The 144,179-nt window shown below is 44.4% G+C and overlaps 1 protein-coding gene across 1 annotated transcript; it reads left to right on the top strand.

The window, feature by feature from the left end:
- The first annotated feature begins 32,831 nt into the window (after window positions 1-32,831).
- On the top strand, window positions 32,832-104,872 carry LOC147460127 (methionine-S-oxide reductase). Its single transcript, XM_086511246.1, has 4 exons — window positions 32,832-32,869; window positions 33,522-33,570; window positions 103,191-103,480; window positions 104,665-104,872. The coding sequence occupies exon 3, from the start codon at window positions 103,262-103,264 to the stop codon at window positions 103,475-103,477; it is 216 nt and encodes a 71-aa protein (XP_086367372.1). The 5' UTR covers window positions 32,832-32,869; window positions 33,522-33,570; window positions 103,191-103,261; the 3' UTR covers window positions 103,478-103,480; window positions 104,665-104,872.
- Window positions 104,873-144,179: the final 39,307 nt, after the last annotated feature.

The following is a 144,179-nucleotide window of genomic DNA, read 5'->3' as shown; positions in this document are numbered from 1 at the left end:
TTATGTACCTAGGATCAACAAGAATCTTTTGTATGTATCTGCACTTGCTAGACTTGGACTTGTAGTCAAATTTGTGGATGACAGATGTACAGTTTATGATCTCAATTTTGGTGATGAAATTGTTGCATCTGGGCTTTTGTGTCGTGGGCTGTATAAGCTCACTTTGTATGACAAGTGTGGACAAAATTTTGCAAATGTAGTTGTAGATTCAAGGGCTGTTTCAGATGCAAAACTTTGGCAGGCACGTTTTGGTCATCTGAATTTTGCCAGTTTGCTGCGTTTGCAGAAATCTGATATGGTTGCTTCTTTGCCGCCTCTTGAAGCACCTGTCAAACATGTTTGTGAAGGCTGTATTTTGGGTAAGATGCAGCGTTCTAAGTTTCCAAAGGATGGTTCAGTTAGGGCCACATGCAGGTTGCAGCTTGTACATAGTGATGCTTGTGGGCCCATGCAAACTCCGTCCTTGGGCAATTACGTGTACTTCGTGACTTTCATTGATGATCACTCCATGCATGCATGGGTATTTCCGCTTAAAGCGAAGTATGAAGTTTTTATGTGCTTCAAACAATTTCTGGCTATGGCTAAAAATGTCTCAAAATGTACTATGGGCACCCTCCATTTTCCAATCGAGGGGGGGAGTATATGTCTCATGAATTCAATGCATTTCTGGCTAGTCGTGGGATAAAACACCAATGTACAGTGCTTTATACACCTCAGCAAAATGGTGTTTCCGAGAGGGAAAATAGGTCACTTACGGAAATGGCACATTGTATGGCGAAAAGTCAAGCTTTGCCGCATTCTTTTTGGCTTGAGGCTGAATCCCTCTATGCCCCGCATAAGATGGAGCATGAGATTCATACATTACTTTCTCACGTAGTGAGTTAGTAACGCATAGTCTATTGCCATAGAGAAGATAACCATCTTGTAAAGTAAATGGTTCTTCTTTCTTCCCTAATGCAAGGGCTGAAATCACATCTCTAAAATCGGGATCAATAGCATACTCATCTATCATTGAAGATAGATCATTGTGAGTTGCTATGGAAATCGCATTCACTCTCGGCCGTCTTGAGAGTGCATCAGCTACTTGATTATGCTTGCCAGCAATGTGGGCAATATGAAAATGAAATTGCGAAAGGAAATTTGCCCACCTCATTTGTTTGTCGGAGAGCTTGGTCTGCGTCATGAAGTACTTAAGACTTTGGTGATCTGTTCGCAAAATGAAAGGAGTCCCCAATAAATAGTGCTTCCATGAGTCTAAGGCATGTAGAACTGCAAGGAGTTCCTTTTTGTATATGCCTAGAGCTTGCTCAATAGGGTCGAGCCTTCGACTCTCATAGCCTATGGCGTGCCCTTCTTGGAGCAAAACAGCTCCAAGGCAATCACCACAAGCATCGCATTGGACCTCAAATGGTTTTGAGAGATCCGGTAGTGTAATCACAGGTTGAGAGATAAGCTTTTCTTTAAGCTTTTCGAAAGCATTGTTCTCCTTAGCAGACCATGTATACCTAACGCTTTTCTTTGTTAGGTCATGTAATGGTCCCGCAATTTGTGAGAACTTTTCTATGAAGCGTCTATAGTATGCACACATACCTATGAAGCTTCTTAGTTCATGAAGATTCCTTGGTTTAGGCCATCCTTTTATTACCTCTAACTTGGATGGATCCATTTGGATGCCATCTTGAGAGATAATGTGACCTAAATACTGAATCTCTTGCAAGAAAAATTCACTTTTCTTTCGATTAACATAAAGTTTATTCTCTCTTAAAACTTGAAATATTACCTGGAGGTGTTGCTTGTGTTCCTCCAATGAATTAGAGTAGATGATAATATCATCAAAGAACACTCCAGTGAAGGTTCGATGAGGCCTGAACAGCTTCTCCATCAAGCGGTTGAATGTGGCTGATGCATTGGTCAAGCCAAAAGTCATGACAATGTATTTGTAAAGACCAAATGTAGTACGAAATGCGGTCTTTACAATGTCTTGATCAACTATCCTTATTTGATGATAGCCACTTTTTAGGTCAACCCTACTGAAGTAGGTCGATCCTTGTAGTTTATCAAATAGGTCTTCTACCCGTGGAACGGGAAACCTATTCTTGATAGTGATCCTATTTAGTGCTCTATAGTCGACACACATACGATATGTGCCGTCTTTCTTTTGCACTAATAGCACAGGTGAGCAAAATGGAGATGAGCTTGGCCTAACCATACCCTTCTCAACTAACTCATGCACTTGCCGCATAATCTCCTCTTGTTGAGCTTGAGAAACTCTATAAGGAGGTTTATTGGGCGGTGAACTTCCTGGAAGAAGTTCAATTGCATGGTCATCATTACCTCGTTTAGGAGGTAGCTCACAAGGGATGTCGTCAATAAAAACATCTTGAAACCCCTTGAGAAAATTGGATAACTCTAATTCCTTTTGGTTGCTTTTATTTTCTTTTGCTAAAGCATTAGGTTCATTTTGAGAGTCTTTAACAAAAATCATGTACACGGAAATAGAGCTCTTTATTGACTTGTTGAAAGCTTGTGTATGTACAATGGGGATGGTGTTACCCATTTCCTTAGCATCTATATACATGTCTTTTTCCCTGAACTTAAAGGAGATTCTCCTTTCAAGAAATTTAACATCGGCAGCCATGCAGTCAAACCATGGTGCCCCTAGGATTACATCCTCATGCTTGAGAGGAGAGATAAAGAAGTCCTCTTTGTCCACATAGCCTTGGACATGAAGCCTCAATTTCCCGATTAAGGGAGTGACGGAAGCTTCTTGCCCCTTGAAGGCACTGTCTGCGGGTAGGACATCTCCCATCTCGTAGGATTGTATTCCTAGCTTGGTGGCCAACTCTATAGATATAAAATTGTGAGTAGAACTAGGGTCAAAGAGAATAAAAGCATCATGTTCTCTTACCTTTCCCCAAGCATGGCATAGAGGAGATCCTTTGTGGTGAGTTTGGTGAGTCTCCTCCTCTTGGATTTCAACCAAGGAAGCTCTAGGAGGATCTTGGCGGTTGTTCTTTTGGAGACAAGCAAGCTCGGTACGCATGCCCTTGTTCGCCGCACTTGAAACACCGGTTATCCTTATGATAATGCTCAAGCTCTTCAGGAGAGAGTTTATTCTTACCTTTGTAAACTCCCTTCTCTTTAGCTTTGTTGGAGTTGCCCTTAGGAGACTTTTGGACATTGTCCTTCCCCTTAGGCTCATTGGAACCCTTGTTTTCCGGGGGCTTATTATTTCTTTTTGCCCCCGTTTGGAAATTGATTCGAGAGGCGACCATAGTGTGGTGTATTACCGCCGATATGGTACGTGGTCTTTGGGAGTTGACATACTCCGCCATTTCTTCGTTAAGCCCGCACAAAATTGTTGCTTTTGCTCTCCAAAATCCAACTTTTTGAAGACAGTGGCTTTGAGTTGTATGTCCCAAAACATGTCTACATATTTGTGGATAGATTCATTGGGAGAGAGCTTTAAGCTTCTCCATTCGGTGAGTACTTTGTCTTTGGCATCGGTGGCCAAAAACTGCTTCATAATGGAAGCTCTTAAAGCTTTCCATGTTCGTGGAGCTTCACCGTTGGCTCGTAGGCTAGACCACCATTGTCTAGCGGACTTTTGAAAGTGCATAGCTATATGGCGTAGCTTAGAGGACTCCGTGAAGCCCTCATCTCCAAACGCCGCATCGAATTGTTGGATAAAGGCCAAGACTTTGTCCGTAGCACCAAAGGTACCATCATAGGTAAGGAAAGAGATGCTCTTCCCTCCCTCTTTGAATTTCTTCAACTTGGACGACCTCTTCCATGCGGCATAGGATTTCCTATGGCCTCTTCTTTTTTATGGTTCAAAGGTTGCACCATCACTTTCTTCAGAAGGTGAAGAATTTGAAGAAGGTGGAGAAGAGGGTGACGTCTTTCTCACCTTTTTCTTGTCTTGATCTTTGTTGTCTTCACCATAGCTTTCGTAAGAGGAAGAGGATGAAGAAGATGGAGAAGAGGGTGTCCTCTTTCTCGCCTTTTTCTTCTCTTGCTTTTTATCATCCCTCTTTGAATTATGGCGTGGAGAAGAGTGTGATTGTCTTCTCCGCTTAGGTGGTGATGGAGAGCGTTTAGCCCGCCATCTTCGTGGAGCCATCTCCGCCGAGGTGGCGGGAGACTCGCTTCTTTCTCGTTCCTTCGGTGGAGGCTCTTGAGTTCTCCTTTGGAAAGGAGATGCATCATCAAGAAGTAAATTCTTGAGCCCTTCATATGGATTCTCTTCTTCTTCCCGAATCGGAGAGAGACCTTTTGGTAGTCTCACAAGGAGGCTTCCTAGGTGTTCTCTCGTCATGGTGATGAGCTTGGAGAATCCCGTGAGCACGGAGCTGCCGTTGCACTTCACTTTGGAGAGATGGATTGCCCATGGCTTGTTGAAGCCTAGAAACAAGATAGTTAACAAGCATTGAAGCATCATTAGTAGCTTGCTCATGAGCAAAATCAAAGTTATCAACATTAATTTCACTCTCTTTACTATTGTCAACCATTCTAACAACTTTTAGGTGTAAACTTTTTAGGTGTACTTTGGCACTTCAAGCCCTAGTTGCTACTCCTCTTTACCCCTTTAGAAAAAGCACTCAAGCTACTGTACCCGCGGCTCGAATACCATTAATTGCAAGGAATAGAAGAGAGGGTCTTTCGACACCAAAACAGCACCGGCTTCTGTCAAGCTTCTAATAGCTCAATAGTGGTTAAGCTGTAGGCAAGCCCCGTAGGACTCCACTATTAAGACCATAGCTCTCGACGGTGATGCCCCGTTAACTGCACGAAGGTAGGCACACTGCAAGGCTGAAAAATCCCTATTCTACTTACTCACAGGCAATTAATAATACCAACCATATGTAGCTAGCTTGAGGACCTCCCTTCTTGAGCAAGAAAAGAGAAACCTTGAGCTCTGATACCAATGTAACATTTAATGGCCTAATAACTTATGTGTAGCGGAAATTAGCATGAACATAGTGGGCATTTCATTAGAATAGATTCCTAATGAGAATTGCAAGAGTGCTTGGGTGGAGAGAGCAACAAAAAGCATAACACTTAGTTAGATAGCATCGACAATACTTTCAAAAGAGAGAGAAATTAAGCTATTGACAACAGTTGAGGACCGGATTTTCATGGAGCCGGTCCCCCCTCCAAAAGGCTTTGTATTATGGTTTCTCCCATCAAGAGAGACATTGTACCATACAATTCTTTGTGTTCCTTCAAGACTAGCTAGTGCAATGAAGATGGAAACTTCATGCACTAAGCAAAACACTTAACAAACACAACTTGAATTATCCCCGTTCTCAGACCCAAGACCTCACACACCTTCGAAGATGGTGAGAGCTAGCAGGGTATGAGAGTAGATTGAGAGGAAGAAGGAGTATCTTACGAGAAAGATGTACATCTCCTCACATAATCACTCATATGTAGCATAGCTTAGCTTAGTAATTAGCTTGGTAGAGGAGATGAGCATGCATTGAAGCTTGGCTCTTGGTTGGATTTGCATCCACATGCCACGAGAGTGTTGATGTAGGCTTCTATCTCACAAGCTTGGAGTAGGTGATGAGTTCTCCATTAAAGCTTGGGAAGAGATAGTCTTCTCTTTCTTCACACCTGAGCTTGTGTGAGTGTGTGTGTGTGATAATGCCTTGCAAAAATCAGCCCCCTCTCTCTCTTGGGCGAGCCCTCTTCCTAATTGCTCTTGCTGAAGCCTCATTGGCCCTCCCCAAGTCAAGCCAATTACAATTAAGCAGCATAAGTGATAGCCTTCTGACATGTGTCCCCCTTTCCCCTTTTGTGAGAGCTTTAGGTAATTAAATAATTAAACTAAACTCTCATTGGACCCCTTTGCCTCCTGGCCAATAGGAATCAGGCAAGCCATGGGGCTCCTGAATGCTCATTGGACCCCTTGGGAGACTGCCCAATAGTCTTTTAGGAGACTTAATTCTCATTGGTTTCTTTTATTAAATGTTTTTAAATTAATTAAACTAGATTTACTCTAGCTTAATTCTCATTGGTCCACTTCAAGGGTCATCCAATAGAAATTGGGCACACCTTGTGGGCATCTGGCCTAGGGAGCTGACATGTGTCCCTCATTCCCTTTGTGTAAAGGGAGCCTGTGTGTGTGTGTGTGGCTTTCTCTCTCATCCCCTACCTTTAGGGCTTGCCCCCTCCCATGTAGGGACGTGCAAAGACTTTTAGGGCACACACAAAGCATCCAATTTTCCCTAGGGTTGACCTTTGGACACAACCTTTGAATTTTGAAACCTTAGCATTTTGGAAGTCTTAATGGGCTGAACCTTAGGGTCTTTTTAGCCCATTGTTGCACATGGCTCTTTTGCAAATGGCCCCCCCTTTGGATCCCTATTTTCCCTCCTTTGGATCCCTACTGTGGCCGGTCTGCTAGCTTAACCAATATTCTAGCTTTTTCTCCCCTGGCCTTCCCCACATTAAATGATCAATTTAATATGAGAAAATCATATAGGAGAATTAGATATTGATTATTATGACAGTATGGGTTGAAGCAATCTCCTCGTGCTTGGTATGAGAAAGCTAACACTCATTTGGTTAAACGAGGCTTTCGTAACAGTCCAACAGAAAGCACATTGTATGTAAAGCGTGAGGGTGATGTACTTCTCCTTGTGGTTCTTTATGTTGATGATTTGCTGATCACTGGACCAAATGAGAGACATATTGCTGAATTTAAGGCTGATTTGAATGCTACTTTCAAGATGAAAGATTTGGGGCTGTTGCATCATTACTTGGGTATATAGTTTAAGTAGTGTGATGGTGGTATTGCCTTGTGTCAGAAAAGTTACATAGAGACATTACTATGTAAATTTGGACTTGAGGATTGCAAACCTATTGCCACTCCCATGGAAACAGGTTTGAAGTTAAGTCTACATGATGCTGGTGATCCTGCTAATGTCACTCTTTACCAAACTGCTATTAGCTGCCTCATTTATGTATGCAACACGAGGCTGGACATTCAGTTTGTAGTCTCACAGGTCAGCAAATTTATGCATGGCCCAAGGTCTAAGCATTGGCAGGCTGTCAAGAGGATTTTTCGCTACCTTAGTGGCACTTTACATCTTGGCTTGTTTTATCCCAAGGGGGGATCATTGCAGAAATATTTACATGCTTTTTCGGACTCAGATTGGGCTGGTTGTTTTGGCACGCGAGTGTCCACAAGTGGTTTTTGTTTCATGCTTGGCAGTTCATGTACATCATGGTTGAACTAGAAGCAACCTACTGTGGCCACTTCAAGTTGTGAGGCTGAGTAGAGGGCAGTCTTCACAGCTACGATTGAGTGTGTATGGCTCAAACGCCTTATGGCTGATTTGGGTGTTGGACAGGACATTGCCAACACTATCTACACTGACAGTCAGAGCGCATTGGCAGTTGCGAGGAACCCAAATTTTCATGCTCGCACAAAGCACATTGAGATGCATTACCACTATGTCAGGGAGAGACTCTCAGCAGGAGAGACCAGCTTGGCTTATGTGCCAACGTAGGACAACCTTGCAGATCTTTTCACAAAGGCATTTTCTCGTGAGAAGCTTGAAGCTTTCCGCAAAGCTTTGGGCTTACTCCCCTTTGTGGACTGATCATGTCATCAAGGCATGGCACTTCCCTTTACTCATGTGCCAGCTCTCATTCACCGCATCACTCTAGGGGGGATTTGTTACCATATACATGTGGCAGTGATGTGCGTGAACACACTAGGACCACCGGGGCATTTTTCCCTCTTTAGGAGGTTTTTTCCCCCGAGCATTGTATATACGCCCATCACTCTAGGGCTATCTATGTTTGCATTGCACACTAAGTAACACACTCTCTATGTGTGTGCCTTGAGCTTCCTTTGTCTTCTCCAAGTTGTGTGTGTCTCTTTGCAACCCTAATTCCAACAATGGAGGCCTCTAGATAACCCATGGAAACTTCTTCCAATGGGAGTGCTGCTAAGTATGGACCACCAAGTCCCCCTAGCTGGACCACTACCTTGGCGAGTAGCAAAGAGTGTGGTAGCGGCAAATGAAGAAGATGTAAGAGCTACTCACCAAATTTTGGACAAAATCAGAACCAGATCTCTCAATGTGGTTGAGGAAAACAACATACTCAAGATGAGAGAGGAAAATCTAATAGGAGAGAATGACAACCTCACCAAGAAACTGCAAAGATCTATTCAGAGAGTAGAAAGCACAGAGAGAGCAAGAAGCACAAAGCAAGATCTTTAAGGAAGCCAAAGCAAAAAGGGATACCCTCACTCTCCAAATGGCTAAGGTATCTAAAGAGATTGCCAATCTGTGAGAGGAAAAAGGGAAGACAAAAGATGAGCTAGAGTCAGCTTGTGATGAGATAATAGAGCTCAAAGACAAACTAGAGCTCCAAGAATTGACCATAAAGAGACTAAGAGGAACCCCAAGGGCTGCAAGAGCGGATAGCTAGAGGCTGGACAAGCCTTGGAAGCTATTAGGACACTACAAAAGGAATTGAAGTTGGAGCAAAGGCAAAGAATTCATATTGCAGAAGGTTCTTAAGCAACAGCTGAAGAAAAACTCAAGGCACAATAGCAAGAGCTCCAAAAAGAGAACGACCAGCTGAAGTACTAGTTCAAAATGCTGCAAGACCTACTCGTCAACAATGCAGAAGAAGCCACAAGAAGAGACGAACTTGTAAAATAGCAACTGACAAAATTGAGACAAGAAGTGGAGAGAGCACAGGGACAAGCCATAGACCTGGGTCCAAGTGACTTATGAGTTAATTCCCAACAAGACCCTATGGAGATTCCATACAGCTCGGAGGAACCTATATTGGTGGAGATACCTCCACAAATTCAAGGGGAAGGAAAAGAGATGAAATCCTTGGTTGTGAGAGAACCTAAAACTCACGGTTGCCGAGTATACCAAAAACTCGAGGTATCATGAGTTGCTTATGTAGTTTCGGCTTGAGTGGGGGATTGTTAGGTATGTCAAGCCCATGCGCACAGCCTATAGCAGGCAGTTTTAGTCTGCATGGCCATTGCAAGCATGGAAAGATATATATGTAAAGGCTTTAATCAATAAATAAAGGGCGTGTTATTTTTTTGGCTTTAGTATCGAGTCTCTCTCTCTCTCTCTCTCTTTCTTGCTTGTCATCTCTACACGCTGCTTCACAGCCACCATGGCCCCTCTCAGGTGACATCCTCCATAGCCCAAGCCCCCCTTTCCATGCTTGCCATGCAATGGCCATGCAGATTGAAACTGCCTACTCTAGGCTTTAATCAATAAAAAAAGGGTGTGTTATTTTTCTGGCTTCAGTATCGAGTCTCTCTTCTTCTCTCTTGATCTCGTTCTCTGCGAGCTCTGCTGCACGCCATCCTCCATGCCATGGCTCCCCACCGCCTACATCCTCCATAGCCGTTGCGCGCACCCAACACTAGAGACGCTAACGTAAGATCATAGGACATTTATGATAGTTTGTTGCCTCTTTTTAGTGGTGGAAACTTACCTTTAAATTCCAATGAGGCAAATGTACAACTATGGGGGTTTCAAAAAATGCTATGGATCAGCCTATTTTTTATGCAAATGTACATGATGTGGAAAAGGTTGAGAATGAGCAGGCTAGAGGTATGCCAAAATGGCTGGTGCATACTTTGCATGACAGTAAATTGGATGCACCTTTGTCTACTTGTACTCGTTCAAGCTTCTGCCATTCATCTTATGCATCACAATATTACGCTTTGGCTGTTTCTACCTTGTTTGATGTAGAGGAACCTTTGCCTTTTGATGAAGCACAAAATTTTGAAAATCGGATGGCTACCATGCAATCTGAATGTGATGCGCTTATAGAAAATTACACATGGACATTATGTGATTTTCCTATTGACAAAAAGGCCATTGGTACAAAGTGCGTTTACAAGTTGAAACGTAATCCAAATGGTGAGATTGATCACTATAAGGCTCAACTTGTTCCAAAAGGTTATTCACATAAAAAAGGCGTAGAATATGAAGAAACTTTTGTTCCCACTTGTCGTATGACTACTATGTGTTTTCTATGTGCATTTGTAGCTCATTTTGGATGGAATGTACATCAATCAAACATTATTACTTATTTCTTGAATGGTGACATATTTGAGTAAGTTTATGTAGCACAACCTCGTGGTTTTATCAAGAAAGGATAAAAGGATAAAGTGTGAAAATGTAAGAAAGATTTGTATGGGTTGAAGCTGTATCCTTGTACTTGGTATGAGAAAGCTGAAACTCATTTGTTCAAACGAGGATTTTGTAACAGTCCACTAAAAAGCACTTTGTATGTAAAGTGTGAGGGTGATGTACTTCTCATTGTTGTTGTTTCTAAGGATGATTTGTTGATCACTGATCTGAATGAGAAATATATTCTTGAATTTAACGCTGATCACTGGTCCGAATGAGACACATATTGCTAAATGTAAGGCTGATTTGAATGCTACTTTCAAGATGAAAGATTTGGGGCTATTGAATCATTACTTGGGTTGATGCTACAAAGAGTGCAAAGCAAGGTTGTATGGTCTCTCAAGGGCATGCCAAAGTGATTGGGCAAATGTGAAGAGGCACTTCCAACAAGCCTATATACGGTCGGTCTCCGATACAATTGTTAGGTATGTCAAGCCCGTAGGCACAGCCTATAGCCAGTTTGCATGGCCATTGCATGGCAAGCGTGGAAAAATATATACGTAAAGGCTTTAATCAATAAATAAAGGGCGTGTTATTTTTCTGGCTTTAGTATTGAGTCTCTCTTCTTCTCTCTCAATCTCGTCCTCTGCAAGCCGAGCTCTGCTGCACGCCATCCTCCATGCCATGGCTCCCCACCGTCTACATCCTCCATAGCCACTGCACCCAACATATGGTAACAGAGCGTAGGGAAGGTGCAGTTCTTGGAGAGAAGCGCTGCAGGTCAGCGTCTCAAAAGGCCACTGTGTGACGGAGCCCAAGCGGGAATCTCAAGACACTCAGTGGTTAATCTTTGGTGGGCAAAAGCTCCCAGACTAGGCGGGCTAGAAGATCTTGGCCCTATCAAGCACAGGCGGCATCTCAAAGTAGGCGGTGGCCAGGTGCTTATCAAAATGCTGTCTAGAAAGCGCTACTATTTTGTGGCATCTGGATGTAGTAGGCCCATCTTCCTTGCATCTCAAAAGGTTGTGCAGGTGGCAAAAACGACGCTCCTAAGGGAAGCCCAAGAGGACCTGTGCTATCAGCTCGAAACAACTTCAAGAACCAAAGAGCAAATTAAAACTGATACACACTTGAGGATTTTGTGACTTTTGAGTTGCATAATTAAAACTCCACAAGTTTAGAGAGTTTCGCATGCAAACGTCGGACATGCAGGAGACCGAGCGTCTATAGGCTTGTTGGAAGCGCCTTAGGTTGGAGGTCAACATTTCTTTTTTTTTCATGAGAATGAGGATTGGTGTCTACATCCTGGTATATGCATTTGAAATCTGGCGCATGATTGGTATCATGCACACATACAGGCTTATAGGTTGTGAGCTATGTGCAGTCAAGCTATGCTTCAACATATTGCTACCAAGACAGAAATCAAGCTTTACTATCACAAATGAAATGCATTCCAAATTTGGCTTTCTAAGTCTATGTCAATATTGGACAAGATTCAAATGCATGCATAGCAAGCTCTATCACTTATGACAATTGTCGACTTTTTTCAAAAAAGATTTGCTTCAAGAACCAAGAGGTACATCAACAACTGTTGAACATCCAGATCTGCTTCAAGATTGCAGTACAAGTTTTCACAAATTATTTTACCAGTTCAGTGTTATAGTCTTGTTTTGTCATAAACTATCCAGTCAAAGCTTTTTTTTTAACTTTATTTGTTGTCAGTCATACCATGTCAAAAGTTATACGGGTTATAGACACTGCTACATATGAGTGGGTAAGACCTCCCAATTTATTAGTTGTTGCTCTTAAGTCCCATTTTTTGTCCCGCTTCTTATGAGGTTATTGGGTACACCTGAAACCCAAGGTTTGAAAGTGAACCAAAAACTCCATTTTTGGTAGCTAATTTTTGACCTACACCCTATCTGTTCAAGGGGGGGGGTTCTACTATCATAGCACCAGGTTATGGATACACCAAAAATCCTTGGTTGTGACAGAACCTAAAACTCACGATTGCCAAGTATACCAAAAACTCGAGGTATCATGAATTGCTTCTGTAGTTCAGGCTTGAGGGGGTATGTCAAGCCCGTGGGCACAGCCTATAGCAGGCAGTTTCAGTCTGCATGGCCATTGCATGGCAAGCATGGAAAGATATATATGTAAAGGCTTTAATCAATAAATAAAGGGCGTGTTATTTTTCTAGCTTTAGTATCGAGTCTCTCTTCTTCTCTCTCAATCTCGTCCTCTACAAGCCGAGCTCTGCTGCACGCCATCCTCCACGCCATGGCTCCCCACTACCTACATCCTCCATAGCCGCTCCACCCAACAAGAAGCCTGTTGGGTATGCAAGCCTAGGTTTTAGTGGTGTCTTAGCCTGTGGACACAGTCCCTTTTAGCATGCAGTGTAGGTCTAGTGGTAAGTCAAGTCATGCATGGCAATTTTTTCCTTTATATGTAAGGTATTTTTACAAGCAAATATCTAAGCGTGTAATTTTGTCTCTCTCTCTCTCTCTCTTTCTTGCTCATCATCTCTGCACGTTGCTCCACATCCACCATGGCCCCTCTCAGGCGGCATCCTCCATAGCCCAAGGCCTCAACAACTGGTATCGGAGCCCAGGTGGGCTGCCTAAACAAGATTCTTGGCTTCAAGTCAACACACGGGTACAACCGCTTATGCAGAGAGACAAGAGGACATTGACTGCACGTTTTTTGCCCGTAATCAGTAGCAACAGGGTCGTGTTGGCTTTCTAGTGAGATCTCGTTTCTTGAGCGCCTTCAAATTCATCATTGATTGCCTATTGCGAGCCAGAAGATCCTTTGACCTGTCATTCTGCGCCATTGCTGCATATAGAGCTCGTTTTTTTTTTCCTTTTTTGTGTTCATTCAAGATTGTGGTACAAGTTACACAAACTACTTCTGCCAATTTAGTGTCATAGATTTTTCAGCTTTACTCTATTGTCAAAACAATCCTACTACAATCCTTATTCTCATGAAAAAAAAAAGAATGTTGACCTCCAGCCTAAGGCGCTTCCAACAAGCCTATATACGCTCGGTCTCCTTCAAGTCCGACGTTTGCATGCGAAACTCTCGAAACTTGTGGAGATTTAATTATGCAACTCAGAAGTCACAAAATCCTCAAGTGGGTATCAATTTTAATTTGCTCTCTGGTTTTTGAAGTTGTTTCAAGCTGATAGCGCTAATTCTCTTGGGCTTGCCTTAGGAGCGTCGTTTTCGCCACCCGTGCAGCCTTTTGAGATGCAAGGAAGATGGGCCCTGCTACATCCAGATGCCACAAAACAATAGCGCTTTATAGACAGCGTTTTGATAAGCACCTGGCCACCACCTGCTTTGAGATGCTGCATGTGCTTAACAGGGCCAAGATCCTTCGACCTGTCGTTCTGCGCCATTGCTGCATATAGAGCTCATTTTTTTTTCCCTTTTTTGTGTTCAGACTATTTAGAGATATTGGCCACCCAATTTACTCTCAAGGCCTTACCCAAGCGGGTATTCACACCAACAGTTAGTCACATCTTTATTCGGTGATCGGATAGCAAATTGGTACTTTCTTGACGGTTTACACAGAAAATTTTCCGACATAGTAGGGTTTTTTTTTTCTTTTTGGTGGTGAAGTTGGTCGTTCAAGGCATAGCCTAGCAAAGTGTTGCTTGGAAACTGTGCAGCAAATAACCAAGGAAATGTGCGGTGCTTTTGATGACGCTCATACACAACAAAGAGTTGTTTGCAAAGCTTCTCGCTTCATGGTGATACCAAAGAAAAGCATGAGGACGAGTCCAAAAAAAGCAAAGCTTATCAAAAAAGAAAGACAATGGTGATTTTTCAATGATTTTGCTTCCAGCACTCAATACATCAACAGATGCCATACATGAAGAACTACTTCAAGATTGTGGTACCAGTTTCACAAACTACCTTTGCCAACTTAGTGTCATAGATTTTTCAGCTTTAGTCTATTCTCAAAACAATCCTACTCTTTTTAGTCAAAGCCTTGTTGCCAATTATTATCATGCTTATCAGTTGTTGTCATCACGTCAAAAATTGTACGGGTTATAGACACTACCATAAAAATATAATGGTAAGACCACCCTTTTTTGTTGTTTGGTCAAGTTCTGGTATGTCTCCGCTGATGGTTGTTTGAGGGAAGTACACACACACCCCTATGCTATAGTCAAGGGGGGGGCTTCTACTCATGGTTTCAGGTGAATGAACTCTGCCATGGTCTGTCTATCTCGAGTCCATTGTTAGTAGTTTGGGCTTGAGGGGGGGGTTGTTGGGTATGCAAGCCCAGGTTTTAGTGGTGTCTTAGCTTGTGGGCACAGTCCCTTGTAGCATGCAATGTAGGTCCAGTGGTAAGTCAAGTCATGCATGGCAATTTTTACCTTTATATGTAAGGTATTTTTACAAGCCAATATCTAAGCGTGTAATTTCTCTCTCTCTCTCTCTCTCTCTCTCTCTCTCTCTCTCTCTCTCTCTCTCTCTCTCTCTTGCTCGTCATCTCTGCACGCTGCTTCACAACCACCATGGCCCCTCTCAGGCGACATCCTCCACAGCCCAAGGCCTCAACATCTAGTACATGAGAGAGAAGGCTAAACATAATCTTCCACAAACACAACATCACATAAAACCAAGATACACAGTATTTGTGGATTTTGACCTGTTGATGCTCATCAAAGCTCATCAAAATTTGAGAAACTATGCTGGCAACGCCCGCGACCAAAGCACAAGAGGATGCAACCTACTCTAATACTAGTTGTTGGAAATAAGGTTGCAGGGAAACACACACAGCTTGGAGAAGATGAAGAATCTCAAGGCACACAATAGAGAGAGTAGTAATACTTAGTGTGCAATGGAAATATAAGTTAGCCCTAGAGTAATGGGTGTATATACAATACACGGGGGAAAAACCTCCTAGTAAGGGAAAAAAATGCCCCGACAGTCCTAAATGTGTTCACACACATCACTACCACATATGTATTGTAACACAAGTGAAATATAGCACAACCCAAAGAGGATTGTAAGGCACCTATTCTGAAAAAAATTGCGTTAGCTAAAATTCTGCACAAAAGGATGGAATTTCTTGCGTAGTACTGCTTGTAGTGAAATGGAGGCCAAAATGAGTCTGAATCAAAATTCTAAGCAAACCAAGCTTCAGAAGATGACCCGAAGGATTTTTCAACCTACTACCACTCACCAAATCTCACCCAAATTGGCGAAAGTGAGCAGGCAGGTGCTGGTGACACTGACGATTATGCCTGGGAGGATGCAACATACTTTGATACCAGTTGTTGGTGTTGGATCTATATATATGGCTTAATTAATGATATGCATGTTTGGTCCAAATCAAGTACTTCCTTGTTTGAAAGAATGGTAACAAGGTTGTCATAGGAAGAATCCTTCACTGTATCAAGGAGAAGTGTAATCAGCTACTTTTGTGGAACAAGATCGTCGTCAATAGTAAGAATCCTTCACTGTATCAAGGAGAAGTGTAATCAGCTACTTTTGTGGAACAAGATCGTCGTCAATAGTAAGTTGACTAATAATAGATTTAAAAAATTCAACGTGTCCTATAATAGCAATACCAACTTCATATTGTAACTCGGTAAGAAAACCTCTTAAATAAAGTATTTCTAAACAGATTCCTTCTGAAAGTTTGCAAGAAGATACTTCCATACATGGTGGGAAGTAGAACGTGCATACACATCAAGAAACACAGAGTCCTTAAGAGTAGAAATAATATACCAATGAGTTGATTTATCACGTCGGTACCAATACTTACATGCAAGATGTCACTCTTCAAATATAGGTCCTCGGGGGGTCCACCTCTATGTATGTAAGTATACCATGAGAGTTCAACAGGAGGGGTTTTTTAATTCAAAAATTTTGGGTAAATTCACATAAATATATTTAAATAAGGGGTTTTTTTATTGCACTTTGAAAAAAACTCGTAAGTTCATAAAGAAAGAGGGGTTGTTTTATTAGTTCAAGATTCACACATAAGGGGTTTTTTAAATACCCTTTGAACACACATTGTATAGATGGTTTACATATAGTGAACCCCCCAAGTATAGGTCCTTCAAAGATAAGAACATTATCATGATCTCGATCAACAAACAGAGACAAACATACATGATTTTCAAGAACAATATTGGACACTTTGCCTTCAAGAATTAGCTGCATCTTTGCTTTCCAACCGCGAAATCTTTGGCCTTGAAAGGTGGAAGAGAACGTTGGGAGAAGGAAAGCAATTGATGACAATAGTCATAGCCATATCCAATTGTACGAAGATGTACAAGATAAGATTGCAAAATCTACACACCATAAATGTTGCAATTGAGGACGAGAGAGAAGTATCGTGCTCATACTCTCTCAATTATAAATAGAAAAAGATGTTCGATGAACGTTCAAAGAAGACGAGAGATGACATCCAGAAAAGCAACTAAAAGGAAACGTCAATAATAAAAGAGTCCTCAAAATAGAGATAACTGACACTCAAGATTGGCGGCGACAATATGAATGGTAAAAGGCTAAATTTATTCAAAAAGTTGACGCTAAAAGTAGAAAAATGATAGTGGACGCTTTACAGACATGAGACTTGTGCCATGCTCGATTGTAGTAAAAACAACATAACTTTTTTCTACGAACTCCTTTTTTTGTAACCCAAGGCTCAAATCAAAGAGCACAAGGAGAAAAACAAGTTTCAACCAAAAGCACCACTGAACCATGCTCCATCGTGCTTTTCCATTCATCCAAATTTTGAGCAAAAGACCAAAATTGAGATGAAGTTGACGGTGTCAAACACAAGTTATTATCAATGATTCACCACATCAATTAGCAATAAACATCACACAAACACTAATTATATTTCTCTTAACATAAAATAATCGTTGTGAACAAGGATCAATCCTCAAAATAAAATTTGCAGCAATTACAAATCTTACAAGCAAACCACATACACATACTCTATTTCTTCGCCATGAGTTGTATCGTCACATGATAGTTAGCACTAGGTTTGTGTTTGAGCCACTTAAGTGGCTTGAGCCACAATAGTGGCTCGGCATCCAATTTGATTAAATTGGCTCTAAAACTGTTTATTTTTCAAGAAACCCTGATCATAGGATATTATTGAGGTCCTATGACATAGAGGAAAACTCTAGTATACCATTTATCCCAAAAAAGTGTGTTTTAAAAAAAAGTAAGAAGCCACAAAAATGGCTTTTAAATTTAACAGCATACATGTTTTTGAGGCCTAAAACAAGTCAACAAATTTTCTTCTAAAAATAGTATATGCATAGATTCTCGTTGTATGCATATCCATGTATTTTTCAACAAAGTTTCAATGTGCTTTGAAGGTTTTTAAGTGTTTTACATTGGATATCAAAAATTTGAGCGATTTTTGTTCAATTGTACCTAGAAGATGGCTCTTAAAAAATAACAAATTTACATGAAATTATTTATTTCTAATCTTTTAACTTCCTCCATGCCTTGAGAACAAATCCTTGAAAGGTTTTTGATGACTTTTTTTGTAGTCTATAAGAATAAGAATTTACAAAAAAGTTGTTGGCTCATGTTCACACAGCCCTAGTGTTAATCCTCTGATACCATCTTGAGAGAGAGAGAGAGAGAGAGAGAGAGAGAGAGAGATGAGACAAGAGACATATCATGTATGCTCCCAAATATTGATTCATATTGAGGACACGATACATCAATTCCAAATGTTACCAATGATGCTGCTGACATATTTGTTGAACTGCCTATTGATTTTGAGCATGGTTTGCTCGATCTACAATAAGCTCTTTGTGTGGGTATATAAATTTAAATTGAGAAAATTTTAAAGAAATCCAACAAAAATCTGGAAAAAAAGCTACACGAAGTGGGAATTTACAAAGAAAACTATAAAAAAATATTATCTATGAAATTCATTTTTTGACATTTGGCGTACTTTTGAATGGGCATATGACCTCCAAAATGTACATATATACCAAGAATACCTTGCCTTCAATATACTACACTAAATTTAGAGGTGATAAAAGGATTGTTCTCCCGTAATTCTTAGTTTTTGGTCATATAATGGAGTTTAGATAGAATGTGCATTGCTTACTTAACAACACTAATACTTTGTTCATAGATTAATGATTTTTTTCTTGATATGTGGATCTAGAAATGAAATAATGTCATATATATCTATAAATTTGAGATAGAGAAAAAAAAGAGATAGACAATAAGGAACAAAAAGAGAGAAGGGAAAGAGGGATGAATGAAAAGACCTTTCATGCGAGTGCATTTTTTAGCAAGAGGTGGGGTCTACTATCACAAAAGGAGGGTGAAAGGCTTTGTTGTGAAGAAATCTTAGACAAACCAAAATGTCCTCATCTTGAGAATAAATGGGAAAGTTATACGTCTGGATAAGATGTTTTTGGACTATCTTATTCCTAAGGGCTTTCTTCTTGGTATCCAAAATTTTCTTTAGTCGAGTTTTGTTGTTCCCTGGGAAGGTAGGACCACATCAAGTCCATTTGGTACATAATCAAAGTTAGACACATAGGCCTTTAGCAAGATTACATGAAATGCATTGTGTATTTTCATATGAGGGGGAAGGTTGAGCATATATTATTGATCACTAATTTTCTAAATGATAGGGTACGGCCCACAATATGTTGGACAAGCTTGTTGTACTTTCTTACAAATAGAAAAATCTTCTTTGGTCGAACTCAAAGAAAAATGAGGTCTCCTTCCTTGAAATTTTAAGCAAAGAGTTTATGACAATCCTGTGCAGCATTGATCTCCTTTTGAGCCACTTTCATCTATTTCTCTATTTCCTTTAGCATTTGATTAGACGTTTCTACCCTGTGCATGGGATTTGACCAAGTCAGCATAGTGTGCATATGCAATCTTGACCATATAAATCTTTGAATGGAGACACGTTAATGCTTTTTTAGAAAGCCAAATTGTAAGAAAACTTTACTAAGGGTAAGTAATTGATCCATCAGTGCTCTCTGCTATAGTAGGCTCTAAGGATGTCTTCTATAACCTGATTTACTCACTTTGACAGTCGGTCTCTGGATGATAAGTTGTACTAAAATTCAAGTGAGTCCCGATGCCCTCAAAGAGATTTGTCCAAAAGTTTGAAGTGAATTTGGTGTCTCTATCACTGACTATCCTCTTAGGAATTCCATGAAGTCCAAAACTTTCTTTGATGTAGATCCTAGCAATATCGCTTGTTGAAAACATTTTGTTCATAGGGATCAAATGTGCCGCTTTGGTAAGCCAATCCACCACCACAATGATGAAGTCATAATCACCTTGAATTGTAGGTAGACTTGTTACAAAATCGATGCTAAGACATTTTCATTTCATTTGTGGGATGTCTAGCAGTTGTAACTTACCAAGTACCTTGACCCTTTCAACTTTAGTCTTCTGACAAATTTGGTGGTGGGTCATGGATTTGAGTACATCCCTTTATAATGCAGGCAAAATAATTCTTTTGAACCAAATTTAGCATTTTACCATAACCAAGGTGACATGTTGTTGGAGCATCATGGGCTTCAAAGAGGATTTTTGCTTGATCTCCTTGCAATTCGGGATAAACATCCAAGACCTGTAGGATAGGCAACCCTTCAATCCGGCTTGTGTTTCAACTTGTAAACCCACTTTGTACCAGTGGCATTTTTGCAAGGAGGCAAATCACATAAAGTCCATGTGCCATTTTCTATAAGTGCATCATATTCTGATTGCATGGCAACCATCCAATTTTTTGAATTTTGTGCTTCATCAAAAGACAAAGGTTCCTCAACATCATGTAAGCTAGACACATCCAAAGCATAACAATCTGATGCATAAGATGCATGGCGAGAGCCTGAAGGAGTGCGACTAGACAAAGGTGCATCCAATTTATTGTCACACAAAGTATGCACCAGCCATTTAGGCATACCTCCAACCTGCTCATTTTCAGCCCTTTCCTCGTGAAGTACATCATGTACATCTGCATCAGTAATAGGCTGATGTGTAACATTTTTGGAAACCCCCATAGGTTGTACATTTGCCTCATTGGTATTTACATTCGTACTTCCACCACTGAAAAGAGGCAACAAAGTGTCATAAATGTCCTGTGAGCTTACATTATTGTCTCTAGTACATGACAGCAAGGGCTGAACAGAATCTTCCACAAACACAACATCCCGTGAAACCAGAATACGCTTTGTTTGCGGATGATACAACTTGTAACCTTTGCTTTCAACACTATAATTAACAAAAATACATTTGATAGCCTTATCATCCAATTCTCTGTGTTGTATTTGTGGCACCAAAGCATATGCCAAACAGCCAAAAACACACATGTGATCAATAGAAGGCTTTCTATCATGCCATGCTTCATATGGAGTAATAGAATGCAAGGCTTTCATACGACACCTGTTTAGTACATAAGTGGAACATATGATTGCCTCAAGCCAAAAAGAATGCGGCAAAGCTTGACTTTTCACCATACAACGTGCCATTTCCGTAAGTGACCTATTTTCCCTCTCGGCAACACCATTTTGCTGAGGTGTATAAAGCACTGTACATTGGTGTTTTATCCCACGACTGCATTAAATTCATGAGACGTATACTACCCCCCTCGATCCGAACGGAGGGTGCCCATAGTACATTTTGAGACATTATCAACCATAGCCAGAAATTTTTTGAAGCACATAAAAACTTTGGACTTCACTTTAAGCAGAAATACCCATGCATGCCTGGAGTAATAATCAATGAAAGTCATGAAGTAAAGGTAATTTCCCAAGGACGGAGTTTGCATGGGTCCACAAACATCACTATGCACAAGCTGCAACCTGCATGTGTCCCTAATTGAACCATCCTTTGGAAACTTAGAACTTTGCATTTTACCCAAAATACAGCCTTCACAAACATTTTTGACAAGTGCTTCAAGAGGCGGCAAAGAAGCAACCATATCATATTTTTGCAAATGCAGCAAAGTGGAAAAATTCAGATTCCCAAAACGTGCATGCCAATGTTTTGCATCTAACATAGCCTTAGAATCCACAACTGCATTTGCAAAACTTTGCCCACACTTGTCATACAAAGTGAGCTTATACAGCCCACGACATAATATGCTAGATGCAACAATTTCATCACCAAAAGTAAGAAATTTCATCACTAAAACTGAGATCATGGACTGTACATCTGTCATCCACAAACTTGACTACAAGTCCAAGTCTAGCAAGTGCAAATACAGACAAAAGATTCTTCTTGATCCCAAGTACATAAAGTGCATCAACAAGTGTGAAAGAACTACCATTTGAAACAGTAAGCACAATCTTTTGAACTCCCTGAACCGGATAAGAGGCATTGTTGGCACATGACTGAATTCCCATGAGGGACAGACTCAAGAGAGGTGAACAATTCACGATGTGAGGTAATGTGATTTGTAGTACCACTATTGAAATACCACACATGTGAATCCGCAGCAATTAACATGCATGCATCATGATAATAGGATTGTAAGAGCACTCTGCACTAAAAGCCCATTCTACATCAACATCAGCATCACAGTCTCCTTTCACAGAAGACTCAACAATGGCTGCATTTGTAGTGGAACCATCATTTGTAGTGGAACCACCCTCTTTCTTCTTAGCCTCTTTGGCCTTCAACTTAGGACACTACTTGATCAAGTGATCATTAGCTTTACAATAATGGCAAAGCATCTTCTTTTTGCCCTTATCAGCAAAATTTCTAGACGAATTGTTGCCAGCAGAAGCATCAGGAAGAGGTAACTTTCCACTCACAGAAGAACCATAAGAAGTGGTTGCATTGTTGTTATCACCCTTTCTTTGAGCAGCAATAAAAGCTTGTTCAACTACACACTGTCTAGTCCTGTTTTTTCTGGAAAGTGACTCTTGCAACAACAATGTGCACAATGCATCAAACTTGACAACTTCAGGATTTCCTTAGGCCATGAGTCTCCAAGTACTAGCAAAATTCTGGTAAGAGTCTGGCAAGGCATCAAGAACAGTCTGCACAAGGGAACTGTCTGAAATGACTTCACCTACATAAATAAGTTGCTCATTGATATCCTTGATACCAGCAAGAAAAGTGTCCATATCATCTTCCTCATGCATAAGATTCGACTCCAGCTCTTTACGCAACAATGCAATTTTTGCCTCATTGTGGCTTGCATAAAGACCAACCAGAATATCCCAAGCCTGTTTTGCAGATTTCACTCAACGAATGTGAGGAGTACTTGTGCGCTTCACTGACAATGTAATCAACACATGAGCTTGCACATCCTTTACATCCCAACGAGCTTGTTCTGTCATAGGTGAAACAACTCTAACAGCAAATCCTTGCAGCAATACCTGCAACATCGCCTACATCCTGAGTAAACACTTGATCATGAAGGGGATCGGGGAGCACCACAGACGGAGAGTGAGAGAGAGAGAAGGAGACACACACGATGTGGGTGGGGAGACTCCAATGAGTGAGCAGCCCCCTATAAACTTATGCTATGTATAAGGTATACAAGTCAGTGGGCGGCGGTCGGGCAAGGCACAGACGCCTATACCCCAACAACCTCCCACTTAAAGGCGATTGTGCCTTTAAGCAAGAGAACCTAGTATAAAGACTACAAAAGGCGAGAGAAAACCGCTCTCAACCGATGCCCACTGGCTGGCTGTGATCGTGTGCATCCGGCTGTCATGCTCCCGTGTAAGTCCATACACCACCAGACGTACCGCACACGTACTGCAAGTATGTACGCAATACCTGCATATCTCCCTCGTGCACTATGCCATCATCAGTCAACAAACGACTGACAACCCCAACTGCAAATGCTCCCACTACAGCTGCGATATCCGTTCTCCGGTCTCAAGATCAGCATCTCATACATGAGACCACCGAATGCCGATGCAATGCTAGCGGTCCCTGCTAGCTCTACGGAGCATGCATCAACATATATATACCTGGCAATAGGCATCTCTGAATGACAAGGTGTGTCAGTCACATGCATCTCCTGACTGTCCACAAAAGACGCATCAACCTGTCGTGCAACCTCAGAGCAAACTAGCTGCTCTAGGTGTCTGTTGGAAGACATATCCTGCACAACTATATCCCCATGCTCACTGTCGAGCATAGAAAGGAATGATTGCATAATCGTTGACGTCTCAGCCTCCTCTGCAATCATCCACTGCAAACATGACCACTCAATCTGTTGTGACTCACTAGAGCTCTCATGCTGTAACTCCGTATGCATAGACTCTTGCACAATGTCCTCCTGTCGTGACTCACTAGAGCAAGACCGCTCTACCTATCTATCCTGCATAGAAGTATCTCGCACAACTGACTCTCTGCTTTGCTCAGCCACTAGCAAAGCATGCATGTCTGACTCTGTCACCTCTCTGTGTGACTGCTCAAGTCGTGCCCCAACTGTGTGCACAACGAGCTCACTACTCTGTACTCCATGCAAAGCACCCTGCAACCCATGAGCAAAAGAGACTCGCATGCTCTCTCGCTGTCTACCTGGCTGCATGATCACAGAGACAACACCGTCTCTCGCGTGATCCACATGCAATGGGTAACCTGTACCACTCCTGGCACCTCTCGCAATCACTAGCGAACCCAAATGCATCACAAAATCTCGCTCTCGTAGCGAAATCTGACATCCACAATCTCTAAGCTGACCAATCGAGATCAAATCCCGTCTCAGATCTGGCACATAACGCACATAACACAGGGTAAATCTCATACCACTGGGCAAGGACAAACATACGTCTCCTGCACCTTCAATGTCATACACAACACCATCAGCATGTGCACACAACCAAGTCTCCCACTAGAAAATGTGCTAAACCACTCACGATGCGACGTGACATGGAAAGTAGCATCTGAATCTAGTAACCAATGTGAAGACAATGTGCAATCCGATATGCAATCCGTAGACATAAGATCGTCTGAAGACAAGCTAGATGTAAATGTGACATCGCCGTCACAAGCATACTCAGTAACCACCGTACTGATCTCACTAGCATCTGTCATGCCCAAATCTGCATCACGCATCTGTCGCCTCCATTGTCTCAAACGCCTGAAACATCGACGCCTAATGTGCCCTCTATGTCCACAATGCCAACATGTCAAGTCTCTATGCCGTCGAGACTTGCGTGTGGGATCAATCTCTCCCATGGACATAGAAGTGGGACTAGACTTCCCTGTAGACATGGATGTCGCGTACATAGCATGTAAACTCTTCCATAAAGCATGAGTTGTAGTCTCCCTCGAGACCTGCCAGTCAACAGACTCAACCAGATGCAAACGAATCATAGACATTGCCAACTCATCAAGATCCTGCCAATCATCATCATGTCTCAGATCTGGCACATAACGCACATGACGCAGGGTAAATCTCATACCACTGGGCAAGGACAAACATACGTCTCCTGCACCTTCAATGTCATACACAACACCATCAGCCATGTGCACACAACCAAGTCTCCCACTAGAAAATGTGCTAAACCTCTCACGATGCGACGTGACATGGAAAGTAGCATCTGAATCTAGTAACCAATGTGAAGACAATGTGCAATCCGATATGCAATCCGTAGACATAACCTTCACAACAAGGTCACACATATGAGCATACCCGCTCTTGCCGGAGTACCACTCAAATAATCTCAGCCATAAACAAATACACAAATCCATATATGGCATACATAAACCCCCAAGACCATGGCAACATAGCTCACTCTCGCATGAGTGGCTCTCTGGACAAATACATATCCAAAAACCTGTGTACACCTATGAATTTGCTAGTTGCTGTAGAAAATACTCCGTGTGTGTGAGATATACCAAAAACAGTGTTTTTGGGACCCGAAAGTGCACAAATAAACCTGCTGCTGTACCTGCTGTAATTCAAAGCATGATTTCAGCAAATAGACATCACCATCGCGTCCGGAGCGTGCCAAAACCCTGACCTAGACTCCTGGATCATGTAGATCTGACTCTGTATGACGAAGCTACGCAAAAAACTGCGTTTTAGAGCCCGAAAATGGCAAAAACGAGTTGCACACAGCCTTGAACCTGCTCCTGCTCCACTCTGCGTGATGCAATGTCCTCTCAATGCAAGCTCCAACACAAGAGCTCTGCCACAACAGCATCCAAGCACTCGAATGTCAAGCTCTCCTCCGCCGAGCACTTCTCTAACGAGCTCCACTGAGCTCAAAAGCTCCTCTCACCAAGGAAGCCGCAACCGCCTCCTCGACCAAGCTTGACCACACCAAGCTCCTAAGCTCCAAAGAAAATGCTCCTCAAGCTAAAATCGCTCTCCGTGAAACTCCGCAATCGAACTCCACCGTCGAGAGCGAGCGAACTATCGCCTCGAAGCTCTCAAAGCCGTCGTGCTCTCCGCGGTCACCATAGCTCTGATACCAATTGAAGGGGATCGGGGAGCACCACAGAAGGAGAGTGAGAGAGAGAGAAGGAGACACACACGATGTGGGTGGGGAGACTCCAATGAGTGAGCAGCCCCCTATACACTTATGCTATGTATAAGGTATACAAGTCAGTGGGCGCCCAGACTCTGGGCGGCCGGGCAAGGCACAGATGCAGGGTAAATCTCATACCACTGAGCAAGGACAAACATACGTCTCCTGCACCTTCAATGTCATACACAACACCATCAGCCATGTGCACACAACCAAGTAATAGACTTGGGCTTCGCCGATAAACCACGCAAGGGATCGGGGAGCACCACAGACGGAGAGTGAGAGAGAGAGAAGGAGACACACACGATGTGGGTGGGGAGACTCCAATGAGTGAGCAGCCCCCTATACACTTATGCTATGTATAAGGTATACAAGTCAGTGGGCGCCCAGACTCTGGGCGGCCGGGCAAGGCACAGATGCAGGGTAAATCTCATACCACTGAGCAAGGACAAACATACGTCTCCTGCACCTTCAATGTCATACACAACACCATCAGCCATGTGCACACAACCAAGTAATAGACTTGGGCTTCGCCGATAAACCACGCAAGGGATCGGGGAGCACCACAGACGGAGAGTGAGAGAGAGAGAAGGAGACACACACGATGTGGGTGGGGAGACTCCAATGAGTGAGCAGCCCCCTATACACTTATGCTATGTATAAGGTATACAAGTCAGTGGGCGCCCAGACTCTGGGCGGCCGGGCAAGGCACAGACGCCTATACCCCAACAGATCACTGTCAAAGTGGGAGTCTATCTCGACCACTAAACCATCAGAGAGAAAAATTTAAATACGCATAAACCATGGCATGAATCTGGGAAAAATCCGGCAGAGTTTCCTCTAGAAATTGAGCAAAAACTCAAAAAAGTCTCCACAAATTGAGCAAATCCACAAATGGTCTACATGCAATGCCAAAAGTCTAGCAAATTGGCTCACTCCTGACCGAGTGGCTCTATGGACATGTACCTGTCCAAAAACACTGCAAAATGTAAATTTTCTACCTGCGAGCTATAACAAGCTCAAGTTGTATCCACATAATGCATACATAGCATGAAGATTCACCAAACTGTGCAAAAAACTGCTTTCTAGTGCTCCACACAAGCTGCACTGCACCTGTGAGCAAAACCATTGAAAACTGGCAACTACTACCTCATCGATCGGTAAACACATCGATCAAAAACGCCGTCCAAAAGCTGTGTGTGCTCAAGGAAAAACCTACTTTGGAATGGTCATCAGAGTCGTATATGTCTGTATGTGCCGTCGAAGTCGAAACTGAAGAAAACCGTCGAAGTCCGAAAGCCGCGAATGGTCGTCAAAGCCGTCTTTCACTGCCGGATGAAAGTGCCAATGCTATGGTCGCCTGTGCTCGATGTCGGCTTCCGCCGCCGAGCGAAAGCACACTAGTCGAATAGTCGTCTGATTGGTTCGAAACCGACGTGCCGAGCCGTAAACGCTCAAAGCTGGTGTTGAGCCGTCAATGCTGAGTCATAGAGGAAAATCATTGAGACGCCGGGAAAATGCCAAAATCGGTGTCCCAATTTCAATTTTTATCCCCTTGAGCCCTCAATGCCTTTGCACACAAAAACTTTGATTGTCCTTGCTCGGCTTGCACTTTGTTGGCTCTACAAGCTCAACACACAAACCCTTTCTCAAGCTACAATGATCTAATGTGTTCCTGCAGATCTACAATTTCTTTTAAGATTCCGCCTTTGCCTTGGTTGGGTTGCATGCATTGAGAAACCGAGTGCTCCGATCTCCTCCGAGTGCATCGATGCGTGTCGGATATGCCGCCACCACCTAGCTCAAGCATGAGCTCCAAGCCTCCGCCATAGCCGACGAGCTCTATCGCTTCCGAGTTGGTTGTCGAAGAGCGATCACGTGTGCGTCGTTCGCCACCATAGTCGGGCGCGGCGTGCGGGGAAGGGGGAAGAGCACAAGCCGGTGTGAGTACAACAGCCTAAGGAAATAATGATGAGGAGCTCTTTATTCTCATACGTAATAAAGAATAAGGATATGTACACACGTGGGTGGGCGGTCAGACACTAGACGTTCGGGCGGGCAAAAGGGGGAGCGCCTTTACCCCAACAGTCAAAACTCACAAAATGTGAGTGAGATAAATTAATCCAAAAAAATTTACAAAGATATTCATGCTCAAGCCGAGCCAGGACATCCAGCCATCTCACCATACCCACAACCATGAGTACATCAGCTGATCACCCACAAACCACAATACTATACTATATAAGCAAAAGATAACGGCCAACATGAAGCCATAAAGTCGAAGAAGAAATAGGAGAAATCCAACTCAACTACCATTGGAGGGCAATCACCTGCCACACAAAAGCCCACCGTCGAGGTTTTCGAACCAAAGAGCATAAGTTCGAAAGATGGGCGGAGTCTGAAAGCCTCCATCACTGAGCCACGAAGGGCGACAAACAAACAAGAGACAAACCATCCATAGCCGCATCAAAAATACCCAATACCACAACACCAACACATCGACATGAGATCATGAGAACCCAACCGCCTCACGTCATTAAGGGGGGGCCAAGGCCCTACTGCATAAGACCTCCATGTCACAAACATCCCATCGACTTTCGAAAGCAGACATACCCCACCACGACAGCAGATCAAATAGCCAGACCCAAAGATGATAAAGAGACAAAGCAATAAATATTTGAGTTGATTATGTAAAATGAGTACAAAAATTTGGCTTGAAGGATTACAACAATAGAAGGTATAGCTTTTACAACTCAGCATGTTAAGTGAGATCTGCCAAAATCTCATTCAAGAAAAATTCATCGGAGCCAAGAGATGCAGAGTTGGTCAGTGCAGCCAAAAATGAGTTGAGGTTGGTTGTGGAAACTGCAACATCTTCTTTTGCAAGGGGACCAAACTTCCCGTTGTAGTTTGCAAGCTTGCTTTGAGTTAGTGCAAGCTCTTTTCTAGTGGCATCTAGATGTATCTCAAGCTCTAACACCTTCAACATCAAGCCTGTAGGAGTTTTACCTTGGCTTGCTATGTCAACTCCCTAGTTTGCCATCTCCACAATGATTTCATGCTCCTTTGGTAAAAGGACGACATGACGCTTTCGTGATGGTTGATGTCTTAACATGGCAAGCTTTCTGTCCTTCAAAGGAAGTGCAGGGTCGCCACCAAAACCCAAGGCAAAAAATATTTAAGGGCAAAGAAGCCAACAAAGAAAGAGGGGGAAAGGTCAGCCAGGGTCCTACCTCCGAGGACAACCTCTAAACCTTTGTAGAGCAACCTCCTCCTCCCTGGGTGGTGAAGCCTCCACGCCAAGTTTCCCTACAGAAGCAGCAACAAATCACACCAAGGCCCCTGCGCAAGCTGCCCGAAGCACCCCCACACTCATGCATACCTCGTAGAGCAGATGGGGAGTCCCTTGCTACTAGGGTTCCTCTCAGCAGTCGGGTCCTATCTTCCTATCTTCTACTCTCTCCAAGCCATTGCAAGCAAGGAAAATTAAGGCATTCTGGTTTTCTCTTTCTAATATAATTTCTCATATTTTTTTAAAAAATATAAAGAAAAGGGGAATCTTGAGGCATCTTGTGAGATACTCGCTCTCTTGATTCCTTAATTAAGCGCGGGAGGCAACACATCCATCTCTCTCTCTCTCTCTCTCTCTCTCTCTCTCTCTCTCTCTCTCTCTCTCTCTCTCTCTCTCTCTCTCTCTCTCACACATATGTCTCTAGAACACTCACTGTGGCAGTTGTAGCCACCATCCAAATTAGAATATCATGAATTGCACGTTGTACATAGTCCTTGAGGCAATTCCGCTCTCTCTCTCTCTCCCTCCCTCCCTCTCTCTCTCTCTCTATCTATCTATCTCTCTCTCTCTCCATTCTGTTTGTGAGGTAGGGACTATTGGATGAAGGTGCAAGGACATGGGGCTTCTCTCCTGAGCACGTCTCTCTCTCTCTCTCTCTCTCTCTCTCTCTCTCTCTCTCTCTCTCTCTCTCACCCCTAGCCTTGTCATTGCCAAAGCCTTCCCTTGAGTGAGAGGCTCCCCTATGGGGAGGCGTTAGCCTCAGTGCAACTTTGTTCTATAGGAATCTCAACAACCCTTTCAGTTGTAGCTTGTGAGTCAGTTCTTCAACCAAAACCTGCGTGGTAACTCGACCTGGCAGCTCTTCCTTGTTTTGCGCTAGCAACACTCACTCATGTCGGCTCATGGTGGCGTGAACAAAGGGCCAACCCCTATCATTACAAGGGATCTTAGAAGCCTCAACAACACCCTTCGTAAAGCTGTTCCATAAGCCTCATAATCCGGGGCATAATCCTAAGCCCAAAACTAAAGGAATGTTCTCACCCTCACAATAATGTTAAGTATGGAGCCTGATTTACCCCTTGTAATTTTCTGTGGTAAAAACGCACATTTGTAAAGCCCCCATTATGAGGAGAAGCCATCGTGCGTGAAGGAAAATCACTCGCCAGAAAACAAAATTTTCACGGCCAAAATTCAGGGGCAACTTTAGGGGCCTCGGGGGCGGAAGCCCCTAGACTTTTTTTCTTCCTTCGCTGCAATATTCCTTTTCGTTGGAATATTATGGCCGGAGAGTGGCCTGGACCAGTCGGTTGGCCGGTTGGCCAGTGGCCGGTAGTCAATGGCCGGTGGCCGGTGGCCGGTGGCCGAATTCAAAAGCGGACTTGTCTTCTCAAGGGCGGCCACACATGGGCGGATTGAAGGGTCCGATTTGGATTTATCTACACAAGGGCGGCTACACATGGCTGCCTCTCATAAGAGAGGGCAGCCCTTTTGGCCTATAAAAGGAGGCCATTTCTACACACATTTCATAGTGTGAAGTTGATGCAACAAGGTGAGTGTGAGGTGGTGAAAGTGAAGCAAGGCGGGAGCTCCATTAATGGTATAATCCCTTTGTATACTACTTCTTGTTTACAAGTACTAAAGCCATTGAGTGACTGCTTTCCCGTGGACGTAGCCCACATTGGGTGAACCATGTATATCGTGTGTACTCTCTCTTTCTCTCTCTCTCTCTCTCTCTACTCTATAATCTCTTGTGTGTGAAATCTATCTCTCTCCATTAAGTAATCTACTCAAATATCTATTTAGCTATGTCATATTTCCTAACAAATAAGATGTCCTCTACGCCGATTTCTCATACGTGCAAGACCTTTCTTGCGGTGGCAATGACACCAAGGAAGGACCCTATCGCTCATGAAGATGCGAGGATCATAGCCCTAGAAACACATATTCAAGATCTCATCGAGGAGAATACTCAACTCAAGTAATGCTTGTGCAAGCTTGAGGAAACGAAGGAAGTAGAGAGCCAAACTCTACTTGTGAAAGCACACGAGGTCAAAACCTCTCTTATTGAGAGTGTCAAGTCAATCTAGAAAGAAGTCCATGAGGCAACACATAAAAAGATTGTCAATGAAATTCAAGTAGCCTTACAAAAAAATTTGACTATAAGAATCTGTTTAGTTTTAATTGGGGGCCTTTATTCACCATGGTGCACTGACAAGGACACTCTTGAAGATGTAATCGCCAAGCTCAACGACATTCTCCAACCAATATCAAGCCAAATATTGTCCCTCGGATCAATGACACACATAGAAATGTGCCACACGAGCATTGTATCCTTACGCTCAAGGACAAAGAAGAGCAGTGGAAGCTATTATGCTAGTCTCGTCTCCTAACGGAAAAAAAAGCTTTGGATCGCCAAAGAATTGACCCGAAATCAACTCAAGACCAAAGAAAATGAGCTCAAGAAGATGAAGGAAAAAAAAGCAAGGTAAATGGGCAATCTATCGAGGTGGTAAAGTCATTGTTTAGGAGTTTCGAACTCCAAAATCGACTCTCCTCTCACCTGATCCCCTCATGTTTTATCCTCAGTTTTTCCCATTATCCTCTCGATGGACCCTCAACCCTTAATTGATATCTATATATGCTTCACTCCTCTATAGAATGGGGGCCATGGTAGAGAGAGGGCGCATGTGGTGTGCAAGATAAGGGCCATAACAACCAAATCTTAAGTGGAACTGTCGTTGGGGGATGCTCAATTACAAGCGACACGTGGACAACTCTCTCTCTATCTCTCTCTCTCTCTCTCTCTCTGGGCATGAAGTGGGGAATCTTCCCTCGTCACTATATGACACGAAAATATGGCTCAAAGGGGATCCAGGGCACAAATTTGGTGGGACAAAGCAGCTTTAATTTCAGTCGTCGGATCATCCAATGAACCATGGTGAACTAGGGGCGGGTAAGCTAAGGTGTGATTGTGTGCCATGCCAACTTAGGTGGTGACGCGCGCTAGTCTGGTGGTAGGGTTTTCCTGCGACTACCGAGAGGTCTTGGGTTTGATCCACACCCCACAAGACGTGTGAACTAGAGGTGAACTTGGGGCTTTAGTTCACCCCTAGTTCATCGGGCGATCGGACGGCCGAGATCAAAGCCGCTCTCCATGCTTCCAAATTTGGGTCCAAGATTTGAGATAGTGACAAGGGAATCGTGGGCGGGCAGACAGGCGGAAGGGGATGTTTGAAAGTATGAAGGAAAGTAGGGGTCTCGACTGGGGTCGAGGATTTCCTAAGGCGAGCAACTTCACATATCCTCAGCACTAAGTAACACCTATATTTAAGAGGGGGGGGGGGGGGGGGGGGGGGGGGGGGGGGGGGGGGGGGGGGGGGGGGTAATGGGATCAAGGGCGGAGAAGTTCAAGCACGAAGGTTGGGGAGATCGCAGCCGCAGATGTTTGCTCAAAAACTAAACCTGGCCATGCACAAAATGTGGATAACCTGGTTACTGCTTGTCAACTTACAATATTACATCGTAAAAACATATGTGAATACACAATGTGCACGATGGTGAGGTGGTTAGCCTATGTGACCCTAAACTTAGACTACGAGGTCACGGGTCCAACTCTCGCGGATGCGCCTCGTTTTTCTCATTGATTAGATTTAGTGTGCCTCGTTTTTCTCGTTGATCAGGTTTAATGCGCCTCGAGATTCCACCCCCCAACCCCGACTCTCGATCGTTTTTCTCGTTGATCAGGTTTAATGCGCCTCGAGATTCCACCCCCCAACCCCGACTCTCGATCGTATTACCCCAACCCCCCGCCCCCCCCCCCCCCCCCCCCAATTAAATGTAGGTGTTACTTAGTGCCAAGGTTCACATATATCACACTTATTTCGCAATCGACGGGAAGTGTCACATAAAAACAACAAACGAGAACGTATATCGAGCACGCTGATGGGCGACGTAAGCTACAGGTCTCTCTGTCTCTCTCTCTCTCTCTCTCTTCTCCTTCCTGGCTGCTTTGGAGATATTGATTCACATACACGTATGCTCTCAGGCATTTTATGTTGAACTTGCAATTTTGCAAGAGATCCTATAATAGACAAGACTGTTGTAATGCATTGCTCAAGCGTGTGGTACATGGATGTGCGGCGGCCTGGTTCAAATTTTAATGGAATTCTGTAGCGTTTTGCATACAACGGAATTGAAAAGTGTATCGAAGTGAGAGCTTTGATTCTGTAGCCCTTTGCAAACGACGGAATTGGAAAGTGAATAAGTCAAGGCGTAAAATAATGGAAACGAGTTATCTCAGAATGCAAGTCTGATGGAAAATTTAGCTTCATTTGGACATGGAATCAGATACCTCTGCCTAAAGGGTCACCATTCTGTGCGGGGAGGCTTTAGCCCTGAAATAATGGAAATTGGTTAACTCAGAATGCTTCATTTAGACATGAAATCAAATACCTCTGCCTAAAGGGTCGCCATTCTGTGCGGAGGAGGCCTTAGCCCTGCATATGCATTTTGGTCTGTTTGTAGTCTCTATTAAGATATCATGTGGGCACCAATCAATTAGTTGAGCGCCTTACTAAAATGTGTTCTAAGACCCTCTCTTTGTCTGAACACCAGTTGTTTGACCTACTTTCAAGCGGTGCACCTAGGGGATCCCTTGGCCTCGGTTGGTATCAGAAATTTCATTCTTGAGTTATTGTATTAGTGGCTGCTAGAGTTATCGCTCTAGTGCTCTCTCTCTCTCTCTCTCTCTCTCTCTCTCTCTCTCTCTCTCTCTCACTCACACACACACACACACACACACACACACACACTCTCTCTCTCACACACACACACACACTCTCACACACTTTTGTAAAAGCATCTTGATTAATTACAAGTGGGAAACCTCAAAGGAGGAAAACCCACAAAATAAAGCTGCGACATAAAGAGGAACACCAATGTGTTCAAGAGTGAAACTGGATCAGAAACAAAGATAAGAAAGCTGATAAAGTTCAGGAGATAAGTCCCTAGCATCTAGAGCAAATCGCAAGGATTGCCGAAGCATGAACTTGAAGAAGGGAAAATGATCTATATCAACTCAATTAAACATGCGGGTATTGCGTTGATGCCAAATGCTACAATAGACTCAATATCTGACCCATGTGAAAAAAGGAGCAAAGGGTTGTGTCGCAGGTGTCAGAATCCCAAAAAGCCAAAACATCTTGCCAAACTTCGCGGAGGGAAAGCGGAGACGCATGAGTGTGGACACTCGAGTAACGTGACAATTCCAAAGTAAACGATTCACAGATTCTTCAAAGGCTAAGCAACGAACACACCTCGAAGAGCTGATGTGGCGAGCTTGCAAAAAGGAGCCCACTGGTAAACACCAAACAAGCAATGCCAAAGAAACAAACGCTCCTTAAGAGGCAAGCGGCTCTTCCAGATAGCATTCAGAGCCCTCCGCCACCATGAAACAGAAGGCCATAATGACCATAGGGCGTTGCAGTGATCCGCAAGCCAAGGATCAAGCGAAAGAACCTTGTAGACCTGACGAGCTGAAATGTCCGCTAAGAATAAGTTCTGTAGACGCCAATCCAAGAAACGATCTTCAACAGCTAAAGTTAGAATAGGTAAGAAGTCTGAAAGCATGACTTGCACCTATCTCTAGAATTGCCGATAGTGCATGCCCAATCCAAAACGACGTGCCCCAAGATCAAAACTAAGTACATTTGTTAGAGTTACACCACCTTTGCTTCGCCATTTTGTACGGCTAGTGATTGTCCATGGTTGGCCACCCAGCGCACATCATGTAGATTGCATGGGCGGACACTTTTAGCACGTGTCTGCCCGGTCATTTTTTGAGCCTGGCTGGGTGCATACATTTTTAGCCATTTTTGGGCTTTTATGTTTTTGCACCAGTTACACATTTTGCCCTACCTCAACCTAAGATTTTATAAATATAATGCTTAGGGTCTTGTAGTCATTGAGATTGTGTATTGAGAGCATCATTTGCAGAGCACTTGTGTTCTCTCTCTCTCTCTCTCTCTCTCTCTCTCTCTCTCTCTCTCTCTCTCTCTCTCCAATGTTTTCGGCGTGCATGGCTCACACCCTCTCCGCTGCTCACTCTCACATGATATCAGCCGCCAGAACACAGAGAATCTGCATCGATCTGCCCCCCAAGGCTAGCGCTAGCAGTTCTGCTCCGTTCTGTCGCGGCAAAATTGCAAAACGCCACCTAGCATTTTCAGCCCTAGCGTTTTCTGCAACCTCAACCTTGCGTTTTTGCAACAACCTTGCGTTTTTGCAACAACCGGCCTCGATCTGCACACCTCCTGCAGGCGCCACACTACTTGCCAGAGATCGCACCCAAAACAGCCCAGATCAGCCTTACATTTTTGCTGGCTGATTTGCGCTTTTGCATTTGCTGGCATTTTTGGTCATCCTACGTTTCTTGAAGACTTGCAACGTTTTCATTACTTCTCAACGATTGTGCACCAGAGTTAGCGACCTACACTTGCCTGGAGAGTTCTCTACTGCCAGGAACTTGCAGATCTATACCTTGGAAAGGTATCTACACCCAATCGGCACCATTTTGGTACTTATTACTTGCTGTTTTTTCTCTGTTTTCAGCCCCTCGACGACTGAGAAGTGCGAGAACCCCCTCCTTTGACACTCTGCGACGCTCCCGTACCGATCGGTGGCGTACAGGCACTGTGGCCTACAGGCACGCTGAAATCTGTATTACAGCAGCGTTTTGAGCACCCTTTGTAGCGTTTTTAGGCCGGACAGGATGCTGAATTTTTACCCTTTGTGCAGTTGATCACTCCCTTACTCGTCAGGACACTATCCGATGGTTGTCTGAGCGGTTATTTGGGACTGCTACAGCATTAGAGACGTACCTTCGTCAGCGATCTTATCGATCTACCTTTGGGACTACTTTTTGAGCACGCGACATGTCAACTCCGGAAGTAGTATGGACAACAACAACAGTCCCAGAAGGGGGCCACCATGTCTTCGGGCGGCGACTACGGCCACTTCCACTTCTGCGACTACGTCGGCATCTGCCAACACAACATCCAACAATTATGCCCTCACCCAGTTTGCTGAGGAGAAGAACTTGGATTTACACAACTATTCTGTGCGGAGGACACGAGTCCGCACAATCATTGCCTACCATCGACTCTGTGAATGGTTGAATAATTTCACCCAGTCTGCTACATAGCCTTCCCTTCCCACCTCCACTGAAGCCTAGATCGATGAGTGGGTGGATCGGGACATACTAGTCTTCACAATTCTTCTGATGATGTACCTCTCGGACCACATCACGAAGGAAATTTCCAAAGAGGAGCATGCACATCCATTGTGGAGACGGATTCTTGACTAGTTTGAGGAGACCTCGTTTGCCAAACAGATCACACTTGAACTGGAGTTGTACAACCTCCAGTTCAAGGATTTCAACTCACTCAATGCATTGACCCGCTGCATGCGGGAACTCTGGGACGACCTTGTCTCTGCCAGAGGCAACATCACCTCGGCACGCATGGCTGGCCTCTTACTATTTAAGCTTCCCCCACGCTTTGATCCCTACTTTCAGAGTTTGCTCCAGAGTTACCCGGAACGCGGAACGGGAACGGGAACGGCGACGGGGACCCCTGCGGAACGGGGGAACGGCTAGGGGTGCGGAACGGGAACGGAAAAAAACTCGATTTGAAGACCCCTAGGCCATGGATGATGCAAGAGGGAGAGGGAGAGACTCGAGAGGGAGGGAGAGGAAGAGAGCTTGTGAGAGGGAGAGAGGGCAAGAGCTAAAGAGAGAGAGGGAGAGACTCAAGAGGAGAGAGCTTGAGAGAGAGAGGGGGAGAGCTTGAGACTCGAGAGTCGAGAGAGCTTAAGGCTTAAGCCTTAGACCTTTGAGGGCATGTGGATTTGCTTGAGAAGGGAATGGGTGTGAGGGGGTGCATTTTGAGTCCTTGCACACTTAAAAAAACACCTAATGGTCACTACAAATCTGCAAAATACTGCCTATTTCTCCTCATTTTGAGAGTTGGCGGTTCTGGGCCGTTCCGTTATAAGTGGTCACCGGGAACGGCAAAATGTTCCGGCCTTGCAGGGGGGGAGGGAACGGCGTTCCGCGTTCCAGGGCCTAGGGAACGCGTTCCCTGGTAACTATGGTTTGCTCACATTTGGACGTACCTCTTTTCCCACCTGGGTCGAGATTCTCCTTTCCCTCAAACAGATTGGGCACTCCGCATTCCGAGCCGGAGGTGCTGTTGATGCAGAAGGAGCTTTGATAGCTCAAGGAGGCAAGAAGAAAGGTAAAGGTAAGAAGAAGAAGAAGAAGGACATTGAATTTTACCACTGCCACAAGAAAGGGCACAGAGAATCAGAATGCAGAAAGAAGCGAGATGAGGCCAACAATGAGAAACAGACAGCCTCGAGAAGAGGACGCTCGCTGCTGCTCGCTGCCTTCCCTGCGCACGCTATCGCCGTGGTTGCCCTCCCCATCTCCCCCCCCCCGGCCCCCCCTCCCACCCCTCTTGCATTGTGTGTTGTTTTCGCTTCCTTGCACCCCGCTAGCCCTGTCACGCGCTGCCCCTCCCGAAAGCCCTTGTAGCCTGCCAGCACATGCCTCGAACCCCCCTATCCCCCCTCCCCCCCCCTCGCCCCCGCGCCCCATTTTTCCCCATTCCACCTCCTCATCCCTTGCCCCTTGTTTGCTCAAGGCAGGGGGCCGCCTCTCGACCTCGACACATCATCCTCTCAATCGCTCATCCTTGGTTGTCATCGTAGCAGCAGACACAGATGGAGGATTCTACTCAGCCAAAGAGAGACTCGGAGGAAGCCCCCTCGCCCGACCCACGAAACCCACGATCTGACTTGCTCTTTTGTCGACAGAGTAAGCGAGCCTAGAGGCAGAGGTTGCCGCACCTTCAGGCCACCTCTGTTCTATGCAAGATCATCGGCACCCGACCTAGCCGAGGGAAGGTGCGTGATCTCCTCCAGGCCCGCCTTTTAGCAGAGGTGGGCAAATTTCTCGATGTTCAGTTTCTCGGGCGTGGCTACTACCAGATAGAGTTTGAGACTCCCGAGATGGCCTCCAAGGTCATTGCGATGAGCCCCCTGGCCATCCGAGCAGTTCGGGCACACTTTTGACAGTGGCACCATGGTTTCGACCTAGCTACCGACGTTCTTGTAGAGGAGGCAGACCTGCCCATCTCAGTCTGCTTCCCCCGCCTAAGAAGGGAGTACCTTCCGCTCCTTTCTAGGATAGGCTCGGAGATTGGGACTGCCCTGGAGACTCCTTGCACGGCAGCTGTTGTAGCTACCAAGGCGGCCGACATTCCCACTGTATGTGTTCTGGTTTGGGACACCCACTCTCCCGAAGGTTATCCTACTACCTAGGGTGAGTGGCGGTTGGTTCTGTCAGAGCGTGGAGTATTCGGGTGTAAGGTGCAGCGGAATGAATGTTTGAACTTTGCTCAAGATGAGTGCTCCGAACTGTGCTCAAGGTTCCTTTTGTTCTTATGGAAGGTAGAGCCTTCCGTTCTTATGAGAGAGTGCAATGATTACAAACAAAGTGAATGGACACTATGCGTGCAAATGTATGAGACTGAGAGATTGAGAGAGAAGAGAGATATGACACCAGAGACGTTGTAAAACCCTCCTCCGAAGGCCCCACTCTCGTCGGCGAGAGTGGTCTACTTATGATTGCACAATCTGGTACAAACTGAATGCATGGGCTGATGCAAGTCTAGGCTATGTCGACGACGACGACGGGGATGATGACACCGACCTAAGGGCTGAAATCTGCAATCTTTTATCTGTTGTCCAAAAACGCTATGGGCTGAAATCTGGCCTGCTTGAAAACGCTAGGAAAAACGCTGATTCTTCTGGTCTTTAAGGCTGAAAATCTGCACTTTCTCAGGGCTGAAATTGCAGGTTCTTAAGGGCTGAAACTGATGATCCTTTTGGGCTGAATCTGCGGTTGCTTTATGGCTGAAAAACGCCAGCTACAATGGATGGCGATCTTGGTTGAAAACGCTAGGGCTGAATGTGTGTGGCAATGATCTCTCGATGCAAAAACGCCAAGGGCTGGGACTTGCTGGCGATGATGCAAATGGTGGATGCTGATGAAGAAAACGCTAGATGTTGAGTCTTGCTTGGAGGGGAGAACCGCCAAGGTCTTGCTTGAGAAGTTGCCTGCTGAGCTTGGCTCCTGTTGCCTCTTCTGCCATTTAGTGCTAGCCTTGGTTTGCTTATATACAAACTTACTCAATTTGCCCTACCTACTTTCCAACAAAAGTCACTTAAAAATAATAAGTGAAAAATGTCAAAAATAGGGAAAATAGGCTAAATGCACTGGAAAATTCCCCTGAAGGATTCTGATGGGAATGCTTATGATCTTCCCTGCTGAGCTTGGCTCCTGTTGCCTCTTCTGCCATTTAGTGCTAGCCTAGGTTTGCTTATATACAAACTTACTCAATTTGCCCTACCTACTTTCCAACAAAAGTCACTTAAAAATAATAAGTGAAAAATGTCAAAAATAGGGAAAATAGGCTAAATGCACTGGAAAATTCCCCTGAAGGATTCTGATGGGAATGCTTATGATCATACTGTGTGTAACCAGAGGATATGCATCTACACTAAGTGTATGGACATGCACGGTCTGCGAACAGACTCACAAAAGTGCCAGATCACTTCCTATTCTAGACTGACTTGATTGACTGAACCCTGATCATACTGTAGCTTGTCCACGGACACATAGGGTTCGATGTGTCACGTGACATCGGGCCTCCCGAATCAGTGTTTTATTTGTCGTTAGATGGGCCTTCTTGCGAAGGCGTGTCCACAGAGGAGACCCTTACCTTCACCTCAGGCTCAGCCCCGGCCTCCAAGTGCTTGCCAGCAGCAGCAGAGAGAGCCACAGGGTACGCAGGTAGAGCCACCCTCTGAGCCTGGGGCTTGGGCAGAGGAGGGCTGGCAGCAGGTTCGTGGTCGGCGTGGACAGAGGGCACTATGTTAGCCTTGGACTTAGCGTGGTCCCTAGGCTTCAGGCCAGCAGCAGTGGGTTCCCACCGGAAACCGTTTCGACCCTCTTCAGCAGGAAGAGGTCCCAGCTCCACCCTCCACCTCAGCCTCACCTCCGACAGCCCCTCCCCCCCCGCTTCCTTCCTCCTCCTCCCCACCTCGCCCTTCTCCCTCTGCCGCTCCACGTCCCCCCGCTCCTCCTCCCGCTAGCCCCCTTGCTTCCACATCTCCTCTTGCTCTTACCCCGCAGCCGACCCAATGGGCAGGACCATCTTCGACTGCTAGGAGATCTCTTGGTAGCGCTTTTGCCACAAGTCGCTTGGCGAGAGAGGGACATCCTTTCTTGCGATACCCTCTTTTGGTGCAGACGTCTCCCTTTGGAGCTGTTCCTCGTGGACCGACAAGCTTCGACATTCGTCGTCGGTGGGACTTTTTTGCCTACGACTTCACACGTTTTCTCGGTGACCCTCCACCAGACTTTGAGGCAGCTTGCTTCAGAGTTCATGTACTGTTCCTTGCAGCTAGAGGGTGAAACCGACCCGTGGGGCGGTAGGCTTTGGCTTTCACCCGAACTTCTTTACTTTAGACACACACAGAGAGAATGTGCAAAGGTAACCTGTGACGGGACTTAACACTAAAGCATACACACGGCTCGGAAGCTAGAATGCTCCGAGCAGACGCCGACAACTTGCAGGCCCCAAAATTGGCGCCCCTTTTGGTATTTCTTTATTCTTTAAGAGGGTAGATTACAAAGAAGGGTCCTGGGAATTCTTTACCTGTATCCAGCTAGATACCACCAGTTGTGGCAAAATTTTGACAGCATAACAGCCCCAAAACTTGCCTGAAACCAATTCCGCTGCTGGAATTCACTTCCACTGGTATAAACCCTCTAATTTCTGCCCAAAAACAATAAATTCAGCGTATACTCGTTTTTGCCCTGTTTTCAGTCCTAAACAGTCCCCGAACTGTCCTCTATCAGTGAGGCACTGTTCCCAATGGTTCTGGTGTCCGTATGGCTGAAAAACAGTCAAAATCCAGTGCATAACTAGCGCTGAAAATGCACCTGTACGATGACGTTATCACCCTCACAAGTGCCTGCTTTTGGAGTAGCAGTTAGCTACTCCCGTTCCTGCTTAGAGAGGATCTTGCCTCAGCAAAAACGCATATAACCACACAGCTGTACATGAGTCAAATGAAGAGCCCTCTTGTGGGGCATCACATTACTGCAGGTAGGGAGGGAAGAGAGAGAGAGAGAGAGCAGAGTGTGAGGTGTGCAGGACGTGACTTCTTGCACCACACTGTACATGAGAGGGAAAGCTTGTAGTCAATAGCTCTTATCCTGTGGCAAGCTGCAAATGAAGCTCCTCTCAGCTTAAAATTCAGTGCCCATTTTTCTGCAAGAGGAAAGTGCATCAAATTGTCCACTTGGCATATTTACAAGCAATTTCCCGTTTCGGGGTTAGTCGCATAAAAATCTCCCGACTGGTTGCCCAGTTGACTTTGTAGCGCAGTCCTAAAATGTTTCCCTTGTCATTCTGGAGGTAATGATACGAACAGATTTCATGGCCTAAAATAGCAGTTCCCTAATTTTTAGGAGATGCTTCCGTTGGGCTCCCACTAGTCTTCTGACCATCTATCCCCACTGGGACTGCATCCAAAAATGCAATGTGGCCCAACTGTTGGGTACTTTCTTTTGGTAACCTCACCTTGACTTTGTGCCTTTATTGAGTTCACTTCCTAGTATCCACCAACTTGCTAAGTGCGACGGGGGGGGACCTACATGATCTTGAATTGAGCCTAGACATCCTCTTACTATACGAATTCCAGTGCCGATCAACTTCCCGTCTGCGGCGAATGAAACTACCGTTCACATCGGCCGCCGACCATTTGCAACTTCAAAAAGAGGGTCTCAAAAAGAAAACAAAAATCATTGGAAAGAAACCAACAACTAAGGTTAGCAGTTGCCACGTCCTCGTGACATATTTAACAGTTGCCACGTCCTCGTGACAGAGGGATAGAGGCCCTGGACGCAACGGTTGGTTTCTCTTTTCCCCTATGTGGCAGGAACCAACCTGAGTGGACTCACATGAAATGCATCAATGAATCTTCCACGCATCAGGCAATTTCAGCCTGTAAGCCACATTGCTGATCTTGTCAAGCACTTGAAAAGGCCCATAGTAAGCTCTTGCTGAGCTTAGGAAACAACCGTTCCTTGCCCTTCATCTTCTTTAACCTTGCCTTTTCGAACCTTAACAGAACCCAATCACCAGGTGATAACAACAATTCACGACGGTGACGATTAGCAGCCTTTTTCTGCTTGCATTAGTCTTCTCCAAGGCAACTTTAATTTTCTTGTACATTTCATCCATGTTCTCAACATTTCGATCTGCCTCAAAGATCTTGTGTTAGGTGCAGCGGAATGAATGTTTGCGCTTTTCTCAAGATGAGTGCTCTGAACTGTGCTCAAGGTTCCTTTTGTTCTTATGGAAGGTAGAGCCTTCCGTTCTTAATGAGAAAGTGCTATGATCACAAACAAAGTGAATGGACACTGTGCGTGCAAGTGTATGAGACTGAGAGATAGATAGAAGAGAGATACGACACCAGAGACGTCGTAAAACCCTCCTCCAAAGGCCCCACTCTCGTCGGCGAGAGTGGTCTACTTATGATTGCACAAAGTGGTACAATGATGATGCATGAAAACTGATGCAACTCGTGACTATGTCGGTGATGACGACGATGACCTAAGGGCTGAAATCTGCGACCTTCTATCTGCTGTCCATAAAAACGCTATGGCTGAAAATTTGGGACTGTTTTGGGTGGCTGAAACTGCTGTTTTGGCTGCGTTTTTGAGGGCTGAAAATGACGATCTCTTGCATGCATCTAGGGCTGAATCTGCTGCTGTCTTGAATGCTGAAAATGCTGGTACAATGGCTTCGCTTATGGCTGAAAATGAAAAACGCTGGCTGGGCTGGTAGCGTTAGTGAAAAACGCTGGGTCTGTGGATATTCTGGCGATGAGCAAAGCTGAAAACGCTAGGGTTAGGGGGACTGTGGGCGATGACACAAATGCTAGGCTGAATGTGATGGAAAACGCCAAGGACTTGATGGTGCTGAGGGGTTCTTGCTGAGAAGGTGCCTTTTGAGCGGGGAGCTCCTGCTGCCTCTTCTGCCATTTAGTGCTAACTTTGGTTTGCTTATATATTTTCTTAGCAAAATTGCTCTACCTACTTTTGTTGGAAAGTCACTTAACAATAGTATGTGAAAAATGTCAAAATAGGGAAAATAGGCTAAATGCACTGGAAAATTTCCCTGACTGATTCTAATGGATTCTGATGGGAATACTGATGATCATGCTGTGTGCAACCAGAGGATATGCATCTATACCAAGCAACTGGGCATGCACGGTCTACGAATAGACTCACAAAAGTGCCAGATCACTTCTAATCTAGACTTGACTGGACTGACTGAACCCTGATGATGCTGTAGCTTGTCCATGGACACATAGGGTTGGATGTGTCACGTGACATCCCCTCCTTTTCAAAGTGAGGTACTGGTACTGAAGCGTATGGCGTCGAGGGAGATCGCCAATAGCATCCGGAATCCTGGAAGAGACTCTTCGCCGGCCCACTCTGATGTGTGGGTCGTGCGGTACTTGAATCTCATAAAGGTTTGCAACGCTTGCTTCTTGGGCCGCGCTGAAAGCGACACAAAGTCTTTTGTGGCTCCTTGGATGCTTCAACTTCGTCTTTAGTCATGCTTCTTTCTTCTTCAAGAATCTCCATGGCTGAAAATTCCTGAAATTATTTCCAACACAAAACCATGAACATACCCATTCCATGTAAAGTGAGTGGAAAAAATCTTGTCTTCGCTAAAGACTGTGTATGCAATGTAGATGAACATAGAGACGGAGTGACAACCCGTTCATCAAACACATGCAAAGAATGAGATCGAATCTTTCGCTTATGATCTAGAGCAATCAACTGTGGCAATTCACAACGGAAATGCCCATGCTTGGTGCTCACACTTTCATGTGCTCGTTCGGAAACTGTGTCATGCTAAGGAAGAGACATGGAATGTGACTTTCTTACATACATACATTTCAGCTTTTCATGAAAAATCCGCATACATTCGTGCTCATCCATGAGAGAAACGTGCTCAACGTACAATATGTCATGCCTAGGAAAAGGGATCACATAAAGATGCTGACTAAAATACAGGAAACGATCACGAATGAAACACTCGAACAATGCGTGCGTATCAATCATGTGAACACATAATACTTCCTGGGAGGGTTCTTTGCATCTAGGCTCGAGAGCCAAGATCGATCCTTCGTGATTGATCGAATCTGCAACGAGGTTAGCTTCGCTAGAAAAAGCATCAACTAACACATCATCCTTGTGAACAATCACACCTTCTTCATGCAACTCATCATGCTTGTGAGAAATCACATCGTGATCAGGCAAATCATCATGCTTGTCTTTATCATCCAAATCATCATGCTGATCATTGTCAATCAAATCATCATGTTGCTCACAATCATGCAAATCGTGTGTGTCATGCTTTGGAGAAAAAGAGACTGAGAGAGTCTCCTTCTCCTGAATCCTTTCAATCTTGTCCTGCATATTAGCAATGAGAGATGGAGAATGAACAATGTCCTCTCCATGAACGACAATGGGAGAATCACTTTTGGCATTGAGAGTGAAAGTGTTAGCCTCCCAATCAATGAGAGGGTTAGCATCACGAAACCATCGAATGCTCAAAATCATATCACATCCTGAGAGAGAAACAACAAATCTTCTAGTGAAGGCAACTTGTTGAATTGCAAACAACACATCAAGGCACTCCTCCGTGATGAGATTTGTTGTGCCAACGCAACTCGATTCGCTTCTTGTTGTTGTATTGCATTTCTTTCATTGCGTTCCAAAGTAATGCGAGTTGCTTCTTGTTGTGCCATCATCATGTCCATCATTGACTTGACCATCATCTCCATAGGAGTTAGTACAACTTGTTGCGTAGATGGCGAAGGGGGAGGGTCGAAAAAATCTCCTGGTGGGGAAAATTCTTCGTCGCCTCTCTCATGCTCATCAGCTGTATGCGAAGTATCCATTCCGCTTCGGGTGACGACCATACACTATGATCTTTGGTTCTTAAGTTCACGAGGAACTTGGGTTGTAAGGTGCAGCGGAATGAATGTTTGAACTTTGCTCAAGATGAGTGCTCCGAACTGTGCTCAAGGTTCCTTTTGTTCTTATGGAAGGGAGAGCCTTCCGTTAATGAGAGAATGCAATGGATGCAAACAAAGTGAATGGACACTGTGCATGTAAGTGTATGAGACTGAGAGAGAGAGAGAGAAGAGAGATACAACACCAGAGACGTTGTAAAACCCTCCTTTGAAGGCCCCACTCTCGTCGGCGAGAGTGGTCTACTTTTTGATTGCACAAAGTGGTACAATGCATATGCAATGGACTGATGCAACTTGGGACTATGCCGATGACAGCGATGACGACGACGACTTTAGGGCTGAAATCTGTGGTCTTTTAACTGCTGAAAATCTGCAAATCTTTGGGCTGTTTTGGGTGGCTGAAAATGACTGTTTTGGCTGCGTTTTATGGCTGAAAATGGGGTTCTTCTGCAATGGATCTAGGTTGAATCTGCTACTGATCAAGCATGCTGAAAACGCTTCCTATTCTGTTGCATTTTGGCTGAAAATAAAAAACGCTACCTGCTTGCTGAGCGTTAGTAAAAATGCTGGCCTTTTGTGCAAGCTTGGCTGAAAATAAGAAACGCTAGGGCTGCCTATTGATGGCGATGATGCAAGGGATGCAAAACGCTGGGGATCTGGAGTTGCTGATGATGCCGGAACTGCTAGAAACAGAAAACGCTAGGGGTGCTTGAAGGTGTCGTGAGGATGGTGGAATTTGCAAACGCCAAGGGTTCTTGTGGGGTTGTGTTGAGAAGATGCCTGTTGAGCATGTGCTCCTACTGCCTCTTCTGCCAGAAAGTGCTAACTTGGGTTTGCTTATATATTAACTTAGCAAAATTGCCCTACCTACTTTTGTTGGAAAGTCACTTAAAAATAATAAGTGAAAATAACCAAAAATAGGAAAAATAGGCTAAATGCACTGGAAAATTCCCTTGATTGAATCTGATGGATTCTGAAGGGAATACTGATGATCATGCTGTGTGCAACCGGAGGATATGCATCTACACTAAGTGACTGGGCATGCACGGTCTACGAATAGACTCTCAAAAGTGCTAGGTCACTTCTAATCTAGACTTGACTGGACTGACTAAACCCTGATCATGCTGTAGCTTGTCCACGGACACACAGGGTTGGATGTGTCACGTGACATCCCCTCCTTTTCAAAGTGAGGTATTGGTATCGAACCGTATGGCGTCGAGGGAGATCGCCAATAGCATCCGGAATCCTGGAAGGGACTCTTCGCCGGCCCACTCTGCTGTGTGGTTCAAGCGGTACTTGAACTTCATAATGGTTTGCAACGCTTGCTTCTTTGGGCCGCGCCAAAAGCGACAGAAAGTCTTCTGTGGCTCCTTCGATGCTTCAACTTCGTGGAGAGTCGTGCTTCTTCCATCTTCAAGAATCTCCATGGCTAAAAATTCCTGAAACCATTTCCAACACAAAACCATGAACATATCCATTCCATGTAAAGTGAGTGGAAAAAATCTTGTCTTCGCTAAAGACTGTGTATGCAATGTAGATGAACATAGAGACGGAGTGACAACCCGTTCATCAAACACATGCAAACAATGAGATCGAATCTTTCGCTTATGATCTAGAGCAATCAACTGTGGCAATTCACAACGGAAATGCCCATGCTTGGTGCTCACACTTTCATGTGCTCGTTTGGAAACTGTGTCATGCCAAGGAAGAGACATGGAATGTGACTTTCTTACATACATACTTTTCAGCTTTTCATGAACAATCCGCATACATTCGTGCTCATCCATGAGAGAAACGTGCTCAACATACAATATGTCATGCCTAGGAAAGGGATCACATAACGATGCTGACTAAAATACAGGAAACGATCACGAATGAAACGTTCGAACAATGCGTGCGTATCAATCATGCGAACACATAATACTTCATGTGATGGTTCTCTGGACCTAGGCTCGAGAGCCAAGATCGGTTTTTCCTGAATGATCGAATCGTCTTGTGGGGGTTCTTTGGACCTCGACTCGAAAGCAAAGATCTGTTCTTCGTGATTGATCGAATCTGCAACGAGGTTAGCTTCGCTAGAAAAAGCATCCACTAACACATCATCCTTGTGAACAATCACATCATCTTTACGCAACTCATCATGCTTGTGAGAAATCACATCTTGATCATGCAAATCATCATGCTTATCTTTGTCATCCAAACTATCATGTAAATCTTTATCATTCAAATCTTCATGCTTCTCATAATCATGCAAATTCTGTGTCATGTTGTGGAGAAAAAGAGATTGAGAGAGTCTCCTTCTCCTGAATCCTTTCACTCTTGTCCTGCATATTAGCAATGAGAGATGGAGAATGAGCAATGTCCTCTCCATGAATGACAATAGGAGAATCACTTTTGGCATTGAGAGTTAAAGTGTTAGCCTCAAAATCAATGAGAGCGTTATTATCACGAAACCATTTAATGCCCAAAATCATATCACATTCTGAGAGAGGAGAAACAACAAATCTTCTAGTGAAGGCAGTCTGTTGAATTGTAAACAACACATCAAGGCGCTCCTCCGTGATGAGAGCGTCCATACCGAGACGAAAGCCAGAGACCTCGATAGGAGATCTCGGACTAACTTCGAGGCGGGCTCTCTCAACAAGAGAGGAACTGATCACATCATGCATACTACCTGGGTCAAACAATATGACAAAACGGTGCCCCGATGTATGACCGTAACATTTAATGAGAGAATCATCAATCGGAGGGTCCTGAGAAACTTGGGGCACACTCGTGTTATCATTCATTGCATTGACAGAGGAAGTGGGTACTGTGGGTTCTTTAGATTCATTCGATTCAAGCTTAGGACATGTTCTTTTTATGTGACCCTTAATGTGACAATGAAAACAACGACCTTCCTTAGAATAAGTGCTTTGTTCTTCCGACGTGATATATCCTTCTACAATTCCTTGTGCTACCTTTTCATCTGGGGTAAGCTTAGGTTTAGCAATTGTGTTAGCCTTACCCTTAGATTCATTGGAAGAATTCTTTGATGAGAGACTGTTGGAAGATTGGTTAGAAGAGTTATCATTCTTACCATTCCTACCGTTCTTGCCATTCTGAGGGTTCTGAGAAGTCTGCGAGGTACTTGTAAAAGTCTTGTTCTCCTTAGGCTTTCCCTTGTTGTGCTTCATCTCTTGGGAGAGAGCGATTGCTACTGCCTTGTTGAGATCCGCGGGGTCAAAGACTTCGACATCAAACTTGATGTATTCGTCTAACCCAAAGAGAGAAGCCTCTTTGTGCTCATCATCCGATTTGCGTAGTTGAGTGCCTAGCTGCAAAACACGGTTAGAAAAAGACATGACTGGCATACCATGTTGCTTGAGATTGCGCCAATCCTCTTTCAATCGTGCGAGGTATTGAGGTGGCATAAACCGCGCCTTGAGCTTGTCTTGGAAAGCAGCCCAATCGAAGGAAAGGGCGTGAATCCGTCAGCTTCCTCTAGGTGCGCGGCTAGCTGTGCCTCTTGCCATGCGTGGTACCAATTGATGGCATCACCGGCAAGGTACATAGCTGCAGTCAAAACTTTTCTATTTCCTGTCTTCTTAGTTGTCGCAAAATAAGCATTAAATTGATGCAACCAAGAATAAATAACCGTAGCATCCATCTTACCGTCATACTTACTGAAAGTCAACTTCTCTGTGACTGGATGGTTGGAATCCGCATCGTGGCTTGCGTCACTTGATGAACTCCCACGATCTTTGGGTGGTTCGGTCTTCGAGGCAAGTACTTGGGAAAGCAATTCTTGAGTGTGTAGCTCCCTTTGAGCTTCACACTCGGCCTGCCTTTTTGCTTTTCGTTCATTTCGTTCATCGCGCTCGCGTTCGAAAGCAGGGCGATTGGTTTCTTGTTGTGCCAACGCAACTCGATTCGCTTCTAAAGTAAGGCGAGTCGCTTCTTGTTGTTGTTGTATTGCGTTTCTTTCATTTTGGTCCATCGTAATGCGAGTCGCTTCTTGTTGTGCCAGCATCATGTCCATCATTGACTTGACCATCATCTCCATTGGAGTTAGAACAACTCGTGGCGTAGATAGCGAAGGGGGAGGGTTGGAAAAATCTCGTGGTGGGGAGAATCCTTCGTCGCCTCTCTCATGCTCATCACCTGTATGCGAAGTATCCATTCCGCTTCGGGTGACGACCATGCACTAGGATCTTTGGTTCTTAAGTTCACGAGGAACTTGGGTTCTTGAGGGTCTTGGGTTCTTGAGGATCTTGAGGTTCTTGAGGTTTTCTTTCGCTTGCAAATCGCGTTTGAGAAGGATTTTCTCTTCACCCGAGTTCTACTCCTTTCTGCAGGCGCACCCCTTGGCGGCCTTGCGCTCACACCAAGGTTGCTTTTTCCCACCTCACGTCGATTGGCCAGCCCCTAAGTGCACGGTCCGTTCTCAGTGAGTGAAAAGAGACACAAGGGGAGGCTGGACAAGCCCTTCTTTCTTGGGATTCCTGTCACTCTTCAACAAAACGCGATTAGGAATCGACACACCCAAGAAAACTTGGGTTCGTGCGACCTCAACAAGCAAAGAAAATTCTTGTGGTTCTTTCCTTGAGTGATACAGAACACTACCAAAGCTCTGATACCAATGTAAGGTGCAACAGAATGAATGTTTGAACTTTGCTCAAGGTGAGTGCTCCGAACTGTGCTCAAGGTTCCTTTTGTTCTTATGGAAGGGAGAGCCTTCCGTTCTTAATGAGAGAATGCAATGGATACAAACAAAGTGAATGGACATTGTGCATGTAAGTGTATGAGACTGAGAGATAGAGAGAGAAGAGAGATACGACACCAGAGACGTAAAACCCTCCTCCGAAGGCCCCACTCTCGTCGGCGAGAGTGGTCTACTTTTTGATTGCACAAAGTGGTACAATGCGTATGCAACGGACTGATGCAACTTGGGACTATGCTGATGACGACGACGACTTTAGGGCTGAAATCTACGGTCTTCTAACTGCTGAAAATCTGCAAATCTTTGGGCTGTTTTGGGTGGCTGAAAATGACTGTTTTGGCTGCGTTTTTATGGCTGAAAATGGGGGTTTTTCTGCAATGGATCTAGGCTGAGTCTGCTACTGATCAAGCATGCTGAAAACGCTGCCTATTCTGCTGCATTTTGGCTGAAAATAAAAAACGCTACCTGCTTGCTGAGCGTTAGTAAAAACGCTGGCCTTCTGTGGAAGCTTGGCTGAAAATAAGAAACGCTAGGGCTGCCTGCATGGCGATGATGCAAGGGATGCAAAACGTTGGGGATCTGGAGTTGCTGATAATGCGGGAACTGCTAGAAACAGGAAACGCTAGGGGTGCTTGAAGGTGTCGCGAGGATGGGGGAATCTGCAAACGCCAAGGTTCTTGCGGGGTTTTGCTGAGAAGATGCCTGTTGAGGATGTGCTCTTGCTGCCTCTTCTGCCAGAAAGTGCTAACTTGGGTTTGCTTATATATTAACTTAGCAAAATTGCCCTACCTACTTTTGTTGGAAAGTCACTTAAAAATAATAAGTGAAAATAATCAAAAATAGGGAAAATAGGCTAAATGCACTGAAAAATTCCCTTGACTGAATCTGATGGATTCTGAAGGGAATACTGATGATCATGCTGCGTGCAACCGGAGGATATGCATCTACAATAAGTGACTGGGCATGCACGGTCTACGAATAGACTCTCAAAAGTGCCAGGTCACTTCTAATCTAGACTTGACTGGACTGACTGAACCTTGATCATGCTGTAGCTTGTCCACGGACACATAGGGTTGGATGTGTCACGTGACATGGGTTCTTAAGGGTCTTGGGTTCTTGAGGATCTTGAGATTCTTGAGGGTTTCTTTCGTTTGCAAACCGTGTTGAAGAAGGATCTTCTCTTCACCCGAGTTCTACTCCTTTCCGCGGGCGCACCCCTTGGCGGCCTTGCGCTCACACCAAGGTTGCTTTTTCCCACCTTACGTCTATTGGCCGGCCGCTAAGTGTGTGGTCTGTTCTCAATGAGTGAAAACAGACACAAGGGGAGGATAGAAGACAATCTATCCTTGAGTGGTACAGAACACTGCGAAAGCTCTGATACCATTGTTAGGTGCAACGGAATGAATGTTTGCGCGTTGCTCAAGATTAGTGCTCCGAACTGTGCTCAAGGTTCCTTTTGTTCTTATGGAAGGTAGAGCCTTCCGTTCTTAATGAGAAAGTGCTATGATCACAAACAAAGAGAATGGACACTGTGAGTGCAAGTGTATGAGACTGAGAGAGAGAGAGAGAGAAGAGAGATACGACACCAGAGACATTGTAAAACCCTCCTCCGAAGGCCCCACTCTCGTCGGCGAGAGTGGTCTACTTATGATTGCACAAAGTGGTTCAATGATGATGCATGAAAACTGATGCAACTCGTGACTATGTTGGTGACGAAGACGGGGACGACGACGATGACCTAAGGGCTGAAATTTGCGACCTTCTATCTGCTGTCCATAAAAATGCTATGGCTGAAAATTTGGGATTGTTTTGGGTGGCTGAAACTGCTGTTTTGGCTGCGTTTTTGAGGGCTGAAAATGACGACCTCTTGCATGCATCTAGGGCTGAATCTGCTACTGTCTTGAATGCTGAAAACGCTGGTACAATGGCTTCGCTAATGGCTGAAAATGAAAAACGATGGCTGGGCTGGTAGCGTTAGTGAAATACGCTGGGTCTGTGGATATGCTGGCGATGAGCAAAGCTGAAAACGCCAGGGTTAGGGGGACTGTGGGCGATGACACAAACGCTAGGCTGAATGTGATGGAAAACGCCAAGGACTTGATGGTGTTGAGGGGTTCTTGCTGAGAAGGTGCCTGTTGAGCGGGGAGCTCCTGCTGCCTCTTCTGCCATTTAGTGCCAACTTTGGTTTGCTTATATATTTTCTTAGCAAAATTGCCCTACCTACTTTTGTTGGAAAGTCACTTAAAAATAATAAGTGAAAAATGTCAAAAATAGGGAAAATAGGCTAAATGCATTGGAAAATTCCCCTAAATGATTCTAATTGATTCTGATGGGAATACTGATGATCATGCTGTGTGCAACCAGAGGATATGCATCTATACCACCAGGTGACTGGGCATGCACGGTCTACGAATAGACTCAAAGAAGTGCCAGATCACCTCTAATCTAGACTTGACTGGACTGACTGAACCCTGATCATGCTGTAGCTTGTCCACGGACACATAGGGTTGGATGTGTCACGTGGCATCTTGTCCTTTGTATGTAAAATGGGAGGAACTTTTTTGCCGCCTTCAACAATCTCAAAAGGTGCTTTGCGAGTCAACGAATGCACCGTATTATTGTACGCATACTCAAGCATAGGCAAATACTGTTCCTACTTGCCCTTATTATCTAACGCATAGCATTTTAGTAGATCAACTTAGCGTTTTCAGCCATCAAGAAAGGCCAGCGTTTTTCAGCCATTGCAGATCAGCCCCAGCGTTTTGCAGTTACAGATCAGCCCGGCGTTAGCAGATTCATAGCAAATCCCCTAGCGTTTTTGCAACAGACAGCAGATCAACCTAGCGTTTTTGCACTTGCAGATTTTCATCAGCATTTGCAGATTCTCGACGACAGAACCAGCATTGCATTAGCGTTTTCAGTTTTCAGCATCTAGACACCGCAGATCAAGTCCCAGACCTTGTAGATCTCACCTTCCCGCAGTAGATCCTCGCCGCACGGTCAGATCAGCCAGCGTTTGCAGATTCAGCCCGCTATTCACAGATTTCAGCATCTGCGTTTTCAGTGCATCATTGTCGCGTCGTTGCCATCGTCCTCGCTGACATAGAGTGAGAATTCAACAGATACAAGATTTGCAGATTTCAGCCCTTATCGTTTTTAGATTTCAGCCCGTCTTAGTCATCATCGTTGTCGACATCGTCGGCAAGTCCATTGCATCTAGACCATTGTACCAGATTTGTGCAATCAATAGCAAAGACTTCTCTCACCATCAAGAGAGGGGCCCTTGGAGGAGGGTTTGACAAATTTTCTGGTGTCGTATTCTTCTCTCTCTATCTCTCAGTCTCAGCACCTTCATTCAGAGTGTTTATCACTTTGTTTGTGATCATTTGCACTCTCTCACTAAAGGAACAGAAGGCTCTCCCTTCTGTAAGTAAAAGGAACCCTTGAGCACAACTCGGACCACTCATCTTAAGCAAAGTTCAACATTCACTTCCGCTGCACCTTATAATAGGGATAAAATGGGCTTCTATAACTTTGCGTTGCAATGGCTTTGTGACACACAATTTGCCATGCATCATCATGAACCCGTCTTTACCTGTCTTTAAGAAGATAGTGTTCATGACGTTGTCCATCCATTAGCTGCTCGAAGACCCTTGCAAAATCTTCATCATTTGCATACTGTTCTCTCATATCATCAAGTTCATGATGATAAGGAATTGACACAACTGAAATTTGTGGCTTCCTTGACAAGGCATCAGCCACAACGTTCTTCTTGCCTTCCACATGCACAATCTGAAAGTGGAACATCGACAAAATATTTGCCCATCGCATATGCTTCTTAGATAACTTTGCCTGTGTCAAGAAGGATCGCAAGGTCTGATGGTCCATTTGGACAACGAAATCTGCACCTAGCAGGTAGTGTTTCCAACTTAAGAGCGCATGAATCACAAGTAACTCTTTCTCATAGACCTGCATGGTCATCTCTGGCCCTTGCAAAATTCTGCTCTCATACGCTACTACCCTGCCATCTTGCATTAGCACTGCACCAATGCTACTACCACAGGCGTCACACTGGACCACAAATGACTTCCTAAGATCCGGCAACACAATGACTGGATCTGAAGTCATCTTTTCCTTTAAGAGATTAAATGTTGAAATCTCTTTCTGTGTCCATCTAAAGGTGATTGCCTTCTTTTGAAGAGCATGTAAAGGTGAAGCAATCTCAGCGAAATTTCGGATAAACCTTCTGTAATAGGAGCATAGTCCCAAGAAACTTCGGACATCGTGCACCGTCTTCAAATTTGGCCATGACTTTATCGCTTCAACTTTTGCAGGATCCATTCTGACACCATCCTTTGAGACAATGTGTGCGAGAAAATGAATCTCTTCCAGAAAAAATTCACTTTTCTTTGCATTGATGAGCAACCTATGACTGCGTAGCTCTTCGAACACAATGGCCAAGTGATGCCTATGCTCCTCTTCATTCTTTGAGTAGACTATCATGTCATCAAAGAATGTACCAACAAACTGCTGGTGTGGACGGAAAATTCTGTCCATCATCCTATTGAACGTAGCAGGAGCATTTGTGAGACCAAAGGGCATCACTAAAAATTCGTAAAGGCCAAACGTCGTTCTAAAAGCAGTCTTGTGCACATCCTCCAATCTAATGCGGATCTGATGGTACCCACTCTTTAGATCTATCCTGCTAAACATAGCTGCTCCTTCTAATTTGTCCATAATATCATCAATTCTAGGTATAGGGAACCTATTCTTGATGGTATTCTTGTTCAGTGCACGGTAGTCTATGCACATACGCCATGAGCCATCCTTTTTCTGCACCAACAACATTGGAGAACAGAATGGAGATGAACTGGGCTGAATCAGCCCCTTTTCTAACAGCTCCTGTACTTGGCCCATTATCTCTTTCTGCTGAGCCGCACTAACCCTGTATGGAGGCTTATTTGGTGGGCTACTGCCTGGCACCAAATCTATCGCATGGTCCTCGGGTCTCTCTGGCGGTAATTGAGACGGTAATGAATCGGAAAAACAGTCACTATACTGTTGTAAAAACATTGACCTTTCTTTATCTAGCACATATAAATTTGATTCATCACAATCTGACACTTCACGTGCAAAAACCAAGTACTCAGAAAGATGCTTTTTCATTACAGAAGTAATAGCAGAAGCGGATACAGTGGGAATAGACTCCCCTTTAAGCTTTACATCCAGAATGTGAGTCTTTCCCCTGCTCTGTACAGTGATCTTTTTGTTGTAGACATCCATGATTCCCTGTACACGAAACAACCAAGGAATACCTAACAACACATCACATCCGTCCAGTGGCATGATGTAAAATTCTTCAGCATCTACATAGGACTCGATATGTAGACGCAACTTTCCAATGATGGGTGTCACAGCCTCTGTATGGCCAGGACATGCCAAACCTGCCTTCGCTGTATACCCCATCTCTTCAGGTCTGATTCCCAACTTTGAAGCCAATTCTGGGGAAATGAAGTTGGCTTTGGCACCTGGATCAAAGAAGATAAGCACTGTTTGATCCCTGACCTTTCCCCATGCTCTGCAAAGCTCACTTGCATCTGAATTTGGCTTGTCGCCGATCATATCTGGCACTAGACCAGCTATGGGCTTCTTTCCTTTCCTGTCCTCCTTGTCTTCAGAATCAGCTGGCCTTTTCTTTGTAGGACAGTTGTAAGCAATGTGGCTAGGTTGCTCACATATAAAGCATTTGTTCTCTGTCCTCAGGACCTTCTTTTGCTCTTCAGACTTGCGAGGAAAACGTCTTTTCCATTTCTTCGCTGGTCCCTTTTCTGATTCAGCCGAAGCTTTGCCTTTCCCTACGTTGGCTGGCTCCTGAGTCACTTAAGGAACCTCCTTGGAAACATACTTCTTCGCTGAATTTTTCTTGCTTGGTCCTGTCTTGACGCGAGTGTTAAAGTCACAATCTTCTCCCTTGAGCAAACCATTGCCAGTGTTTGCTACCTCGATGAGCTGCGTCAAAGTAGTGACTTTTGTCTTCGTACAGTACTTTCTCAATCCTTTGGGTAGGCCACAACAGTATTTTTCAATCTGTTCTGTCAATGGCACAAACCTATAGGAAGTTACTGGAAGTAGAGCTTTCCAAAACTTCCGATTGTAGTCATCCAGATTCTTGCAAGTAGCAGTATTAAGCTGGTGCCATTCTGTCATGACATCTGCTTCAAAGTCATCAGATAACCATGCTGCTGCAAAAATCTGCTTGAAGTAAATCCATGTGGACGGAGCTTGCCCTTGAAGCAATAAAGTTGTCCACCATTGTCCCGCATTCCCTGTCAAGAAAGTGGCTGCCTTGCGGACCTTTGAAGCCTTTGTAAAGTTTCCCCTTGCATAGGCCTTGTCAAACTGCTGGAGGAATGAGAGAGCCTTCTTCCTGTCATCAAACCCTGTAAAGGTCGTGAATGTCACACCTTTGCCACCTTCTTTGTACGGAGTTGGCCTCTCCAGCGGTGTTAAATTGTCATATGGAAGTGACTGAAACATGGGAACACTGTTAGGGTTCATTTGTGTTTCCTGACCGCAACTAAGTTGACCTGGAAATGCCATATTTGGCTGCTGATTTGTAATTCCAGCCATACCAAAATTTGCCTGTGGCATCTCAAATTGGCCCTGAGTGCTCTGAAACCCTGGTAGCATGCCCGTGACTCCATACATGGGGTTAGGCATCATCGTTTGAGCACCCCCAAACACTGTTCCTGGCGTGTAAAACTGATTTCCAGGTGCATGACCAGCCATGCTCTGGAATATCGATCCACCTCCAAAATAGCCAGAGTGTACTGAAGGTGGTGGGAAGATCTGTTGCATAGTCTGTAGGTTGCTTCCCTGCCCATTAGAACCAGCTATAGGCTGTTGAAAAGTGGCTGGCTGAACTGGTACAACTTGAAATACTGGCATCTTAGCCACCTGTTCTTGCACCTTAGGCACAGGTTGTGGAGACTGCATGTTCTCCGTCAAGTGTACAGGTGTTTCCATTGACTGTGCAGTATGAATCACCTGTGCTTGAGTCTTAACAGGCTTTTGAATATGATCCAGTGACCCAAACCTCGGGTTCTGCATTACTTGTGTGAACATAGCCACAGCAGTAGCCAACTGGGTCCTAAATATATCATCATCCGTCTGTGGTGGTCTTGAGGACTCACCCACTTCATGTGTCTGTTGACCCTGTGAAGAGGAAACCTCTTCAGTCACATCATCTAGTCTGTCAGCCATAATTGCAATTCCCTGTGTCTGGTCTATAATCCCCTGTGTCTTCAAGCCCAACCTGACCAAGGCTCACTTCTATGGGGAAAAGTGATTTAATCCCGTCGATGGAACCATGAAACCGGCTTGTTCAATCCAAAAAGGGTGGTAGACTTTACTTTAAACCTTGATTTAGCTTTCACCCATTTAATTTGTCGTCCACTTTACCTGTACTTTCAAGACACAACAAAGGGGAGAGGGATACAGGCTGCTAGATTGCACCTGTATGAGTAGACCGACACCAGATTGGCCCCTAACTTAGGCGCCCCTTCCGGTATTTCTTTATTGTTCAAAAGAGGGAATAAACGCTGTGGATCCCTACAAGCTGCCCCGCACACACTTGGCTGAATTTCAACTGTTCCGGCACGATTTCGGCAGCATAACTGTACTAGGACCCTTCACAGTCAGTATTCCCACGCATTGACTGACTTTCCCGACGCATACGAGCACTTTGCAAAACCTGGCGAGAATCTGCAGCACGCTGAATTCTCTGTTTTCAGCCCCGAAAATGCGCCACATCGCCTGTACAGCGGCCCCCTTGCGTCTCCGAATGTCCTGGGGCTATTAGGGTCCGTTTAGGGCCAAAACCCTAAACCTGCAAAAATACACAGCAGGCTGTAATTTACTGTTTTGGGCTCCGTTTCGCGTGCCGGTCGCATCGGTAGCAAGTCCTCGAGCTCCCGCACCTGTAGGGCTACTTGCCCTTTGAATCGGACGAGATTTCTGGCGTGAAACCTCTCCGAATTCACCTGTACCTGCGGGGGATTAGCCGCTAGCTAATCCAGTACTTGTGCAAGAGGCTCTTGCCTCGGCAATCGCGCATGAACCCACACAACTGTACATTGGTCAAATGAAAAGCCCACTAGAGGGGCATAACATACTGCCATAGGGGAGAGAGAGGGCAGTGCGTAGCGTGCAGGGCATCACTCCTGGCACCGCACTGTGCATAAGAGGGAAAGCAAGCACTCCATAGCTCTTAACCTGTGACAAAAACTGAAAATGAGCCTCTTTGCTCTTCAAATTCAGTGCCCCCTTCTCTTGCATGAGGAAAGTGCACCAGAAGGTACCACTTGGCACATTTATAAGCATTTTCCCGTTTCGGGGTTGCCGCCTAAAAATCTCCCAACCGGTTGCCCAGTTGACTTCACGGTAGAGTAAGAAAATGTTCCCCTTGTCATTCCGGAGGTAATGACGCAAACACATTTTCAGGTCCCAAAACAGCAGTTCCCTAAATTTTAGGAGATACTCCCATTATATCTTTCTAGGTCATCCGACCCTCTTTGTACACTGTGGCCACATCCAGAACTGAAATGTAGCCTCTGTAGCAAAGGATTCCACTTTGGCTAGTCAATGACCCCACTTGGCTAACCATAGTCCTTGTCCAACTTTAGTGCTCTCTTGCCCTCAGGCCTGGACTCCCTCTGGACAGTTCCACACTAGCTATGCAATGCAGGGCAGTTAGATTTTCCGAGGGGTGTTTCCAAAAAGTGAAAGTAAATAGATAATAAGAAAGAAATCAACAAAAAGGATAGATAGTAGTCACACGATGGTGACAGGTAGTGCTTCCAGCTAGAAAGCGCACGATTCACGGTCAAGAGCTCTTTCTCATAGACTTGCATAGTCCTCTCTGGTCCTTGCAAAATTCGGCTTTCATAAGCTACTACCCGTCCATCTTGCATTAGCACTGCTCCCATGCTACTGCCACACGCGTCACATTGGACCACAAATGACTTCCTCAGATCTGGCAAAACAATTATTGGATTTGAAGTCAACTTTTCCTTTAAGAGACTAAAAGTGGAAATCTCTTTTTGGGTCCATCTGAAAGTGACCTCTTTTTTTTGCAAAGCGTAAAGAGGTGATGCTATCTCTGCAAAATTCCTGATAAACCCTCTATAGTAGGAAGACAATCCCAAGAAACTTCTGACATCGTGCACAGTTTTCAAGTCTGGCCATGTCTTAATAGCTTCGACCTTTGTGGGATCCATTCTGACACCATCCTTTGAGACTATGTGGCCAAGAAAGTGGATCTCTTCTAGGAAGAATTCACTTTTCTTAGGATTGACAAGTAGCTAGTGACTGCGCAGCTCTTCAAACACAATGGTCAAGTGACGCCTATGCTCCTCTTCATTCTTCGAATAGACCATCATGTCATCGAAGAACGTCCGAACAAATTGTTGATGCAGGCGGAAAATCCGGGTCCATCATTCTGTTGAACGTGGCGGAGCATTTGTTAGCCTAGACGGCATCACTAGAAACTCATAAAGACCAAATGTCGTTCTAAACGCAGTCTTGTGCACATCCTCTGGCCTTATACGATGGTACCCACTCTTAAGGCCTATCCTGGTGAAAATTGTAGCACCCTCTAAACGATCGAGAATATCATCAATTCTGGGAATAGGAAACCTATTCTTGATGGTATTCTTATTCAACGCACGGTAATCAATACACATGCGCCATGAGCCATCCTTTTTCTGCACTAGGAGCACCGGGGAGCAAAAGGGTGAAGAACTAGGTTGAATCAGCCCCTTCTCTAATAACTCCTCAACCTAGCCCATAATCTCTTTCTGCTGCGCCGTGCTAACCCTGTAGGGAGGTCTATTTGATGGGCTACACCCTGGCACCAAAAGGGTGTAGCACCAAATCTATCTGATGGTCCTTAGGTCTCTCTGGCGGCAATTGCGACGGCAATGAATCAGAAAAACAATCACTAAACTCTCGCAAAGATGGTGACCTTTCTTTATCTAACACATAAATTTGACTGACAATTATCCGAGACATACGTGCAAAAATCAAGTACACATAAAGATGATTCATATTACAGAAGTGATAGCTGAAGCACATCCAAAACATGAGTTTTTCCCCTGTGCTGAAGGGTGATCGTCTTGCCGAAGGCATCCAGCACGCCATGTACTCTGAACATCCACGGAATTCCAAGTAGCGCATCGCACCCTTCCGATGGCATGATATAAAATTCTTCTGTGTCTACAGATGACTGAATATGTAGACGCAGGTTTCCAATAATGGGAGTAACACATTCTGAGTGGCCAGGACATGCCAACCTGCCTCTGCTTCGTACCCCATCTCTTCAGCTCTGATTGTCACAAGAGGGGCACCACGTGCCAATAGAAAAGAACAGACTAAACAGACTTTTAGCACTTCATTAACAACTAAACTGAGAGAGAGAGAGAGAGAGAGAGAGAGAGAGAGAGAGAGAGAGAGAGAGAGAGAGAGAGAGAGAGAGAGAGAGAGAGAGAGAGAGAGAGAGAATACGCGACACGGAGTGGCGGAATTCCACCTTAGAGAGTATTGGCCCCAAACCTTGGCGCCCCTTTCGGTATTTCTTTATATTGCATCAACACAGTACAGGCCGGTACCCGAGACTCTGCACCTTCGCCAGGAAGAATGCCAGAGAATGAGCCCTAGCCTCATATTTAAAGGCCCTTGGCCTGAAAAGCAGTTACAGTGAAAAGCCTTCAAAACTCAATAGCATCTGGTCCAAAAGCAATGCTTTAAAGTTGCCAGCGTAAAATCCGGAATTCCGTACAGCTGCCACGTCAGCAGTCAGCGCAAAACGCGGAAATCCGTACAGCATGCCACGTCATCAAGCAACGTGATTTTCGATAAATCTGCCAAGTCATCAGCCAGCTTCGCAATTCTTTTGTGTGTGTGTTAGTCCTGCTTTATTTTAATTCTTATGTCACTTGGGGCCCCATCGGACGGGGTCCCCATAAGTTGGTAGGACTTCTTCTTCTGTTACTCGTTCTTCTTAGGGTTTAGGCCCCTCGACCGGCATCTATAGGTTGGCTCCATTCTTTAGGCTTTGACACATCAGTAGTTTGTTACACTGATGCCCAACAGCCAGCTTCATAGCTAACTCTGGTGAGATAAAGTTTGCTTTGGCACCTGGATCAAAGAAGATGAGTGCCGTCTGATCTCTAACTTTATCCCATGCTCTGCATAACTCGCTTGCATCTGTAATGGGCCTGTCAACCACCATATCTGGCACCAAGCCTGCCGTGGGTTTAGGCTTCTTGCCTTTCTGGTCTTCTTTATCATCTGAGTCAGCTGGTCTTTTCCTTTGTGGACAATTGGTAGCAAAGTGACCAGGCTGTTCGCATATAAAGCATTTATTTTCAGCCATTAGGACCTTCTTTTCCTCGAGCGACTTACGCACAAAAGGCTTCCTTTTCTTTTTCTTTGCCTGCGCTCCAGAAGTCCCGGATGAATCCTGGTCTTTGGTGGCCTTTTTTGATTGTGATGCTTCAGGAGCCGTTTTCACAAAGGGCTTCTTCGCTGAATTTTTCTTTTTCTGCCCTCCTTTCTCGTTGCTTACAAACCCACTGTCCTCTCCTTTCAACAAGGCAAGACCAGTGTTAGCAACTTCCATGAGCTGGGTCTTTTACTCTATTCTTGAAACAGTAGTCCCGAAGCCCTGTAGGCAACCCACAACAATACTTTTCTATCTGCTCTGTCAATGGCACAAATCTGTAGGAGGTCACTGAGAGTAATCCTTTACAAAACCTCCGATTGTACTCCAGCAAGCTCTTGCATGTAGCCGAAGTAAGCTGGTGCCAATTTGTCATGGCGTCGGCTTCGAAACCATTTGACAGCCAAGCAGATGCAAACATTTGTTTGAAGTAGACCCAAGTGGCGGGTGCCTGTCCTTGCATTAACAATGTCGTCCACCATGTATTCGCATTGTCTTTCAAAAAAGCCTGACCTTAGAGGCCTCTGTAAAATTCCCTCCTGCATAAGCTGTATCAAACTGCCGGAGGAAAGTGAGAGCCTTTGCTTTATCCTCGAAGCCACTGAAGGTGCTGAACTTTACAGCTGCACCACCTTCTTTGTAAGCTTTCGGCTTTTCCAGTGCCCCGAAATTGTCATAAGGAATAGTCTACAACATGGGCACTGTAGTAGGCATCATCGGCACATCTTGGCCATTAACATTTTGCATCAGAGGTGCCATATCTAGCTGTCTCAAAGTGATGACGTGGCTACCGACAGGCAGAAACCCTAATTTCTACCAGAAACCCTAATTTCTTGCAAACCCTAATTTTTGCCAAAAACCCTAATTTCCTGCAAACTCTAACTACTGGCTAGAAACGCTAAATTGGCGCCAGTGCCACGTGGCAGCAGCTCCGGATTTTGCGGTGTGAATCACGGAGGATGGGAAAAAGCATCAGCGACGCTATTTTGGTTGCTTTTTTGGGCTTTGCAAGGAAATTGGAAGAGAACTTGCTTTATTTTATTTGCTCTCATGTGAGAGAGAGAGAGAGAGATTGCTTTTGCTTTCAAGCTTTTGGGGCTCTGCTTTTGGGCATCCCTTGTAACATTTAAATATGTGGTGAGGACCTCACTTCTCAGAGCATCTGGATGCAAAGTCTGAGAGTGAAACCCTAACCGCTCTTTGTACTCTGACATTGATTTTAATACATAAAGAAATACCGAATGGGGCGCCAGTCTTTGGGGCCAATATCTCTAGGCATGGAACTCTGCCGGGCCTGTGCAAATCTATTGTGATCTGTGAATTGTTTTGAAGTGGTTATTTGGTGCTGTCGCGATTGATTCTTGCCTTGGAGTGTCCAAGTCTGTTACAGTGGTATCAGAGCACGGCCGATTTCTCTTCTACGGGAAATCCGATCCCTAATTTTTTTTTTTTTCAGCGGCACCTATGGCTTCACGCAAGGATCAGTCTGCCCTTGATCTCCGGAGTCATGACAGAAACTCAGTACGCTGAACTTTCTGTTGATGTATGCTCATGTGTGTGTGCGTGTGGTGTGTGTTGTGTTGGGGAGCATATGTTAGTACCTAGTTCTACACCCACTATTGGGCACTGACGACGTTAGTGGGGATGTCGTGGTATTTAGTCAATACTATGCATGATGGAGCTGATGGTTATATCGTCTTGTGGGTGACTACCATGGGTCTATACCTTGCACTTTCCTTCAAGGGTGAATCTGGGCTTATCCTGGATTCATCTAGGTATATTTTTTAGTCGTATAGCGGACATGCAGACTTCACATTGTGAAGTTTTCGTCCGAGTTACGACCAATTGATATTGTGCTAATTCTTTCCATCTTTTGTGGTGCGTATGCCCTATCAACTACCTGATTTGTGCTAATTTTTTCGATTTCATGCTTCTTTTAGTGCTAGGCTTCATTATGGCTGAGTCTGCCCTTGATCTCCAGAGTCATGACAGAAACTCAGTACGCTGAACTTTGTGTTGATGTATGCTCATATGTGTGTGCGTGTGGTGTGTGTTGTGTTGGGGAGCATATGTTAGTACCTAGTTCTACACCCACTATTGGGCACTGACGACGTTAGTGGGGATGTCGTGGTATTTAGTCAATACTATGCATGATGCAGCTGATGGTTATATCGTCTTGTGGGTGACTACCATGGGTCTATACCTTGCACTTTCCTTCAAGGGTGAATCTGGGCTTATCCTGGATTCATCTAGATATATTCTGACAGAGAGTATGGCCCGCTCTGGATAGACCATCAGATACACTGCGTAAAGAGCTTGTTGAGGCTCAAGCCCAAGTACTTCACGCGTCTCAGCAGGATAGGGAACACTCGCATGTTGCGGAGTCAAGGGCTCGTCCTTGAACAAGTGGTTAGGACACCTATTCCACAGGTTATGCCAGTTCAGCCCGCCACCTTTCAGAGCCCGCATGCTGTCTTGAATGGACAGGAAACTGGTTACCAGGCAATGCATCCAGTTTTTCCACCACCCACGGTACATCCTGTGTATTTCGGGGGTGGATTTGTGTTTCAGAGTATGGCTGGTTATGCGCATGGAAGTCAGCCGTATATGCGTGGAACAGTGTTAGGGGGTATGCAAGGCATGATGTCAAACCCCATGTATGGTAGCATCGTTATGCAGATAGGTTTTCAGTGCAACCAGGGCTAGTTTGGGGTGCCACAGGGTCATTTTGGCATGGTTGGTTTTTCTGGACAACAGCCATATATGGCACCTCTGACGCAAAATATTAATGGCCAAGATGTGACAATGATGCCTACTACAGTGTCCCATGTTGCAAACGATTCCTTATGACAATTTGGGGGCACTGGAAAAGCCGAAAGCTTACAAAGAAGGTGCTGCAGCTGTAAAGTTCAGAACTTTCAGTGGCTTCGAGGATAAAGCAAAGGCTCTCACTTTCCTCTAGCGGTTTGATACAGCTTATGCAGGAGGAAATTTTACAGAGGCCTCTAAGGTCAGGAAAGCTTCCACTTTCTTGAAGGACAATGCGCTTACATGGTGGACGACATTGTTAATGCAAGGACAGGCACCCGCCACTTGGGTTACTTCAAGCAAATGTTTGCATATCCTTGGCTGTCAAATGAATTTGAAGCCGACGTCATGACAGACTGGCACCAGCTTACTTCGGCTACATGCAAGAGCTTGCTGGAGTATAATCGAAGGTTTTGTAAAGCGTTACTCTCAGTGACCTTTTACAGATTTGTGCCATTGACAGAGTAGATAGAGAAGTATTGTTGTGGGCTGCCTATTGGGTTTCGCGAGTGGCTACACTCACCCAGCTCATGGAAGTTGCTAACACTGGTCTTGCCTTGTTGAAAGGAGAGGACAGTGGGTTTCCGAGCAATGAGAAAGGAGGGTAGCAAAAGAAAAATTCAGCGAAGAAGCCGTTTGTGAAAACGGCTCCTGAAGCGTCACAAGGGTCAGAAAAGGCCACCAAAGACAAGGATTCAGCCGGGACTTCTGGAGCGTAGGCAAAGAAACAGAAAAGCAAGCCTTTTGTGCGCAAGTCGCTCGAGGAAAAGAAGGTCCTAATAGCTGAAAATAAATGCTTTATATGCAAGCAGCCTGGTCACTTTGCTACCAATTGTCCACAAAGGAAAAGACCAGCTGACTCAGATGATAAAGAAGACCGGAAAGGAAAGAAGCCTAAACCCACGGCAGGTTTGATGCCAGATATGGTGGGTGACAGGTCCGATACAGATGCCAGTGAGTTATGCAGAGCATGGGGTAAAGTTAGAGATCAGACGGCACTCATCTTCTTTGATTCAGGTGCCAAAGCAAACTTTATCTCACCCAAGTTAGCTATGAAGCTGGGCATCACAGTTGAAGAGATGGGGTACACAGCAGAGGCAGGGTTGCCATGTCCTGGCCACTCAGAGTGTGTTACTCCCATTATTGGAAAGCTGCGTCTGCATATTCAGTCATATGTTGACACATAAGGATTTTATATCATGCCATTGGAAGGGTGCGATGCGCTACTTGGAATTACGTGGATGTTCAGTACATGGCGTGCTGGATGCCTTCGGCAAGACGATCACCCTTTAGCATAGGGGCAAAACTTGAAGGGGATCGGGGAGCACCACAGACGGAGAGTGAGAGAGAGAGAAGAAGACACACACACGATGTGGGTGGGGAGACTGTGAAGTGGCAGCTCCCCCTATACAGTATACTCACTATAAGTATAGGGTAACAGTGGGCGGGTGTGGGTGGGGAGACTGTGAAGTGGCAGCTCCCTCTATACAGTATACTCACTATAAGTATAGGGTAACAGTGGACGGGTGCCCATGACCTGGGCGACCGGTCAAGGCACATAGGCCTTAACCCCAACAACCTCCCACTTAAAGGCCAATGTGCCTTTAAGCAAGATCTACTAGTGTACAACTAATAGAAGGTGAGATATTCTCTCAACCTATGCCCACTGACTCTCGATGAGCTAGTGCATCCAGCTCTATTGATAGACAAACATCCCGCTGCGGAAGCCACACAGAGCTAGCTCCAAGCTCTGCAAATAGTCTACAAGAGCTCATGCACTCTTGCAAGTATCGGTCCAATACCTGCAAACCTCCCGTATGCTCTATACCGAGATGAGTCATCGAACAACTAATCAACCCTGCTGCAAATGCTCCCACTGCAGCTGTTATGTCGGGCCTCGAGATCAGCATCTCGTACATGAGGACACCGAACGTTGATGCAACCCTGGCAACCTCTGCCACCTCCAACTCAGAACTCAACGCATGGCAATCCTGTCCCCTATCATAGAGACCATGGCACTCTGACTCCGAGCTCTGGAGTGACTCCTCGTGCCCACCACAGATCACATGTGTACCAGGAGTATCCATCTGTCCTGAATCTGCATCAAGCTCTGGCATAAGCATATCAAGAAATGACTCCACAATAGCCGACATCTCAGCATCCATGTGAGTCATCTCTGTCATCACCTCTGATGACTCATCCTGCTGTGACTCACTAGAGCTGCCCTGCTCTACCTGTGCATCCGTAGACGCAACCTGCACAACAAGGTCACTGCTCTGCACTCCATGCAAAGCATCCTGCAACCCACAAGCAAAAGAGACTCGCCTGCTCTCTCGCTCTCTACCTGGCTGCATGATCACAGAGACAACACCGTCTCTCCCGTGATCCACATGCAATGGGTAACCTGTACCACTCATGGCACCTCTCGCAATCACTAGCGAACCCAAATGCATCACAAAATCTCGCTCTCGTAGCGAAATCTGACATCCACAATCTCTAAGCTGACCAATCGAGATCAAACTCACTGTCAAATCTGGTACACAGTGCACATGTTGTAACAAGTAAGATGCACCACTCGGTAATGACAGTCTCACATCTCTTGCACCTGCTATCGCATGCACCGATCCATCGGTCAAACGTACATTGCCAAGCATCCCGCTAGAATAGCTACAAAACCATTCACGATGTGGCGTGACATGAAACATAGCATCTGCGTCTAGCAACCACTGCGAAGGGAGTGCACTATCCACATGTATAGCATCTCGTGCATAGCTCGAGGTAAAAGTGACATCCTCGTTACTAGTATACTCTGACACTACATGTGCCTCAACTGTCAAAGCAACTGAGTCCATGGCATCACTACATACATCTCTGAGACTGCCACGTCTCCTACGATGTCGCATATGACGAAAACAGCGCCGTCTAACGTGTCCAGAATGACCACAATACCAACATGTCACCTGTCGGCGTGCTCGTGAATGTACATGTCTCACACGAGTCCGTGATGACCCAGATCTATCATACATATCATGTAATCTACGCCAAAGTGCTCTCGAACTAGTCTCATACATAACAAGAGCATATACAGATTCCGCAAGGTGCAAAGAGAGTGTAGATATTGCCATCTCCTCTAGCTCCTGCCACTGATCGTCAGACATGTTTGAAGGTCTACCTGCATCACCGCTCAATGGCCGATGCAACCCTCGCTGTGTCAATGCATCAAGCATACACTCTCTCCATGCTGCAAAGTCTGACCCATCAAACATGCACATTTCGGAGATCATAATCTGAGCGATCACCTGTCTCTGCCATGAGCAGAATGTAGCAAACTAGAAAGCAAAACCACCTCACCAACAGCACCTCGAAACTGTCTACAAATATGACCAGAAACACAATGTAAAACCTGTGAGACACACTCCAAAATAGAGCTCCCGCAATGTCAATACAAGCCTCGCCTGCTCTAGTATCACACTGCAATCTGTGAGATAATCACCAAGCCCACACTGTGCGGTATTGATGCATACACACGCACAAATCTCCCACCTGCAGAGAACACCGCACGCAAATGCTGAGTACAACCCGCAATCTCTACCTAGATCGCATAAATGATACGCATAAAAATCCTAGGAAAATTTCGCAAGAGTTTCGACGCACAATGGCTATCAACACAAAATAACCATTGTCCTGCAAGCTCAATACAATGAGCAATCAATGCGCATCAAACTACACTCAACATACATGCATAAGCTCTGCAAAACTATGGCAAACAATGCTCGAGATCACAAGACTCTCCCACCCGAGAGCAAACCACTGTCTCAAGCAAAGAAAGATACACAACTCCTCACTCTTGCGAGAGTGGATACAAAAACACAAAATTGTGTCCAAACTGACAAAACCTGTCAAAGTGAAAGTAAACACTCAATCACAGACTATGGCAAGAATCTGGGAAAAATCTGGCAGAATTTTCCCTGAAAACTGAGCAAAAAACTCAAGTACAATCTCTACCATAAACCATAACACTACTCAATGTCAATAAGTAGAAATGCCAAAATGGCTCCACATTTTCACATACAATGGCAATCCGCACTCAACGTACATCAACGGAGTGACCGCGCATAAGCAAGCGCCAAAAGATTTGCAATCTGGAAACTTGATCAATGCGAAAACAATGCTCTCAAGAGAGCTCACCGGCACTTGAAAGTGCTCGCCAAAATGCATGTATAATGGGCATCAACCATGCGCCATAACCATATGCAAACCATCCGCAAAGACCATGAATCCAAGCACAAAATCACTGCCAAAGTATCCTGTGAAAATCAGTGAAAGAAGCTCCACCTGTGTGCTCCAAAAAACTGCGTCTCTCAAGAGACCACCTCGGTGGTGTGTAAACACCTCCGTACTTCGTTGCCCAAGTCTACCAAAAAACCCTCAAACCACAAGCTTAACACAAGCTGCAATTGCATATTCAGGTCCGAATTTATGCACTCAATTTCAAGCATCTCCCGTGCTTCCAAAAGTGCATCAAACTCGCACACAATGCGACAACAGAAAATCTGGAATTTCTGTGTACAGTCAGTCTGAGCTGAATATCAGCAAAACGGTGAGGAATTTGCAAAAAGTTTCTTGTGCAAAGTTGTAGACCATGTCGAAACGGATGGGCATCGCGGATAGAATTCTCAGATTTGCATTCTACAAGGAGAAAAACGAATCTGAAAACAGTGCTGCTGCGCACACAGTTTTAGGGCAGCACCTTCAGTTACACACAATCTTCCACACTCCTTTCTGAGTTTCCACAAGAGCATACATCACTCTCAACTGAGCTCAAAAGCTCCCATTGCATTCTCACAAAGCTTCCAAGCTTTCTTAATCTCTCTACCGTTGAGAGCGAGTGAGCTATCGCCTCGAAGCTCTCAAAGCCGTCGTGCTCTCCGCGGTCACCATAGCTCTGATACCAATTGAAGGGGATCGGGGAGCACCACAGACGGAGAGTGAGAGAGAGAGAGAGAGAAGGAGACACACACACGATGTGGGTGGGGAGACTGTGAAGTGGCAGCTCCCCCTATACCGTATACTCACTATAAGTATAGGGTAACAGTGGGCGGGCGCCCATGACCTCGGCGACCGGTCAAGGCACATAGGCCTTAACCCCAACAAAACTCATGTTTTGGATGTAAAGCTCAAAGGGGAGTCTGTCCCTATTGTATCTGCTTCTGCTATCACTTTTGTAATAAAGAATCATTTTCTGTGTACTTGATTTTTGCACGTGATGTCTCAGATAATTGTCAGTCAAATTTATCTGTGTTGGATAAAGAAAGGTTAGCATTTTTGCAAGAGTTTAGTGACGGTTTTTCCGATTCATTACTGTCGCAATTGCCGCCATAGAGACCTGAGGACCATCAAATAGATTTGGTGCTAGGGTGTAGCCCACCAAATAGACCTCCCTACGGCGTTAGTGCGGCGCAACAAAAAGAGATTATGGGCCAGGTTGAGGAGTTATTAGAGAAGGGGCTGATTCAGTCTAGTTCTTCACCCTTTTGCTCCCAGTGCTCCTAGTGCAGAAAAAGGATGGCTCATGGCGCATGTGTATTGATTACCGTGCATTGAATAAGAATACCATCAAGAATAGGTTTCCTATTCCCAGAATTGATGATATTCTCGATCGTTTAGAGGATGCTGCAATTTTCAGCAGGATAGAGCTTAAGAGTGGGTACCATCAGATTCGTATAAGGTCAGAGGATGTGCACAAGACTGCGTTTAGAACGACATTTGATCTTTATGAGCTTCTAGTGATGCCGTTTGGACTAACAAATGCTCCTACCACGTTCAACAGAATGATGGACCGGATTTTCCGCTCGCATCAACAGTTTGTTGGGACGTTTTTCGATGACATGATAGTCTATTCGAAGAATGAAGAGGAGCATAGGCGTCACTTGACCATTGTGTTCGAAGAGCTGCGCAGTCACATGCTACTTGTCAATTCTAAGAAAAGTGAATTCTTCTTGGAAGAGATCCACTTTCTTGGTCACATGGTCTCAAAGGATGGTGTCAGAATGGATCCCGCAAAGGTCGAAGCTATTAAGACATGGCCAGACTTAAAAACTGTGCACGATGTCAGAAGCTTCTTGGATTGTGTTCCTACTATAGAAGGTTTATCAGGAATTTTGCAGAGATAGCATCACCTCTTCACGCTTGCAAAAGAAAGAGGTCACTTTCAGATGGACCCAAAAAGAGATTTCAGCTTTTAGTCTCTTAAAGGAAAAGTTGACTTCTGATCCTGTAATTGTTTTGCTAGATCTCAAGAAGTCATTTGTGGTCTAGTGTGACGCGTGTGGCAGTAGCATCAGAGCAGCGCTAATGCAAGATGAACGGGTAGTAGCTTACGAAAGCCGAATTTGCAAGCGTCAGAGAAGACTATGCAAGTCTATGAGAAAGAGCTCTTGGTCGTGATTCATGCGCTTTCTAGCTTGAAGCACTACCTCTTGGGTGTTGATTTGTTGTCCAGATAGACCATCAGACCTTGCGATACTTCTTGACACAGTCGAAGTTATCGAAAAGCATATGCGATGTGGAAGGCAAGAAGAATGTTGTGGCTGATGCGTTATCAGGAAGCCACAAATTTCAGCTGTGTCAATTCCTTATCATCATGAGTTGGATGACATGAAGGAACAGTATGCTACTGATGAAGATTTTGCAAGGATCTTTGAACAGTTGCAAGAGGGGTAACATCATGAGCACTACCTCCTCAGAGATGGTTTTATGATGATGCATGGCACACTTTGTGTCACTAGGCCATTGCGACATAAGGTCATGGAAGAGAATCATGTCCCACCGTGCAGGGCATCGTGGTATTGATGCGACAGTTAAAGCGGTAGAGACATTCTTCTATTGGCCTATCTTGAGGGGAGATGTCGATGTCTTTGTGCGAGCGTGCATGATTTACAAAAAGGTGGCAAAAGGCACAAGGGCAAATGGTCGGACATTGTATGGCCAATGGGAACGGTAGTTTTACTCGTAGATGGGAAGTGGGTCGGCACTGGAATTCGTATAGTAAGAGGGTGTCTAGGCTCAGTTCAAGATCATGTAGGTCCCCCCGTCGCACTTAGCAAGTTGGTGGATACTAGGAAGTGAACTCAATAAAAGCATAAAGCCAAGGTGGGATCACCAAAAGAAAATACCCGACAGTTGGGCCACATTGCATTTTTGGATGCGGTCCCAATTGGGATAGATGGTCAGAAGACCAGTGGGAGCCCAACGGAAGCATCTCCTAAAAATTAGAGAACTGCTATTTTGGGCCATGAAATGTGTTCGCGTCATTACCTTCGGAATGACAAGGGGAACATTTTAGAACTCTGCCGCAAAGTCAACTGGACAACCAGTCGGGAGATTTTTAGGTTGCAACCACGAAACGGCCTGTAAACGCGCCAAGTGGCACATTTCTATGCACTTTCCCCGTGCAAGAGAAGGTAGCGCTGAATATATAGGCTCATTTTGCAACCTCCTGTCACAGGTTAAGAGCTATGGAGTGCTTGCTTTCCACTCTATGTACAGTGTGGTGCTAAGAGTGATGACCTGCACACTACACACTGCTCTCTCTCTCCCCTACGTGCAGTTATGTGATACCCCACAAGAGGGCTTTTCATTCGACCTATGTTCAATTGTGTGGGTTCATGCGCGATTACCGAGGCAAGAGCCTCTTCCACAGGTACTGGATTAGCTAGTTGCTAATCCCCCGCAGGTACATGTGAATTCAAAGAGGTTTCTCGTGAGAAATCTCGTCCGATTCAAAGGGCAAGTAGCCCTACAGGTGCGGAAGCTCGAGGACTTGCTACGGATGCGAGTGGCTCGAGAAACGGAGCCCAAAACAGGGAAATACAGCCTGCTGTGTATTTTTGCAGGTTTAGGGTTTCGGCCCTAAATGGTCCCTAATATCCCCAGGAGGTTCGAGGAGGCAAGGGGACCGCTGTAGAGGTGATTTGGTGCATTTTCAGGGTAAAAAACAGAGAATTCAGCGTGCTGCAGATTCTCCCCAGGTTTTGCAAAGTGTCCGTATGTGTCGGGAAAGTCATCTATTGCGTGGGGATACTGTATGTGAAGCGTCCTAGTACAGTTATGTTGTCCAAAATCGGGCCAGAACAGGTGGTTTTCAGCCCGGATTATGCGGGACAGCTCGTAGGAAATCACAGGTTTTATTCCCTCTGTTAATATATAAAGAAATACCGAAAAGGGGCGCCAATTTTGGGGCCTATAGGTTGTCAGTTTCTGCTCGGAGCATTCTAGCTTCTGAGCCGTGTGTGTGCTTAAGTGTTAATTCCCGTCGCAGGTTCCCTTTGCAAAGTACTCTGTCTCTGTGTGTGTCTAAAGTAAAGTAAGAATTTCGGGTGAAAGCCAAAGCTTACCGCCCCACGGGCTGGTTTCAAGTGGCCTCTCTGAGTGCTACTCATGGGGTTCCAAACAAGGGGCTGTCTCAAGTGCTCCTCTGTGCAAGTGGGCTAGTACTGCTCTAGGCCACTCCGTAGCTGCTCCCAAGAACGAAGCAGGCTCGCAGCGAATTGATCCTCTAGCCTCCTGCTCAGACCAGCTTTGCGCATCTCTGTAAAGATCCACCTGATGGAAGGGCTCCAGAGTCCAAGGGCCTCCTGCATGAGGCACTCAAGCTCGAAGCCGTTGAAGCAACAACTCCTTCCAGAGCTCCTCCCCTGGAAGCAATCCTTTGACAACAAACTTCCCAAGAAGGGCTCTGCTCTGCTTTGCTAGGTCAATGATCCCCCCCCCCCTCGAACATGGTAGGGTGATGACTTGCCAAGCTACTTTGGCCCAGGCTAACTGGGTGTTGCGCCCTGACCAAAGAAAGTTCTTGATCAGCCTCTCTAGCTGGTTGATACAAGAGCTCAAGAAAATCCATCAAGACGTGACGTACCACATAGTAGCCAATAACACCTGGTTGGCCACTACAACTTTGTCTGCCAAAGAGAGTCGTGGCGAACTCCAATGCAAAAACTTCCTCCTAATGGACAGGAGGAGAGGAGCAATCTGTTGCTCAGGCGACAAGTCCAGGCCAACGTGACAACCCAAGGAACGAACTGGAGCCCCCGGGGGAATCTATATAAAACCCTCCCCTAGTGACCAATCAGGCGTAGGAGCACTGCTAACCCAGAAAGCTACTATCTTCCTCTAGTTGATCAGTGCGTCTGATGCACAACAGAACACCTCAAGCACCTGCTCACACCTGTGCAGATTGGCCTCTTGGCCCTCCAAGTACAAGGTTGAGTCGTCGGCAAACTCAATGTCAAGAAGCTCATCTGCCCTAATAGGGAGCTCAAGACCACGCAAGCCAACGTGCTGAGAAGTAAAAAATCTGCTCATCACCTCAGCATAGAACAAAAAGAGGAAGGGGGCAAGAGGGCAACCCTGTCTGACTGAACGTGTGAGCAAGAAGCGCTCCCCTCTTCCCCCTGCCAAGAGCACCTGACTGTGCGCACACTTGTAGAGAGCTGACACATCTCTGATCCAAGCATCTGTGAAACCCAGCCTGCGTAGAGTGGCCTCCTAGAACTCTGTTGTAGGAGACGCGCGAGGGCAGATGCCTCCCAAAAAGTGAAGATGTTGTCAAGGATACTACGCCCCTTGACAAAACCTGTCTGGGTCCCATGTATAATGCTCTATAGTAGTGGCTGGCTCCTCAAGCTCAGAGCCTTTGCTAGAATTTTGTAGGTTGAGTTGAGGATGGTAATAGGTTTCCACTGTCGAATCTCATCCAAGGAGCTTCCCTCCTTGGGAATCAGGTAGATTAAGCCCTCACTCATGCTGTCAGGCATCTCGTCAGTGTGGAGAACGTATTGGAATGCACTGCAAAGATGTGAACCAATCAAGTCCCAGTACTCCAAGAAAAAGCAGGGGATCAAACCATCCTCCTCTGGACAACTACCTCGGGGGAGTGTTTTGAGGGCCTCATGGAGCTTCTCTAGCTGGAGGGGAAGCTCAAGTCTTTGTCGCATCTCCTCAATAACAAGGCCAGGCATCTGTGCCCAAACCTAACGCTCTGCATGCATTGTGACTGAGGCTCAGTTGACAATAGGTCGCGGTAGAAGTCAGTAGCAACTGCATGCATATCCTAAGGCTTTGAAGCAACCGATCGGTCAGGTCTCCTCAACTTACTAACACCGATGTGCGCATGGCGTGGCCCCACTTTCTTAAAAAACTCCCTAGTAACTCTGTCACCCACATGGGTCTACTGAGATGCTTGCCAAACTCATGACGCCGCTCCTCAATGCTAGTCAACTCCTGCCTAGCCTTCTGCATGTGCTCCTCCAACCAAGGGCTGTTTGGATGTTGCTCCTGCATCCTCTGTAAGAAAACAATGCCCCATCGAAGACGCTTCTCCTCCTCCCTGGCTGCAGCCAAAAAGCAGACTCCTGAAGGAAGAAGCGACTAAGCTCTACCAGTCGAGAGGCCACTCTACTAGCAGGGGTGTCCTGCGTGTCCATGCTCCCTGTCCAAAGTGCCTCCACTCTCTGTCTAAGCTCTCGATCTAGCAAGATCCTCTCAAGGATGCGTAGCATCGCACCCCCCCTCCTCTATCTGTTTGTCATTGTGAGAATCATGGGCGCATGGTCGGAAAAAGTAGTCCCTGCCAGGATGCCAGCAGATCCCTCCATGTCACTGATGAGGTCACTGGCGTAGAAGAGCTCTATCCGAGATAGATTCACTCCTCTTACCTTGCGGTCAGAGCGAGAGAAAGACAGGCTGTCTGGGGGTCTCACAAAGCCGGAGTGCTGCCAAACATCAGAAGCCCTCATAGTCATACATAGCCTCTCTCAAGTTGCCAACTCAGCAGCATGGCCACCTCCAATCCTGTTAGAGGGGTACTCCAACATGTTGAAGTCTCCCCCAACACACTACTACTCTGCATGCGGCAAAGACTCAACAACATGAGACCGAAATTCTGCACGTGCACTTGCCACATTGGGAGCATATATGTTCAGGAAACCCATGAGACAACCCTGAACCATCATAGTAATCCACTGAGCTCTACCTGACACAATAATACCTTTGCCCACAATGGCCTACTGCCAAGAATCCGCAATAGTCATACATACCCCTCCATGGATACCTCCAGGTGCAAATGCACCTCACCAAAATGTCTCATAGCGACTACACAAAATCTGACCACATCGTCTAATGCTGCTCTCACAAGGATGATGCTCTTGTAGCATAAGAATATCAATCTCACCACCTACAAGGCATCGCTAAAGATCCTGATGCAACCGACCCCTTTGACGCTGAGACTGGCCCTCCTAAACCCTGCACATTCCATGGGACGCTTCTCATGGAGTTTGCGGGAAAAAATAGATGCTGCAACAACAGCCAACCTCGCTATGTTTGAGGCCGGTTTGGATGGGGAGTAATCCGCATCCGAGCGACCTCTAGACAGACGCGTTTGAAGTGACTGTCCCCCCAGGCCTAGGCCGAGTGTGCAACCCGTAGGGCTACATCCTCTGTCCAAGAATCCTCATGTACAAATACATAGCAAGTGGGGCTCTGAGTGTCAACAAACAAATGCACCACAATGTACCTGCAACCTGCTGCATCCGGCTGCGTCACATTGAACTTGGCTAAAGGCTAAAGTGTCTGTACCAGATCTGTCACCCCTAGGTCCCCTATGTGGTGTGAGAACTCAATGGCATGGACCTGGAGCCAGTCAAGCACTGTGTGCAGGGTCCACTCTGTAGAATCCCTGCCGCACAACGGAAAAAAGAAACCTACCGGTGTATCTAGAGCCTCAGTGTCATGGGGACGTGGCAACTGTTAACCATGTCACAAAGATGTGGCAACTGCTAACCTTGGTTGTTGGTTTCTTTCCAATGGGGTTTATTTTATTTGTTTTGAGACCCTTTTCTTGAAGTAGCAAACGGTCGGACATTGCATGGCCAATGTGAATGGTAGTTTCACCCGCAGATGGGTAGTGGTCGGCACTGGAATTCGTATGGTAAGAGGATGTCTAGGCTCATAGCAAGATCATATAGGTCCCCCCCGTCGCACTTAGCAAGTTGGTGGATACTAGGAAGCGAACTCAATAAAGGCCTAAAGTCAAGGTGTGACTACCAACTGAAAGTATCTGATAGTTGGGCAACATTGCATTTTTTGATGCGGTCCCAATGAGGATAGATGGTCAGAAGACCAGTGGGAGCCCAACGGAAGCATCTCCTAAAATTTAGGGAACTGCTATTTTGGGCCGAGAAATGTGTTCGCGTCATTACCTCCGGTATGACTAGGGGAACATTTTACAACTCTGCCGCGAAGTCAACTGGGCAACCGATCAAGATATTTTTAAGGGGCGAACCCGAAACGGGAAAATGCTTGTAAATGCGCCAAGTGGCACATTTCTATGCACTTTCCAATGCAAGGAAAAATGGGCGCTGAATTTTAAGCTGAGAGGAGCCTCATTCACTCTCTGTCACACAGGTTAAGAGCTATGGAGTGCTTCCTTTCCCTCTTATGTACAGTGCGGTGCCAGGAGTGATGCCCTGCACGCTACGCACTGCCCTCTCTCTCCCCTACGAGCAGTATGTTATGCCCCACTAGTGGGCTTTTCATTTGACCAATGTACAGTTATGTGGGTTCATGCGCGATTGCTGAGGCAAGAGCCTCTTGCACAGGTACTGGATTAGCTAGCGGCTAATCCCCCGTAGGTACAGGTGAATTCGGAGAGGTTTCACGCCAGAAATCTCGTCCGATTCAAAGGGCAAGTAGCCCTACAGGTGCGGGAGCTCGAGGTCTTGCTACTGATGCGACCGGCACGCGAAACGGAGCCCAAAACAGGGAATTACAGCCTGTTGTGTATTTTTGCAGGTTTAGGGTTTCGGCCCTAAACGGACCCTATTACCCCCAGGAGGTTCGGGGACGCAAGGAGACCGCTGTACAGGTGAACTGGCGCATTTTCAGGGCAGAAAACAGAGAATTCAGCGTGCTGTAGATTCTCGCTAGGTTTTGCAAATTGTCCGTATGCTTCGGGAAAGTCACCTATTGCGTGGGGATACTGACTGTCAGGTGTCCTAGACTCTAGTACAGTTATGCTGCCGAAATCGGGCGAGAACAGGTGTTTCTTAGCCTAGATTAATCACAGGTTTTATTCCCTTTGATAAAGAGTAAAGAAATACCGAAAGGGGCGCCAATTTTGGGGCCTACAGGTTGTCGGTGTCTGCTCGGAGCATTCTAGCTTCCGAGCCGTGTGTGTGACTAAGTGTTAATTCCCGTTACAGGTCTCCTTTGCAAAGTGCTCTGTGTGTGTGTCTAAAGTAAAGAATTCCGGGTGGAAGCCAACACCTACCGCCCTACGGGCTGGTTACATGGTTCCGTTGCCGAAACATCAATCACTTTTTCTTAAAGAGTGAGCTTGGATTGTTTTGGGATAAAGACACAGAGTGCAGGAACGCGGGGATTACACTATGGCCGACAAGGGGAAGGGAATTATGGAAGAGGGTTCCTCTTCAAAGAACAGGCAGGAGATTCCTATGGTTTTTGAGATTGGCGAGAGCTCACGGCCACGTCAATCTATACCTCTTGTCAACGTAAATGTCTCTCCAGTAGTACAGGGCTTTACGACTGGGCAACTTGAGGATGATGCGTTCAAGACTCAGTTAGTTGCTGCGGTGAATGTCTTTTCGCAGCTGGTGCAGAATCCGAGGTTTATGGAATTCTTGCAAGCGCCACCAGTGCAACAACAAAATAGGAAACCTACGCCGCGTACGGAGCTTGTTGATGCTCAAGCCCAGGTACTTCATGTGGCGTAGGAGGAAAGGGAACACTCGCATGTTGCGGAGTCGGGGGCTCCAAAGCAGGTTCCTCCCGTGCTTGAACAGGTGGCTAGAACGCCTATTCCATAGGTTATGCCAGTTCAGCCCGCCACCTTTCAGAGCCAGCATGCTGTCTTGAATGGACAGGGAGCTGTATACCAGGCTATGCATTCAGTTTTTCCACCATCCACGGTCCATCCTGGGTATTTCGGGGGTGGATCAGTGTTCCAAAGTATGGCTGGTTATGCGCCTGGAAGTCAGCCATACATGCCAGGAACAGTGTTCGGGTGTATGCAAGGCATCATGCCAAACCCCATGTATGGTAGTACCGGCATGCAGCAAGGTTTCCACTGCAACCAGGGTCAGTTTGGGGTGCCACAGGGTCATTTTGGCATGGCTGGTTTTTCTGGACAGCAGCCAGATATCGCACCTCTGACGCAAAATGTGAATGGCCAAGGCGTGCTGATCATGCCTACTACAGTGCCCATGTTGTAGACCATTCCGTATGACAATCTGGGGGCACTAGAGAAACCGAAGGCTTACAAAGAAGGTGGTGCAGCGGTAAAGTTCAGTACCTTCAGTGGTTTCGAGGATAAGACAAAGGCCCTCACTTTCCTCCAGCAGTTTGATACAGCTTATGCGGGAGAAAATTTTAAAGAGGCCTCGAAGGTCAGGAAAGTTGCCACTTTCTTAAAGGACAATGCGCTTACATGGTGGACGACATTGTTAATGCAAGGACAGGCACCCGCCACTTGGGTTTACTTCAAGAAAATGTTTGCATCTGCTTGGCTATCAAATGAATTTGAAGCCGACGTCATGACAGATTGGCACCAGCTTACTTCAGCTTCGTGCAAGAGCTTGCTGGAGTACAATAGGAGGTTTTGTAAAGCGTTACTCTCAGTGACCTCCTACAGATTGGGCTGCCTAAAGGGCTTCGTGATTACTGTACAAAGAACAGAGTGGCTACCCCTACTCAGCTTATGGAAGTTGCGAACATTGGTCTTGCCTTGTTGAAAGGAGAGGACAGTGGATTTCCGAGCAGTGACAAAGGAGGGCAGCAAAAGAAAAATTCAGCGAAGAAGCCTGTTGTGAAAACGGCTCCCGATGCGTCACAGGGGTCATAAAAGGCCACCAAAGACAAGGATTTAGCCGGGACTTCTGGAGCGCAGGCAAAGAAACAGAAAAGGAAGCCTTTTGTGCGCAAGTCGCTCGAGGAAAAGAAGGTCCTAATGGCTGAGAACAAATGCTTTATATGCGAGCAGCCTGGTCACTTTTCTATCAATTGTCCACAAAGGAAAAGGCCAGCTGACTCAGAGGATAAAGAAGACCAGAAAGGCAAGAAGCCAAAACCCACGGCAGGTTTAGTGCTAGACATGGTGGGTGACAGGCCTAGCACAGATGCGAGTGAGTTATGCAAGGCATGGGGTAAAGTTAGGGATCATACGGCACTCATCTTCTTTGATCCAGGTGCCAAAGCCAACTTTATCTCACCAGAGTTAGCTATGAAGCTGGGCATCAAAGCTGAAGAGATGGGGTACACAGCAAAGGCAGGGTTGGCATGTCCTGGCCACTCAGAGTGTGTTACTCCCATCATTGGAAAGCTGCGTCTGCATCTTCAGTCGTATGTGGACACAGAAGAGTTTTACATCATGCCGCTGGAAGGTTGTGACGCCTTGTTGGGGATCCCGTGGATGTTCTGAGTGCATGGAGTCTTGGATTCCTACAACAAAAAGATCATTGTACAGCATAGGGGCAAAACTCACATCTTGGATGTAAAGCTTAAAGGAGAGTCAGTCCCTATTGTATCTGCTTCCGCTATCACTTCTGTAATAAAGAATCATCTTTCTGTGTACTTGATTTTTGCACGTGATGTCTCATATAGTGATCAGTCAAATTTATCTGTGTTAGATAAAGAAAGGTCAGCATTTTTGCAAAAGTTTAGTGACTGTTTTTCTGATTCATTACCGTCGCAATTGCCGCAAGAGAGACCTGAGGACCATCGGATAGATTTGGTGCCAGGGTGTAGCCCACCAAATAGACCTCCCTACAGGGTTAGTGTGGCGCAACAGAAAGAGATTATGGGCCAGGTTGAGGAGTTATTAGAGAAGGGGCTGATTCAGCCTAGTTCTTCACCCTTTTGCTCCCTAGTGCTCCTAGTGCAGAAGAAGGATGGCTCATGGCGCATGTGTATTGATTACCGTGCGATGAATAAGAATACCATCAAGAATAGGTTCCCTATTCGTAGAATTGATGATATTCTCGCTCGTTTAGAGGGTGCTGCACTTTTCAGCAAGATAGACCTTAAGAGTGGGTACCATCAGATTCGTATAAGGCTAGAGGATGTGCACAAGACTGCGTTTAGAACGACATTTGGTCTTTATGAGTTTCTAGTGATGCCGTTTGGGCTAACAAATGCTCCTGCCACGTGCAACAGAATGATGGACCGGATTTTCCGCTCGCATCAACAGTTTGTTGGAACGTTCTTCGATGACATGATAGTGTATTCGAAGAATGAAGAGGAGCATAGGCGCCACTTGACCATTGTGTTTGAAGAGCTGCGCAGTCACAGGTTACTTGTCAATCCTAAGAAAAGTGAATTCTTCCTCGAAGAGATCCACTTTCTGGGCCACATAGTCTCAAAGGATGGTGTTAGAATGGATCCCGCAAAGGTCGAAGCTATCAAGACATGGCCAGACTTGAAGACTGTGCACGATGTCAGAAGCTTCTTGGGATTGTGTTCCTACTATAGAAGGTTTATCAGAAATTTTGCAGAGATAGCATCGCCTCTTCATGCATTGCAAAAGAAAGAGGTCACTTTCAGATGGACCCAAAAAGAGATTTCAGCTTTTAGTCTCTTAAAGGAAAAGTTGACTTCAGATCCAGTTATTGTTTTGCCAGATCTCAGGAAGTCATTTGTGGTCCAGTGTGACGCGTGTGGCAGTAGCATCGGAGCAGTGCTAATGCAAGATGGACGGGTAGTAGCTTATGAAAGCCGAATTTTGCAAGGGCCAGAGAGGACTATGCAAGTCTATGAGAAAGAGCTCTTGGCCGTGATTCATGCGCTTTCTAGCTGGAAGCACTACCTCTTAGGTGCTGATTTTGTTGTCCAAACAGATCACCAGACCTTGCGATACTTCTTGACATAGTCAAAGTTATCCGAAAAGCATATGCGATGGGCAAACATTCTTTCCATGTTCCACTTCCAGATTAAGCATGTGGAAGGCAAGAAGAATGTTGTGGTTGATGCGTTATCAAGAAAGCCACAAATTTCAGCTGTGTCAATTCCTTATCATCATGAGCTAGATGACATGAAGGAACATTATACTGCTGATGAAGATTTTGCAAGGACCTTTGAACAGTTACAAGAGGGGCAGCATCACGAGCACTACCTCCTCAGAGATGGTTTTATGATGATGCATGGCAGACTTTGTGTCACTAGGCCACTGCGACATAAGGTCATGGAAGAGAGTCATGTCCCACCGTATGTAGGGCATCGTGGCATTGATGCGACAGTTAAAGCGGTAGAGACATTCTTCTATTGGCCTACCTTGAGGAGAGATGTGGATGCCTTTGTGCGAGCATGCATAGTTTGCCAAAAGGTCAAGTTTGACAGGCAAAAGGTACCAGGGTTATTACAACCATTGCCGATTCCGGATAAGCCATGGGAAAGCATTGCTATGGACTTTATCTTTGATCTTCCAAGGACGCCAACAGGGAGTGATGGTATATGGACCATTATCTGCAGGTTCAGCAAGCAGACCCATTTTATCCCTGTCAGGAAGAAGGTAAAATCTGATCAAATGGCACGCTTGTTCATGTACAATGTGTTTAAGTACCATGGTATGCCACAATCGATTATCAGTGATCGTGATCCTCGCATGACGAGTTTGTTCTGGAGAGGATTGTTTGAGAACATGGGCACTACACTGAAGTTCTCGTCTTCGTTTCATCCAGAAACTGATGGACAATCAGAAGAGGCTAATTCTACTGTCTTAGATCTGCTGAAATGCTATGTGTCAGATAATAAGGGCAAGTGGGAACAGTATTTGCCTATGCTTGAGTATGCGTACAATAATACGGTGCATTCGTCTACTGGCAAAGCACCTTTTGAGATTGTTGAAGGCAGCAAAAAGGTTCCTCCCATTTTGCATACAAAGGACAAGATCTTTGAGGCAGATTGATATGTTGAGAACATGGATGAGATGTATAAGAAGATTAAAGTTGCCTTGGAGAAGACTCAGGCAAAGTAGAAAAAGGCGGCTGATCATCACCGTCGTGAATTGCTACTATCACCTGGTGATTGGGTTCTGTTAAGGTTCGAAAAGGCAAGGTTAAAGAAGATGAAGGGCAAGGAACGACTGTTTCCTAAGCTCAACATGCGTTACTATGGGCCTTTTCAAGTGCTTGACAAGATCAGCGATGTGGCTTACATGCTGAAATTGCCTGATGCATGGAAGATTCATAATGCGTTTCACGTGAGTCTTCTAAGACCCTTCGTGGGTGATGTGCCAGAAGATATGCCAGATGAGGATTAGCCAGAAGTTGAGGAACTTGATGAGATCCTGGTACCTGAGCAAGTTTTGGCACATAAGGACAGAAAAGTTAAAGGACAAGTTGCAAGACATTATTTGGTGAAGTTCAAGAACTATCTGCCTATGGATGCAAAGTGGATGGAAGAGCATGAACTGTCAGAGTCACCAAATGTATTGCAGCTTTACCTTGAAGCCTTTCGGTTACAGCCTACTTGTGCCCCAACCCAACGTGTGCAAAGGAGGGCTAATGATAGAGGTAGTACATCAAATGTACATATGAATTCGGTGTAATAGATGGAAATGACAAAAGTATGAAGGCCTCATTAAGTCATTTGTATCTATATGTTATGACCTTTCTTACGGATACATGCGATGATAAAAGAGTGTTGATAGCACAAGATCATCAATGGCGTGTATTTATGGTATGCAATCGAGGACGTTTGCGATTTCAAGAGGGGGGTATGTCACGGGGACGTGGCAACTGTTAACCCCGCTCTCTCTCTCCCCAAGTGGCACATTTCTGTGCACTTTCCAATGCAAGGAAAAATGGGCGCTGAATTTTAAGCTGAGAGGAGCCTCATTCACTCTCTGCCACACAGGTTAAGAGCTATGGAGTGTTTCCTTTCCCTCTTATGTACAGTGCGGTGCCAGGAGTGATGCCCTGCACGCTGCGCATTGCCCTCTCTCTCCCCTACGAGCAGTATGTTATGCCCCACTAGTGGGCTTTTCATTTGACCAATGTACAGTTATGTGGGTTCATGCGCGATTGCCGAGGCAAGAGCCTCTTGCACAGTTACTGGATTAGCTAACGGCTAATCCCCCGCAGGTACAGGTGAATTCGGAGAGGTTTCACGCCAGAAATCTCGTCTGATTCAAAGGGCAAGTAGCCCTACAGGTGCGGGAGCTCGAGGTCTTGCTACTGATGCGACCGGCACGCGAAACGGAGTCCAAAACAGGGAATTACAGCCTGCTGTGTATTTTTGCAGGTTTAGGGTTTCGGCCCTAAACGGACCCTATTACCCCCAGGAGGTTCGGGGACGCAAGGAGACCGCTGTACAGGTGAACTGGCGCATTTTCAGGGCAGAAAACAGAGAATTCAGCGTGCTGCAGATTCTCGCCAGGTTTTGCAAAGTGTCCGTATGCGTCGGGAAAGTCACCTATTGCGTGGGGATACTGACTGTGAAGCGTCCTAGTATAGTTATGCTGCTGAAATCGGGCCAGAACAGGTGTTTCTTAGCCTAGATTATGCGGGGCAGCTTGTGGGAGATCATAGGTTTTATTCCCTTTGATAAAGAATAAAGAAATACCGAAAGGGGCGCCAATTTTGGGGCCTACAGGTTGTCGGTGTCTGCTCGGAGCATTCTAGTTTCTGAGCCGTGTGTGTGACTAAGTGTTAATTCCCGTTACAGGTCTCCTTTGCAAAGTGCTCTGTGTGTGTGTCTAAAGTAAAGAATTTCGGGTGAAAGCCAACGCCTACCGCCCTACGGGCCGGTTACACTCAGTGCCTCGGGCTGCTGGAAAGAGGATGTGGACTCGAAAGCAAGCACTCTCCAGGTCGGGAGAAGAATCACCTAGGAAGCGTGTGAAGCTGTAATCGAAGAAGTCCCATCGTCTGCGAATGTCAAAGCCTGTCAAACCCCGAGGGACTCCTGCAAAAGGAGAGGTCTGAACCACTAGTGGCGTCCTTAGGTGGGGCTGTCCCTCTCGAGCCATGCGACTCGTAGCGAAAGCACTACCAAGAGATTGTCGCGCCGCAGATGTGTGTCCAGTCCTCTGCGTCTGAGGAGTGTGGGATGGGTTTCATCTAGGAGGGAGGAGTGGGAGGTGGGGGTGAAGATGGAGGAGAGGGAGGCGGAGGAGGTGGAATGGAGGTGTCTGAAGGTGGAGGGGGGGGAGGCGGCGGAGCTGACATGGAGGAGGCCTCCTCAAGGGGGTCCTGGTGAAGGGGGTCAAAACAGTTCCTTGTTGTAACTCAATGCTGCTGAGCTGTAGGAGGTCGACCACCAAGGGGGACAGTGTGGCGGGCAGTGGGCTGAGGCATAGTAACAGGGAATGGCCGTTTTCAGGTCTCCGTTCCCCGTTCCCATTCCAAGTTCCCGTTCCGAATCCCCGTTCCGTGTTTCAAACGTGAGTGCCCGTAACAGGGAATGGCATTTTGTTCCGCGTTCCCGTTCCGGTTTCCCGTTCGTGGTAACTATGGGCTGAGGGCTGCGCACAGCAGGCGGGCAGCGCACGGGACATGCTAGGCAGAAGGGGGCGGGGCAGGCTGCGCATAGTTGAGGGTTGGGATAGGGCGCGCAGGGCAGAAGGGCGGGCAGGCAGGGGGCCTGCGTGCTGAAGGGCAGCTGGAGGGGCTTGGGGGGGGGCGCGAGAGGAAAGCGATGGCGAGAGCGAGCAACCACAGTAGCGAGCGTTTCTATAAATTTGCTTACTTTTGTTGCACCTGACATTGGTATCAAAGCTTTGTGTTTTTCAGCATGGAGCATCTCAGAATTCAGCCAGCAGTTCAGCGTTTTCAGCATGCAGATTTCAGCCCCTTCATCGCCAGCTAGTTGCAGTGCAGAGCCATTAGTCCCTAGCATTTTCAGCATTCAGCCATAGCCTCACAGTACAAGCATCGTCGTCGAAGTACACCTCCTCCTCGTCATCATTGTCACAGTATCAAGCACCTCCAACAAGTACCCATCAACACCTCAACAGTACCATCAATAGTAAGTACCCATTAGTCATCTCAGCATTTAGGATCATTGTATCAACATTTGTGCAAGAAATAAAGAAAGTACTTGCTCTGGCAACAAAGAAAGGGGGCCTTGAGGGTGGTTGGGACCTGACATGTCTTGTCATCTCTCTCTCTCTCTCCCTCCCTCTCTTTGCGTCTCTCTTTCACTGTGTTCAATTCAGTTTCTCTCTCAGTGAAGTAAAATAACTTTGTGCTTGTGTGGAGTACTAGATCCGAGCTAATCCTTAAACACTTCCGTTGCACTTGACCAAGTACTTGATCTCTCTTCTCTGTTGTATTGACAAGCTCTGTGTTGCTTTCACCCACAACAATCCATGCTACACTTTCTGAAGAAAAAGTGACTATCCTGTCAATAGAACCATATCACCGGCTTGTACACAATAGAGGGCGGTACTAATTCAATTACGTGTTAACTTTAGACAGAGCATTGAGAAGAAAAGAGAACACAGATGCATCCAGTGACTAGATCGTCACTGTCTATACAAAGACCGACACCCTGTAGGCCCCAAAGACTGGCACCCCTTTCGGTATTTCTTTATTCAATTGAAAATAGATGATCCGAACACTTAGATCAAACTCTCACAAAGCTGTCCAAACATGGCGAAGGCTGAAATTGCAGGTTTTGACCCAATTTTGGCAGCATAACAATGCCAAAACCCCTGTAGGTCAAAAGTATATATCTAGGACAGCTTCCCTCGCAATTTAGAAGCTTTTTGGTGAGCTGTAACAGAATTTTCAGCGTGCTGTAACTCCCTGATTTGTTACTGCCAGGGGTCCAAAGCCTTGTATAAGCATCCCAAGACCTTCTCGAGGCTCACCTTGTGATTTCTTGCAGTTAGGTGCAAAACCCTAAACCTGCAAAAAGACAGCAGGCTGTAATTCTCTGTGTTGGATCGTTTTGAGCGGAGCAAACACGTTGATAGACCACCTTTGGCGTGTACAAAGTAGCGTTTATATGCATGGTCATATGTACAAATACATGCATTTGGAAGCTTAGCAAAGTGGTTACAAGTGTGAAAAAAGATGCAACATGTATACATTGTGAATAGGCAGGTTCGCGTGCTAGCAGTCGGACACATGTACATGCCCGCGCAGGGTATCGGGTCCTTGGATATGGTTTTAGGTGGCTTATTTTGGCTCTAGAGAATGTGTTTGAGCTTTCTAGAATGTAAATAATGCAAGCGACAAGTATGGGTACTCTCATCCCGCTTGAGAAGTTTGGGACATGCAGTAACTGTCTATTTACGGTGCCTGATCTGCGGTGATGCGTACACCGCCCTAGAAGTGGTAAAAAATAGAATGTTGGGATATGGCAAAGTGCTTTGGGTATTGAGGATGAAGCGTACAAAATTTGGTGAATTTTGGAGTCCGTTTGGGATTTTTCCACGAAAAATGCCCGTCGGGGGTCAAAACTGGCCAAAATTGGGTCAAAAAAGGTCCAAATAGGTCAAAAAATGGTGTGAAAGGGCTTCAATTTTCCACATCAGTGACGTTGCCGTCAGTGCTTGAGCTGAAGGAGCATTTTGGAAGCCAAGCCTTGGCACTCTCACCTCTCTGTGTAGGGAAGGAAGCAGGGTTTCTACAAGTGGTCCAGTGCAGTCTCGTAGCGTTCGCGTCCTGTTTTCGAGTGTGTGGACGAGTGAATGAGAGCTTTCTTTCTTCAATTTTGCACTTGGAAGAGTCTATGGAAGTTGTGAGGTTTCCATGGATGTGTGTGTGCGAGGAATTGAGGGAAGAAGGTACGGCTTTCTGTAAGACTATGTGACCTTGTATCGGTGCCATTAGGGTTGGCGCTACTCCAAAGAGTCCAATAGAGTGGAGTTTGGTGAAGGCTTTGCTATGGTTTGAGAGTGGCCTTTTGTGGCTGGTGTTTTTGACTTTGTGATGGTTTTCCTTGTATATTTTGGTCACTATCAAGTGTGAACACAGACCTACAGATATGGAGAACCATCAGCCAACATTATTGCCACTATCTCCAATGCTGGAAATGGAGCCGTACTGTAATGTGATGGTAAGCAAATCTTATGTGTAGCCCGCCCACTCCAAATGAAGTTATTGGTTTTGTTGGTCACATCTATAGTTTTGTGAGGGCATTTGTTCATAGTATGTGTGTATTACATCATCAAGTGTTGACAGCTATACATTTAAGTGATTTTAAGTAAGTAACATATTATCCACGCCTACAGTGCTCAGGAAAAAGCAGAAGAGAGTCACTACAGGCAATGAATTACAACTCCAAGATCCAGCTCTTTCTGTAATCAGGGAATATGAGAGAGTAAGAAAGAGGAAACAACGGGAGCAGAAACAAATGAAATTTGAGCGACAACATCATGCCCTCAATGATGAGGAGAAAAAGAAAATCTCCTCTGAGATTGTGAGAGCTTTCAAGAGTAGGACTGAAGGTTTTAATACAAAAGTAAAATGGGAAATCTGGAATCTTGTTGCTCGACATCCGCATGATCGGGCGATCCATGATGAGTCTTTCGAGGAGGAGGCTGCTGTATAGACCGCAATTGTCTCCAATGTCCGCAGCACACTGGCTATCGTCAAGCAGCCAGGTTTCAATGAGGATTAGTTTTTGAAGAATGCAACATTGCAAATGATGTTGAATTCAAAGGAAAACATGCCTATTGCAAAAATTGCTAGGGTCCTAAATGTCAATCGTCGCACCTTGCATAAGGCGAGATCACGACAGGCAAAGCCTGATGTTGATGGTCGATTGTTTTCATTAGCTGTATGTCACAAGCAACACCGTCATAGCCCTATCACAGATGAAATTAAGGAATTGGTCTACACATTTTGGAAAGTGGAGACTCGCGTTTCACTGAACAAGAAGGATGTTTGTCGAAAGAGGATGGGGAGGAAAAGGTACATAGAACACCCTATGCACCTCCTAGACGAGCCTCAGGTGATCAGTCAAATACTTGTACCATAACTTATGCATTTTATGCATTGCATCTCTAGTGCATAGTAAGTTAGTAACTTGTATATGTTGATCAATAGCATACTGATCTATAGACTTTTGCTAGTTAGCATATTGACTGTGCTAATTAGCATATGGAGTATGCTATTTAGCATGCTTTGGGTTCCCGTACCCAGACTACGACCACAAGCATCACAATATACTTCAAATGACTTCTGCAAGTCCGGCAAAGTCAAAATAGGTCCCGTAGTCAATTTCTCTTTCAATGTCCGAAAAGCAATCACCTCTGTGGGTCCCCACGAAAAAGGTACTCCTTTCTGTGTCAAGGTATGCAAAGGGGAAGCAACCTCTGCAAACTTTCGTATGAACCAATTGTAGTACGAACACAGTCCCAAGAAGCTTCTAACTTCATGGACATTCCTCAAATCGGGCCAATCACGGATAGTCTTTATCTTGGCCGGGTCCATTTGCACTCCTGTTGCTGCTGACACAATGTGTCCCAAAAAGTGTATCTCTGGTAGGAAAAATTCACTTTTCTTTGCATTAATCACTAACGTGTGATCTTGTAATGACTGAAAGACTTCAAGCAGATGATCTCTGTGTTCTGCCTCATTCTTGGAGAAAACAATGATGTCGTCAAAGAAAGTGCCAACAAATAGCCTGTACTCTCGAAAAACCCTGTCCATCATCTGGTTAAATGTCGCAAGAGCATTGGTTAAGCCAAAAGGCATCACCAAAAACTCAAATAACCCAAAAGTCGTCCAAAAAGCTGTCTTGTAGACATCTCCTAACGCTATCCTGATCTGATGATATCCACTCTTCAAGTCAATCCTGCTAAAGCACGAGGATCCCTGTAACTTGTCGAGTATATCATCGATCCTAGGAATTGGAAATCTGTTCTTGATGGTGATTTCGTTGAGAGTGCTATAATCGATGCACATTCTCCAAGATTCGTCTTTCTTCAAAACCAACAACACTGGAGAGCAATACGGTGAAGTACTAGGCTGGACAAGACCCTTTTCCAAGAGGTCTTTCATTGGGTTCATAATCTTTTCATTCTGTACTCGGCTCACACGGTAAGGTGGCCGATTCGGTGACGTGCTTCCAGGTATCAGATCAATGGTTTGATCTTGAGGCTCTTTGAAAAGCAATCGGCATGAGTGTGGAGAAAAATCTTGGCGTTCTTTTGATCAGGTCAAAACATATTCAACCTTTATCCATCGTTCAGTTCTCTCCCAAAAGAATGAGTAAGAAACTGAAGTTCATCAAGTACAATCTCTAAGCCCTTCATTTATCAAAGTCGCTTTCTCGGCCCGATAGTCAACCACGGCGTAGTTCTTGTGGTACCAAGGGATCCTGAGTAGAACGTCACTCGCGTGCCCTGAACACCCTTGTCATTGCAAACGAAGTTTGCCAATGCTCGGTGTAATGGCAACATCCCAACCGGGTGCCAGTGGAACTACCTCCGCCTGTGGCGTCAGTTTGTCGGGCGTCATTCCAAATCGAGCCGCCAATTCCAAGTGAAAAGAAGTTGGCCTTGGCTCCTTCAAAAGAGCTTCCTGATCCTTCACTTTGCCCACAAGCGGCAAAGTTTGTACTTTCATTCATTAGATTCGGTACAGGTCCCACACCATGTGGTACCAGCTCTGCTTTTCTATCTGCCTTTTCTGCCACGTTCCTCAGCTGCTCTCAAACTCTCAGGCCTGTCGTCGTCCTTATCATTCTGTTCGTTCTGTGCCTTTTTAGGGCACTTCGCGGAGATATGTCCATGTTCCCCGCATCCAAAGCACTTCCCCTCTCTAATGAAGTGAGCTTTCTCTTGAGGAGTAAGCTTGGGTCGTGCATCCTTCTTCTCTGGGTTGCTCTTTTTCCTTCTACTTTCATTCCCAGAAGTCTGTTCGGCTCGTTGTGTCATGGCCTCATCTGTGGGGTAGGTCAGACTGCCAGAGTGAATGGCAAAGCCCCGCTTCGCATGACTCATCAACTCCTGAATAGAAGCTGACTTCTATTCCAAGCAGTGATCTCGGATCTCTGTAGGTAGACCCAAGGTAAACCGCTCAATCTGTTCTCTGAACGAGATCTTCTTGAATGAAGAGGCGGGTAGAAAAGAGCTCCAGAATCTTTCACAATAAGCATCGATTGTATCTTTCTTGGCCATCCGAAGATGGTTCCAAGCAGCTCGTATATCTCGTTCATATTCTTGCGTCAACCAAGAAGAAATAAAAAGCTTATTTCTTCTTGCGTCAACCAAGAAGAAATAAAAAGCTTCTTAAATTTCAGCCATTTAACTGGCACAGTCTTGTTTAAAAGAAGTGTGGACCACCAAGTACGAGCATTCCCTTTAAGGTAAGAGGCAGCTCTCCGAATCTTGGAGTGCTCTGAATAGCGTCCTCCCGCGAAAGCGATGTCAAACTGCTGTATAAAAGACAAAGCCTTCGAAGGATCTGAGTATCCTGAAAAAGTATCAAACTTGATCGAGTGGCCACCTTCCTTAAACTCTCGGACTTTCTTGTTTTTATCTTCGAGAAAGTCATACTGGTTGGCTTTGTAAAATATCTTCTTGTTCGCATAAAAGTTTCCGTCATCAGAATCTGAGCTGTCTGTAGACGAGTCCTCGGTAGAACTGTCAGTCTCTGGGCGAGATGTAGCCTTCTTTGCCTTTTTCTTGCCCTTTCCGAAGCTTTGTTTCTTGCTTCGCTTTTTACCTTTTCTGTCTTCTTCGCTCGAATCTGAAGAGCTAGAAGAACTGTCAGAAGAAGAAGAAGAAGAAGAAGAAGAAGAAGAAGAAGAAGAACTGGGAACTCCCTCAAATTGAATACGCTTCTTTTGTTTCTTTGCCTTGTCAAAAGTCGACTGATGACCCAAATATCCCGGGATGTCAGCGCTTTTCTTCTGCTTTTTGCCGTGCTTTTTGCCTTTCTTTTGCACGTCGAAAAGCTGAGCAATCCATCAACCACGTTCTCCAGTTCCTTCTCCGTATATTTCTTGGAGGTAGAAGGTTTCTTGAGAGCGGGTTTCGGGAGTGGTGTTGTGGTTCTTTGCCACTCCATCTGTACCTCTTCCAAAGAAGTCTGGTTCATATATTTTGCCATCTTTGGGTCCTTGGCAAAATTGAGCATAATCTTTGTTGCATTGCCAATCAATTGACGATGCTCCATCTCTCTTTGCTCCGCCTGAGTAGGCCGAGGCGGGCCATACTCTCTGTCTGAATCTTCGTTGTGATCCTAGCCCGCATCTCCAGATGCAGAGGGAGTCGACTGATCATTGCCTGAAGCCATAGGTGCCGCGGAAAAATTTTTTCGGGGATCGGATTTCCCGTAGAAGAGAAATCGGCTGTGCTCTGATACCACTGTAACAGACTTGGACACTCCAAGTCAAAAATCAATCGCGACAGCGCCAAATAACCACTTCAAAACAATTCATAGATCACAATAGATTTGCACTGGCCCGACGGAGTTCCGTGCCTAGAGATATTGGCCCCAAAGACTGGCGCCCCTTTCGGTATTTCTTTTTATATTAATCACTTCAAAGTACAAGAGAGTGGCTAGGGTTTCACTCTCAGACTCTGCGTCCAGATGCTCTGAGAAGTGAAGCCCTCACCACTTATTTAAAGATACAAGGGATGCCCAAGAGCAGAGCCCCAAAAGCTTTTAAAATAAAAGCATCAATTCTCTCTCTCTTAGAGAGTCTTTTCTCAAATTTTTATTTTTATTTTTTTCCGGCGATTTTCGAAAATTAGGGTTTCTGGCAAAAATTAGGGTTTGCAGGAATTTTAGGGTTTTTGGCAGAAATTAGGGTTTCTGCTGTCCGCCACGTCATCACTTTGTGACAGTTAGCATATGGAGTATGTTGGTTAGTATATGGAGTATGCTAGTTAGCATGCCTTGTGTTCTACCTAGCATACAGAGTTAGCTAGTCAGCACAAGATGTATGCTAATTAACATCATGTATGCTAGTTAGCACCTAGTATGCTCAATAGCATGATGGGTGTCCTAATGCGTATACTAGTTAGCATAGTGAGTATGATAGTTAGCATATGGAGTATGCTAGTTACCATATGGACTGTGCTAGTTAGCATATGGACTGTACTAGTTATCATGCCTAGGGTTCTAAATAGCATACAGAGCTAGTTGATTAACACAATATGTATGCTAATTAACATACCTGATATGCTAGTTACATACCTAGTATGCTCAATTGCATGATAAGTACGCTGTCTAACAGAAAGTGATTATGCTAGTTAGCACATGGAGTTTGCTAGGTAGCATATGGAGTATGCTAGTTACCAAGCCTTGAGTTCTAAATAGCATACAGAGTTAGTTGGTCAACACAAAAAGTACACAACACACCTAATATGCTCACTTTAGCATGATGGGTATGCTATTTAAGACAACGTTTATGCTAGTAAGAACTAGCAGCTGGGCTGGGTATGCTAGTTAGCATGCAGAGTATGCTGGTTAGCATATGGAGTATGCTAGCTAGCATGCCTTGTGCTCTACTTAGCATACAGAGTTAGCTAGTCAGCACAAGATGTATGCTAATTAACAAAATGTCTGCAAGTTAACACCTAGTATGCTCAACAACATGATGGGTGTCCTAATGAGTATGCTAGTTAGCATATGGTATGTGCTAGTTAGCATCCCTTGTGCTCTACCTACATACAAAGTTACCTGGTAAACACAAGATATATGCTAATTAACACTCTTTATGCTAGTGAACATACGCTGTTGCATGCACATTATGATGTTGATTGTGCTATTTAACACTACGATTTGTGTTCATGAAAATGCTGGATGTCCTAGTTAGCAATCTTAATACTGATCATCATTTGGATGTTGCAGGTTGAGTTGTTTCGTAGATTCAAGGAAAAACATCCAGATTGCAAGATTGGCATGAGAATGTTTGAGATGTTGAAGCCATTCTTTGTAGGCGGCTGAAGGATAGATACACATGCTGTTGCGAATACCATGTGCAAATGTCCTTTTTGAAGGACACACTGAACCACATGCGCTCTCGTGCTTTTGGGATGCATAGAGCAGGTTGTGACTGTATATGCAGTATCTGTGCCCTAGGTGAGAACATTAGCAAGGGTTGCTTGGCTTCACATCACACGTTCAAAGGTGTCATACATATGTGGGAGTCTGTTCTCTGTCCAAAGCCCGCAGATGCCGTTTTCCATAGAAGGAAGTGCCTGATGGGAGAGTGTTTGACATGTGGAGTGAATAGATTGGAATTATGCTGCTTGGAGACAGCAAAGCCAGGTAATAGTATTAATTTGAAAGTATTTGCATATGTACAAGCTCAAGACAAGCAGGGAAATAGTAACAAAAGAAAAGATCTTTTGCACAAAGAAATGCAGTGCTGGGAGTTTCTTCAACTCTTGAAGACCAAGTTGGAGCTCTTTATCACTCATAACTATGTGGCTCGATGGCAAGGACAACAATTCAAGGATTGTCTTCTTCGGTTTCTAGACGATGTCGTCGTGTCAGTTATTGATTTTGCAGAGAATTATGCCTTCAAGGAACAAAATGAGATTCAGTCAGTGCATTGGCACTCTAGTCAAGTAACCATTTTTGTACACATAACGTACTACAACAGGGCAGGGGAGGTAGTCAAAACCATCCACTTCTTCATATCAGATGACAAGGTGCATGACACGTTGTTCGTGCAACACTGATTCATGCTACACCGTGACTGGTTACAACAAGAGGGTGTCACTCCTAAGTAACATTGGGTGTAGTCTGATGGTGCGGCCTCGCAGTTTAAGGGAGTGAGGCCTTTTTACTTCGTTGCAAGATATGGTGGACTCACAGAGATGGGGATGAGCTGGTTCTTCTTTGGATCAGGGCACGGCAAGGGAGAGCATGATGATGCAGGAGTAGTTGTGAAAAGAACCTTGACCCATGAACATCTAAAACCTAATGGAGCTATTTTGCGGTGTGCAGCTGATGTGGTTGCTTATTGCCAAGCCAACCTGTCGCAGGGAGCACCTTCACACTATCCTTCAAAAGAAAGGGAATGTGCCCGTGTGTTCTGGGAGGTTAAAGAGGGGGAAGTGAACAGGGAGGTGAAGTGGAATTGTGCCACTGTGGCAAAAACTTGCTCTCTGCATGCTTTTCGTGGTCACAACCCTCGGGATCCAACTGCCCTTGCAACAAGAGCCTTGGCATACTTCTGTGATGCATGCATGCACGGAAGATGGAATTGCTACGTCAATAAAGCTCACGTGCAGCCTTGGATTATCATATTCTACTGCCATTACCGAGGCTGTGTCAGATTCTGAGCTGGCAGATGAAGCAGCCGCCTACGATGACTTCACGTACTAAGGTCATCATGATGTATTGAGTAGCGCTCTATGTGCTGGCGACACATTTGCTGTAAATCCAGATGCTTTGACCAACATCGAGGATGTGGATTTCTACCTGGTCAAGTGTGTTGCAGCAAAGGAGAAGGGGTACTTTGATGAGTGGGGCAATGAAATTGATAGAGGCTTATATGTTGTGCAAGGTCTGTATTGCGAGCAATTGGATGCATACACCTTTAAGCTAGACCACAAGCAGCCCATCGTCCACGTACTTTCACATCTGGTACGATGTATCAAAATACCCATGGAGCATATCCCAAGGAGACGGTAGGTGTACACAATCAACCCAGAAAGCTATGAAGCAATCTATAATAGCATGTCCTTCAATTTTTAAGTTCTAATCACTGCATCTTCAATATACTTCTTGCTCGGAGATAATGCAGTTTTATCAAAAACTTGGGTATCTTCCGTCTCTTGTATCTCTTGTGTGCTTTGTGTATACATGACTTTGGTGTCTATCACAGAGGGGTCTCAGTTTAAGAGAGATTATTTGTACAACCTGTCTCATTAAACCTAGAGGAACTGAGCTCATTAAGAAAATGTAGAACTCTAGAGAGGTGATCAAACAAGCTCAAAGTCCGCCTCCTTTGGTGTCTTACAATTTACGCTTTTTATAGCAGGACTCCATATGGTTTGGGCAGGTAGCCCACAAATATAAATGGAAACTGTAAAAGAAGGCACACCCAGCTTATAAGAAAGGCATCAGGGTTTGGAAAGATGTGTACAAAGAAGGCTAGTTGGCTTGCACAGTATGATAATAAGAAGGTATGCTAATTGTGTTCTCTGGGTTGCTAATTAGCATATTGTTGATGCTAGTTAGCATAAATAATGTGCTAATTAGCAGACCTTTTGCTGGTTTTCAAGAAGAAGAGATGGCAGCTTCCTGTATACTGTGTATGCTAATGCTAATTAGCATACTGTTTATGCTGATTAGCATAAACTTATATATGCTAGTTAGCATAAATAGTATGCTAATTAGCATAACTTTGCTGGCCTTCAAGGAGAAGAGATGACAGCTTTCTGTATACTGTGTATGCTGATTAGTATACTATGCTGTGAGTGGAATGCTAATTAGCATATTGTTTATGCCAACTGGCATAAACAGTATGCTGATTAGCATACCCTTGCTGGTTTAGAAGAGAAGAGATGGCAGCTTTCTGTATAATGTGTATGCTAATTAGCATACCTTTGTTGGTCTCAAGGAGAAGAGATGGCAGCTTTCAGTTCACTGTGTATTCTAATTAGCATACTGTTTTAGCATACTGTTTATGCCAGTTGGCATAAACAGTTTGCTAATTAGCATACCTTCACTGGTTTTAAGGAGAAGAGATGACAGCTTTCTGTATACTGTGTGTTTTAATTAGCTTACTATGCTGTGAGTGAAAGTTAGCACAAACAAAAATGCACAGTATGCTAATTGAAGATATGCTAATTAGCATACTGTTTATGCTCGTTGGCATAAACAGTATGCTAATAAGCATACCTTTGCTGGTTTCAAGGAGAAGAGATGACAGGTCTCTGCATCCTATGTATGCTAATTAGCATAGTTAACTAGCATAAACAATATGCTAATTAGCATATTTTGCTGGTTTCAAGGAGAAGGGATGGCAGCTTTTTGTATAATGTGTATGCTAATTAGCATACTATATTGAGTGGAAGTTAGCACAAACAAAAATGTACAGTATGCCAATTGAAGGTATGCTAATTAGCATACTGTCTATGCGAGTAGGCATAGGCAGTATGCTAATAAACATACCTTTGCTGGTTTCAAGGAGAAGAGATAACAGCTCTCTGTATACCGTGTATGCAATTAAGCATACCATGTATGCTAATTAGCATACTGTATGCTGGTTTCAAGAAGGGATGGCAGCTTTCTATATACTGTGTATGCTAATTAGCATACTATGCTGTGAGTGGAAGTCAGCAAAAACAAAAATCCACAATATGCTAATTGAAGGAATTCTAATTAGCATACCATGTATGCTAATTAATTAGCATACTGTTTATGCCAGTCGGTATAGACAGTATGCTAATTAGCATACCATTGCTGGTTTCAAGGAGAAAACATGGCAGCTTCCTGTATACTGTATATGCTAATTAGCATACTATGGTATGCTGTGAGTGAAAGTTAGCACAAACAGAAAAGCGCAGTATGCTAATTAGAATATATTCTAATTAGCTACTGTGGGTATGCTAATTAGCATACATGGTATGCTAATTAGTATACTATTTTTGCTAGTTAGCATAGACAGTCTGCTAACTAGCATAAACATTATGCTAATTAGCATACCTTTGCTGATTTCCAACGAGAATGTATACAAATTTAATGTTTACAAGACAAAAAAGAATGCCAACAGTACACATAGTATTGTCTTCAAAAAAAGAATAGTGCAAGATTTGATCATTACTATTTGAAGTGATTGTCGGTATAGTTACAAACATTGGAAAGGCAATTTACAAATTTCCCTCATAATGTTACAAAACTGCAAAGAGCCTCCTACTTTGGATAAGATCGTGGTTTAGCGCGCTTGTACACTCGCTTTTGCCGAGTGTCCGTTTGCTTCTTTGTTTGTTGAGATTTTGGGTCTTGCTCTCTTTCTTCTTTTTGCGGTTGCTTCTCTAATTTTTCCCTCTGTAGCCTCTGTCTCTTATGTCTTTCAGCTTCTTCATCAGCCTCCCTTTGTCTCCTATGCAAGGCTTCCTTACGGCAGCTCTAACCACTCTAGTGTCATTGGCCCGACAGGTTTTCTCTATTGAATCAAAGATACAGCTGCAACCTGTCCTTACTTTTGGTAACAATAGTCCGATAAAACATTTCCTAGGATGTTTTCGGCAGTACGGCATGAGCTAGTCATCGAATCTGTCTCTCATTTTCCTTCATACATGTCTCCCTTTCTTGATGAAGATCTCGCTGATGGCTTTGATCCTCATCTCAGGTGGGGGATAAATGCACAGGTCCAAACTTGGTCAGAAAGACAACAACTTGGAGAAGAGGGACGCAATATATTGCCAGAAGATAGAGATTGGATTTTTTTTAAAGATGATGCATGTGTTGAGTATGAAGAAATGGAACTTGATGAATTGGATGTCTTCATACCACAAATCTTCCCTAATCTAACAGCATTCTCTGACGAAGACTCAGACATCAGCACTGAAGATGAGGTTAGGATCATGAATCCTGTCAGTAAAGAATCAAGGAAAATGAAGGTTGAACCCCCAGCATCATCGTCTACCAGTCTAAAAGGGGTAAGCAAAATTGGAGATATGACCATACTGGACCTAGATGGTCTTACCCAGGAAGAGATATGGAAGGTGTCTAAATTTATTTATAATTCTGCACATTATGGGATCCTGTATAAAGACCTAACTCAGCGCCAATCTGTTTCTATGATTGTTGCTGGATTTCAAGGAATGTTGAGAGTATGTTGAGAGTATGGTGGGATGATCTTAGCGTAGAAAGTAAGACCTATATTATGCAAGGAGGGCCCGAAGGTAGGGAAAACTTTGATAATGTGATCTCATTGTTCTTTGCTGCCCTTGTAATGCAGTTTTTAAGGTCTACTAGCAAGATTCAAGATCGCAACAGGGAAGCCTTCTTCAGAAGCAAGCTCTGTGACCTGACTCAGTTAAAGAAATATCAACAGCAAATGACTCAACTCATGTATTTCTTTTTCGGAATCATTTGCAATCTTATAAAGGAAAGAATTAAGGCTGCAGGTCTACATTTGGATGAAAACATCTCTTTTGCTCAGATCAACTCATTTATTAATGAGGTCACTGATTTGGAATGTGCTCGACTGCGAGTGAAAAGAGATATCAAGCAAGTGAAGGGATTTAATTCCAGTTTTTGTACCAAAGAAACCAAAGCCCAACAATTTGCATCTGGACGCAGAGTCTGAGTGTGAGCGTCTACCCGCACTCTTGTACTTTGAACTCAGATTAATACAAAAAGAAATACCGAAAGGGGTGCTAGTCTTTGGGGCCAATATTTCTAGGCACGGAACTCCGCCGGCCAGTGTCGAATAAATTGTGAACTCTGAACTGTTTTGAAGTGGTTATTTGGTGCTGTCGCGGTAGATTCTTGACTTGGAGTGTCCAAGTCTGTTACATAGCCATCTTTGACACAGTTTCAGAGCCTTGGTGGAGGAGGAGCTGGATTGAGAAGAGACCGTGAAGAGACCCTCCCTTGTCGCCATTACAATATCCCTCGACATAGTTTCAGAGCCTTGGTGGAGGAGGAGCTGGATTGAGAAGAGACCGTGAAGAGACCCTCCCTTGTCGCCAGCACAATCTCCCCCTGCCGCGTTCCAAAATGCCGCTAATTGGAACCTAGCAAGAGCCTTGGTTGAGGAGAAGCTGATTGAGAAGAGACAGTGAAGAAACCCTCCCTTGTCGCCGGCACAATCTCCCTTGCGGCGTTCCAAAATGCTGCTAACGAGAACCCCCTAGCCTTTCCCCGTTCCCTCTCCCGTGGGATGCCGCTGAGATGCAGTTGTCGCTAGCGTTTTAAAACGCTAGCATTTGCAGGCTTAAGTGAGCCCCTTGGGCGGCGCTTGTAGACGACATCAAAAATCCCCACGCTCGCTTCTACGTGCGTTTTGAAACGCCGACGGCAACGTCAGCTTCCCCCCTTCGGCCACGACGATGCCCTACGCCTCTACAACATTCAGAAATGCTTTTTTGCTGGCACTGCCTAGCCTCTCTCCTGCTTCAACATTTCAAAATGCTGTTTCCAACATTTAGTGGAGTCGACCCATTCTCCCTTCTCTCATGAACCCCCTCCTTCTTGTTAGACTTACACCACTCTGCTGCTTCACAGGTCTAGGGCATACTTGTATGGCTAGTATGTCTCCGGGCTGGCCACCCATAGTCTAGGTTGTACCTGGTCCGGCCGCCCGAGTTTGGGGCAGGCCGCCCACTTTTGTCCGGGCGCCCTCATATATTTCCATGGATCATTTTTCTGTTGGGTCGTGGGGATTTTTATCAGGCCTTGCCCTACCTCCCCTTGGGCACCTATTTATGGGGCCAAGGGGGTACCCACTTCCACATCTCACAGAGATCACACATCTGATTGTATTGGGTCTTCTGCTCATGGTAGTCATGGGGGGACTAATCGCCCCCTCTTCACCATACCTTGCGTTTGTGTCTCCTCTCTCTCTCTCTCTCTCTCTCTCTCTCTCACTTCCACACACGCGCACTCTCACATGGTATCAGCATCTTCAGGCTTTGCCGTGTTCCAAGGCGCATTTCAGCATGAGGTTCCTCTTCCCAAGCGATCACAACAGCCAGCGTTTTCTGCAAAACAGCAAACGATCTTTGCAAGAGGGGGTGTCGCCATCATATGGACAACATTTCTCGCGAAGGAATGCCCTGCTACTTGCGTTTTTTGCAATATCTCATCACCATGGTTTGCGTTTTGGCTGCTGGCTGCCAGCGCTGGCCTTCATAGCCACTTTCGGAAGTTTTTGTCGCGAAGAGTTCCCCAGCCCCATCTGCGTTTTTTGGCCCAGTCAGGGGCTTCCGTTTTTTGGTGGTGCTGCCTGCGTTTTTTCAGCCAGGCATGGGGGGAGTGCTTGACACCTCACCTCCTTGGTCTTGGCTCCACCCTCCGGCCTTGCATCCGGTGCATCGCCGGCACAATCCTCATCATTTAGATCAGATTTCAGCTTTGTGTTGCTTGCTGTTTTCTTTGTTTTCAGCCCATCTGGGGCGGCTACTTTGATTCCCCACCCTCCCTACACCCTCTGCACCGCTTTGGACCCTGCCGGGAGCGTACGAGCACGCTGAAATTCGCTGGACAGGAGCGTTTTCATCAGCTCGCAATTTTTGGGTGGACAGCAGACACTTGGCTTGTGTTTTTCACAGAGGATGGAGTTGTCTCCTGTCCAGACACCATACGGTGGTGGTCCTTGCGGTCTATCAGTGATTGCTGCAGCACACGGTAGCTTTGACATCGGCTTGATCATACACGGGTGTCAGATCCTTGGGAGGTCCATTCATTCCAGCCATCATTCGGCGGTTGCGCACTCCAAAGGGGGTGGTGACTTGAGGTTTGTTTTGGACACACCTTTGCACTCATCAGAGGAGTTTACACGAGATATGGCCATGCTCATGGCATATGGGATTCTCACCTTCCCAGAGAAGACACCACCATCTTGGGTGGACAGACACTTACCACTTGACCTCGACACGTCAGATTACTTGCTTACACAGGAGCATCTACATGGACTTAGAGAGAGGATCTTGGATCTCTTCTTGGACAGGTTCATTGCTTCAGTGCTTTGGGATCTCTTGGAGAGTTTACTCGCGAGATGCGGGAGATCAAGCATCATTACGCAACTACATCCGGAGTCACCAGGAGCTTGGCTTGGATGGTAGTGCAGTTGCTCTTCTACACTTCCGATCATTTGGATTGCTACCTTCAGAGTTGCTTACACTCACCCTCGGTAACCTTACAGTAGATTTATCCTCATCATCAAATGCTACGCAAATCTCTGTGTGTGAGTGTTGATCTTGCTTTATTTTAATGTCTTTGGGTTACTTGGGCCCCATCGGACGGGGTCCCATAAGTTTGCAGGAACTTCTCTTTAAAAATAGGCCACTCGGCAAGACTCTGCAAGTTGGTAAAACTTCTTCTGCTGCTTCTGCTTCTTCACCTACGGTTTAGGTCCCTCGGCCGGGATCTGAAGGTTGGCTCCATTCTTCAGTGACTTGACACGTGAGCAATTTGTGAAAGATCTTGGCTGAGGGGCCTAAACCCTAAGAAGCAGAAGCAGCAAAAGAAGTTTTACCAAAGTCTTGCAAAGTCTTGCTCTTTGGCCTATTCTTAAAGAAGAGTTCCCACCAACTTACGAGACCCTGCCCGCATAGTTACAGGGGACGGGGGGGATGGGCCCTAGGGCCGGGGAATGGCTGTAACCGGGCTGGGAACGGCTGGGAACGCCGAGGGACGGACGGAAAACGGGCCGGACGGGCGGGTCGCAGAGGGGACGGACCGGGGACGGCCGGGGCCGGACCGGGGTCGGACGGACCGGACGGGGACGGCAGGGGTCGGCCGGGGTCAGATTCAAAAAAGTGACCGTTTTTGACCGTTTGCAACGGCTCTGTGCAGCCCCAACTGCCATATTTTTTAAGCCTTGGCCCTTGGGAGGCTATAAAAGGCTCCCTTGGGCCTCTTAATACTCATAGTCTCAATGCTCAATGCTCATTCCATTTCCCTCAAGCTCAAGGCTCAAGCTCATTCCATTTCCCTCAAGCTCAAGGCTCAAGTTTGAACTTTGAAGCTCTCCTCTCCCTCTTCTACCCACTTTGAAGCTCTCCTTTACTCTCTCCACACAAGCTCTCCTCTCCACATTTGCAGCGCTTGGCTGTTCGTGTCCTTAGCCAAGCATGTACCACTAGTTGCTTGGAGCAACTGTGGAGTGTGTACAGCCACATTGCCTCTAAGAAGAGGAATCGCCTTGGTGTTCAGAGGGCCAATGATTTGGTGTTTGTGAGCGCTAACTTGCGCATGCTTGCCAAGAGCGTCACACACAAGGCAGATCCTTTCACTGAGTGGGAGATGGCACAAGAGAATCCATCTATGGCCGATACTCTTTTGGAGGAGCTAGAGGAGGATTTCGAGCCTCAATGCGAGCCTCCCGAGCCGGAGCCTTCATACGTTGCTGACGACCTCGACTACGACGACGATGTGGAGATTCAGCAGGCGAGCACTTCTTGAGTTTGATGATCATTGATCACTCGACTCTCGAGTTTAGACTCTTGAGTCTACGACTCTACCTACTACATAGCCCTTTGTACTTTTTGTTATCCTTGAGGCCTCAGGCTTGTCCTAAGTCCTTTAGGCTTTTTGACTCTTGAGCCCTTGTGGCATGCACTTCTCATTTTGTATCCATCGATCATCGATGTTTTATTAGCACATTTCAGCCTATATGACTCGTGTTCTTTGGTCTATTTAGTGTAAATTTATGGTCAAAGTGATGCTCTATGTGTGTGGCATGTGTGTAGGTCAAAAAATGCCAAAAAAACTCTCTTTTTTTTTTTTGCCGTTCCGACCCCCGTCCCCGTTTCCTGACTTTTGCCGTCCCGACCCCGTTCCCGACCCGGACCCGCCGTCCCATGTAACTATGCCTGCCCGATGGGGCCCAAGTGACCTAAAGACAATAAATAAAGGACATTCTCACAAAGACCCAGCGTGCCAACTGATGATGTGGTCCGAACCTCGTGGGAGTGGGACTACCTTTCTACCCTCAAACCAAAAGAGAGAAAAGGGGGAAGGGGCGGGGTTGGTGTGGGCTAGCTACTTAGCCCTTCTTTGTGATGTTATTAAGGGGATTTGCATGCTTACGTTCCACAGGGATGCAGCTCTGCCCAGTTACGCTAAAAAAGGAAGGGATTACTTTTGCTGGTGTAGAGTGCTACCTTGCAAATTTGTGTTATGCATTGATATCGTTGTGATTCCTGAATTGGGCATTTTCTTGTTGCAAATGCTTAATGTTGTGTCAGAATACAAACAAGAATTATGAGATTTGGATGATTTTGTTGCCTAGACTGACACACAGATAGAGCAAGCAAAATGACAGTTAAATAAAGCACACATGTTTCCTCTGCATCTAGTGTCTTGAAAGAATTTTGAGTCTCTCTCCTTTGTGCATGGCAGTTGTCAGAAGTGCGGGACCTCGTTGGATTTAATCTCAACCAACCTTTATCCCCCTGATTTTTACTTTGAGGCAGGAAACAAAGGCACACTATCATTCTACTCAATAAATGAGAGCAAGTTCCACCAAAAAGAAGATACAAAACTGATGCCATTTTTCGAGACTTGGAATTATTGGGGCCTAGAAAGGAAAAGCATTAAGCTTCTTTGCAATTCCTGCGGAGCATCGGTTGGTTACATCTATGATGATGGCCCTCCCGTAAATAATGGAACTGGTCAATATTTCATGGGTCCCAGCCAAGCAACTCCTCGGTGCAAGAGATATCGGATGAAGAAGAAAGCATTACGGCAAGAGAGCGTGTAACATGTAAGGACTCTGTTTGTATGATAAGTATTGTATATTCTTATGAAAATTAGGTTTGTGCATTTCTAGTCATAGAAATATGGTATGTGGAACGGGAATGGGGTTGGGGTCCAAGGACTGCAAAAGTTAGGAACTGGGTCAGTGGCCGGAACGGTAAATATCTAAATCATTTTTATTTATTTCTTTTGAGCTACACATGTCCCATAGAGCTAACAACCATGCCTCAAGGCAATGAAATGTGAGAGCAGAGAGAGAGAGAGAGAGAGAGAGAGAGAGAGAGAGCTTGACCCTTAATGAGGCCCTCCTTTTGTAAGCTACGGGGGCCTTCAAAAGTGGTCCTAAAGGAGCCCAAAAACCATGGTGAAAATGGCCCTAATAGGGTGCTCGGATATTCCCTAAAACTGTGCCCATTTTTTCCAACAAAATCTGTTGGCCGTTGCCTGTCCTGTTCCGAACATCCATCCGTTCCGAACACCATTCGTAATGTCGTCCCCTGTGACCCCACCATTCAAGAATCCGGCCATGCATTCACTTTCTTCCGGACCGTCCCATTCCAGGAATGGCGGTTCCCCGTTCCAGGCGCCCATTCCCCATTCCCTTGTTCTATATGTATAGTACCGGCAACCCACCCATCGACTAATTATCTGTAGACATAAATTCTACTGGTTTTGCAGAGAAGCAGTTGTTCTATTAAATTTTGGTCTGCTCGTAGATTCTCAAAAACGTTTCAGTCTAATCGTAATCTGGGTGTTGTGTTTAGAAACATGCTCCTTATCAAATTGCAAATTCTATACCTCTTAGTTTTTCTTAGTTGTTAGGTGCATGCACTCGCGAGTAAAAGATGTTCTCCATATTGATCACCCATTTAGTATCGTTTGGATCCGATGAGAGCGCTATCGATCATTATTTTTACAAAAAGGATCACAGTCCCAACACACTTGGAATGTCCAAAACAAGAGAGGAGTAAAGTGTTACTTTACAAAAAGGACCCTCACCAGTAAACAAATTATATTGTAACTTCTTTGATTCATGCATATTGAAGTGAAGAAGTTACTGGTGAGGGCCACCTTCTGAAAAGTTAATCTCATTTAAGAGGTGAATTTCTTATTTCTATGTCACTTTATTCATACCATCTGATGTGTTATTTATAATATTTTTTGTTTTGCATTTTCTTTTTATGTTTGCAGATATGTGGAGGTAGTGAAGATTTCCCACCAATGCTAAATCCAAGGTTAAGATTATTCCTCACCAAGATTAAATTTGTTTTTTTGTAGATATGTGGACTTAGTGAAGATTAGTATAATAAGTTGTTAAATGGGAACATTGTACTTTAAAACACCTTCTATACTCTAATCAAGTCAACTCCGATGTTTTAATATAGTAAATGTTGGCGCTTGTCTATGAGTTTACAGGTGTGGAGGTGTGGTTGCACTCTTTAAGGATGGTAGTTCTCTCTTGTTTAGACTTAGCTCTGAAGGGCAGGGGGCTGCCTGCTACCCCCATTTTAAGCTAGGTATGGAGGAGGGCAAGGGATTGCCTGCTCCCATCCTTGGGGATAGCAGTTCTTTGGCCTCATCTTGAGGTAGCTAGAGTTGAAAGTTTTTTTTTTGGTCTATTTCATAACAATCCAAAGTGGAGTTTGTTCTTGTGGCTATGGTTGTGCTTGCTCCTATGGTTGGCTTGTGCGTATGGTGCATGTTTATATCCATTTCAAAGTTTCCTTGCATTATAATATGCAGTCCCTACAGAGCATGCATTGCAATAGCTAACACAATTCATGAAAACATTATAGCATCAAATAGGAAGGTCTCGGCGCATTTCTTTTGGGTTCCCCACACGGCACACATTTACATAATCTTGTAGAAGCAGCCTCTTTGTGTGTGTACTCATAGTAGCAGCCCAAGTTTGTAGCAACTTTGTGCTTGCTCTAGCTTGTGCTATTCTTTTCTTGCCACATACCTCTGTTGACAATTATTAGCACTGAGTGTGGACACATTTTGTGATTTGTTACTCTCTCAATTGGAGATTTTCTTTTCAAGGAATACTTCAAGCTTTACATTATTTCCATGCTTGATATTTATATCCATTGTAGTAATGCATCATACCAAGCACATCAATTGAACATAAATCATATTCAAGATGGAAGTGAAGACCGCTTAGCTCCCTTTGTGTGCACATCGTAATGTGCACATCGTAATGTAGCGCTTAAAAAAACCTAGGTTTATTGTAATCCCACCTACAATTTCGAGTTTTACCTCAAAATTTTTAACTTGGAGGTGGGAAAACCTACGAAATTTAGAGAAATATAGTGTAAAAGCCTTCAAATTTAATAAATTTACCTCTAAAAAATCTTATACCTAGGTTTGCCAAGTTTTTGGAGAAGGTTTTTTTATTTTAGCACTTCATAGTTGTAAATGAATGCTTATCCCTCTATTTGAAGCATCCCTTTTCAAAATTGATGCCATGACAACTCATCTTAAGACAACTCTGCTCGTCTACTACTCCCATGTTGCCACATGATGCTAGCTTTGCATTCATTGGAAAAATTCTTGTAATATGCAAGCTAAGATTACAATATTTGAAGGTGGCTCTCCTTGAGGAGTTGTAAACTTATTTGCCTTCTATTGAGGAGTCCAAGTGAACATATCCACGCTCTCTTATGTGTGAGATTGTGTGACAATTCTTTTACTTTGGTGAGGATCATTTTTTTGTATACATGCTCAATAAATTTTGCACACCTATGGACTTACGACATGGAAATTTCTTAATAGTATGTGTGTGTGTTGGTGCTTTTTTCGCACATCCATGGGCAACATAATGCATACATTCCCTTTGCTGTTGTGTTTGAGAGAGACTATTTTGTTGTTGAAGATGTAGTCTTCTTACCATGATCTTGAGACTTGCTCACATTGTACCTCTTCATGACATCCGTCTAATCCCTCCTCACTTTGCCTATGTAATGCTACTAAGAAAAATGAAAGAAGGTTATATGGTAACCATACTAGGAAACAAGATTTCAATCCTCAAAAAGAATTTGTCATTACATCTACTTTTACAATCATCCCATTTGCTATTCATATCTTTGTGGATGCTTTGCACTTAGCTCTTGGAATGGATTTAGGGTAGGAGAAGATAAAAGCTTGGTATATGCATGTCTAAGATTCAAGCGAAGTCCTGTACACTACAGAAAGCAATTATTTTTTTCCAACAAAACATATGAAGACTTCCCTAGTTTCCATCAATGTTCATCTCCTCTTCTTTCTTCACCTCCTCCTCCTCCTCCTTCTCTACGATCTCCTCAATTATCACTTCAGGCGCTTTGGATTTTCTTGATGGAGGTATATCAAGAATATTGAAGGTTTTCTCATCTTATAGTGTTATTAGTTCTTGCATGTGTTTGCTCTCTTTGTTGGATCCTTTTGAGTAAAAAAATGTAGATAAAACTCTTTCAAAGTGATCAAGAATCTCACAAGTAAGATCTCTTGCTCTTGATCCTTGGGTTTAGAGCACCGAGATGCAGACCAAGTAAGAGAGAGAGCACAAATTCATTTGACCGTAAAATGATGTTCTTCATGATGCCAAAAAACAAAGACAGCTTCACTTTCCAATATGTTTTACACAAATACCAGTGTGCTAAAGATTTGTCATTGGGAACAATAAACATTGCATACAATATTATAAATAGAAAGATTTTGAACTATGAAATTTTATAGCACCTCCTAAAGTGTGTCAAGTAATCCTTAGCAACATAAGGTTGAAGTGTTCTTCCTTTGTATTCAACATGTGTGGCATAGTATACTAAGTTATGGCCATTTAGTTTAGAGTTTGGTGGGACTTTTTCCTATTTTCTCTTTATTTAACTAAACAATGGATTTCTTGCATAGTGCTCAATTTTATTTTGTATATGGATTCTGCCCACTATGTTAAATGCAAAGCTCCTTCCAATTACTTCTCAAATAGAGTTGCTAGCATATATCTGTGTCACTCAAGAATTAATTTCACCAGAGCTCTCCTTGACTAAATCCTCTACTTGTACATACCATGGATCTCTAGAATTGGCGTACTTTGCCCATAACGTTTTTTCTTTACAAATGATCGGATATCAATCTCAAGGTTCAATGATATTAAATATGGAAGCAGGTTCTATAGTAGAATATTATCCCCTTGTAACAACTTGAAAGAGGGTATATAAATATAGTTTTCTTGAGGGTTCACACAACTCTTGAAAGTGTGTCATCGATGAGCAATGTATGCTTAGGTCCAAATGGAATGCGTTTCTAGCTTTTGAGAGGGGCTTAAACATGGCCTCAACTCCAAGCTTGTCTGGGCATCATATTTTAGTATGAGCATGCGTTTCACAATCCTCATGTTCCCAAACCATAAAAAAACTTATGTTCATGCCCTTTGAATGATATTGCAAGAATTTTACCAATAGATCCACATTATGTTAAATCTTTCCCTCAATTATGACAAAAACTCCAAGCATCTTGACCGCAATGCAATCCAACCTTTCTCATACTTATGCTTCTAGGTTTTTCTGCTCTTGTAATACATTGTTCCAATAGCATTTTGTTAAGATCTTAGATGATATTCCACTTTTCTCTCCCATTGTAAGTATTTGATCCAATGTGTATGTGTAATTCTTTCGGTAAGTCTTTAGATAGTCAACATTAAGAAATTTTCACGCTTTTTCTTTTCACTTAAATTGCATACTTGAACCATACACAAGATAAAACAAGACAAATGGAAATTGATTAACTAGAATAGATGGAGCGCAGAGGTGCATGTACATATATGCTTGCGAAGAGAGAGAGAGAGAGAGAGAGAGAGAGAGAGAGAGAGAGAGAGAGAGAGAGAGATTTTTAATGTATCATGGAGAAAAACACAATTTCAAAACATTTGTCTTCACAAAAAAATTGCAACAAAATATTACTTGTATCTCAACTTCGAATGTGAAGAAAACATAATGCACAACATACATAGATCTATATATGACAACACCGGTTTATTACAAAACTCTACGAAAATCAATTATCCCATTTTGGTCAAAACAACATGATTAGATCTTTTTCTTTGTGGGTATTGAACTATTTAAATAGATACTTTCAAATCTATGTTGTTCTTGGGATTTCTCAAAACTTTGTTATCAACCATATTCTCCTATTCTTTTGAGCTCTTCCCAATTCTCAACCATGCCATACGTCGCGCAGATCGCTTCACAATACTCTTTAGGTTTGCTACTACCTCAACCAGTTGAACTGGAGAACAAACAAGAATGATTAGCCTTCTATTTACTAGTAGTGTTTTTGTACAGACTATAAATTTGAAGAAAAGATAAATGAATGTTTATTTCCCCCACAAAACATAGAGTCAAGTCCACAAATCTTCTCATCTTTGTTTCCTTAATGGTGCCTGGATCTTATTTAACATCTTTCTCGGTGTCCTCATTCTCTACACCTTGATTTTCAATGCTCACTAGTGTCTCCACCTATGTGTGTCTGCTTACCAATGATGAAGAGTGATCTATATTATAAACCTCCTTGCGAGTTGTGTAAATAGCTATCAACACCTAAATTTTGATGATCATGAGCTCATAATCTAACTTATGTGACTTGTAATCAAGAGATCCCTCAATTATACTGATCCATTTCAAGGGGAGGAGCTGGGAGCACAACGAAAGAAAAATACGCACGCACACACTCACACACACACCACCATAGCCTCACACACAGGTTGAAGGGGGAGAGACAACGTACTGTGTGCCCCCTTTCTTTCTTCTCTTATCTTATGCTTTAAGGCACAATACACATTGTACTTAGTGTTAGTGGCTCACACAAGTGTATAGCTATACACTTAGGGTTAGTGGTAGTTATTGATGGGCGGTCGGCCACATGGCCATTAAACCTAACATTCTCCAACTTGATGGCCAATGTGGGAGAATATAAGAATGGAAGAGAACCACTCTTCACTCAATGCCCATCAACTCACGACAGTGCTGAAACTGATGGCTAGAGAGACTCTTAGTGAGTGCATCCGCTATGTTTTCTGACGTAGAAATCTTCACTAAATCAAGGCTCTTGTTTGCCAGGCATTCACGACTGAAGTGATAATGCACACCAATGTGTTTCGTTCTAGAATGAAACACTGGATTGTTAGCCAAGGCAATAGCACTGTGACTGTCACAATGAAGAACTGGTGTACGCTGCTCCAATCCAAGATCTTTCACTAGGCGAGCAAGCCAAATAGCTTCTTTGCATGCTTCACTCAATGCAACATACTCTGCCTCTGTGGTAGAAATGGATGTACAATCTTGAAGAACAGATCTCCAAGAAATAGCAAAACCAACAAATGTGTAAATCCAACATGTTGTTGATTTATGACTGTCAACACAGCCTGTATAGTCACTATCTACAAATCCCTGAATGGATGACTCTCCACGACCATAGCATAACCGTCTATCTACAGTTCCACTCAAGTATCTGAGAATCGACTTGAAAACATCCCAATGCTTTTTACCAGGGTTAGACATAAATTTGCTGACAACTCCCACTGCATGTGCAATGTCAGGTCTCGTAGCCACCATGGCATACGTGAGACTATCACAAGCTGAAGCATAAGGAACTTTAGCCATCGCAGCTGCAGATTTGGGACAATCGTTCTTGCTAAGTTTCAAATATGCAGGCCATGGAGTACTCAAGGCCTTCCCCTTTTGCATGTTGAAACGATCAAGAACCTTGTGCACATACTCTTTTTGAGAAAGGTACAACAACCTCTTTTTACGATCACGAGTAATGCGCATACCCAAAATGTGATTGGCTTCACCCAAATCTTTCATGTCAAATTGACTTTTCAGCTTGGTTTTCAAGTCAGCAATTTCCTTCTTAGAATGACCAGCAATAAGCATGTCATCTACATAAAGGATAAGAATAATAAGCGGTGTGAGTGCACGAACGCGGTGTGTGTGCGCAGAGAGTGCAAAGGGGACAGAGGGAGAGAGAGAGAACGACACAGGATGTGGGTGGAGCTCCCAAATCTCACTGTATGAGCACCATGTGAGAATGTGTGTTAGAGCTCCTTATTCTTTGTATGTATAAAGAATAAGGAGATAAATGTGGGCAACCGGACACCGGCCGGCGGACAAGGGTAAAGCACGGTGAGGCACACCACCTTTACCTAACATTCTCCCACTAAAGGCTGTGTGCCGATAAGTGGCGAGAAGACTAGCCTACAACTAGTATATACAAGAGGTGAGAGAAGACGACTCTCAACCTATGTCCACTGGCTCACTCCAAACATGCTCTAGTGTAGATGCAACATGCATACCACTAGGGCTAGAGCTACGATGACACTCATGGTGCAGGTATTGAGTGACGACCTGCATGGCTCCACAATGCACAATGCCAGTGTCAGTCATCGCACGAATGACAACTCCCACTGCAAATGCACCAACCGCATAAGTAAGATCAAGTCTCGAGACCAAAAGGTCAGACATGAGAGACCTGAAAGGTGACGAAACATGCACTATGTGTGCCAATCTATCCCTATCAGCAACCTCAGTGCCATATGCATTCTCATCAAGAACCACCTGACTATGCATCACCATGTCAGCATCTTCTGGCAAAGGCATATCTGCTGAGAATGACTGCAAAACCAAAAAATTAGCACCATTACAATCATACACAGCTGTTCACTATCACCCTCAAACGTATCAGACGCATCATAGAACAATGTATCGGTCTCTCTGGCTCAACTGATGTTAGCTCAGCTGATGACTGACAAAGCTGTGTATCCCCAGAGATACCACTGTCTGCGTGAACATCACCACAAGACAAATGCACAACCTGCTCTCTATGCATCACATCCGAAAAAGAGACACGTCTCGTCTCTCGCTCCAAACATGGCTACAAATACACAGAGACTACACCACCTCGTGTGTCAAAAATATGCAAAGGGTATACCAAACCACTCCTAGCACCTCTGGCTATCACCAGTGATCCCCTATGCATATGAAATGACTGCTCTCCAAGTAGTACTCAATGTCCACTACTCTGCAACTGACGCACTGTGACTTAGTCCTGGTACATAACGTATATCTCGTAGCATAAGCAATGCACCGCTAGGTAAAGACATGCATACATCTCCAGCACCCTCTATGTCATATGTTGAACCATTAGCAAACTGTACACAACCAAGTCTCCCACTAGAGAAAGAACAAAACAAATCACGACGTGGCGTCATGTGAAAAACTGCATGCTCGTCAAGTAGAAAAGCGTAGACAATGTGCTATCCCAAGACACAAAGTAGTCTGAAGGCAAGCTAGACTCAAAAGTGACATGCCCGTCACATGCACACACTCTAGCATGTGTCCTCATAGTAGCACCATGCATCTCTCTCTTTCGTTGCCTCATACGCCTTAAGCAATGACGCCTAATATGCCCATCATGGCCACAGTGCCAACATGTCAGTCGCGATCGTGAACGAGAACTGCCTCTAACCTGAAGCGTCTCCATGCCAAAACTATGGCAAACAATGCTCAAGATTAGAAGACTCTCCCACCCGAGAGCAAACCACTGTCTCAAGCAAAGAACGATACACAACTCCTCACTCTTGCGAGAGTGGATACAAAAACACAAAACTGTGTCCAAACTGACAAAACCTGTCAAAGTGAGAGTAAACACTCGATCACAAACTATGGCGAGAATGTGAGAAAAATCCGACAGAGTTTCCCCTGAAAACTGAGCAAAAAACTCAAGTACAATCTCTACCATAAACCATAACACTACTCAATGCCAATGAGTAGAAATGCCAAAATGGCTCCACATTTTCACATACAATGGCAATCCGCACTCAACATACATCAACGTAGTGACCGTGCATAAGCAAGCACCAAAAGATTTGCAATCCGAAAACTTGATATCTGCAATTTCTGTATACAGTCAGTCTGAGCTGAATATCAGCAAAACGGTGAGGAATTTGCAAAACATTTCTTCTGCAAAGTTGTAGACCACGTCCAAACGGATGGACATAGAAGACAGAATTCTCAGTTCTGCATTCTACAAGGAGAAAAACGAATTTGAAAACAGTGCTGCTGCGCACACAATTTATAGGGCAACACCTTCACTTACACACAATCTTCTACACTCCTTCTGAGCTTCCACAAGAGCATACATCACTTTCAACTGAGCTCACAAGCTCCCATTGCATTCTCACAAAGCTTCCAAGATTTCTTAATCTCTCCACCGTCGAGAGTGAGCGAGCTATCGCTTCGAAGCTCTCAAAGCTGTCGTGCTCTCCGCGGTCACCATGGCTCTGATACCAATTGAACGGGAGGACTAGGAGCACAATGGAAGAAGAATACATACGCACACACTCACACACACACCACCATGGCCACACATACAGGTTGAAGGGGGAGAGCCAACGTACTGTGTACCCCCTTTCTTTCTTCTCTTATCTTATGCACTAAGGCACAATACACATTGTACTTAGTGTTAGTGGCTCAGACAAGTGTATAGCTGTACGCTTAGGGTTAGTGGCAGTTAGTGATGGGCGGTCGGCCACATGGCCATTAAACCTAACACCATTTAGTGATGGATTTCATCGCCTCTTGCAACATACTAATGCGCTCTTGATTGATACTTGCAATCAACACTACATGTATACACTTTAAGGAGTCCTTGAAGAGAATTCTTAAATATGTGTAGATCCCATGTAGTGTCTTTGGCAAAACCAAATAGCAAGTCAAAAAAAAATCCCAATTGATACCTTCTTCTTTGATGGCTCATACATATATTGAACACTTGTGGCATTCTGTTCTGCATTGAAAATGCTCCACATAAGTGCACATGAAGAGCCTTATCGTTTTCTATCTAAGCCAATAAAGTGTTGTCAAAGCACAGCTCAATAACGTTGGAGTCTTTGTCACAGGATGTAGCTTATCCTAGAGCCATTCTTCCCTTCTAGACATATGAAGGTTGAGATTGTTGGTGGACACCCAAAACCATCTTTACATGCCCCAATATGCTCTTCACCCACGTATCAAAAAATTTCTTTGGTGAACACACAATGTGGGTGTCACAATTTTCAAACTCCTTTCTAATTGTAACGACACCAATTTTCACAAATGTTTGCAAAACCATAGACAAGAACCCAATCAATCACTAACACCCACAAAAATCAATAAAGAGCATTTTATGGACTTCTACATCATGAATGTTGATTTAGAGTGACAAATAATCAAATATATGAAATATAGATAAAACATTAAGGTGAGTAATTTTCATTCCCTATTTAATATTTTTGAGTTTTGAATGACCGTCCAAATCTCATAAAGACAAAGGAAGAGCTAAGGATAGAAGAAAATTGATCTCTCAAGAGACCATGTCGACTCAAGATGCATACACAACTTTGGAGATGACATAGCTGTGTTTGCAATTTGGAAAATCTGGTCTAAGATTGAGATTTGCATGGTTGTTAAAATCTCATCATCCTCTAGATATGTTAAGGAAATAAGCTTGAGAGTTGGATAAACGACCGTAACAAGTGCAAGACCAACACATAAAATTTAATAAATAGAATTTAATATCTAGTTGTAGCAAACCCACAAGAAAGGTGGTCTTTGAAGTTTAGGTTTGAGATTTGGATGGTTTTTCAAATCTCATTTGGATCAAGATTTGGAAGGTTGTCCAAATCTTGACATCCTTTAGATTTTTTAATCTTTTAGAGACATTAAGAATCCTAAATCTGTGAGCGATAAGTCTATCAAATTTTGACAACTGTCCGAATCTCATGTTAAATTTTGGATTTCAGATTTGGAAGCTTGTCCAAATCTCACTTCCTACTATAGTATATGTGTTATGGATGTTAAGATGTCAATAACAATTATCAATGGTCTTCAATTAGAGATAAGCCTTACAAACATGACAATCAATCATAATTGGTGTAAGATCTATACATAAAAGTAAGAAAAGTAGAAGTTGGTATCCACTTGGAGAAGGGCCCTATGGAAAAGGTGTTCTTTGAAGCTTGGGCTTGATGTTTGAATGAGCGTCCAAATTTGATGTGGGCTTAAGATTTGGATAGTTTTCCAACTCTCATCATCTTTTAGATTTTTGTATTTGTTAGAGATATTAAGACTCATAAATCTATGACTGACAAGTCAATGAGATGGAAATGGTGCATTGTGCTCTCTATTGGTGGGATGCTCTAGATGCAGTATGCATGCGGACTCACAAGCTAGATCAACCAATAGACAATGTGAAACATGAAAACAGATTGGAAAAAAGACTGAAATATTAGCCCAAATGACAATAGTCCCTCCAAGGCAGCACCCTGCACATAACCAAATGATGATACAAAGTATATTTTGGCTGCAACCAACTTTGCCTAGTCCATGACTACCACAACAAGGTACAATGGGGATGTAGAGGCTGAGGTGCAATGGGTGCAAAGGCACACTAAACATTCGAAATCAGAATGTAACTACATAACAAGACTACAAGGCTCACATGCCCAACTGCAAAAAAACCAAGGTGAAGCGCCCCAAAGGCTATTGCAACTCTTCTAACTCTCACAGAAGGCAAGCGTATGGCATGACTATCAAGCTACTATCCACATCATGATGTATATCCAGAAGCCAAGGCCATTGCATGGACACAACTTATCTATTGCTATTGGAAATATCTAGCCAAGGAAGCTCATGGAAATTAGAAATATCTGATGCTAGTGGCCTAGGAATGCGGCCACTATTCGCTTGGTTGACCACCACTAGACGGCCACTAGATTAGGCCAACCCAAGAACTACTGTTTGGTAGCTCTTGAATTCTCTAAAAAGGGTGGCTATGATCTGTATGATGAATGCTAATTCTCTGGCCATGGTTTTTGGAGCCCCATCCTGGACGCCGATGTGTCCACACTAGGCACTCGGACCAAGTGTGGTCTAGCTAGAAGAGAATGTCCTCTAGAGCATGTCCACCAAGGTGTACATGCAAGCTGATCTCTGTGTAGCCCTGCTACTACAGATGCCCACCTCCATTATTCCGCTCATCATTCTGATGAGTGGAATAATGGTCTGATGAGTGGGGTGATACACCAAGAACATCTAGAAAGAGTTAAAGCAAAGTAGAACTGCACCGCTAGAAAAGTAAACCACTACAAAGATGATTGGGCGAGCTATAAACTACTGAAAACCATACCAAAGCTGAACCTGAGAAGGGTGGTGAGGCACTAAGGGGGCTAATGTGGGTGATTGAAGGAATCTGAGGACAAGGTACCTGGAGGTGGGACTGGCGTCGGGTGCATGGAGTTTGGTGGAAAAGGATATGGTGGTAATAATTGGAGAGGGCATGATGGAACTTTATAGGTAACCAAGTGTGAGGGTGGGTGATAGGAGGGTGTCGAGGCTGGCGTGGGTGAGTTGTGTAGAGGGTAAACCGGATGAGTGGCTAGGCTCATGTAGGGGAATGAATAAGGTATATAGTGGACAGAGAGTGGGTGAAACTGCATGAAAGGGAGAGTTGCAGAGGCCACACTATGGCTAGGTGGTAGTGAGGTAGACAAGGCACCAGGACCTGCAGGTAGTGGTGGGATAACAAGAAGCGGTAGTGAAGAGGTGCAAGGGGAAGCTGATAGAGGAAGAGTAGGTAGGGGAGCTAAGAGAGGAGGAGAAGAAACGGCGGATAATGGTGAGGTAAGGTCACCCATTGTCCCCTCCACTAAAACAATGCTATCTTTGATGGAGAGGGTCTTGTGGTGTATTGAATAGATTGAGGAGGCAAGACCCAACCCCTCACTAATTTGTGGAATCACTCGAGTATCCGATGGTGAAGTGATAGTGAGAGAAAGTGGTGAAGTGCACAAACAAGTGGATGATGCAAGTGGCAAAGATAGTGATTGTGTATCCTCTATGGTTGGTAGTGTTAAGTATGGAGCCTGATTTACCCCTTGTAATTGTTTGTATTTAAAATGCACATTTGTAAGGCCCCCGTTATGAGGACAAGTCATCGTGCATGAAGAAAAATCACTCGTCAAAAACCAATATTTTTACGACCAATTTTCTCGAGACTGGCTTCACCAAAATATTCCTTTTTGTTGGAATATTATGACCGGACGACGGCTAGAAAGTGGTTGGAAAACGGCCGGTCGAGGAAGTCAATGGCTGGTGGCCGGTGGACAAATTCAATGGCCAATGGTCAATTTCAAAGGAGGACTTGTCTTCTCAAGGGCGGCCACACATATGCGGATTGGATGGTCCGATTTGGACTTGTCTATACAAGGGCGGCCACACATGGCTCCCTCTCATAAGAGAGGGCAACCCTTTGGCCTATAAAAGGAGGCCTCTTCTACACACAAAAAAACGGATTGTGAAGCATTGTGGTGCATTGTGAAGTTGATATGAGGTGGTGAGAGTGAAGCAAGGCGGGAGCTCGAAAGGGGTATAATCCCTTTGTAGTCTACCTCTTGTCTAAAGCCATTGAGTGGTTGCTTTCCCGTGGACATAGCCCACATTGGGTGAACCACGTACATTGTGTGTAATCTCTCTCTCTCTCTACTCTATAATCTCCTGTGTGTGACAATTATCTCTCTCCATAAAGTATTCTACTCATTTTTCTACCTAGCTACGTCATATTTCCTAACAAATGGTATTAAAGCAAGGTTTGCTCGTAGCTAAAGTTTCTCAAGGAAAGGATTCCTTGAATTGAGTGGGAGTAATGGTGGAGGAAGAGAAGCTCAAGATTGAGAAGTTCAATGGCAAGAACTACCAACACTGGAAGATGTAGATTGAAGACTATCTCTACCAGAAGGACCTTTATTTGCCACTAGGTGGTCTTGCAAAGAAGCCCGCAACGATGGCAGATAAAGCATGGATTGTCCTTGATCGAAAGGCACTGGGAACCATCCAGTTAAGCTTGGCGTCAACGGTGGCCTTCAATGTTTCGGAGATGAAGACCACAAAGGACTTGATGAAGTCGCTTGACGGCCTCTACAAGAAACCATCAGCAGCCAATAAGGTATTTCTCATGAAGCGCTTGTTCAATCTAAAGATGACAAAGAATGGTTTAGTTGCAGAACACTTTAATGACTTCAACACCAACATAAGTCAACTTCAATGGGTGAAAATCGATTCCAATGACAAAGTGCGAGCTCTCCTTATACTATCATCTCTATCGGATAGATGGGACAGCCTTGTGATGGCTGTAAGTAATTCTATCTCTGGTACAAATACTCTTAAGTTTGATGATGTTGTGGGTGTTCTCCTAAGCAAGGAAATGCAAAGGAGAAGCACACGAGAATCATCGAGTGTTGCGTTGTGAGTGGAAACAAGAGGAAGGCTTAGGGAGAGGTTCAAAAACCAAAAGGGTTGTGATCATTCAAGGTGGAGCAAGTCACACACAAAGTCAGTTCTTGAATGTTAGTACTGCATCACCCAGAAGTGCCACCTCAAGAAGAATTGATGGTCCAAGAAGAAGAAGGAGTCAGATTCTCAAGACAACAAGCCAACATCGGAGGCCAATGTGGCAGGTAAAGTAGAGCAAGATGCTCTAATTCTCTCATTAGACATTGTGTCTAATTCCTAGATAGTAGATTTCGGGGCTTCATTCCATGGGACACCACACAAGAAACATTTCCAAGATTACACCAAAGGTAATTTTGGGTTTGTATACTTGGGAGATGATGAAGATTGTGAAATTGTCGGCAAAGGTAAAGTTTGTGTCAAAACTGCTAATGGAAATGAATGGAAGCTTAAAGATGTTAGGAATGAATGGAGTTCTAAAGGAGGCATGGACAGGTAAACCGGTGAATCATTCATTTCTCAAAGTGTTTGGGTGTGAGTCTTTCTTGCACATAGATAGAAGCCTAAGATCAAAGCTAGATGTAAATTCCAAAAAGTGTTTCTTCATTGGCTATGGAGAGGTGACTTTGGGTATCTCCTATGGAATCCTGAAGATGGTAAAAGCTTTAGGAGTAGGGATATAATTTTTAACAAACAAAATATGTACAAAGTTTACTTGGAAAGAAAACAAACAAAAGAAACAGGTGATGAGTACATGGAGCTTGAGGACGGTGAAGACTCAAGGAGTACAAACGGTGACAATGTGCAAAAATGTCAACCAAATAAGGAACCTCAACCTATTTACCGAAGATCTACAAGAGCGAGTAGACCTCCAAAAAGTTTTATTCCTTCCTTCAACCATCTCTTGATCTCAGATTCTAGAGAGCCGAAATCATACGAGGAAGCTATGCAACACAAATCCAAAGAAGAATGGATAAAGAGCATGCAAGTAGAGATGGACTCATTACATTGCAACCAAACATGGGAGTTGGTTGAGCTGCCTAAAGGTAAGCGGACACTTCAAAACAAATGGGTGTATAAGTTGAAGAAGGAAGAAGGTGGGAAGAAAAGGTACAAGTCTAGGCTTGTGGTAAAAGGGTTTTCTTAAAAGAAAGACATCGACTTCAATGAAATATTTCTTCTGTTGTAAAAATAAACTGAAGTAGGCTTGTCTTAAGCCTTGTGGCTGCTCATGATCTAAATCTGGAGCAAATGGATGTAAATATAGCATTCCCTCACGATGACTTAGAGGAGGAAATTTACATGCTTCAACCAAAGGGGTATGAAGTAAAACGTAAGGAGAAAATGGTTTGCAAATTAAAGAAGAGCTTGTATGATTTAAAGCAAGCATAAGACAATGGTACTTGAAGTTTGAAAGTGCTAACATGCAGGACATAAAAAACCTAAAAGAAGAGTTGTCTAAATCTTTTTCAATGAAGATTTAGGTGCTGCAAAGAGGATACTTGGTATAAAGGTATCAAGGAAAAGGACGAAGAAGACAATAAAGCTATCTCAAGAGGATTACATCCAGAAGCTACTAGAAAGGTTTGCAATACAAAATGTAAAAATGGTTTCTACACCTTTGGTCGATCACTTTAAACTAACCAAGGATACGTGTCCAAAGACACAAGAGGAGATAGCCTATATGTCTAAAGCTCCATATGCTGCAGCAGTAGGCTCTCTTATGTATGCTATGGTTTGGACAAGGCTAGACATTGCACATGCAGTGGGAGTTGTAAGTAGGTTCATGGACAACCCAAGCAAAGAGCATTGGCAAGCTATGAAGTGGATACTTAGGTATCTGAAAGGGACAACAAAAAATGCTTTATATTTTTGAGGAACTAATGATTTTCTTCAAGGGTATGGTGATGCGGATATGACAAGTGACAAAGATACTCGAAGGAGCACTATTGGCTATGAGTATTCACGGTTGGAGGCACTGTAGTAAGCTGGGCTTCAAAACTGCAGAAAGTGGTCTCACCTTCTACCACGAAAGCAGAGTATGTAGCAATGACGGAGGCAAGCAAAGAAATTCTGTGGCTTCACAGATTCTTAGAAGAACTTGGATTCAAACAAGAGAATTGTGTCTTGTACAGTGATAGACAAAGCGCTATCCACCTTGCGAAGAAATAAACCTTTCATTCAAGGACAAAGCACATTGAGGTGAGATATCACTTCATACCCACTCTTTTGAAAGAAGGATAGCTAAAGCTAGGAAAGGTGCATACAAGTGAAAATCCTGCAGACATGTTTACAAAGGTGATGGACAAGGAGAAGTTGAGCTTTTGTTCATCTTCAATCGGCATTCAAGAATAAGAAGGCAGGATGGAAATCAGTCACATGTTTGATGTGGAGATCATTCTCCAAGTGGGAGATTGTTAAGTATGGAGCCAGATTTACCTCTTGTAAATTTTTGTATTAGAATCGCACACTTGTAAGGCCCCCGTTATGAGGAGAAGCCATTGTGCTTGAAGAAAAATCACTCACCTAAAACCAACATTTTCACCTTTGCTCGAGACTGGCTTCACCTGAATATTCCTTTTTGTTGTAATATTATGGCCGAACGGCAGTAAGTGGTCGAAAAACGACCTGTCGATTGGTTGGTGGTTGGTAGCCAATGGCCAGTGGTGGTCGGTGGTCGAAAGTCAATGGCCGGTGGCCAAATTCAACAGCCGTTAACCGATTTCAAAGGAGGATTTGTCTTCTCTGTTAGGAAATATGACGTAGATAAATAGATATTTGAGTAGATTACTTAATGGAGAAAGATAGATTTCCCACACAAGAGATTATAGAGTAGAGAGAGAGAGAGAGAGAGAGAGAGAGAGAGAGAGAGAGAGAGAGAGAGAGAGAGAGAGAGAGTACACACGATATACGTGGTTCACCCAATGTGGGCTACGTCCACGGGAAAGCAGCCACTCAATGGCTTTAGTACTTCAAAACAAGAAGTAGTTTATAAAGGGATTATACCCTTAATGGAGCTCCCGCCTTGCTTCACTCTCACCACCTCACACTCACCTTGTTGCATCAACTTCACACTATGAAATGTGTGTAGAAATGGCCTCCTTTTATAGGCCAAAAGGGCTGCCCTCTCTTATGAGAGGCAGCCATGTGTAGCCGCCCTTGTGTGAATAAGTCCAAATTGGACCCTCCAATCCGCCCATGTGTGACCGCCTTTGTGTAGACAAATCCGGTTTTGAATTCGGCCACCGGCCACCGGCCATTGACTTCCGACCACCGGCCAACCGACCGGTCGTTTTCTGACCACTTTTCGGCCGTCGTCCGACCATAATATTCCGATGAAAAGGAATATTACGGCGAGTGATTTTCCTTCACGCACGATGGCTTCTCCTTATAATGGGCGCCTTACAAATGTGCGCTTTTACCACAAAAAAATTACAAGGGTAAATCAAGCTCCATACTTAACATTCTCAAGGGTGGCCACACGGGCAGATTGGAGGGTCCAATTTGGACTTGTCTATACAAGGCCGGATACACATAGCTGCCTCTCATAATAGAGGGCAACCCTTTTGGACTATGAAAGGAGGCCTCTTCTACACACAAAAACGGATTGTGAAGCGTTATGGTGCATTGTGAAGTTGATGTGAGGTGGTGAGAGTGAAGCAAGGCGGGAGCTCCAAAAGGGTACAATCCCTTTGTAATCTACTTCTTGTTTTGAAGTACTAAAGCCATTGAGTGGCTCCTTTCTCATGGATGTAGCCCACATTGGGTGAACCACGTATATTGTGTGTACTCTCTCTCTCTCTCTCTCTCTATACTCTATAATCTCTTGTGTGTGAAAATTATCTCTCTCCATTAAGTAATATACTCAATTATCTACTTAGCTACGTCATATTTTCTAACAGGTAGTGATGCAATAATGGGTGGTGTGCAAGTGATAGGGAGAGAAATGGTGAGAGAAGTGGGTGTATAGCTATGAGGGAAAATGTGGTGCTCAAAGTGGTCAAAGTGTAGTTCTAAGCTAAAGGCGGAGATGATGGTGGGGAGCAGGAGGGTGATGGGGGATGTTTGAAAGGTGACATACCTACAGTGGGGACAATGCTGTAGTCGAGGGTGGGCAGGTGGAAAACTCACTGGCTCAAACATGGTCGTCGAAGCTAGCTCCATGAAGGTAGCCAAGATGCGGTCCATGGTAGTAGCTCTACAAAACATGGTGTCATATCACTCCATTAGTCAATGAAGGTCCTCCTATAGTGATGTAATGCGAGCATCTTGTGCAAAAATGGTAGCAGTTTGACATCCATGACATGATGGAGGGCATGATGCTATGTCCCAAGTCACTTTATAAAATATGACAATGGTATATCTATTGGAGCTGGGAGTGTAGGGACATGAGTGTTCTTGCCTGATTTTGGAGCTGCATGGTGAGTTCATGAGAGTCTGAGAGAACACGACCCTAGTCCACATTATCATGCTAGGGGCAAGATAATAAGATGAGCCGAGGGTGTGGCTGATGGTGAAAGAGGAGGAGGTGGTGAAGATAACAATGCATCAATGAGAATTGATGATGATGGTGTGTTGCGGGAGCGACTCACACACCCATGAAGTGCATGCAAACACTACCTAGATCAACATAATGTCAATCAAGGACACAGATGACATGATAGGCACACGGAGGAAATCTCTTTCGCTTGTCAGGCTGAGACCATCCTACACATGCAACACTTTGGAAGGCCAACTAAACCACAATCAAGAATCTCACTGCTCTCAACTACACCACCTAGCCACATACACACATACGAAAGGTAACTCACCTAATCATGCCAGATTCATACGAAACTTAAGGAACACCATCCCCTCACTAGGATACACCTATCCCTACGCTTCTACACTCAAAACCCTCACTCTAAACCCGTCTGCGGAAAATGCGTAGGATGACAGAGCAGAATTTTAAAAGTGTCCGGAACTGAAATTTATGAGTACCTATGCGTAGATTATGTCTCCACGATTCTATAGACTACTAGCACGCAGAAAACAGACATCATTTGATACACTTACGGCCACAAATAGCTCGTAGATACGTCAGCGTGTGTGATTCGTCTTGCGTGGAATGCTTGGCGTTGTCGCGTAGCTCTCCTCGAGCCTACAACAATGGTGTAGTCGGATCTCCAATGTGTTGAGCGAGCCGGGCGTAGCAAGAGGATAAAGCTCACGCTCACTCTCTTTCTCTCTCACACACAGTAGACGGCAGCGTTCAAGTTTTGATTATGATAAAAGTCTCTCCTTACAAAATGACCTAGGTACCTTATATACTAAGGCTACCTTAGGTTTAACCAAAAATGGGGTTGAAAGGGTCAAATGGCTTTGTATTTACAATCTGGAAGTGCCATTGCACCCCGGATTCTGAAACTAGAATAACTACTGATTACAAATGACGTTTATAGCCATAATCTGCAGCATTTCATAACTCGCAAAAGATAAGACTTTGGTACGAATCTTGAGTTATGTTGTGTTGTTGACCCAGCGGTCAACACTCCCCCCTTCCGCGTTCATGTCGTCCCCAACATGACCTGATTATCGATGGCGATGTGGTCTTTTCTGTCGTTTTTGCTTCATCTGTTGCACTGCTTGTAACTTTGTCGAACCACCACAAGAACTATGATCCATAAGAGCGGACATCTATCATCATAACCATTCATCTTTTGAGATCCTCTGATTACTTTTATGTCTGCTCTTCTTCATTGGGGACTTCTTTGTTCCTGTGCAATCATGTTGTTAGTGTTGTCTGCAGCTTTGTCGTTGTAGGCCATTCTTCGACTCTCCCATTGAGGAGAAGTATGTTATGATCTGAAATTGGTGCTCCAATTCATTTGTCAATTGATTTGAGTAGCATTTCCTTATTGTTGATGTAGAAGGAATATGTACAAGAGGATGGTGATAGGTGTCTTTAGATTAGGGTCTAAAAACTGGATGACCAAAGGGAAAAAACCCGGTGGGGAAAAAAAATGCCTTTGGTATATGCTCTTATTGGAGTTGAGCAGTTGAATGTGAAGTACATGTTCATGAAAGGTGAGTGCTTGGGTGAAACACGGAAAGAGTGCCTGATGCAAGTGCCAATTATGGGACACTCTATATGCATATGAGAAATTTGTCACCAAAAGCATGCAATGTGAAAGAAGGAGATGATGGGTGTTTCGAGGAATAAATGTAGCACATGTGACATCAAAAGATGTCTCAATAGCTTCCACCTTTCCAAGAAGGGTTATCGATGTAGAAGTTTCTCCACTCGTATCTCACTGTGCTCAGTACGTGAGTGTCTTTTGGACCTTCTCCTTCACTTCACCAAACTTAAGTACTTAGACTTTGACTCTTTTGCTCACCTATACCAGCATGAGCGACACAACGTAAATATGCTCAACTCTTCCAGCTTGAGCAGTACCTAGAATAGATAAGACGCTTAGACCACAGAGAATATTACTTGAAGCTTTGGGACTAACACCTTACTCATTTTGTGGCTTAGCTACTCGACTCTGACTTGTATGACTTGTCGGTTGCATGTTGACACTGCCTTGTGACAAGTTCTTCGGCTGTTGTAGTGGCTGCTGAGACATACTTCGTGAAGTTTCATCGTTTTCCTGTACCTTCTTCTCTTTGTAGTGCTCAGGCCTCTCGTCAGTCTTTTCTTCATGTGGATTATGGATTTTTTTATTTTTTCTTAATAATAAACAAAGAAAATCTTAAAACAACTCAACAAAAGAAAAATCATTCAAATAGAAATCTAAATGCTATGTACACTATACACATGTCCGTAGGGGCTCATATATGGATTTTCTCCCCATACTCCCCTGTAACACTACTATGAGGGAATATACTCTAAATTTCGTCAAAAAATTATCACAATAAAATGAAAAAATTCAATGCATCTCACAAAACATTGCCCTCTAATAGTCAAAATGTTAGGTCCGCATTTAAAATGCCTTCCCCCTTCCTATTTGGAGTCATCCTTTACGACAGGGTATCGCAAAGGGTATGTGTTGTGCTTGGGCAATTAAAAGTTGTGCCTATGCAGGCTTTGTAATGTAGCCCTATTATGCATACACAGTCGATGCATGGAAAAGATTTATGTTGTGCAAGATGTGGGTATAAGAAATTTTCTTATTGGCATTTGTTGGCGAGGCTTCCTATTCTAAGCAATGTAATGGTCTTTGAAGCTCCTGTATCGTTGCTTGATTGAAGCGACTTGCTCTCTTCTAACTGTACTGTAATCGTAGGAAGAATTGTAAGAATTCAAGCGGCGATACACTGACCTTTGTTGTTCTTCTTTGGGACCCATTTCTTTGCGATTATTGGCTGTTTTGTTGCTGACGCTCGTTTGGGAACCCATACTTGCTCGTGCTTCGTTTGTGTTTGAAGAGACTTCTTTGGGATCCACCTTTTTGTTGTGTGAGTCGACAGTGGTCTTTGCTTCAGCCCTTGTATGCTTGGTTGGGGATAGGATTTAGGCTTTGAAAGTTGATACTGTGGTTGTTTTGGAATCCAAATGAATTCCTGACTTTTTTGTGCTTGAATCAACTTCTTTGGAGCCCAAACCTGAGTTGTGAAAGCTTGCGACTTTGTGATATTCTTACCCGTTCGTGTACGCTTTCCTTGTTTTTGTTTTGGTGTTGGATCTTGTGATTTGTCATTAGAGATCTTTGTCTTCTTGATCCATATCTATTTTTGACCGATCTGGCTTTTTGGTATCCAGATTTGTCAAGCTTTTTGGCTTTGACTTGTTGTCCTGTTCTTTTGACTTGTCATGGTTGTTGCTGAAGGGGTTGGTGATAGTGATGGCCTGAGTTGATGATAGGGGATGTCGTAAGATTTATCACTATCGCTACTATCCTCAGCAAGGTTGACTTCTTGTACTTTCCCTTGATTTTTTGGCTGGTAGTGGAAAGTTACTGTCCATTTGCTCGTGGGTGGTAGTTTCTTGGAGGACTTTTCTAGCCCATTGATTAGAGCATTGTTAGCTCGTTGCTCTGGTCGTATTCCTCCTAGCTGAGTCTTTGCATCCTTATTAGGAGCCCTGCATGAGGATGCTTGTGGTGGCTGTGTCTTCACCGAGGACTTTGGAATCCACTTTTGATGCACTTTATTCGTGTAGCGATGACATTGATTCCTGGGTCGTTGATCTTCTTGAAGCTCGAAGTGTTCTACAGAGCCATAGAACTCGTCGTCTTCTTCATCTTTTGATTCTCCACATTTCTTTGTTTTCTCCTTATTTCGAGAGCTTGTTGATGTATGGTTCTCTTCGTTTTCCTGGATTACACTCACTACAAAATAAGGAACGACATCATAGCCATTTTCATCACAAAAATTTGGTGTGGGAGCATCCTCCACGGCGCACACGTCCAGAGTAGCCAAGATGTGTTCCCATCCAAAAGGCTCTAACTCTTCTTTAGGAAATGGTTCTGGGATATAGTCCCTATCCTCTATAACCCACTCTAGGATACATTCATCACGTTTCAAGCTACCACATTGTGAAGCTCCACACATCCACAGTTCTTTAGGCTTACCTAACCAAGCTGGAAGTTCTGATCCTGCTACTGTGGCGGAATCAAACTCCTCAACCGGTGTTCTCGTCACATCCCTATAGCTATGGTCCCTCAAGTTTATCTTTGTTATGGTTTCCATATGTCTCAGGTATATATGGTCATAACCCCAATCTTGGACCATTTTCAATTGTCGCATGAATGGTCTTCCCAGAATGATGTCATAGTTGTTCTTCTTGCCAAAGTCAACAACAACAAAAGTGTGTTCATATTCAATGCCACAAGAAGTAACAAGTACTTTTTCTAGCAGTCCTAGGGGCTTTTCCTTGTGTCCTTCTGCAAGCTGTAGGGTCATTTGTGTGGATATCAAGGCAGTTTTCCCCATTTTTCCAAACCTCTTTGGTTGCAATGGCCACACCAGCTCCACTGTCAAGGATTGCCATGGTTTTTACATTATTGAATTCCATAGGAAGGGTGTTGTTTCCATCTTCTCCCTCGTAATACTCGCCTACCTTGCTTGATGGCACTGGCCTAGTATTTAGTTGAGGCATATCAAGATCTTTGATGCCTTTCTCGATTTGAGTCATTGGGGTTTTTACACCAAATTTCTCTAGACATTTACCCACATTAGCCCACATGTTTGGTGTTATTCTAAGAAACTCGGCTAACATTATTGTACAGGTGACTGGGGTAGATAGAATATCTACTAGCCCCTTTGAATCGATGGCCTTGTTGGGAGACAGTCTCTGTGATGGGACTTCAACCACATCTGACTTGGTCTCGTACTCTCCCATGTAGGACGGTAGTGTTCTTAGCGAATGGGGTTGACTATCCATAGATTGTACAAATCCTTTGTCGCCCCAATACGATCGCATGTTTAGATTCATTTGAGATCCAGTCTCAAATTCCTCTATTGGTGGTAGAAACACTCCTCGTTTATCACCAGTCTTGTCTACTCGTCTTCTTAGGTCATCGGCTTCATTGGCCTCTCTGACTTGTTTCCACAATTCGTCAAGACCATCTATCTCTTTACAATCCTCAGGTATAGCTTGGTGAAATTCCTCGGAAGAGTTATCCGTGGTATTCAGTACTATCCTTGGTTCTAATGCTGGGTCTTTGAGGTTTGGTCTGTGCTCTTGACTAGGATCTGGCTCTTTTAGTTCTTGGTTTGGTGGGATTACTTGTGTAGGCAGGACACGGATCACATCCTCAGGTTTTGCAACTGGTGGTTCTAGTAAAGCTTGGGCTGTTTGAATCATTTTCTGTCACATTTCAAACCTTTGCTTTTCTAGTTCCGCATAGGGATATGTCATCCACCTCTGTTCTTGGGTTTGGTTGTTTTTGAGTCTCACATCATAGGCTTTCAAGAGGGCATCTAATGTCTCATTAACCTTCTTTGCCAACACAGATTCTCCTGAACTAGCATTTCTCGGTTTCTCATCCGTGGATGGTTCTTCTAGAGGTTTAACCATCTGTGTAAGAGAAGGTGCCTCCTTTTCCTCATGTTGTTTTATCTTCTCCTCAGCTTCGGTAAGCTTCTCAGCTAGGGATTTTTGCTCTCGTTCCCTGTGTGCTTTCATCCTAGTCTTTCTAGCTTTCCAACTATTTCGTTTGTGCTTGGTTTTCTGACTAGGTGCATCTGTCTTTGGTCCATCATCTGTCTTTGGACTCGTGTCACTTTTCGTGTTCTTTGTCTCTGGATTCTCATCAGCTTTCTTTTGAGCTTGTGCTCTCGTAACTACTTGAACTGGTATAACATTTTCATTTTCTGAGCTACTAGGGAGCTGAACAATCCCTAATACATTTGTCGTGATTTTCTTGATTTGGTTTGGGTTTTTCGGGCAATCGGGGATCAATTGATTGATGCCACACTCAAGACAATAGACATTTACTTCAGTGATCTCCGTATGAGGACATTGTTTGACCAAGTGGTTGTCACGACTTTTGTGACAATCTGTCTCTGGTTGAGGAGATTCTTTTAGCATTTCCTCTTGGCTATAATCAAGCTTTGAACTAGATAAGCCACTATTTGCAATGAATCGCAATGTCCTTTCGTAAATTTCATACCTTCTTTATTTCGAGTGAAACCCAGGAGATGGGGTTGTACTGGCCTCACCACTCCATGTGTTTCTCTCACATTTTGTTGCTCCGAAGGGTAGTACTCACTTTGGTTCCTATACCACATTGTAGCTGGTACTGGTGTTGGTTTATTTGATGCTTCCATCATTGGCATGTATCTCATGTCTACCGGCATTCTAGCACCTGGCAGCGGAGGTTGTTGTCCTAAGACAAGCTGTGGCCTTAAAACTCCTACTGGTCCTGGCGCATTCCCCGTAATGTATCTAGGTGGAGTAGGTGCTTCTGGAACAGGTTGTACATACCTCTCCCTAGCATTTTCCATGCTATAATAGCACTCTTCCCCCGTATGGTTCGTCCATTTTCTCTCAATTTCACACCACTTCGGCTCTCCCGAATCAGACCTTACAAGAGGAATCAACCTCTTGACCAAGTCGTCGATAAGCTTTTCTTAATCAATAGGTGCCGTTGGCTTGGCAATGGACTCACTTATCTATGAAACACTGTGCTGAGAGGATGTGTCATCTCCTTGACTCTTTAAGTCCTTTTCTTTGTATGCCTCACAGTTATCCACTAGATAAAGAGCTTCTTTGATCAACTCGTTTAGCGTCATCCTCCTTATCATATGCAGATCCTTTTGAAGGCCCGCATGTCTCATTCCCTGGATAAAGATCAGCATCATTCATGCTTGCATAGGTAATTCCGCTCTCGGACAAAGCTTAACATATCTCTTGAGCCGTAATGATGCTTTGCGTACTGATTCATCCTCTTTCTATTTGAATCTATGGATTTGCGAGACCGTGTTGTGAGCAATGCCTTTTGGCGAGAATTCTTCAATAAAATCCTCAAATAGCTCATCTAGGGTCTCAAAATCCCATTTTTCCACCGAGTCAAACCATGTAGCTGCATCATCTTCTAGAGTCAATCCGAATCCCGCAAACTGTGTTGCAAAATCTGAAACTTCCTCTGCTCTAATCACTCTTCTAAAAGCCGTTACGTGATCTCTCGGATCTTTATCTTCGAAGTATTTTCTGTTTACCCATTTCTAGACTTGGGATGGTTTAACTTGTCGATTGTCTACAAGTCTAACCAGAGACTCTCCCAATCCTTCTTTCGTTATCGCTCTTGAAGGAAATCTTGGTGGCTCTCTTCTTGGAATTCCTATAGGAATTCTCGTGTTTGGTGGAGGCATTTGTGGTCCTTCATTGACCAAATATCCACCTCTTTCTAGTACAGTCTGTGGATTTGTGCTTTCTACAACTCTGTATTCTCGTCCATACTTGTCGACAACTATAGATCTCCATTGACAGTCGACTCCGTATGTGTAGACATATAAGAGCTTGTAATCCGTTATCTCTTCTAGGTATGGATCTGAGCACCTATAAAGATTGACCTCATTGTTGTCAATGTATCTATATAGTCCTTCACTCTCATGACCAATCATCCAAACTGTCTCAACAAGATGGATCTTTATCAATTGCAAGTTTGGAAGATCCATTGTGGGAGGATATTCCTCTATCGTAGGGATCTCCAAGCTTGTGTAAGGTGCGTTTGAATCTAGGGTAGACATAATTTCTAGCCTTAAGAGATTTTGCTTGGTTCAAGTAGACTTAGTCCACTTGTTCAAGTTCTTTGGTTAGGAAAAAGTCGAAACTATGTCCAAAACTGCAACCGTTTCATCACAATTCTTGAAATTGTCGCTTTCAGACACCCCTAACTTGCAGATGTATTTTGAGGCCTCAAACGACGTTTTTTTTTCAAAGTTGAACTAAATGATTTCCATAGGCATACATTTAGTTCAAGTTTTACTCTAAGATCTGTAGAGCCGCTCTCAGGCTATGTTTTGATATAAAAACTTTTCCGATCCGATACCGTTTGTGAAAGTTATGGCCAAAACAGTGAAATGCAGTTTAGAATGGTCAAAATGAGTCCAAATTCAATTTTAAAAGAAGATTTGGGATCTCTGTGACACTGTGAACACTCCTGTATGGTCAAAATTACAATTGGACCCTAAAACTGGCCTAGAGACATCCTACGCGTAGGATGTCTATATGCTCAGAATTTAACAAAATTTGGTCTAGAGACTCCCCTTAAGTCCAGCAACACAATGGTATGCTGAGAATTTCATTTGGACCTAAAAATGGCCTTGAGACATCCTACGCGTAGGATGTCTTTTTGCTCAGAATGACTTGAAATTTTCACCCCAGCTTCTCCTTGATGTGCTGATCAGAGTGGTATGCTCAGAGGTTGATTTGGAGTGCTAAATCATGGTGAAGACATCCTACGCGTAGGATATCTAAGTGCTTAGAATTGCCCCAAACTCAAGCCACAGCTTCCCCTTGATGTCAGCAACCCAATGCTATGCTTAGATTTTAATTTGGATGTCAAAAGACCCCAAAACTAGCTGTTCTAGCCTTTTTTTCTTTAAAAAAACACTAAAGTCTGCTTAAAACCCAATTTTCTCACCCAAATGAGCTGAAAACTCTCACCTACACTCAAAACATCATGTATAACATGCACATGAAGTCACCCTATGGTTTGGTCTCAAAAATTATGCCTTGGGCACAATTTGGATAGGATGTCTGGCAATTCTCGTTGATGGGGGCTTTTCACAAGCCAAGCTCCCATACCCCTCTTCTCTCGTCCCCACCCCATGAAAACCCCCTCTTAGGGAGGGAGTGATAAAAGGCATTGGAAAAAGTAAGAAAAAAAAAAAGTATGATTATGTAAATATATAAGAAAGGTAAAATAGGCCACCTCATGCCTGCGGGGTAGCCCATCCCCACCTTGCCTCCTTTTTCTTCACTGTTGCCCCGCCGAGTGTCCCTTTTCCTCTCCTCCACTCAAAAGGTCAACCCCCTCTCTCTTCCCCTTGTACTTTCTCCTTTCTCTCTCCCCTCAAGCTACCCCACCTCTCACCAATAATTCATTATAACTCACCAATAATGCACCCTAACTAACATGCAACTTACCCTATCTTCCAAAATAGTATACCCCACCCCCTCTTTGTCTCTCCTATCATATCCCGTGACCCAAATACCCCCCTCTCTCTCTAAAGGGCACCATGTCTCTTGTCTTGTAGCTAAATAACCTCCCCCACACTCACACACACTCAGTTTCACTGAAAAAGGTGCCAACGGACCCATCCCCACCCGGTGGTTACCTGATTTTTCTTGTGTTCACACACATCTGCACACAGATTCACCTCTGAACACACTCCCCTCTCTCCCCTCTTGTAATTACTTTATTCTCCATGTCACCTCTCACTTTTTTTCATCAACCCATCTCTCTCTCTTAGTCTCTCTCTCTCATGAGATTGCTGTTCTGGCACATATACACACAGCCAGACAAGTGGGGCCCACAGTCACATGGCCTATGTAGATAATGATTTCTTCATTTCTAAATTCTAGAATTTCTCCCCCCTCCTCCCCTATATAAAGAGGGGTCACCATCACACTAAGGACACACACCATCACCAAAGAGTACACTATGCACTGTGTGTGCCTAGTGCACACACACACACACACACCCACACCATCACCATCACCATCACCATCACCATCACCATCACCATCACCGCAATCACCATGCTCGTCTTGAGCATGACCTCTACACCCTTGGGCTATGGAAGATGAAGGGAAACTAAATGAAGGATGATGGCCATAACCCTCGTGCAAGTCTTCGCCATCAACTCCCACCTATCCTCCATGTGCTCTACCATGCTCTCCCTTCTCATTCCCCTACCCTATGCTCCCCATTTCATTGTCTTATTCTCTAAATAAAGCTTGAGGTTTTGTGAGTATGTTTTCTTGCAATGTTTTGCCCATGTGAGGTGTGCGGAATCGCCATCTAGTCTTGTGTTTGGAGTGAGCTTGTGTATGTGTGAAGGGTGTGCGGATTCGCCATCCTTTTGTGGTGCCTAAGTACTAAGCCGCTATACCCCCTCCCTCTCTTTCTCTCTCTCTCTCTCACTTGATCTCGTTCCGTTTCCTCTTCATCATTACTCCCAAGCATCCATCTCTCTTGGATGAAAACTTTGTTATGGTGGTGTGTTGTTTGCGTCCTAGCCGTTGAAGCTAGGTGGTGCCCCCTGTTTGCTTTACCATGACAGGCTCGGGGCGTGCCATTCGGTCTCCGGTGTTTTAGAGGCCGTCGGGGTTCGGGGTTCACTTTGCTCCCGTCATTTGGTGCCCCCACTGAGGATCTTTTCATGAAACCCTTTAGTTTACAAGACTGAAACCCCTAAACTATTGTGAATGGATGAATGGCTAGTAGGATTTGCTAATTGGATGACAGAAGAAGAAGAGCTCCAAGCACAACTAGACGAACTTCGCATCTCCATCGAAGCTCGAGTGCCAGGCGTAACGATAATCGATTTGTAGTGGGAGAGTCAACCAACACGCCAAACCCAGTGGATATACATAGGCCAAGTGCCAATAAGAAGAAGGAGAAGGTCGAAACCATGTCCGCAACCTACAACCAACCCACAACAACAAAATGGAAGGAGCTCTATACAATAGAGAATCAACACTATTCTACTTTGAGAATCGGGTAACTCAAGTCACCGAGGTAATTATCACAGTCAATTTTCAAGTCGCACCTGATGCTGCAGCACAGATAACGAAATCATTGTCTCACACTCTCACTAGAGAAACTAGGGATCTACTGATTTTGTTTCAGGAAAGATCACCACCCTCTCCCACAAGCTTGGACAGTGACTAAGCACCTCTAAGCTTCACATGAATCAGTACAACCTACCTCAACACAGATCACACATACCAACACGTGTACGCTCAATCAAGGTAATACTGGATTTGAAGGCTCACTACCAGCACGTCATTGACACCATGCTGGGTGGGGAGCGATTTTTTGAGGTGCTGGCATCAGATCAACCATTTGTCCTACCTTTGGTACAAGGCAATGTACCGTTTGAAGTTTTAATCTATGTCCTAGTATAAGAGGGTATACACGCCTCCTTGTAAAGAAGAAAAAAACTTTTGCAAGTTAAGCAGTGTGTCTTTCTAGCTCTCTCTCAGTAATCATGGCAAGTGTAGCATTTCCAACATTTAAAGGAAAGAAGGGGGAGGATTTGGTAACAGACTTCCTAGATGACTTTGAAGTAGCATGTGTAGTGAGCAACAAAGATACGGATGAATCCCGGTTTAGAATCTTTAAGCATCTCATGAAGCTAGAAGCTAGATCATGGTACAATGCACTTCCACAAGCAACCAAGGATGACTAGGAACCCTTAAAAACCGCTTTTAAGAGGCGCTTTGGGGGAGGTACCACTTCAGAAAAGTTGTGGGAAAAGTTGAGAGACTTGAAGCAGGAGGGTCTTTTAGAATATGCCACCTATGAGTCCAAATTTGTGGATTTGTGGGAACGGTGGGTTGAGTCACTGGCAAGAGGGGAAGCTGCACCCGATTTCCTAAAAAAAGATCGGTTCACGCATGGCTTATGGCTGCTTCTCAAGGAGAAGGTGAAAGGTAGATTCCCGGCTACGTACGAGTTAGCCGTTGAGATTGCTCGCCTTAAGGACAAGAAGCTGTGAATGAAAGCCAAAGAAACCGAGTCAACAGAAGCAGGAACATCGCGTCGACCATCAACTACGACAACCACCATACCACCACCACTGGCTCTTGGGGTAAGAGATGACCAACAAGATATGTTGGCTCATATTACTGACCAGCTGCACAATTTGTCTGTCCACTTAATACAACAAGGGAGGAGTCAAGAAAGAGATCAAGACCCTGGAAGAGAACGACGACAAGACAGGGAGTATCATTGCTACAACTGCGGAGAAGACGGTCACGGTATGTACTACTGTCCCAAACCACGACAAAACTATAATAGAGGAGGTAGGAGGAACCAATTGTCACCCCCTAGAGAAAGAACACCCCCACCCCGAGCACCACCCCCACCAACACAAATTCTACGTCCACCCCAGACACCACTACAAGCATCCATCCCACCTCTTCCACCAGCCCCAGCACCTGATCACCCTGTAAACATCATAAGGCTAGAAGAGAAAGGAAAAGCCGTAGTAGTGGATCCACCCAGAGCAAAGGAGAGGGACAAGGGTAAGGAGAAGGTAACCTTTTTAGAACCAATTGAGGCCATGAATGTGAAAAGAGCTAGGAGGGAGAAGTCTACACAATCAGATGATGAGAGAAGCATGAGAGGAGAAACTAGCAAGAGGCCATCCAGGCCACGAAGGAAATTGGGCATCATCGACTTCCAGCTAGGGGAAAGTTCTAAGCCCTATGATCTAACATTGGATGTGGCAGAGCAAGGACCGAAGATTACATGGCCACAACTGCTACATCTTGTACCTAAAGTAAGGTGACAATGGTCTAAAATGGTAAGTACAAGACGCTCGAAAACAAAGGTAGCCGGAGCAATTTCGGGATGCAACATGGATGACATCCTTCCAATTGTCAACGTAAACATAAAAGGAAAGAGGGTTGGAAAAACCTACATTGATGGAGGTGCACAAATCTGTGTAATGAGCGAAGCTATGATGCTTCGATTAGGGCTCTAGGTTGACAGGCCTTCTCCATGCAAGGCAAAGATGGCAAACAACACAAAAGTAAAGTGTGTGGGTGTGGTAAGTGCCGTGAAAATCAAAGCTTTCAACACTGAGGTAGAGGTAGATATTTTTGTAATGCCTACTAGGGGGGAGGGCTATCCACTAATTTTGGGAAGGCCATGGTTGATGGCCATGAAGGAAAAATAGGACTGGGGTACTGGCCTTCTACGCATGACCGGTAAGAAAGGGGAGACAATCTACTACGACATGAGGATTGGCAAGCAGAAGCAAATGAATCTGGAAACATCGACAGATGAAACTACTAGCGAATCTTCCAGTTCTGAGGAGGAGACCACATCCACCGACGAAAGCGACAGTTCCATTGATGTGATGGGTATCATTATGAAGGATCCACAAAGGGTAAGCACAACTGGTGATCCATCACCAAAAGGGCAACCCAATGAAGAGGAGAGCAAATCACCTGGCCTAGGAGGAAGTAGGTTGAAGGGTATGTTGTCTACGGAATTAACACTTGAGGAGAAAGATAGTTTTTTGCAAATGTTGATGGGATTTCCTGACCTGTTCATTGACAACTATGAAAGAATCACAGGCATTACAATGGTGGAACATCATATTAAGCTGAAGGAAGGGGTAAAACCAGTTGTGCAAAAGCTACGACGACTGGGGGTCATACAAGAAAAGGCACTCTTGGCCGAGGTAAGGAAACTGCTGGAGGCGGGATTCATCTATCCTGTAGAAAACTTAGAATGGGTGTCACCCGTAGTGGTGACGCCTAAAAAGAATGGTAAGTGGAGGGTCTGTGTTGACTACAAACCACTAAATGCAGCTACAAAGAGAGACCACTTTCCTCTCCCTTTCTTAGATGAAATTCTGAATGAAGTAGCGGGTTTTGAATGCTATACCGTCTGTGATGGTTATTCTGGATACTTTCAAATATGCATAGCCTTGGAAGATCAGCTAAAAACCACTTTTATCATGCCATGGGGTTGTTTTGCATACAGGGTTATGCCATTTGGTCTCACAAATGCACCTGCCACATTCCAAAGATACGTCACATATGTTTTTCAACCGTTCTTTGGAACATCCATAAGAGTGTTCATTGATGATTTTTGTATATATAGCTCCCGTATTTCACATTTAGAAAAGGTAATTGAAGGTTTGGCCAGGTTGCAGAGCCTAGGTGGGCAATTAAATGTGGATAAATGCCACATTGGGGAGAGTAAATTCATTCTACTAGGCCATGAAATTTCAGCAAAAGGTATCAACGCCGACCCAAGTAAGGTGTCCGCACTCATAGCCCTACCTTCACCAATGACCGCACGTCAACTGGTCTCTTTTCTACAGAAGGTGAGGTAGTTAAGTAGATTCATACATCTACTATCACAACTTGTTCTACCACTGCAACAACTCACTCAAAGATCAACTTTCACTTGGGACGAGGAAAGCGAACATCACTACAACAAGGTAAAGGAGGTCTTAGCCACTCTGCCAACTATCTCACCACCTAAGTGGGATGAAAAATTCTATGTCACCTCAAGTGTTGGTGATGACTCATTGGGGGCTGTGCTACTCCAAAAGGATACGACGACATCTTTCATGAGGCCAATCTACTTCTCTAGTCGAATGATGACAGCAGGAGAGAAAGGTTTCACCCATGTGGAACACTTAGTCCTAGCTCTTAGATTTGCAACTACAAAGTTTAGGTCATATTTGTTGCCTAAGCAATTTGTGATTCTAACCACGGATGAAATATTTCCCTATGTTGTACAACACATGGATGTGTCTGCTAGAATTACTAAATGGCTAGTTCGTCTGCAAGAGTTTGACTACACGGTACAGGTAGAAAGCACGACAAGGGCAAGTTTGGGGGGACTCATGAACTACCAAGTCTTTGAAAGGAAGGAGAAGCAATCTAAGGAAGGAGAAGTCCAATTACCTCCAGTACCACCAATGGTAGAAGGAGCATACTCTCTCTACTTTGATGGAGCCTACAAGTGAGCGTCCGACAAAGCAGCTGCAGGCATAGTGGTCTTTGATGACAAAGGGACAAAGGTATTTTCGTTGAACCAATTGTTAGATTCACATTCTAACAATGAAGCTGAGTATGCAGCACTAACCAAGGGTCTACAATGGTGCGTCTTGCAAGGTGTACAACGCCTTAATGTATTTGGGGATGCTGTACTTCTGGTAAGGCAAGTAAATGGAGCATGGACATGCAAGAATCCTAGTTTAAGGACTCACTTAAGTGGTGTAAAAACCTTGTTGGGTAAGTTTGAAGAAGTTCAAATACACCATATCCCAAGGGCTCAAAACCAAGAAGCAGATGCCCTAGCAAGTGAAAGACTACAGGAAGTGGTGGTTGGAGCAATAAAACTAAAGCGCCCTCTATTTCAAGGCAGTGATACCTTGCCTGACATCATGCATTTTTTGGAAACAGGGGAATGCCCATCAGATTTAACAAAGGGACAGAAGAAATGGCTGACACGGAAGGCCACAAGGTATCGAATCATCAATGATGGTTTGTACTGTAAGGGTAAGGACCAAATACTCAGGAAGGTCCCTCTCTCTCACGAAATCACGGGAGTAAGTGCTAGCTATCATGACAGGGTTTGTGGTGGTCACTTTGCCCTAGACATAACAAGTAGGAAAATCTTGCAAGCAGGCTTCATATGGCCTAGCCTCAACCGTGATGTACACCATTGGTGCAAAACGTGTAAGTTGTGTCAAAAGGCCGTCACTAGGTCACTTATGCTTGAACCACAGACACCTATTCTCTCATATGGCCCATTTGAAAAATGGGGTATCGATGCCATTGGGCCATTACCTAGGGCCAACTCAGGAAAATTCTACATTATCATGGGGGTCGACTACATGACTAGATGGGCAGAGGCTAGAGCCACCACTAGAATCACAGCGGTAGAGGTAGCTAAATCTATCTACGAGCACATATGCTGTAGGTTTGGCACACCTTTAGAGATCATCTCTGATAGAGGGCCAGGTTTCAGAGCAGACTTGGTAGGAGAACTAATGCAAAAACTGGGCATTACAAGGAGGCACTCTTCACCATATTACCCTCAATATAATGGCTTAGTTGAAAAGGTAAATGGAATGGTTTCTAAAATTATCACCAAGCAGGTAAACAATCATCCCGGAGACCGGGATAAGTATCTACTACCAGCTTTATGGGCCTACAAAACTTCATTTCGTACATCCTTGGGATTCACACCGTATCATCTAGTATTTGGTGAGGAAGCAATCTTGCCCATTGAAGTGCAACTACAAAGTCTCAGAGTAATGGCAAGCCAACTTCAACAACCCAACATGCATTTGAGAGATCACATCATCAACTTGGAAAGACTGCAGTTGGACAGAGAAGAAGCAATAAATTATTATGCAGCACAAGCAGAGCATAGACGGCTTACATTTAACGAGCATCTCTGGAAAAAAGAATTGAAGAAAGGAATGTTGGTGCTCTGCTACGACAATCGCTTCGACACCCACAAGGATAAGAAATTCCTGCTCCGATGGGAAGGCCCTTTCATCATCAGGAAAAAGTATGCCAATGGAAGCTACCAGCTTATGGAGGCTGATGGAAAACTTCATAAAACCAGGGTAAATGGTTGGCGACTTAAACCTTATTTTCTTCGATTTGACCAGGCTCCACCAATTGACATTCCAGATGAGGACACACCATCAGCCGCCACCTCCGACGATAATGATCAAACAGATGAGCTAGAGACATGAATGCCTCTAGCGAAAAGGGCAGGGCTAATGATGGGGGCTTTTCACAAGCCAAGCTCCCATACCCCTCTTCTCTCGTCCCCACCTCATGAAAATCCCCTCTTAGGGAGGGAGTGATAAAAGGCATTGGAAAAAGTAAGAAAAAAAATAAAGTATGATTATGTAAATATATAAGAAAGGTAAAATAGGCCACCTCATGCCTGCGGGGTAGCCCATCCCCACCTTGCCTCCTTTTTCTTCACTGTTGCCGCGCCGGGTGTCCCTTTTCCTCTCCTCCACTCAAAAGGTCAACCCCCTCTCTCTTCCCCTTGTAATTTATCCTTTCTCTCTCCCCTCAAGCTACCCCACCTCTCACCAATAATGCATTATAACTCACCAATAATGCACCCTAACTCACATGCAACTTACCCTATCTTCCAAAATAGTATACCCCACCCCATCTTTCTCTCTCCTATCATATCCCATTACCCAAAAACCCCCCTCTCTCTCTAAAGGGCGCCATGTCTCTTGTCTTGTAGCTAAATAACCTCCCCCACACTCACACACACTTAGTTTCACTGAAAAAGGTGCCCACACACCCATCCCCACCCGGTGGTTACCTGATTTTTCTTGTGTTCACACACATCTGCACACAGATTCACCTCTGAACACACTCCCTCTCTCCCCTCTTGTAATTACTTTATTCTCCATGTCACCTCTCACTTTTTTTCATCAACCCATCTCTCTCTCTTAGTCTCTCTCTCATGAGATTGCTGTTCTGGCACATATACACACAGCCAGACAAGTGGGGCCCACAGTCACATGGCCTATGTAGATAATGATTTCTTCATTTCTAAATTCTAGAATTTCTCCCCCCTCCTCCCCTATATAAAGAGGGGTCACCATCACACTAAGGACACACACCATCACCAAAGAGTACACTATGCACTGTGTGTGCCTAGTGCACACACACACACACACACACCCACACCATCACCATCACCATCACCATCACCATCACCATCACCATCACCGCAATCACCATGCTCGTCTTGAGCATGACCTCTACATCCTTGGGCTATGGAAGATGAAGGGAAACTAAATGAAGGATGATGGCCATAACCCTCGTGCGAGTCTTCGCCATCAACTCCCACCTATCCTCCATGTGCTCTACCACGCTCTCCCTTCTCATTCCCCTACCCTATGCTCCCCATTTCATCGCCTTATTCTCTAAATAAAGCTTGAGGTTTTGTGAGTATGTTTTCTTGCAATGTTTTGCCCATGTGAGGTGTGCGGAATCGCCACCTAGTCTTGTGTTTTGAGTGAGCTTGTGTATGTGTGAAGGGTGTGCGGATTCGCCATCCTTTTGTGGTGCCTAAGTACTAAGCCGCTATACCCCCTCCCTCACTCTCTCTCTCTCTCTCTCTCTCTCTCTCTCACTTGATCTCATTCCCTTTTCTCTTCATCATTACTCCCAAGCATCCATCTCTCTTGGATGAAAAATTTGTTATGGTTGTGTGTTGTTTGCGTCCTAGCCGTTGAAGCTAGGTGGTGCCCCCTGTTTGCTTTACCATGATAGGCTCGAGGCGCGCCATTCGGTCCCTGGTGTTTTACAGGCCGTCGGGGTTCGGGGTTCGCTTTGCTCCTGTCATCGTCTTTTGGCTTTGATCTGTCAAAATTTGGTCAAATTTACCTTTCCAGGTGAAAATAGGGTAAATCCTACCTTCTGAACACACTGGTAAACCCAGAATTTCAAAATTTCCACCAGATCACCCTCTAGACATCCTACGCATAGGATGTCTTTTTTCTCAGAATGGACTTCTATTTCTACCCAAGGTGCATCTTGATGCATATAACAAGAATATGTGATCACAACAAATTTTGGATGTCAAAATTGTTCAGAATCACCACTTTTGGGAAAATATTTCTCTAAAAGAGTAACATCCCCTTAACTCTCAGTCTATATGTCCAAATGACATGAGCTTTGGTGTGTGTGTCAACACAACATGCAGAATATGGGTATGATGTCAAAACTTGATTTTTGCTTCCAGAATCACTCTCTAGACATCCTACGCGTAGGATGTCTACTGATGAAATTTTTGGCAGAATTCATCCACAGGCATCCCCAAGTCTTGAGCACTACTTTTCAAGCATTCCTACCAGTTTTTATGCAAAATTGTGCTCAGAATCTTAAGTTTCTTGTTTTCGTGTTTTTGACACTCTGTCTTTGGTCTTTTGGGTGTTAAGAGTTGGTCAAAACTCTAGTTTCAATGTATAATTAGGGTAAAACTCCCCCTTCTGAACACACTGATGCAGTCAGAATTTTCAAATTTGGTCTCCAGAAGACATCCTACGCGTAGGATGTCTATGTTTACATAATTGCAGGTTTTCTTCACAGAACCCTTGCAAATGCTCTTTTATATGCACAGCATCAGTCAGTCATACAAAAATATCCACAAAAGCTTGTTTAATGCATTTTTACCCTCACAAGCACACTTTTCCGTGATTTCAAATGCAATCAAGCACTTTAGCAAATAATTTAGTGCTGAATAGCTCTAGATCAGAATTGGATCCCTTACCTAAAGCTACTCCTACAAATCATATGGGGTTTTGCATCTATGAGTAGAAAAACGCTTCACTGCCACACACGGACTAGTAAACGCTTTTATCGCCTCACAAATCACCTCACAAATCATGGACTAGTAAACACTTTTATCACCTCACAAATCACTCGACCACCAACAACTACTCTAATCCACATATCCTAACTAAACCTATCTAGTCGCAGACCCTCGGCAAGACACACGCTTCCTGGCTATCCACTTGATCGCGGAATATCCTCTTCCGGATCTACTTAAGAAAAACACTTTCTTTAGCCGAAACTAAATCAAGCAACCATCACACGAGTGTTAGTAGGAAACCTACTTAGGTCCTTTTGTCCTCGGCAACGGCACCAATGTTGCGGGAGTGACTCACACACCCATGAAGTGCATGCAAACACTACCTAGATCAACATAATGTCAATCGAGGACACAAATGACATGATAGACACACAGAGGAAATCTCTTTAGCTTGTGAGGCTGAGACCATCCTACACATGCAACACTTTGGAAGGCCAACTAAACCACAATCAAGAACCTCACTGCTCTCAACTACACCACCTAGCCACATACACACATACGGAAGGTAACTCACCTAATCATGCTAGATTCATACGAAACTTAAGGAACACCATCCCCTCACTAGGATACACTTGTCCCAACGCTTCTACACTCAAAACCCTCACTCTAAACCCGTCTGCGGAAAACGCGTAGGATGACAGAGCAGAATTTTGAAAGTGTCCGGAACTGAAATTTATGAGTACCTATGCATAGCTTATGTTGCCACGATTCTAAAGACTACTAGCATGCAAAAAACAGACATCATTTGATACACTTACGGCCACAAATAGCTCGTAGATGCGTCAGCATGTGCGCTTCGTCTTGCGTGGAATGCTTGGTGTTGTCGCGTAGCTCTCCTCGAGCCTACAGCATTGGTGCAGACGGATCTCCAATGTGTTGAGCGAGCCGGGCGTAGCAAGAGGATAAAGCTCACGCTCACTCTCTTTCTCTCTCACACATAGTAGACGGCAACGCTCAAGTTTTGATTATGATAAAAGTCTCTCCTTACAAAATGACCTAGGTACCTTATATACTAAGGTTAACCAAAAATGGGGTTGAAAGGGTCAAATGGCTTTGTATTTACAATCTGGAAGTGCCATTGCACCCCGGCTTCTGAAACTAGAATAACTACTCATTACGAATGACGTTTATAGCCATAATCCGCAACATTTCATAACTCGCAAAAGATAATACTTTGGTACGAGATATGTTGTGTTGTTGACCCAACGGCTGTCAACATGGTCTATTGGTAAAGTCGACTAACCAATAGATGTGGTGAAGATGGGTGGTAGTGACTGTGGGGTGCGTGAAAAATATCATGAAATGCCAGGTGGTGGCTCAAGGGGGTCACTATATGTAAAACTTATATATCATGTGCGTTCAAGGATATTTATAAAACACCTTATCTATGAAATTTTCACCAATAAAAGAAATCCTTTTCCTATTCAATCTGTAAATTTTTTTTCAAGATCATTTTTTCAACACCCTTTTGTACGTGAATTTGTGAGAAAATTAGAATAAAATAATCCCTACTATTGAACCCACGTAATAGGAATATTTTGATGATAGTGAGATCCCCAAGGGTGGTGGTGGTGGTGGTGGTGGTGGACCTAAAAAGTGATGCGGAGATGTAGGGAGGTGAAGTGTTCTAAGATAGGTCAATGTGAGTGGTAGATGAAGGGAAAGTGAAGTGGATGGTGTATGCAGATGTGTAGAGGAATGGGTATGTGCATGGAGAGAGGTGGATGGTGTGGTAATAAGGGAGGCACTATGCTGGGACTCCGAAAAAGGAAGAACACCAAGGAGAGTCGGAGAATCATGAAGCACTTTTTCCCGGAATCCTGTTATGGGTGTACGCGACAAAGGAAAAGAGGCTTTTCTTTTGCCCTCATGGGGGGTAGAAGGTGAAGTTGAAGACAATGCCAATCTTTCGCCCTTCCTCTTGCTCTTTGGTGATAGAAGTTGCATGAAATGGAGCTCTCTTGTATGCTGTGCCCTGCTTCTCAGGTTTGGCAGTGAAAGCCCTTTGTTATCATTGTGAATGGGAGAGTTTTTTTCCCATGTTTCCCATGGTTTTTTTTGAGTTTTTTGGATGAATATCATGATTGGCATGGGTTTTGATGGGTTTATGTGTATGGTTCGGAGCGACTATGGAGCCTCACCTCGCATATGCAAGGGATGCTAAGATGGTTTGAAGCTATAGTTTTTATGATAAAAAAAAAACAAATATTTTCCTTGGTTTTTTTTGGTTTCTTTTCCCAACATTTAGTTTTTTTTCTGCTTCCTTGAGGCCAATTTCTCATAGCTAGGGCTATGGAAATGTAGAAGGAAGCTAGTCGAGGAATTAGTTGAGGATGAGTGTGTGAGCAAGGCTGTCAAAATTTGTGAGCAAGGATCAACCCATATCACCTCGAGAGAGATATTCTATTCATTCTTTTTTCTTTGTGTTGGCTTGAGGTGTTATAGAGACCACCCCCCCCAATCCTTCACATAGATGTGTGCCCCCACTAAGGAGTAGAGAATCCTTCTACTAGGGTTTTGATCTATAGATTAGAGTCCATTCATAGGTATTCATAGGTCAACTCAAGGTCTTGTGATCTCGGTTTGAAGATGGGTTTGCAAGATTTTGAGCACTTGAGAAGGTACTTGGAGGCTTCTGCAAATGTATTTGAGATTTGTGGACAACTTGATAACTATAAGCAAGGCTTACTCTTCTTGTTGGCTTGTCAATACATGCACTTTGAGTTCTTGCAGGTTCTTCAAAATTTTGTTATGGATGATGCTATGTATGGCATATGTGGTAGTTGGAAAAAGACAAAGGATGCTCTCTTAGAGTTTAGAAAAGGTCTTGCAAGTGAAGAAGCAGGTTATG

This window comes from Adiantum capillus-veneris, chromosome 4 (assembly GCF_014529385.1).
Source record: "Adiantum capillus-veneris isolate H3 chromosome 4, ASM1452938v2, whole genome shotgun sequence".
NCBI classification, from domain to species: Eukaryota; Viridiplantae; Streptophyta; class Polypodiopsida; order Polypodiales; family Pteridaceae; genus Adiantum; species Adiantum capillus-veneris.
The sequence above is the reverse complement of the archived record's forward strand: the minus strand, read 5'-3'. Positions and strand labels throughout refer to the sequence as shown.

Bases quoted from the DNA above. Each gene is read 5' to 3' on its own strand.
- LOC147460127 (XM_086511246.1), top strand. From the start codon at position 103,262: ATGCCATTTTTCGAGACTTGGAATTATTGGGGCCTAGAAAGGAAAAGC.